The following is a 138,447-nucleotide window of genomic DNA, read 5'->3' as shown; positions in this document are numbered from 1 at the left end:
TATAGTTTTCACATACTTATTTCATTAATATATTTAATGCTTTGTAATGTTTACATTTGTTTTCATTTGTTTTCTAACAACTTTGCCATTCTTATGGAATAAAGTGGTATTCCCAAAATGGAGCTCTACTTTGTAAAAGTGCACTTACAAGGGTGTGGCCTGTGATTATTTCTAGGGAACCAGTCAGGTCCAAGGTCACAGAAGACCTTGCACCACACAAGGATAAGCCTGAGACGGTGGTCAACAAAATGCTGAGTTCATAACGTGGAATTTTATCTTCACATGTAGGGTTTCAGATGTGTTTTTTTCTTTTTTGCTTATTTCCTAAATTGCTTATATTAACATTCATATCCTTCAATGGCTCCCCATGCGGGTGGGGTAAAAACTAAGATGTTCAGCATGGTGTTGAAGACCCTGCCTTGATCCAGCCCCTACCTTTTTCTCTAATATCCTTTTGTGTGAAGCATGAATGCTGAAGTAGCTTACAACTTGCCTATGCTTCTTTCGTCACCTGTGAAACGGGGCTGATAGGTGTTTGTTTAAATTACAGGAGTGTCAAGAGTATCAAATGTGGTAACATGTGCAAACACTAGAAACAACAACAGTGTTACCAACACCGCCTCTGTGATATTTAGCTATTTTCTTGTAATTAATTTTTATATGCCCTCTCTTTTTAAATTAGAAGCTCCTTTAGGGTAGGTACTATGATTACTCATTAGTAACTCCACACACAGTTCCTTCTCCACAGTGGGGGCAGGGGATAGTTATTTACTCTGTTGAAGCAACTAAACATGTTTATAAATAGCAAACGAATGAGGACATTAAGAATTTTAGAAGGAAAGGAATGGAACTTGTAATTGCTACTTACTTTTCTGTATTTGTAATGTTAGTTTTTTTCTTTATTCTTGAATCTCCATAGCCAAATTCTAGTAAGAAACTGAATGTAGTAAAAAGTTTTACAAGAAGTGACAGATTGGCCAACAGCAGCACAGTGGCACGAGCTCTCCCTTTGAATTTACAAGCTGGCCGGCTATAATTCATCAGAGGATTCCCTGCTCAACACACAAACATGTCTGAGTGACTCTCACATTGAGACATCAGAAGGTGGGCATATGGCAGCAAATGGGAGATGGGATGGGTGGGGGAAGGACAGAGACAAGCCCCAAACAGTCTGGTGCTCACAGTGGCCCCTGCAGACACGATAGCACTGAAGGGTAGGGTGCAACCCCCCACTGGGCAAACCAGAGGGGCGGAGAGAGCATCAGGCCTGGGTAGGGGGCACACACCAAAGCGAAGGTCAGGGTCAGAGAAATGGTGCAAGAGATGGCAGCATTCCACAGCCTGCCATCACCAGACAAAGGATCCCATAGATGTGAGACTCTGCCCACACCACCCTCCAGTGGCCTGCCCAGCAGCAAAATCCTCTCATCAGAGGGCAAAAGGGCTGAAAAACTTTCCAGCCTAAGTTGTCTGTACTGATTATGGATAAGCCCACCGGAGAGAACAGAGCCCTGGATAAGTAAACCCATTCGCCCCCACCCCTCACCCACCCATGGGGCGCAGTCTTATAGAGGCAGCTGGGTCAACTCAGAGCAGCTCTGCTGGCGGCTTCTGGCTACAAGAAGGCAGCGCTAGAAAGCATAGTCCAGGGGCCCACCCACTTCCTAACATGGGGGTGGTTCCCCAAGACTGAGGAGACTGGGTTGTAAAGGGGACCCCCACCTCCTCAGGGAATATGGGACATTTTCCACAGTTGAGGCAACACTACCCCAAGAGATCCCAGAAGCTCCAGTAGTGCAGGTGAGAAAATAAAAACTTGCATTTTGGCACCACCTACTGGAAAGCAAAAGAAAGACCTCTACTAAGCAACCTGCTGAACAGTGGTATGAAATACTTTTTAATTTATTCATTCATTTTTAAAATACATCTTTATTGATTTCAGAGAGAGGAAAAGAGAGGGAGGGAGAGAGAGAGACACAGAAACATCAATGATGAGAGTGTCATTGATCGGCTGCCTCCTGCACGGCCCCCACTGGGGATCGAGCCCGCAACCCGGGCATGTGCCCTGACCGGGAATTGAACTGTGACCTCCTGGATCCTAGGTCGATGCTCAACCGCTGAGCCATGCTGGCCTGGCTGAAATGCTTTTTTTAAAAAAAATATTCCCAACAAATGCCCAGGCAAAGAAATAATCCATCAAGCACCGTGAATAAACGAGGTGACAATGAAGTTCAGAAAGAAAATTTTAAAATGTCCAGAAAATAAACTTAAAACACACAGGAGACTGTGATTAAAATGACAGGGAATTCAAACTGCAGTTCTGAAAAAACAGTATACGAGGAAGCTCAGAAAAGAAATTCAGTGAGCTCAGAAGTAAAAACAAACAGGAGTACTTCACAGAGAGACTGGAACTATAAAACAAGTCAGACAGAAATTCTGGAGCTGATGAAGTCAATAAATGAGATGAAGGCTGAAGCAGTGAGCCCAGGAAACGGAGCAGGCAGATGGAGGAAAGAGTCAGTGATATTGGAGGTAGAAACATAAATGTCTGTTGGAAAAAAAAGGATTGTTTGTAAAAAAGAAAGAACTCTATGGAGCTACCCGACTCTGTTAGAGCAACGTAAGAACAACGGATACCCCAGGAGGAGAAGAGTGGGAGATGGGAGCAGAGAGCCTAGTCAAACAAGTGATTGACAAGAACTTCCCAAACCTACAGAGAGAACTGGACCCTCAAATCCAAGAAGCTAACTGAAAACGTAATGATCAAAACTGAAAAAGGCCTTTCTCCAAAGCATATTATGTTAAAACTGTCAAAAATTACTGACAATGAAGGAATTCTCAAGGCAGCCAAGGAAAAGAAGTTGGTTACCTACAAAGGAAATCCCTTTAGATTTTCGTAGGATTTTTCAGCAGGAACTCTACATGCTATGAGAGAGTAGAATCAGATATTCAAATTGTTGAAAGAGAGAAATCACCAGCCAAGAATAACATACCCAGCAAAGTTATTCTTTAGACAGGAAGGAGATATAAAGGCTTTTTCAGACACACGGAGGCTGAGGGAATTTACCACAAGATCTACGTTACAAGAAATGAGGAAAGAGGCTCTTCTACCTGAAACAAAGACAAAAGATACAAATCTGTAAGATGACTGACAGAAGCAGGAAACTGCAACTCTTGTTCAGAATAAGGTATTTAACACAAATATAAAGGTTAAAGGAAATAAAAAAGGACAACAGCTACTGAGATTTGGAGTTGAATGCACAGCATAAAAAGATAATTTGTGACAACAGAAATATAAAAGGAGATGAGGGAAAGGACTGAACTTGCACAGGTGAGTGGAGATAAGATGCAATCAAAAGAAAAAAAATGTACACATGAAACTTTTTTTTTTTTTTTTACATATATCTAATGGGAACCACACACAAAAAAATCTAGAGCTGAGACACATAACATAAACAAAGGAAATGGAGGGGAAAAATTCATAGAAACAATGAAGGCGCAGTGTTACCAGGAAACAAAAGATAAAATGGCTTCTTAGGATATATTTCCAGAAGTGGGATCAAACAAAATAGAATCAGAGGCGTGGCTACATGGAACAGACTGACAGCTGGGAGGGGGGGAGGGAGGGCTGAATGAAAGAAGGTGAAGGGATTCGACAAAGAACATTATATATTTATATATATAATATATATAGAATGTTCTGTGTCTATGGGTTATAATATGTAACAGCTGACAGATGGGAATGGGGGAAGCGGAGGCTGGATGGAGGTGGGCAAAGGGCGGGGGAGTGGGGACATCTGTAATAGTGTCAACAATAAAAATAAAGAAAAAAACAAAAAATATATAAAATAGCTATAGGAAATCTTCATATATCAGTGCTCACCCTAAATATAAATGGACTGAACTCACCAGTTAAAAAGCACAAAGTAGGGAGATGGACCAACAAACAAAACCAACTATATGCTGCCTTCAGGAGACACAGCTGCAAAGACAGACTCAAAGCGAAGGGGTAGGAAATGGCATCCAGAGAAAAAAAGGTGTAACCTTTACCTATTACAGACACAAAATAGATTTCAAGATAAAAAAGATAAGAGACAAAGATAAATATTTCATAATGATAAAGGGGACTATACATCAAGAAGACATAACAATATATATGCACCCAACCAGAGAGCACCAAAACATACAAAGCAATTACTAACAGAACTAGAGGGAGAAACTGAAAAAAATAATAATAGGGGACCTAAATACTCCATTGACAGCAACAGATAGATCATCCAAATAGAAAATCAATAAGGAAATATCAGCCTTAAATGGCATAATCAATATTTACACTGTGTTTCATCCCAGAACATGAGATTGTACAGTCTTCTCTAGTGCACACAGAACATTCTCAAGGGCATACATGTTGAAACACAAAAGTAGCCTCAACATATTTAAGAAGATTGAAATCATACCAAGCATATTTTCCAACCACAATGCTTTTGAAACTGAAAATCAACTACAAAAGGAAAGCTGAAAACAACCACGAATATATGGAGATTAAACAATATGCTACTAGGCCTAGGCTGGTGTGGCTCAGCAGTTGAGCATCGACCTAGGATCCAGGAGATTGAGGTTCGATTCCCGGTCAGGGCACATGCCAGGGTTGGGGGCTCGATCCCCAGTCGGGGGCGTGCAGGAGGCAGCTGATCAATGACTCTCATCATTGATGCTTCTATCTGCCTCTCCCCTTCTCCCTTCCTCTCTCTGAAATCAATAAAATATTTTAAAAAAACAAACACACAAACAAAACAAAGACAATATGTTACTAAACAAAGACTGGGTGAAAGAAGAAATAAAAGATCAAAAGATATATAGAAGCAAATGAGAATGACAATACGAAACATCAGAATCTGAGAGATGCGACAGAAGTGGTAATAAAAAGGAAGGTCACAGCATCACAGACTTACCTCAAAAAACAAGAGAAATCTCAAATAAACAACCTAACGTTTCATCTTGAAGAAGCAGAAAAAGAACAAAGCCCAAAGTCAGTAGAAGGAAAGAAATAATAACCAGAGCAGAATTAAACAAAATAGAGGGAAAAAAGACAATAGGAAAATGTAACAACGAGCTGGTTCTTTGAAAAGAATAAAATTGACAAACCTTTGGCTCGACTCACTAAGGAAGAAATAAAATCAGAAATGGAAGCGAAGTTACAACAGACAGTACAGAAACAGAAAGGACTCCAAGAGACCACCACGAAAGGTCACGCCGCCGAACAGAATACATTAAAATGGCATTTTTCAAAGAAATAGAACAAAAATTATCAAATTTGTAGGGAAGCACAAAATACCCCCAATAGTCAAAGCGATCCTGAGAAAAACACACAAAGCCAGAGGTATCACGCGCCCCGGCTTCAGGTTAAACTGCGAAGCTGTAATACTCAAAACAGCACAGTACTGGCAAAAAGTCAGACACACAGACTAGTGGGACAGAACTGAGAGCCCAGAAATAAACTCACACATATATGGGCAACTAAATTTTGACAAAGGAGCCAAAAACATTCAATGGGGGAGATGAAAGCCTCTTCAATAAATGGTGCTGGGAAAACTGGAAAGCCACATGCAAAAGAAGGAAACTGGGCTACTACTTGACACCATACACAAAAATTAACTCAAAATGGATTTAAGACCTAAATATGAGACCTGAAACAATAAAACACATAGAAGAAAACACAGGTTCTAAACTTATGGACCTTGGGCTCAGAGAGGATTTTGTGAACTTAAAACCAAAGGCAAGGGAAGTAAAAGCAAAAATAAATGAGTGGGAAGACATAAAAATAAAAAAGCTTCTGCACAGCAGGAGAAACCATCGACAAAGCAAAAAGGCAACCAACCGAATGGGAGAAGGTATTTGCAAATAATACCTCCGATAAGGGGCTAATATCCAAAATATATAAATAGCTCATGCAATTTAAGAACAACAACAACAACAAATCAATCCTATTAAAAAAGTGGGCAGGGGACCTGAACACATTTCTCAGAATACATACAAATGGCCAACAAATGTATGAAAAGATGCTCAACTCCACTAGCTATAAGGGAAATGACATTAAAACCACAATGTGATACTACCTCCCACCTGTTAGGATGGCCGCTCTCAGGAAGACAAGAAACAGCAAGCGCTGGAGAGGCTGTGGCGAGAGGGAGCCCTCGGTCGCCGCTCGTGGGAATGGAAACCAGCAGACACGTCAGACGACAAAGGAGCAAACTCACCCACAGACAGACAGCAGTAGGGTGGTGACCAGAGGCAAACGGGGGCGAGGGAAGGGTGGGAAGGGTAAAGGGGTCAAATTTATGGTGACGGAGGGAGACTAGCTTTGGGCGGAGAGCACGCAATGCAGCACAGACGAGGCGTTACAGCTCCGCACACTCGAAACTCACACAATGCTGTTCATCAGCGTCACCCCAGTGGGTTTAACAAAAAACAGCGAAAACAAAAAAGTGACAGACACAGATAAAATTCACTATAAATTTTAATCCATGATATAAATGTTACCCAAAGACACACTGAACATCTTGCATGAGGAAATGACACATAATGATTAAATTCAAATCTGTAAATCTTTCTATGGCACAAAGAGATTTCCCTCAGGTCCAGCGGTGTTACTGTGCTGTTTGCTTCCTGTGAACCAAACCAGAAGAGCAAACTGCGTAAAGACTACAAGTAAAGTTGGTTAAAATGATGGTCACAGGCGCACTGTTTACTGATTCAAAAAACACAGTTCTTTTATTCGTGAATAAATCCCCTTACGTAGAATGAAATATATTACTCCATGCGAAATAGTGGTTTCTTCTTCCAGTCTAAGCGGGGACCTAATGATTACTTAGCACAGGAGGAAACTTCCATTTTAATTATGTCGACACAGTTACTTCTTAGGTCTGGCATCATCAATGCCGAGAAAGCACTTTTTCTTGAGGCAACAGCAAATTACCACCACTGACATGAAACATGGCAAACCTAGTTGTCAGCACTGCTTGAAGGACTTTGAGGCATTTAGGTGAATAAAACTGTAAGTAAAGGAAAAGGATTATGAATGTCTTCTTTTCAGAAGACTGGCAAGTTCTTAAGGTTTCTTGATATTCTGTAGAACAGCGAGAACTTCTAAACTTTCTTCAAATGTTTTAAGGTTGAAATCAGTTATATGATTCAAATTTTAGCCTCATTAAAGAAATTTCAAAAGTATTTAAATAACTGAATAAAGGCTGTAAAATTTGGGTTAGGGACTGTACATTTTTAAAATATAACTTTCAGGACATGCCTTAGACAATGTAATGTAAAATTCATTTTTGCATCTTTCTTGATAATAGCTGGCAGTTCATGCCTCACTTTCCAGGCTCATAGAAAGTAGCGTGTGAGAAACGGGAATCGAGGCTTCCTACCAAAGGCGGGGCTGCTGCTTCCCCTTTCAAAACGCATCAGGTGCTCATGGGCCAAAAATGTTAAAAACCACACACATCCAAACAGCTCTCATCCGGAGGGACACACACTCCCCAACTCGCACACCCTTGACGACACAGGAGACCGAGAACGCAGACGTTCCCTTCTCGCGTGTGACATGAACGGCTTGTGAGCGCAGTGCTTGGGTTCATGCCACAGGAGGACGAGGGTGAGATGAATGCTTAGACTCGCATCCCTCGCGCTTCCTAGTAACACCCGACCCACAGCAGGTAGAACACCACGCGAACCACACAGTGACTGGCTAACCGGCCTAAAATAACTAGGCTTTTAAATTTATAATTCCCTTTTAAAGGTTGTCATTCGACAATAGCTTCAATCTATAACAGCAGTAAAAAAAATGAGGTGTCATGCTATATTAAAATATTCCAAGATAAAATAAAGTACAAAACCTGAAAATAACTTCAGTGCTATAGACATTTAGAAAGTTATAATTACTAAAACTCTGAATAAAAAGGCCTTGAGAACAGGTACATCTTGAAACAATAGTTTATATACTTTGGGAAAAATAGGCATATTTCAAATAACTTGAAGTATGATTTAGATTCCATACCACCCCTAAAAAATCGCCTGCAACGCTGTCTTGCTTTAGTCTCTCCTACTCAGTAACTGCTTCTTTCTGCTGAAATGAAACTCTGTTTGTTCATTAATTTTCTGTAGATCCCGTCTGGTTTCGAAAGCAGCTCTTCGTGCTTCCCGCACTCGGTGATTCTTCCTTGGTCGAGAACAGCCACCACGTTAGCATTCTTGATGGTGGACAGACGGTGGGCAATGATCATCACTGTTCTTCCTTCCATCAGTCGGTCCAGAGCTTCCTGCACAAGGTGCTCGTTCTCAGCATCCAACGCACTTGAACAGGAAAACCGAGTGAGGAAGCAAAGACATCAGTGCCACGCGGGCCTGGTGAGCTCACGTATTTCCTGTCCCACACAGTGGCCCTTCATCAGCAGTGAACTGACACTATCATCAAAACGCTACCTTCTTGGGTCCACTATATATTTTTATATTATAAAGGTACTATTAAAAAGGAAGCTTGGGGCTCTAGAGTCCCATAGAATGACTGTCAAGTAAGTAGAATAGAATCCACACAGTAGTAGATTAGAGTGATTGGGGGTCCCACACACATGTGTCTGAACTGGAACTACAACCCTCAGCTCAAGGCTCAGCCTGTCCACTGCCTCGCAACTGTCGTTAATTCAGACTCAGCCCCTTTAAAGTGCAGGGGGAAGGGCCTTTTCAGCTGTAACACTCTGACATACAGAAAAATAAGTCTCTGGTAAAGGGAGAGTTTGGTTTGATACAATTAAACGCAGTGTTAAGATATCCTCACCTGGTTGCTTCGTCAAGGAGGAGAATTTTGGGATTCTGAAGAAAGAAAAACATTGAAAAGAAAACACAGTTTTATTAGAAAAGCACAAACTCTCAGTAATTAAAACAAATGAAGGACTGTACATGATGCAACATGAAGGACCCTTGAAAACATTCTGCTGAGTGAGTCAGTCAGCCACAAACGCTCCATGTTGTAGGACTCCGTGAGCAGCACATCTACAGACACAGCACAGACGGGCGGTTCCCTGTGGCTGGGCCAATGGGAAATGGGGGGTACATGTGACTGCTAAAGGGTATGGGGTCTCTTTTAAGCGTGACAAAAATGCGTTAAAACTGATCATGGTGATGGACACGCAGCACTGAACCCACTGGAACCCACTGAACTGTACACTTTCAATGGGCGACTTGTACAGTATATGAATTATATCACAATAAACCTGCTACGAAAAAGAAAACCACAAGCTCATACGTGTCTGAGGTAAGCGCACAAGTGGAAGAGATAGAGGCAACTTTAAGCCATATCACAGCCATCCCTGGACTGGAAATAGTTCACAGCACAGCTTACCCTGCTGCCAGCCACCTCCCAGTGGGAGGTGGGATCTGAAGTAAGACAGTCTAGGCTCTCAAGGTCCTGCTCATAGTTTAGTTAGGAGTATCACAGAAAACAGAAAACAATAAGAGGAAGCTGATGTATATAACACATTACATTCTAGCTTTGCCTAGGAGTTTATCACAAGAAATGAAAACAGCCACACAAAAACTTCCACACCATTCATCCACAGCAGCCCTGTTCTCAATGACCCAAAACTGGAAGCAACCCACATGTTCATCAGCCGCTGAATGGACAAACAAAGGAATGCAAAGCTAACCGTACAAAGGACTGCTGCTCAGCAACAGAAAGGAATAAAGTTATGATACAGGGTGCAGCATGGAGGAGCCTCAAAAACATCACGCTGGTAAAAGAGGCCAGATGCCAAAGACCACATCCTGTCTGATTCCGTTGAGCTGAAATGTCCAGAAAGGTCAATCTACACAGAAAGCAGGCTGGAGGCAGCCTGAGACTGGGGCTGGGCATGGGGAAAGGCTATAAACAGGTACAAGGGTATTTTTTAGGGTGATAGAAATGGCTAAAAAAAATATATTCTTTTTTGTTTTGATTGTGTGATGGTTGAATAACTGTAAACTTACTGAAAAGTCACTGAAAGTACCTTTAAAATTGGTGAACTTTATGGTATGTAAGTTATGCTCCAATAAAGTTGGCTTTTTTTAATCACCTATAAATCTGTGGAGAGTAGTTAAATAACAAAGGGAAAGACTATTATTTCCTAAAAAATACAATGTCTGACTTTCATCTAAGATGGCTTTTCCCTCTCCTCTCAGAAGTCTTGTACAAGCACTTCAAGTCTGTATTACTCAGTTTAGCAGCTGATCACAAATTATACAAGTAAACATACTTGTACTGTTCTGATAATCTGATGTAATCACTTTTCACTGGACTGTATGCTTCTCCCCCGTCAATACTAGCACAGGCCTGGCCTCCTAATACGCAAGAACTACTTGTAAAATTTGAACAACATGCACTCAGTGGGACTCCTCACTCATCTTTCACCAGAACTGTCAACCATGTATCCACCCTCCCCCTCAAAAAGAAAAAAGGAAGAAGAAAAATAGTAACTTACAAGTTACAAGGCCTCTAATTAAAAACAGTAACAAAACCTCCAGCCAAGTGGCCCAGGCTTACCTTAAGCAGAGCACGGGCAATGGCAATCCGCTGTTTCTGCCCACCTGACAACGACAATATTTTTTTTAAAGATTGAAAACCTTAACAAAAATTCTTGGCAACAGTCTTGTCTGATAAGCCATGTGGCAATTGGAAGGTGGCTTCTTCCAGTTAGTCACAGCTAAGAAAGATGGTAGAACAGAAACTTTTCTGTTGTCTATTGTCTCCTCATTAACCTCAAAATTAATAACAATTATTATCATAGCTAACATTAATTGAGGCGTTCCTATGTACCAGGAATTTTCAAAATGCTTTGCATGTATTATCTCATTTAATCTTAAAGTCCTATGAAGTATATCCTATACTACTCCCATTTACAGATGAAAAACTGGGGCACAAGAAAAGCTGTCCAAGGTCTCACAGTTGGTATGTGGCAGAGCTTAGGTCTGTACCTGCACAGAGTGAAGGGCTATACTTTTAACCACTACACACACTGCCTCCCTAACAGAACATCCAACACGGCAAGGAAACCGAGAGCTCGGGATATCCTCCGGTTGCTGAGCAGTATGTGCAGTGGGCGGGAGCAAAGGGCATTGGTGGGGCTGGGACTTGTCGTCCCACTGCTCTGCCTCCGAGCACCACTCCGGACACCTTCCTTTCTCATATTATTTTCTTCCCCCGGCCCAGGGAAGAACTGATGCTTACAGTGGTTTGTGTGTGTATGAAACTGGAGGTAACACACAGAGGGAGCCATGCTAATCGCCCCCTTCTAAAACTTAGATTCTAATAGAAGCAAGGGAATGAACTGGGGGTGGGAGCGGGGGGATTATGATGGGACAGGAGGAGGTAAGCAGAGCGTCTGTGATAATTCCCCTTCCTCACCTTGTCTCACACCACCCTTCTCCTTCCCGCCAGAGGACACTCCTAAGTGACCACTGGTAAGTCCCAGGTAGCAGGGCTCAGGACTCACTCCTCCAGGCTGGTTTCATTATAGAAAGCTCAATCTCATTTAACCTCAAAAGGATGAAAATATCCCTTTTGGTTGATTTTATTGGCAGAAAATATTTATTAATAGTAATTGCTGGACATCACATTATTTCATCTAAAAGAAGTTCACCATTTACAGCTGAAATATGTGGTGCTGCTAACAGGTGGCCTCCACCAGGCAGCCCTGTGCTCACTTCAGGGGAGCACTGAGGGAGCAGGGCAGCCCTTTCTTTCCGACCTCTGACTGGGAGGGTGTCTGAGTGCTCTGGGCAGTCAGCAGAGCAGCCAGCTGAGGCCTTTGGTCGCTGGGAGAAATCCTCAGTGCCACTGAATGCACTGGGATCTATGGCTAGATGTCCTTTCTTTCTCCCAGAAAGCCAGTGTGGGTTGAAACCTTTGGTTATTTCACTCTGAAATGGGGCTTGAGGATCCTGGTGACGTGCTCATGGAATAGAGCGTTGGTAGCTCCCAGCCCCACTTCTTGATGCTCGAGAATGTTACCATGAGCTGCTCAAGCTGGTTTTCTTCCAGGAGCACACCTCAGAGATGCAGTAGTGGTTTATACTAACACAGCAACATGTAATTCTACTCCTGGGACTTCCCCAATCCAGCAAAAACACTTCATTTACTGTGATAGTTTTAAAAAGCCACACATAATAAACTTAAAACATTTTGTGTCAAACTTTCTGTGGTCACACTTCAAGTAAAAAGTTTGGTATTGAAAAGGACCATTGCTCTAGTCCCGCCTGGTAGCCGTCACTATGACAGGAGGCATCCATCCATTGCTGCTGAGATGCTTCTGCCGACAGAGCGTGTTGTTGTGGAAGGGAGCATATTTTAATATTTGTAATGAAAAAAAAAGTTTATATTTAACCAGATAAAAAATTATTTCCCTTTAAGTTCTACTCAACCCACTTCTAAACACTAAAGCAAGAGAAAATAAGTTTTCTCCTTCCCTCCAGAAAGCCTGGCACCCATAATATAACAATATGCCAGGTGTGCTCTGACATCACCGGGAACAGCGGCTGTGCCTCCCACTGTGCACCCTCCTTTCATCTGGGTCAGGCTACGCCATAGGCCTACGCCATGGGCCAGATCTGGGCCAGGACCTGCGTGTGCACAGTTCTCAGCTAAGAATGGCTTTTACATTTTACTTGGTTGTTAACAAAAACCAACAAAAAAGAATACTATGTGAAAAAGACCACATGTGGCCCACAGAACCTAAAATATTTATTTACTCTCTGGCCCTTTATTGAAAAAGCTTGTTGAGCCCTGGTCTAACATGGACAGTGAAGACTGGGGAATAAAGAACTCTTTCAATTTCAATTCTGTTCCTGACTCAGTCTCTGCCTCCCCAACTGAACAAATCACTCTGCCACCCTGTATCTTTCTCATTTTCTACAGTTTTCAAGGATCTTGCATTACAAAACCTTATCTTTTCTCAGATGAGAAAAAAGCTGCTGTGGCTGCGTACTACTCAGTGGGACACTCAGTGGGGATTTGGGTGCAACTTTGGGGTAAAAACTGAAGGAAACTGAGGAGCTGTCCACATGCAAAAGAGATTTTAGAAAGTGGAAAGTCTAATTTCATAACCTCTAAGAACAAAAGTCTAATAAGATGTAATATTGCAACATGGAATGTTTGGACACTTCTTTGGAGCAGAGCTTCTGCTACCAGCAATGAGAGCAGGTACCTGAGAGGAGCACGCCCTTTTCTCCCACCATAGTGTTGAATCCGTGAGGGAAATTTCGGATGAAAGCAGTTGCGTTGGCCACTTCAGCCACTTTCTCCACCTGCTCGGCAGTCACCAAGGAAGGGTCATCTGCACCATAAGCAATGTTCTCAGCAATTGAGCAAGAAAACAAAATTGGCTCCTACAAATTGGAAACAAAACATATTTGTCGCAAATTTCAAAGCAGATTTCACACTGGTCTAGTGACCATAGTGGAGCATATTTAGTGAAGTCCTTATGTCTAAGAAACTATGTGCACCACTGATATCCTCACACTGCCGAGCAGCCCCTATCATGGCCCCACCTGCCCCTGGCCCAGCAGAAGGGCCACGGGTAAGGTCTGAGGAGCTCATTAGGAGCAGGGGCTCGGGTGTGTCTGCTGTGCACATGGCCTGGTAATGAAACGTAAACAGCTGTGCTGACTTTTTCTGCAGCATGTGGTCTTATGGAAACAGCCTCATCGGTGACCATATTATATTAACATGCTGCCTGGAAAACTGCAACCCCTTGCAAGGGGACCCTGGCTCCTTCTTACCATAGACTTGGCTTGCTTTCTGCTAAAACCCCTTATGCCCAACAGTAGATAGTGGCTGGTAATAAAAATAGGGATTGGGGAAGAGTCAGTAGAAGCTAAAAAGTTAGCCTTTCTCCCAACCTTCTAGACGGTCTGTATTATAAATTCATGGCAGCCCCAGCTTTTGATAAAAAGTCAATGCTTCACCCGGACAGGTGTGGCTCAGTGGTTGAGCACTGACCTAGGATCCAGGAGATCCCGGTTCAATTCCCAGTCAGGGCACATGCCCGGGTTTGTGGGCTTCATCCCCAGTTGGAGGCGTGCAGGAGGCAACCAGTCAATGACTCTCTCATCATTGACGTTTCTATCTCTCTCTCTCCTTTCCTCTCTCTGAAATCAATAAAGATATATTTTAAAAAACAACAACACATATCTTTAAAAAAAAAAGTCAATGCTTCAATGGGCTGAAGTGTTTGAGGTCTTGAGAAATGGCACTGTTTACAAACCTAAACAATCTGCCATGTGAGACTGGTTCAATACATCTGGAAACTGCCACCACTTCTGAAAGATTCAAGACCAGGCAGAAAGCAAATAACAAAAGCAACTTTAGAAGGAAGTACAATAAAAATACACCTCTTTCCTCTTACCTGACTCACTGTCCCAATCTTAGATCTCAGCCAGACTGGATTTAGCTGACGGATATCATGACCATCAAGACTGATCGTTCCTTGTGGAGAAGAAAGGAAAGTCACTGAGCATCATGGGGCCAATGACTAATGTAAACACAGAAAGGATCTGGTGGAAAAATTCCAGACTCAGTTTTTAAAAGATTAAAAGTATAATCAAAATCTCCAAACAGAATCTACAACTAATATATCTCATGGAATTTCAGAGCTAAAAGGGCCTTTCTGGATTGCCCACGTCCACTGTCCCTGCAGTGGTTAGCTGACTGGCCCATCGAGCACATCCATCCAGCTCGCCCTCTGGCAGAAGCTGAAGAGAGCTTCCCAGAGTCCCTGCAGTGACTTGGGGCTCCACAGTAAGGTGCACCTGTGCAAAGCTTTGACTCAGAAGAGATTTATGTGGGAGAGGTGCAAGCTGTGAGGTGTCCACTTGCACAAATATTGGCAGAGGTGACACCTCTTTGAAGCAGGCACCCATGACAGTGGCTGCCTAATTCTGCAGTTTCCTGACCATGTTGCTATCAGCAACTACCCTGAAGGCCTGGCTCTGTGGGGAAGTTCTGGGAAGTGTCCTGGAAGTTCAACCCTGCCAGTGATTTTTGAGCTATTTTATTGCTCCCCAAAAGATGTCTCCCTGCATAAGCTTAGTTGGAGGAGAACCTGTTATCTGAAACTAAGAATCTGATGGATCCTGTGGTGGAGCTTTTAAATAATGAGATGTAACTCTGACCTTAGCTAACAGAATTAATTCTGCATGTTGAGGGAACTTGACAGTGCTGGGTGATGAGTGTGACTAACATGAGAAGTGCCATCCCGTCTCAGTTAATGGTGTGTAATCATGCAAGCCAGCTGCAAACTTTCATTAGCTGGAAAAACCTGAGGCCTCTGACTTAGAAAGTACAAGTGCTCTGCAGGCGCCACGAGGCAGAGGTTTAAGCAGTTTCTTTCCTCCTCGATTTATTCCCCGTGATGAAGAAACCAAAGAATCAGTATTTTCACTTTATTTACATCACCTAACTAGGGTTTTTCTAACCTCAGAATTTCATAACACGTAGAGTAAATAAGACAGTGATTCCAGAGGCAAACAGCACAGGAACACCCATTATACACAACTGGTGATTCTGTGGGTCAGGACCTGCAAATCAGAAAAATCATCTGGCACGTAACCAGCTCTCGTGTTGTTTTAAACAGAAAAAGACCACAGACATACTCTTTTTAAAGTCACGGTCTGATTTGTTTTCTTGCTGAAAAACATCCTTTTCTCCATCCAATATTAACCAGTACATAGAGAATATCTACTGCAGGCTCTCCATCTGGTGACGGGTGTAAACTTGACATTGTGATTGCTTCGAAATATACGCACTTGTCAAGTCATATGTTGTACACCTGAAATACAATGTTATTGTCATTATGCCTCAATTAAAAGGTCATAAAGAAGTAAAATAGCCCGGCCGGGTGTGGCTCAGTGGTTGAGCATCCACCTAGGATCCAGGAGATCGGGGTTCGATTCCTGGTCAGGGCACATGCTGGTCTTGCAGGCTAAGCAGCCGATCAATGACTCTCTCATCAATGAAGTTTCTATCTCTCTCTCTCCCTCTTTCTTTCCTCTCTCTGAAATCAATAAAGATATGCTTTAAAAAAAAAAAAGTAAAATAACGTGTTCTTTGCTCTGAGAGATGCTACAATCCAGCTAAACATAAAATAAAAACCAGAATGAGAAAAATCCATTAAGAAAATCCCTCCTTCCTCAAGCAGCTTCACTGGAGCAGCCAGAGACAGGAATTCCTGAGTGACCAGCACTGCTTGCACGGGGACCACCGAGCTTCCCTAGAGCTCCTGGCTCCTGCACAAGCTCAGCAGGTGGCACAGTGGCATTTACTCCGAGGTGCTGGGGGGAATGGCAACTGTGACTGCTGAGTAGCCCCCCAGCCCCTCTCCAGGAGGGGGCATCAGGAGACCCTGGCATGGGAGATGAGGAGGTAGACTTCAGGCAGTCACCCAGGACTTGAAGGGATCTGACCGAATTACACCAAATGCCTGAAGGGCCTCCTGTAAGAGCTGCCATGACCCTAAAAGGGACACCTCTGTTGAAGGGATTTCTCTCCTGGGAACAAACCCTCTGGCATTCAGAACTCTCACACGACAACTCTTTGCATAACTGACCCTCTTGCAGGGCTCAGGACAGTCCTGCCCTACAATGCAGTGAACCACTCACCGGAAATGGGGTCATACAGCCTCAGCAGGAGGGAAACCACCGTGGATTTGCCAGAACCACTTGGGCCAACCAGTGCTGTGACAGATCCTGATGGGATAGAGAGGCTGAAGTCCTGGAATATGGGCACCTCTGGGCGAGCCGGGTAGGTAAAGTGCACATTCTTAAACTCCAGAGCACCTTGGAAGCTTTTCTCATTCAAGACCAGCCCCTCTAGAACATAAAATGGAATACTAATTACCTAACCCACAGATCAAAGCCACAAGTGAACTCAGCTTCCACGGTCTGACTACAGACACGGACGCTCCACCACAGCTGGTCCTGGAGCAGGAGCCCTTACTGTGGAGGCAGGAGAGGCCTCCGCCTTGCTTGCCCTGCGTCTGTTCTGCACGCCCTCCACCCAAGGCGCCATGCGTGTGCGGTCTTGTTTGATTCTTGCAGCCCTGGGAGGTGGACACCACTGCCCCAGCTCTCCCGACAGGTCACTGCAGCCCAGAGACGAGCCCCGGAGCCCACTCCCACCCTGCCCACACTACGGCCTCTGCAGCTCCCTCGCTCCAGGCTGATCTGATACGCTCTCAACATCCTGAGAGAAAGACGTTACACACGTGGGCACCACACAACAGCGATGGAGCCGAGGGGAGCAGGGGTTCTGTCCTGTCCTGGTATTACCTGGGCGTATTTCCTCCAGCCCATGATGCTGGAGGACCCTGGGCATTCACCAACAACGGCCTAGGAGTCAGTGAGGGGCTGGGGCGGTACAGCGCACAGCCACTTCTCCTGAGCCCCGAGAACTGGCTTTCACGGAAGCAGCAGCACCCCTTGTGGTCAACCCCATGCTTTCAGGGATGTCCCTGCGCCCCACAGCAGCTGTCTTTCCTCTCGTACCACCCGGCCCTCTGATGACCCTTTTCCTGCGGTGTGGCAGGGATGACGTACTGGTCATGCCCATCCTTCAGAGGCAGGGCAGGGAGCTGGCCCAACTGTGCAGAGTCACATTTCTTTATTCCCAGCGAAAAAGAGCCAACACATTCAGACTCACCATTGAAAGGAAGCTCAGGCTTTCTCTCGAGGAGCTCCCAGAGGCGTCCCCCGGCACCCAGTCCTTTCATCAGCTCCGAATAGAAAGAGCTCAGCCCTGAGGATGAGAAGCTACCATGTATTACTGGCACCAGGAATCAGCCATCTGCTATTCCCATCTCTCTGGGAAAGATAATAACTTGCTTTTAATATAAAGCCTGTTTCTTTCAAAAAAAGATTTGAGGCAGCTACCTGGGAATCCATGTTCAGAATTCCCTCTGTCTCATACCCTTGTTTTCCTTCAGCTTCTCTTCCAATTTCACTGAGTGAAACGTTTTTAAGAAGGATGCCCTGGTTGGTCAGGGAATTTACAAATACATACAGCCATACTAATCAACCACCGAATCAAAATCACAGTGTTAGAGAAAATTCTACCTCGCCAAAAACACAGCAATATAAATAAAATATAATGCTTATCCTATACTTAAAAGAATAAAATATCCCAATATTCATTTTAAATTCATATCCACAAAAATCAAACCTCCCGTTTAGGCACTCAAAAATTCACCTTTTACTAGGCTAAACACTGAAAAGAAATTTGGTAATGTTAACTATTCCAGCAATCTCTTCTTAAAGTCACCTCTGTCCCATCCAGTAGGTTGTCTTTTGTTTTACTGATTGTTTCCTTCACTGTGCAAAAACTTTTCAATCTGACGTAGTCCCATTTGTTTATTTCTTCTTTTGTTCCCTTTGCCCAGGGAGACATATCTGAAAAATATTGCTAAGACTGATGTCCAAGGGAGTTTACTGCCTATGTTTTCTTCTAGGAGTTTTATGGTTTCAGGTTTCATATTTAATTATTTAATCTATTTTGAGTTTGGTTTTGCATATAACGTAAGGGAGTGGTTCAGTTTCTTTTTTTCTCATATATCTATTCAGTTTTCTTGACACAATTTATTGATGAGGCTGTCATTTCCCTATTGTAATTTCTTGTCTCCCTTGTTGTAGAGTAGTTGACCATATGATCATGGGTTTATTTCTGAGTTTTCTGACTTGAATAAACATTTCATGTAGGAATAGAGATGGCCAACAGATACAAAAAAGATGCTCAACATCACTAGTCACCAGGGAAATGTGAATCAAAACCACAATATCATCTCACGCCTGTCAGAATGGCTATTGTCAAAAAGTCAACAAATGATAAGCACTGGATAGGATGTGAAGAAATGCGAACTTGTGGGCACTGTTGGTGGGATTGTAAAATGGTACAGCCACTATGGAAAACAGTATGAAGGGTCCTCAAAAAATAAAAAAATACAAGTACCATATGACCCAGCAATTCTACTCTGAAAATTTATCCAAAGAAGATGGAAACACTAATTCGAAAAGATATATGCAGCCCTAGGTTCACTGCAGCATGATTTGCAATAGCCAAGGTATGGAAGCAGCCTAGGTGTCTGTTGATGGATGGACAAAGATGTGGTGGGGATGCAGGAAAGGTTCAGAACAGAACTTCTGGGTCAGGTGGGAACCAAAGACTCAAAATGAAAACCTCCGACTTCACACAGCTTCACCCAGGAAGAGACAAAAAAAGCTGAACTGAGATTCTTGACCTAGGCAAGCAACTCTGTTTTGTGCACTTTCTAATTTGTAGTTTTGACTGTTTGTTAGTTTTGAACATGGCTGAATTTGTACAAGAGGAATCTTATTCCCCCGTGATCTGCCAAACAGGAAACAATCCCACCACAGGCCTGCGGTTCCCTGTGTGCACCTGGTCAGCACTGTCCTCCTCCCACGTTCATTCTATGAGCAAAGTGAACGAGCTGTGCAGGTTAGAAAATCCTGCTTCTGAGTGACCCGGAGCTCAGCGAGTGACATGTGGCCTCCCACAATCCTAAACCTCCCAACCACGGAACTGCTTGCCTATGTGGGAGGATCACACTCGTATCTTTATTTTTTCTTTTAAAGTCAAGTTGGAATGACATTCTAGGAAATGGTTTTTTCAGGTGAATTGCTGAGAGATGGAGTAATAGGAAAGTTAAGTTTTCATTTTAGATGAAACTAGGACCTGATTTTCCCTTTGTAACACCCCGAGCCTATGTAAATTATATACCTCCAATGCTCAGTCCAACCCAGAAAGCATACATTAGGAAGGAAGAGAGTTCACCCACTGTCATGTGGGCACTGCCCATCAGCAGCCCTCCTTTGTACAGGACAGAAAGCACAATCAGGTTCCCGGAGAGCCCCGTCTGCCGAACGAAGAAAACACAGAAGTCAGGGGGAAACCAAACCGAAGCATTAACACGGCATATATTTTCCTTTCTGCATTTAACTATCACAGCAAGATTTTTCCAAAATATTATGTTTTTATCTGAAAACATAAATTTTATCTGGAAAGTACTTCTTTATTTGAAATTAAAGAAATACTTTCAAAATATTGCAATATTGAAAGAAATAACCTCATCAACACAGAAACCTAGAAGCTAAGTCACCATAAGATTCCTATTTTACTCTATGTAGTCAGTTTACAAAGGAAAAAAATATTAAGGATTCCTTCCCTAACTGGATGCCAGCATGCGTGTTCATATGTTCTAAAGTGATGCACTGGGTAAAGGTTGGACCGGGAAGCTGGAGTCCGGGACCTCTGACCCACCGTGACCCGTGTTAGACGTGTGGTCTCCGTGAAGTGCTGCCTTCTCTGGGCCTGTTTGCTCATCTGTTGAATCACGGCCATTATGCATCACCTGTAAAGTTCTTTCCAGTTTGAATGTGTTATGAATTTGCCCTCGTGGTGATTTTCTAGTTCAGTGTCCTATGTGAGTTCATTGTGTTCAATTTTTTTATACTTCCTTCGTGAAATACACTGAGGTTACTCTGGTTAACCCTCAGTGAGTCTCAGCTGTCTGCATCAGAATGGCAGGGGAACCTGTCAAAGCACAGATGGCCGGCCCTGCCCGGGAATCTCCGATTCAGTAAGTCTGGAGTGGAGCACAGTCTGCATGTCTAACCAGCTCCCAGGTGAAAGTCCAGACCCCACTTTGAGAGTCAGTGCCAAGCCTGGACTATCCGGTCTCGCCGCCCATTGCCTTTTCTTTAATTACCTTTCTTGTTTTCTTTCTCTTTCACAAAAATATGTTAAAGGCAATTCTCAGTCCTGAGGTAGAACAGAAGCATCTTCTATTCATGGCAGGAGTCCCAATAAAAACCTCTCCCAGGGACAACGTCCGCCTCCTTCACTCTTTCACACTGATGCACTTACTGCTCCGAAGAAGCCGGCCCGAGCCAACGCCTCCTTCCTCGCTAACTGCATCACAAAGTCCACTTTGCTGGCGTATTTCTCTATTTCAGTCGTTTCTTTCCCAAAAGCTCGAACAGTCCTTATGTTTCCAATCCGTTCCTCAGCTAGCTGGGGGAACAACAAAAGCCTTTCAGGGAGCAAGGTTGTGTTTCGGGATTTCTAGAGGCACAATTAAACACTGGCTCTCATTTTTAAGACACTATCAATGGAAAGCTGCTTGTGACACATGACTAAGTCAAAAGTACGTTTCACAGGAGAGTATACAGAACCACCTTATTTTTGGAAACACCAATCTATACATTTGCACGTCTTATATAGAGGTAGAAAGATAAACAGGAGGGTAGGTAGCTAGATACAGAAATATATCTTTATGCAGAGAAAAAGATATATAAAAAGGACAGACTCCAAAATGTCAGTAATGTTCGAGGCAGGATTATGCATGTTATTTTTTCTCTTTATATTTTCAAATTTTCAGTAAGAAAATATATGGTTTTTATAATATGAAAATATAACAATTATTTTTAATTTTTAAAAAAGACAATTATTGGACAGCACTGCAGAGCTACCTTTATTAATTAATGAAAAGTAGAGTGTCATCCAGAAATTGTTTTGAAAACATGATTAGCTTTTTTGTCCTACAAGAAATAGTGACAGAAAGAAGAAAGAAGTCCATACAAAGTTCAGTTAAGTTGGATCTACTCTGATGTGTAGGTAGGAATCTAGTCTAAGAGGCAGAGTACTTTAGGTATCTAGGATCTTGGGGTCTAACGTAAGGAAAAGTAAGTACTTTTTGAAAAGCCCAAGCACATTTCTTAGGGTCTGCCCACTGGTGCCTTGGCTCTGAGCTCACTCAGTGGAGACCAAGCCAAGGAAGGGCCTTTACCTGAGTGGCTTGTGCCAGGGAATCCTGAGTGACTTTGGTCAGTTTCCGTAGATATCGTCCATAAATCACAGCAAGGATGGATATTGGAGGCACCACACTCAAAACAAAAGTGGCCAGATGGGGTGAGACAAAAAACTGTCAAAGACAAAAGCCAAAAGGTGTTTGTTACAGAGTAGCAAGGAATTCTCATTTACCCACTGTAAGGGTGTGTGTGTTTCAATGAATAGATGGGCTGTGGAACTTTTTAGACATTTTTGATCTTGATAAAACCCATGAATATTCGGCATGCCACACAGAAGTCACGTGATCAAGAGCTGCTGCAGAAAGGGTGGAAATATTTTACTCTCCATGCTGGACCACTGCTGGTACAATGCTGCGTCCCTCAGACCATGCTGTTCAACAGCAGAGAGGGGAGGCAGGATGGGAGTGAGGGAAGAGGCCCACTCTGCTCACGCTGCCTGGGCCACAGCAGGAATTCTGTCCTCAAGTCTGGACCACCTCAAGGACAATGAACCACCACAGCACAGAGCCCCACTGCAATGACCAAGATGGTAGAGACCAAAAACACTACACCATGTGGCAGGCAGATGAAAGAGATTGGCAGGAGGACATGAGCAACAGTGGAAGAAAGGTTACAGCAGTTTCTGTGGCTCGGTGGACTGAAGCACAGTGGATCTGAACACAGCATAAGGAGGAGATTCTTAACACTTGGAGCTGCTCAAAGAAGGAACAGCCAAATTCTAGAAGTAACGTGGTGGGGTTTCCTGTCAACCCTGAAATTTGGTGATTGTATTTTAAACGGTACTAGCATCTCTTCAACGAATTACTAAAATCTGCCAAATCTCATTTGCACAGAAAATAGTATAATCAGTACAAGGCTCTCCAAAAATGCTGGGGAAAAGTTGCAGACTGAAATGTAAAGTAATGGAAAGAACAACCAGTCACTTGTTGACTCATTCAACAACTCGGTACTGAATGCCTACCTGCAGCAAACGCTATCCCAGGTGCCTGGGAGAGAAATGACCCGCATGGAGTTTCATCCAAGGGGAGAAGAGAGGTGGGACTTAGAGAAAGCAGGTGAAAGAGGGAGGAGATAACTTCAGGCATAATGCGGTCCAAGTGCATAAGGCTCCGAGGCAGGAATGATTCACCCTGAGCAGGTGAGCCACACAGTCCAGAGGGCGCTGGGATGATGTCACACAGGGATACATGCACAGGCAGTGAGGCAATCAGGGTAGGCCTGACAGTTCTGGGGCCTGAATGCACCTAAGCTCGAGTGAACCAAGTGCATGGGGTGTCCTCTGAAGTGATGCAGGAACATCCATCGGGGTTCCCCAGGACCTGAGTGGGCTGTCTCAGACCACCTACCTCCCTTGCTCTGGTTCCATGCTTAGTACAGTGGTACCTTGGTTTTCAAATGTAACCTGTTCTGGAAGGCCGTTCAAGTTTTGAAATGTTTGAAAACCGAGGGATCAACAGCCGACAGCTAGGCATCAGGATCTTGCACTCAGCGGAAGCTGAGTGGCATGTTCGACTTCTGAGGCATGTTTGTCAATGGAGACGTTCAAAAACTGAGGTACCACTGTAATAACCTGGAGACTAACACAGGATCCTGTCAGCACAAAGGAGTGCTGGAGTAGCAGGACCACACATCTTAATTCTAGGAAGGAAGAGGCCACGTCTGAATTACTAAGCTGGCCGTATGGCCTAGACATTGTTGGGTTCTTCTTAGTTGGTTTACCATAAATCAGGTCCAGGGAGCTGTGCAAGAGAAACGAAGCATACTCTGTTCCTAGAGCAGAAGACCAGGTCCCAGGTGATGCCACCTCACAAGGCCCTGTCATGGGCTGAATGTTTGTGCTCACCCCCACCCCCCAAATTCATATGCTGCAGCCCTAATCCCAGTGTGGCTATATTTAGAGATGGGGACTCTAAGAAAGTAATGAAGGTGAAATGAGGTGATAACAGTGGGACCCTGATCCAATAGGATTAGTGTCATTATAAGAGATGCCAGAATGCCCGCTTTCTCCACATGAGCACTGAGGAAACGCCCTGTGAACACACAGCAAGATGGCAGCTGCCTAGAAGCCAAGAAAAGGGGCCTCAGAATGAACCTATTTTGCCAACACAGGGGGTCTTGGGACTTCCAGCCTCCAGAACTATGAGAAATAAATCTGTTGTTTGAGCCACCTAGTCTGTGGTACTTTGTTATTTGGCCTGAGCTAAGACAGGCCCTTTCTGATTAGCCAACTGAAACATCCTTAACTGTTATAAAAAGAGGTTCCAATCTCTTCCTGAGCCCAGAACACTGATATTTGGAAATGCTGTGGTGCAGGAGGGGTCTTCTTTCAGAGCCTTGCTTTTCTCTTGGCTGGGAAAATAAGAGATTTCAAAGTTGTTTTCCATTCTACAAGTCAGAATGACAGGCTCGCTCTGGCAACACATCATTCTGTGACACGGAACACGGAGAGGGCAAAGCCCGTGCCTTTCCTCCTGTGGGACGGTACCTACAGTTCTAACTCTGGGGGTCTAGGACTGCACTGGTTGAAGTGAGCCTCACGTGGCTGCTGAGCACCTGAAATGTGGTCAGTGTGACTGAGGAGCTGAATTTTTAATTTTATCTAATTCTAACTAATTGAAAATTAAAATTTAAAAAATGATGCTCCATTTCTATCCCAGTCATTCGTAAAGTTTTAAGTGTGCCTAGAAAGCCTGGTCTGTCAACCTACTTTTCAACTGCAGAGTTTATGAAATTTGAATAGAGACCAAGTGTTTTCCCATGAAAATTCAGCACCTGGCTGAGATGTATAAAATACACACTGGATTTTGAAATCTTAATATGAAAAAATAATATAAAATATCTGATTAATAATTTTATATTAATTAGATGTTGAACTGATAACAAAATATATTATTCAAATGAAACTCATCTTTAAAATGTGGCCACTAGCCCGGCCAGGCGTGGCTCAGCAGTTGAGCATTGACCTAGGATCCAGGAGATCGGGGTTCGATTCCCCGTCAGGGCACATGCCTGGGTTGTAGGCTCAATGCCCAGTCGGGGGGGTGCAGGAGGCAGCTGACCAAAGACGACCCTCTCATCATTACGTTTCTACCTCTCTCTCTCTCTCTCTCTCTCTCTCCCCCTCTCCCTTCCATCTCTCTGAAATCAATAAAGATATATTTAAAAATAAAAAATAAAATAAAATGTGGCCACTAGAGAATGGTAAATTACATATGTGGCTTACACCACATTTCCACTAAGCAGCAATGCAGGTCTGAGGAGAAATGTGGTTTGGAGACAGGAGGCAGGCAGACGTGAAGGTGCTCAAGCCATCAGTTAGGAAAGAAACAAAGGCTGTGGATGTGGAGAGAGATCCCCTTAGAGGACATATCTACTTCTGTGCACAGGAGGACGGGACTGATTTTCTTTCCTGCGAGAGGACAGGGAGTGATCCCTGGGCTTCCCAAGATAGCAGGGCAGTGGCCGTGCCTTGGGGGAGGGGGGTAACTTGCTGTCTTTCCTCTAACCCACTGCTCAGCACCCAGAGGGTCCCTTCCACCTGTTGCTCCTGTTGCTCCTTTCTGCCTTCCACATTCTCAAAAAACCCAGGTAACAATGTAATCTTCTCTAAATGTGAGGGTCCATTCTCCAGATAAGACTGTATTCTGGGGAAATGTAGGTGCCAGAGCCACGTGGGGAGAGGCAGTGTCTGTGTTCCTACAGCCTCTGGGGCAGAGCTCTTGGCTCAGTGGCTACAGTGATAAGAACAGCCCACCCGGAGCTCATCCCATGCAAGAGAGGCCTGCGCAGGCCAAGCCCTGACCAGAGGTATCAATGAAAGCCAGGCCGACATACCATCATGCCAATACCGACAGAAGCCTGGGCCCCCGCCCTGAGCCCATCTGAGAGGTTTTCCGTCACTGAGCGCCCCAGGAGCGCAGTGTCTGAGGAGAGGCGGTTAATCAATTCTCCTGTGCGAGTCTTGTCGAAGAAAGCGACCTCCTGCCTCAGAACGGAGGAGAATAAGGCAGCTCTCAGCCTATTCACGATGCGCTGACCTGCAAAGCAAACAGGAGCAGGATCAGCAGGGGCCCGGCTCCTAACTCACAGCAGCTTGGCCTGAGGTCATCACCTCTTCTCAGTGCTGCGGCCTCGGAGGCTCCTCTGCTGCCCTCTTGATCCCTGGGAACAGGCTCACCTGAGCGCTGGCAGATGGACAGGAAGCTGCTAGTAACGACCATTAATTTCCTCTTAGTAACTGCAGACTGTGGATGCTGAGGAGGCTACACTGGTAATACATATATAACGCGACTGAGAGGTTCTTAAAAAATATTATTTACAAAGCGGTTTTACTACATTAACTGTTCAAAAGCTAATTGTGTCCTTCCTTGGCAACCCTTTCCTGTTCAAATGGCAACAACTGGTTAATTATCTACAGAGTATTTATTTTATTAGCTAAATGGCAAGCAACCGACATGGAGTCGGGCGTCCCAGCTCTGTCATTATTGTGGTAGTCACCAGCCTGTTAGCAACCAGGCCTTGACAAAGACATACTGTCCAGGTACCACCCAGCTCCTGCTGAAGGGGAAACACCAGCCTGGAGTAGCTCTCGAAAGGGCCCACAGCTCCAGCATCCTGCGTGAAGGCCTTGTAATCACACCTCCCAGAAAACACACAGGGCTACTTCCCTCGCAGCTCAACTCCAATTCATGTAAAAAGAGTGAGGAGACAGTAGTTGATCTACGACAGTTCATAGCTCCAACATCGGGCCAGTGTCCCCACTGAGTGGGATGGGGAAAAGAGGAAAAGACCAGAGCACAGACACCCACCTGGCTCCCCGTCACGTTCCTGGGAGACTCACTCGTCCAGGGTGAGGGGTGTGCCTACCTGAAGTCTGCATGAGGTAGACACGAACCGCGTTGGCCGCAGCGCCACACAGGAACACGCCGCTGAGTCCCAGGCAGAGGCGGGTTAGGCTGCTGCTCTGGTCCACGGCGGGGTTTGTGTAAATGACGTCGATGATCTTCCCCAGGAAGAAGGGAGCCGACATGGTGATGACACTGGACACGGCTAGGAACCCAACTGCGGCTAGAAAACACAGGCAGCCCTCAGGGTCACTGGCTCTTTAGCAAAGGGGCAGGGTGATGTGACTTCCTCCCTTGGCTCCCAGACCCGACTAAAGGGAAAAACCAAACGGGTTCTAGGGCCAGAGCAAGTACACTGACCGTGGGGAGGGACTGATCATATCTAATACCCAAACTGTCTTGTGTTACCCTGACCTGACCATCTGCCCCTAGCGAGGAGTAACAGAGCTAACGACAAAAATCTGTCTGGCCTTCCTTCCTGCCTCTTTTCTTTAAAAAAAAAAAAAAAATGTTTTTATTGATTTTAGAGAGAGAGGAAGGGAGAGGGAGAGAGAGAAACATCAATCGGCTGCCTCCTACTTGCACCCCGACCGGGACTGAACCTACGACCTGGGCATGTGCCCTGACTGGGAATCCAGCCAGCGACCTTTCGGTGCACAGGATGATGCTCCACCAACTGAGCCTCACTGGCCAGGGCCCTTCCTGACTCTTGATCTGGGTGCTCATCTCAGATATTTTTTTCTACATTCATGCTATACATTGTTATTCCTTGGCATCTGACTGTATCTCAGCTTACAGATCAAATCAAGAGCAGGTAAAGCTCTTGATTACATCTAGTATTTCAAAACACTTTAAGTCAATGTTGGAAAGCAGAAACAGGAATTCATTACACATGTGATATGTCTTTTTTTTTTTTTTTTTTACTGTTCAAAATATCCCAGATGTCCCTCTTCCTGCCATTGACCCCTTCCACCCCGCACCCACTCCCCTCCCCAGTCCTTCACCACACTATTGTCTGTGTCCTTGGGTTATGCATATATGCATATAAATTCTTTGGTTAACCTCTCCCCACCCACCCACTCACCCACCAACCCCCAGATATGTCCTTTCTTAATATTATTGCTTTGGGGAATAAAACACCGGAATGTCAGCCTGATATGAAAATAAAAACATAATTGTCAGCACACCTAAAATACAGACAAAGGGGATAGAGTCTTATGAAAAAAGGAAAATATCACAGATAATTGCAATCATAACAAGAGGAACACAACTAAACTACAAAGATAGAGCATGTTTCATTTACTGGGTTGATAAAGATCAGAGTTGGATAACACACTGTGTTGGTGAAGCTGTGGGAAGAGGCACTTACACTGTTAGTGGGAGTGTAAATGGTACCATTGCAACAGGTAGCCATCTGGTCATCACGATCAAAACGTGAATAATCGTTCCCTTTGATCTAGCAAGTCCACCTCTATGAATCTAACTTATACACTACTGAGTGTAAGCAAAATCGTACATTCAAGGATTTTCATTACAGTATTGCTTATCCCAGCAAAAGATTCAAAATATCCTAAACAGACATCAATGGAAAGTAAGTTAAGTCAACCGTGGAGCATTTATTTTATGAACATTATGCAGGCATTAAAGAGAAATAAGATAACTCTATAGGCACTGACATGAGCGATCCACCAAGACAGACTGTGACTGGAAAAAGTCCAGCACACATAAGTTTACGTTTGAGGGGCTTTTTTGCTTGGTTTTCTCAGTCTAAACACACACACAACATCTCGGGAGAGCAGCAAGAAGCAGGTAACGCAGGTTCCTTCTGAAGAGTGGTACTGGGTGACGGGGGCAGGGTATGTGCCACTGTGTGCCTTTTGAGTTTGGTCCTATTAGGAACTCCATTAGTGCCACCACTAGAGAGTCAGTGGTGGGTGAGTTTAAGGGAGCACAACATGGATTGAGTCCCCAGAGATGGGAGTTCCCAGCACCCTGCAAACAGTTGTTGCTTCTCTATTTGTTTTGCCTAACGCTAACACTTGAGTTTGAGGTATTAGTTTTATGTAACTTTAATAAAAAGACTGTAAACTCTGTGCCAACTGGTTATTTAGTAGGTGAATGGGGCTCTAGGTGAAATGCGAAACTTTTAAATAGAGAACATTTCACACCATCGCTCTCTCTCCTCCTTGAGATGGCCTATGTCCTGTTCTCAGAAGGACCTGCTCTGATGACCTTATTAAAACACAAATGCCTGCCCGGCCGGGTGTGGCTCAACAGCTGAACATTGACCTAAGATCCAGGAGATTGTGGTTTAATTCCCGGTCAGGGCACATGCCTGGGTTGCGGGCATGATCCCCAGCTCGGGGTGTGCAGGAGGCAGTGGTTCAATGGCGACTCTCTCATCATTGATGTTTCTCACTCTCTCTCCCTTCCCCTTTCTGAAATCAATAAAGATATATTTAAAAAAAACCCAAAACCCCCACAAATGCCCAACACTGCCTGCCTCACTCCTGGCGCTTCCCACCTCTAGGCATTCGAAATGTCTCGCTTGTTTACTGTCTATCTCTCCAACAGGACCTAAAATACTTGTGTCTGTTTTGTTTACTGTTGTAACCCCACTGCCTACAGGCAAGGGCACATGGTAAAAGCTCAGTAAATATCTGTTGAATAAACGAATAAATAAACTGAACTTTGACAAAGGAGGCATAAAAATCAGAGAGAAGTTCTTCAACAGCCTAAGCAGGAATGTAAGTTCTGGTGGCTCAGAAAGTACACGTGGAAATGACTCCTTTGCACAGAGCTGGAAAGTCCACGGGACTGGCTTATAATCCCATAATCACAATTTAAATAACGTGAACCGGGCCAAGGGCCATTTCATTTTATTTTTAAGAGCCGGGTCTTGCTTTCAAATGCCAAGAAGGCCTGAAAGCCCAAAGGGCAGAGAGGCTGTCTAACTTGGGGTTCTGCAGACACACTCACCAAGAACGGGCATGCTCCAGAAACAGGTGTCCTAGTGAACTAGGGGTTAATCTGAAAGCCTCGGGTTTCATCTTTCACTGGTCATTAACCTTTCTAGTCTGTTCTTTTGCCTTGGCAAATACTCCCAAAAGTATAATGTAAAGGTCCATCCTCTAGTTCAAAGTTATGATTCCAAAAGCAGGTGCTGTGTTTCATGAAGGAAATGTCCTGATTTTGATTCTGAACACTGGTTCTTACATGGTAATGATAATAATTACAACGAGGAAGGAATTTAGCTACTTCCAAACTCATTCCAGGATATCCCCTCACTTTTTTTCATTTAATTAAAAAAAAAAAAAGATTACAGGCTTGTTTTATTGCCATTTGCCTCTTTTCTCCTACAAGCTGAATGTAGACAAAGGTAAAACAGAAGATTTGTTCAGCTTTTGGTGGATCCTGTTAACCGAAGGTTTATTACATATTACTGTCTTTGGCATTAATGAATAATTTAGACTTGCATCATAACTATTTCAGATTTCTCCCTAAACTCGACGTGATGAGCATCCTGCAGCCCTGAAATTCTCCTCCACCTTTTCTCCACGGTTAAGCCTCTTGCCTGCTTCTATCTTACAAGGAAGGGGCTTTGGCAACTTCTGTTATCTGTCTCTTAACAGATAAACTATCTTTCTGTTACCCTCACTTTACTAAATCATGGCATTCGGTGAAAAAAAGAGGAAAGAAAACCTAAAATGTAGACTGGGGTGAAGGGCTCTGGGAGGCGGCCGGAGGAAGAACAGAGGTTTGGGGTGGGGGAGGAAGCTGTAAAGCATACCTACCACCTGTACATCTGCCTGTTGCACAGACACAGCTACCCGCTGTCACTCAAGGACTAACGACGCAGCACTAAGGAGTCCCCAGCCCTATCTTAAGCATTGGATACCCATTGCCTCCTCCAATCCTCCCAACAACCTTCCCATCATTCTGGGTTTTTCAGAGAGGAAACTCCAGCACAGACAGGTGACGAACTTGCACAAGGCCACCCAGTTCGTGTAACGCAGAACCACATTCTGGTTTTCCTCATCTTCCCACATTCCAAGCAGAGAAAACAGCACCAGCCTAGCCTGGGGCTCGGGTGGACCAGGGAGCAGAGAGGCTGCAGGGTACAGCTGCAGCAAGGACCTCGGTGTGCACGGGGAAGAGAACTGGAAATAAAGTGCAGAGGTAGCAGGTTCAGATTATACAGCAAGGCAGGCTTCAAAGGGCTTCAGGTGTGGAGTGACAGTCAGACGTGAGTTTAAATAATCCACTCAGGGTGCATTCAGTGAAAGGAGAGGACTGGAGACCAGCACAGCAGCAGACGAACGGACGGACAGGTGAGAGGGCAACTAGGGCGAACTAGGGTGGGGCAAAGGGGATAAGGGTGGCAAAGACTGGAGATATTTTTAAGAACTAGACTCTGCAGGACCTGATGCTGGATTTGGTGGGCTGTCTCTGGAGTTGGGACTAACAGGGTCAACACCCTAACTCTGCCACCTGGCTGTCTGACCTTGAGTCCCTCAACCTCTCTGTGCTTCAGTTTCTTCATCTGTAAAATGGTGATAAAAGTAATTGCTCCACATGGAAATGTTGTGAGCAGTAAACTAAATACACATGCAAAGCATCTGGCACAGAGCCCAGTATCTAGTAAACAATGAATATTAGCTATTTATCACGGCTGTCACTGCAAGGAGTCAAGAATGACCACGGGTCTGGCTTATCAGTCCCTGAGAGAAGGGACAGAGGAGGAAAGGCAGCTTCAGGTAACTTTGGTTTTTAGTCATGTTGAATTTTCAGGTGCCTAGGGGGCATTTTTATGGACACAGGTGGGTATTACAGGGAACGAAGGAACACAGCAGGTGTGCTCGTTAGAGGCTGAAGTGAAGGAACCTGGCATCTAGGCTGGGTGGGGAAGGAAGTGAAGACATAAGGGGCTGACAGACTAGCAGGAAGCAGAGAGTTCAGGAAACTTCTCAGGTTCGTGGAGTGATCTGCAGAACAAAGATCTGAGCCCTGGCAGGTCTGGTGCAAGGCCAAACTGTGAGCATGTGATAAAGAGTTAGGCACTTGTGCCATATTAACAACAGGAAGGCCTGCCTTTGGCTCTAGCACTTGCTGTCCTGTAGGCATATCATGGTTTTCTAGTTGTCACATTAAAAATAGTAAAAGGAACAGGTAAAATTAATTTTAGTAATATTCGATTTGACCCAATATATCCAAAATATTAATCAATCAAGATAACAGAATGTTAATGTTTTCTTTGAAATATGGCATTTCCATAGCAAGCAAACATCCCTGGCTTTCTGGAGCAGTCAGTCCCCACGTCAAAGGTTCAGACTCACTGTCTGGGTCAGAACCTCTGCCCGGACATGGGCTTCAGGAGACGGTGGCTCTAAGTACTACACCTTGTCTCCTTGCTCACTGCATCCACCGGTTTATACTCTATTTATTTTGGTCAATTCATGGTGTGTCTTCATAAAACATTACAAATTCAGCAAAAGCTCCTGGAGGCCATCAGGTTCTAAGAATAGTCCTAATCTAAAGCCACACAAAACCTTATCAGGAATTTAAGTTAGAGGCGCCCTCCCAGACCCTCCACAGAGGCCTGAAATGAACATGCCAGGGGAGGGGAGGGTGTGTGTGTGTGATGGATGTGCACCTTTACAGTTTGACTAGGTCCAGCCTGGGGAGTGTGGGGGAGGGAAGCTGCCTCTGTGCACAGAGGCCCACCACACAAAGGACTGCTAGGCTGGCAGCACCACTATAATCTCACAGCTCACTCCGACGGTCCAACTTGATGTATGCTCTTTCCTCCTGCCTAGTCGACTCGCTGGGATGGCTAGAGACCTAGCGGCCTCTTCTATCTGCTAGGTGCAGCAAGAGGGCTCTGACCAATCACTCCTTATCCCATCAGTCCACATGGGGTTCCTGGGGAGCCCCTGCATATTTTAAGACTCCTTTGGTTAAGTGATAAGATGAAGAATTATCAGTGGAAAAAGACTGGAGAGAGCAACTGTGTAGGTCACAGCTGCAGAAAGATAGCTGCAAATTCCTACACTCAGTGTGGTGTGGGAAGGAGGGGCAAGGGGCTGGGAATGGAAATAATGCTAACCCTTCTCCGCACACATCCGTAAACATTTCAGACAGGAGGCCCTGTTTTTAAGTTCCTGATACAAATTTCTTAAGATCAAAGTTTCCTGGTCACACAGTTCAGGTGGCATATTCACAAACTGCTGCCAACAGTTGAAAATATTGTTGTTCAAGTGCATAGCTGAATGTTTGAAAAAGATTTTTGTATTTGTTTTTCTAAAAATTAACAAATTAACATTGGAGTTCCTTCTCTTCAACTCAGCTTTCTTTGGTCTCTTGATTAAAAATAGGCGCACACACACAACTGCTCTTTATCTCCAGCACTTTAAAGAGATGTGCCAACATCTGGGGCTGTTCTTATGACGGTAAGTTACAAATGTATGATGACCCCTCACTTCCTCTTAATCCCACCAATGCCAACATCCAGATTGGCTTCAATATATCCTATATAATGACTTATGAGGAAAACATATGTCCTAATAAGGGCTTTTTGGCAGATTCCTTCATAAGATACAATATGTATAGGGTGTCCCAAAAAAATGTATACACACACTTTGAATAATTATAAAGGAAGAGTTTATGAAAATACATTCCATTTTCAAAACTGAGCTATCAGCTGTTAAAGTGTGTGTATATATATTTTTGGGGACACCCTGTATTTAATTATCTGTTTTAAAAGTTTTAAAAAGTTATCGTACAACCCCAGACTTATTTCCTAAAATTTTACGTTAACAATTATTCAGTGCGGCATATCAAAATAGCTCCCCTTCTTAAAATAAAAGGAGGCATAGCCCTTGCCTTATTTAAGGCTGTCTTCCCAATACACCAGCACTGCAGAGCATGTGGGAACATGGAACAAGGGTACAGAGACGACAGTCAGGAGAGAGGCCGGGCTGGGCTGCCCAGGAGGGCCGAGCATATGCAGGCGCCAGAAAAGCCTCCCACCTAAGAACCTTCCTGTACACCCTGCAGAGCAGAGCTCAGGGTCTCTAAATTTAGGCCTCAGCCTGGGCCTGCTCGTAGCATCACCAGCCCCTCCATCTAAGGCACTGGGGCCCCTGCTCTGTGCCGCACACGCGGAGAACCAGAGACGGGAACTGGAACCACACACGGCGGCGCTCTCCAGCAGCTCAGTCCCGGAGGGCGCCTACTTTCAAAACTTTCCTTTAAGAAGAAAACAGGATCTTTATTTCCATCAAAATCTACATACAACCAAGCGACGAAATAATTCTCTTTATGCTTCCGTGACACCAAGAACGCCCCTGAGCTTCAGCAGTGACCGAGAGGTGACAGGCTCCCGCGTGCAGGAGCGTCCTGTCTGAGGCCGTGGTTCTGCAGCACAGACCGTGCACGCTCACCGGGTTCAGGTGCTGCAGGGGGGGCCCACGGGCCCCTTTCCAAGCCTTCATCACAGACGCGCCTGTGCCTCTCTCTAACCACACGATCATTTCATTCATGTGCCTCCCCCCACCCCCACCCCACCGCACCCCCCTCTGCTGGAAGCCCCCCGCAGGGGCAGTTTCCTTTCTGCTCACCAAAGGAGCCCCAGGGCCTGGGCGCACAATGAAAGAAATCAAGATTTAGAGGGACCCCGAAAAACTCTACACTTAAACATTTCTCTAATTATGCCTAAAAAGGAGGAGTTTCGGCAAATCGTCTCTGTTTGCCTGGATTTTGTTTCTAAAAGCGTTTACTTTCCCTGCCTCACAGGGCAACGCTGCCCGCCTGCCTAACACACTTGTCTAAAGGAAAGAAACAATGTCTTACAGAGTAACACGGAAGAGGCGTGCTTGACTAGGGCTGGTTTCTAACAATAAGAAACGCAAAACCAAAACAAAACCCCGCGGATTCTGAGCACGCCGGCGGAGCCAAAGAGGAACAGACCCGCACTGCCAAGGAGACCCCGTTCCCCTCGGACAACGCGTGTCACGCTAACGCAACGGCGCAAAACGGGTCTTCAGGCAGGTGCCCGGCCGCCCGGGGCCCGGGGCCGCGCGCTCTGCGGGGGTGCTGGCCGGGGAGGGGACGGAGGAGGGCGGGGGCCCTACCTGCCAGCCGCCGGCGCTCGGGGTACGCCAGCCCCAGGAGCTTCTGGGCCTCCGAGCGCCCGGCCGCCGCGGGGCGCAGCCGCGGGTCGTCCTCAGGCGTCGCCGCGGCCGCAGGCACCGCCGGCCCGCGCCGCCAGGCCTCGCCCCCCGCGCGGGCGGCTGCGGCGGGGCCGCCCGGGAACACGGCGCGCGGGAGCCGGGGGGCGCCGGGGGGTCGCGCGCACAGCCCCAGGAGCCGCGCGAGGCCCGCGCCGCCGCCGCCGGGGCCGCCGCCCGGGCAGCTGCTGGTCCAGCGGCGTGGGAGTCGCGCGGCCGCCGCATCCCCGAGGAGCCCCGCGCCCCAAAGCCGAGGTGGCCCCAGGCCGGTTGGCTGCGGCCGGGACACTGGGGCGCGGGCGGCCGGAGTCCACGCGCAGGCGAGCGGGCCCCGCCTCACGAGCAGCCGCAGGGGCCAGGCCGGGGCCCCGCGCATGGCGCCGCGTCGCAGCCGAGTGTCTCAGCCGCCCGGCCCGGCGCGCACCGAGCCCCAGGACCCTCCCGGCCCGGCCGAGCGGAGGGCGTGCACTCGGCGCCGCCCGCCGCCCCGCCCGCTGTCACCCGCCGTCACCCACTTCATCAGGCCGGCGCTCCACGCGCCTGCCCCGGGCCGCGCCCCTCCGGCCGCACCACGCCCTCCGGAGCGCCCACTCTGGCCTCGGGCGCCCTCCTGCTGGCGCCCCCCACTGGGCAGGCGAGCGCCGGGCGCTCCACCCGCGCCGTCAGGGACCCGGCGGAGGGACGCGGGGAGCACCGCTGCGCCTGCGCACTGGCGCGCCGGGAGCTTTTTCACGCTTTTTCAGTCCCCGCGGGTCAGAACCTGGGAGCGGCGCGAGCCGTTTCTCACGCGGCGGACTACGCTGAGCGCGCAGACGCGATAACACGATACTAGGCGCCGGCGCCGCGAGCGGAGCGGGGGCGGGGCCGGGGGCGGGGCCGCGGAGACTCGGGCAGGGGCGGGTCCCATCTCCCCGCGTCCCGCCGCCGAGCGCGGGGGCGCAGCTGCAAGGACCGGCGCCGCGGGCCCGCTCGGCTCTCCCAGGCGCTGTGGCTGGCGGAGAGCGACGCTTGGGTGACTCTGGGGAAGACGTGAGCCCCGGTGCAAAAGCGGAGGCGGCCGGGCCGTCCAGGTGCAAAGAGCGGGGTCCCCGCAGAGCGCCTTGTATGTTAGCACACGTGCCCGGAAAACTGGAGGCGAGGCCCCGGGACCCACTGGCACCCACGCGACCTCGTGGGGGGCCTCTGTGCGCGGAGGGATGGGGGACCGGCCTGGCTCTTACGCGTCCAGGCTGAGGACGGCGGGGAGCTTTTTTGGCTGGTAAGTATTTTGAGGCTAGTGAGAGGCACTTGCTTCAATTGCAAGATTTATGGATCCCGAGAAGAAGAAGAAGGAAAAAACCCTCAATAATCAAGAGTAATATTTTAATACAATTAAAAAAAAATGAATGGAAAAAATGCATGATGAGCAATATATCAAAATTTCAAATGCACGATCCTGCCTCTCTCTTTTCTCACACTCATCGGAGCTCTGAAAACCTTATTTGCAGAGGTAGGCCGTTAGCAGCTGGCCTAGTTTGCCAACTTGGTTTTTAAAAAAATTTTTGCATTAAAACATTCTTTACTTGATTACTGAGGCTTTTTAGGGCCTCCTTAAAATTCGCCCCCAGGAGCGTGGCTCACTTACCTCGCCCTACCTGGGGAACTGGTAGGTGTAGAATTTTTTAGGGGCAGTACTGATAATAGTTGGAATTAAATCATAGTTGTAAGTGTTCTCGTGAAGTGAGCAGGAGGCATGCCGTCCCCAAAATTCCAGCCTCTTAGGCCCTGGTAAGCATGGAGCCCCCCCAAGTTCACCACAACTTAGGTTAGCTCCTCATTGCTGTCTAAACTCTAGAACACAGGGTGCAGGTTAACATCCAGACCGCCGATTTGTAAGGAGGCATGTTCCTTCTGGGGAAGATTGTGTTGATGCCATTCTCCCGGTTGGAGAGAAAGTAACAATTTTAACTCATATGTAACCTTCTTATATCCTCTTTCCCACTTTCCAGAGAACTGTTGCTGCCTGCGGCTGCTGCAAGAGCTGGGGAAGGCAGGGCCGGCCTTGGCTTTCTGCTGTCCCCACAATGATGTCCACCAGGCTTTTCAGCCAGTGCTCTCCGGGGCCTGGAGTCAACAGAAAAATAACTCGAGCGTAGCTAATTAAAAAAACAAAAACTCTCTCTGTTGTTTGCATTTCTAAAAACCAGCCAGATAATCATCTGAAAATAAGGATCCCCAACAAAATTGTCATGTTTAAAAAAAAAAAAAATCCCAGCTAGCTGTCATATAATATAGGAGGCAAGAATTACATACTAGCATAAAATATAAAGAAAATGTCCATGGCTTTAAAAAATACAATGGGGGGATGGAATAGGAAGTAAATATTGGCAGAAGGATCATCTGGACTTACGTAGTCATCACACACAAAAATGACCTACACTAAATATATACTAAAAATGACATATATGTGTGTGTGTGTGCGTGTGTATGTAATTCAAATCAGAAGCGGTCATAATAATGCAAACCAGTAACATATACTCCCACTTGGAAATAAAGATAACTTCTGTCTTTTTAGAAATGAGGATAAAAATTCCTTGGCCACTGGAAAGGGCAAGAAATGCTCTAAGGTGTGTTTGGGGAAGAAAGAAGCAAAGCAGTTAAGATATGACTGGATTAATAGTAAAAAAACATACTACAGCAAAGCAAGGAAAGGTTGCACATTAATTCTGAGACAATAAGCAAAAGTTTGAATCCTGCCCCCCCCCCCAAAAAAAAAAAAGACAGAAGGACTCTCGGTGGAGGTGTGATTGCACCAAGCAGTAAAATCTGGCCTTCACTGAATACACTCTTAATAGGTTTTGTGGCCAACAGGTGTCAAATTCAAAAAGGACTTCTTTTGACCGAAACTTGAGAGCAGTTGGGATCACTTCAAGGACAGTTCCACCTGTGGGTTCTTGTCCTTCTCAAAGGGTGACAAGGGAGCTCAGCAGGACAGCAGGGCGGGGGGTGTGTGCGCCCACGGAGCACAGTAGCACAGGAGGCAGGCAGAAGTCTCCCTGGCCTGCAGCCTGCGATCTGATTGGGGGGTGGCGGTGCCCTTTGACCCGTCTCAGTACACCCCTCTCTGAACAAGCTTGCAGCTCCTGCTGTCCAGGGCAGGGGGGCAGGGGGGCCGGGGGGCCGGGAGATGGCTGAAGGTGGAGCACACAGGGCGGTGGGAAGCAGGTGCAGAAATGCTTGTAAATTCCTCCAAAGTCAACTGAAGCTTCAGGTAACTTCTCTGTGTGCTCACAGTGGGTGCCGAAGCTGTAACTTGATCTCCTAGAAATGTGACTCGGGCAGGCTCAGTGCAGCGTATGCCGAAGGGTCAGCATCCTTGGCATTTACATTTCTCTCTCTCTCTCTGATGCACACACACCTCCTCCCAAAAGATTCTACAGAAAGGTGGTTATGGTTTCAAATGTGTCCTCCCTAGAAAGTAATATACTGCCCCAGTTCCTACTGGGAAATAACATAATAAGTAACAATACAAGAAAACTCTGTTTCGCATACTCACAACTGTAAACCTACTTCCGCCCCACCCTTTACAGGTTGAAATCCTAACCCCAGGACCTCAGAATGTGATCTTATTTGGAAACAGAATTGTGACAGATATAATTAGTTAAGACAAAGTCATATTGGAGCAGGAGTAGGGTATCATTATATGCAGAGGGCGATGTGAAGACAGAGAGGCACAGGGAGAATGCCATGTGGTAATGCAGACAGAGATGGGGGTCACGCAGCTAACCAGGGAATAATGCGTCGAGCCAAGGAATGCCACAGGCGGCCCCCAGACCCCCAGGAGCTACCAAGGCAGCTCTCCATGCACCAGTTTGGACCCATATCCTGAGATGTACAATGCAGAAGGGCAAGGTACACAAATGTGTGCATAGTATGGTACATTTGTGTTAAAAACACACACTTTCACATGTACTTATATTCATATGTTCACAGAAACTATTTGGGAGGATTCCAAAGGAACTGGTTGTCTCTGGGGAGAAATGAATAAGGGTCGGTGTTCTTTGTAACTTTTGGATTTCCACCATCTATTCAAAAATAAGCTAAAATTAAGAAAACAATAAAAGATAATCTGTATAGAAAAAAGGGAAGAAACATAAAAATGTGCTTGGCAAGTTCGTTCCAATTTTTTTTGGCCTCAAAAAGTGACATTTATCTTTATTGGTTTCAGAGAGAGGAAAGGAGAGGGAGAGAGAGAGAGAGAAACATCAATGATGAGAGTCATTGATCAAGCCTGCAACCGGGCAAGTGCCCTGACTGGGAATTGAACCCCGATCGCCTGGATCCTAGGTCGACCACGCCCGGCCGGGCACGTTCCAATTTTCAAAGAGGAAGCAATTCCCGTGGTATATAAACTGCTCTGAAGTGTAGAAAAAGGGTAACTTCCACATGAATTAGCCCTGATGGCATTCATTAGCCCTGATATTCATGTCTAACAAAGACTTAATAGCAGAACACAAATATCAACATATAAATGAAAAGGGATGTGAAGAACATAATAATAATATAATGATGTTGTAATTATCATGTTTCCTGATACGTAACAGGTTCTATGTTAACTAATTTATACACATAATTACAGAACTTTTGAATGTTTTTTTTTTTGTTTTGTTTTTAAACAAATGAAGAAGCTGAAGCCCAAAGCTGTGAAGCAATTTGCCCAAGATCAGATAAATTGTAGGTGGCAGATGAGGATTTGAAGTCTGGGGGTCAGTTTCCAGAGCATATGCCTAACAGCCAAGTCAGTTCCTTCATATTAATTTATAGATCTAACATAATTCCAGGTAAACACTCAAAGTTGTTGTTGTTTTTTAACTTACTGAAGTGAATCTAGGATCTAGGATAATAAATAAAGAAGCCCTGGGGATGTTTGGTAACTGTGGACAATGAAATATGATGCTTTCCATACATGTTCCCAAAACTATATGGAGTAACAGAACAAATAAAACCACACAGGTTCCATACCTATAACGTAATTACAAACCTCAAATTACCAGTAAATAGAAAAATAATACCAATTTCTACCAGCGATATTTTTCTAGCTTCTGCCACAAAGCTTTGAACAGAGCTGGGGAAGGACTCCAGAAACACTGTGAAAAGAAGAAAAGAGGGAAGAGTGGAGAAAGGGGTCTAAAACCCACCTAAAATCACAAGAGAGACAAGAACTTAGCAATATAAATATGTTTGTTTGTGTTTTAAAGAGTTTAGTGGATTAAAACACCTGCAGAGAAATAATTTAGACATGACTCAAGGTTAATTTCCCCTAAAAGGGAGAGAGGCTGTAAGAAGATAGAAGTATTTTTTGGAGATTCGGTGGTACAGAGAAAAAGAAGAAGAAATACAGGATCCTGCAAGAACCAAAATCAAAGATCATACGTTCCTTTCCCACCCTCTTCAAAAAGAGAGCCATCCATTAAATAAATGGCACTTTAGTATGCTGACCAAAGAGGGCACTTGTGAACTCGCAATCATGTAACCTAACCCCAAACCACCAGCACTATTCATAGAAGGCATCGAGAGTTTTCATCAACATGAAACTTATAATAAGTAGGAAACAGAAAATAAAAGCATTTCAGCTGATAAAAATTCCTTCCCCCAAAACGAAGACAAAGCAGAAGAAAATTGTTACCTAATACCCAAAGTTAAATTGAATATCTCCAACCAAGCGTTTGGGATATGAAAAACACCTTGAATCAGAAATTAATAAACTAAGAACCAAGTAAATTTTGAAAAATAGAAAGGAAATGAGTTGAACTCAAGAAAGGAATGGGAGAGTTGAGGAATCTCAGAATTGAAGATGAAATGATAAAGGACCCAAGAAAGAATAGTTTCAAAAAAAAAAAAGAAAAAAGAATAAAAGCATTGAAAAGATGCAGGAAAACAATCAAAAGAATATTAATGAGAAAAAGCAAGAAAGAAAAAGGGCCAGAGAGTAGGTGGCTGAAATGGAAGATTGGCAAAGAAGGTCCAAAATTGTTATAATTGGAGAAAGCAAAGCAAAACAATACGCCAGGGCTAATATGCCAACCTATAATCCAAGAAAACATTGCAAACAAGTAAAAATAATCTGAATCTACTATTTAAAGAGCCCAGTTCATGTGGCTCTGGTTAAGTGTCTACCCAGGAACCAAGAGGTCACCAGTTTGATTCCCAGTCAGGGCACATGCCCAGCTTTCAGGCTCGATCCCCAGTAGGGGACTCGCAGGAGGCAGCCAACCCATGTTCCTCTCTCATTGATGTTTCTATCTCTCTCTCTCCCTTCCTCTCTTTCTAAAAAATCAATAGATATTTTTTTTAAAAAGATCCCACAGCTACTTGAGAAAATTGATACAGAATAATCAATTCTAAGACATATAATAAAATGATTAGACTTTAAAGGTAAAGGAAAAATCCTCAAAGCCTCTGGGTACAAAAATAAATCAACTTGCAAGGGCAAGACAATTAGCCTTTAGCCTTCACACTTCCAAAAATAACACACAAAGTAAGGCAACTAAAAGGAAAAAAACCTCAAAGAAAGAATGTGTGAACTAAAGATTTTTTAAAACTAGCCAAGCTGTCTGTATGATAGCCTTAGGGTTATCATAACAAATTGCTACAAACTTGGTGAGTTCAAACCATGGGCATTTATTCTTTCAGAGTCTGGAGGCCAGAAATGTGAAATTAAGGTATTGGCAGCATTGGCTTCTTCTGGTGGCTCTGAGGAATATCTGTCCCACGCCTCCCTGCTCGCTGCTGGTGGCTGCTGGCAGTTCTCAATATTCCTTGGCTTGTAGCTGCGTAACTCCAATCTCTGTCTTCACATGGCCTTCCCCTCTATGTTTCTGTGCCTAAAATCTTGTCTTTTCTCTGCAAGGACACCAGTCATTGAATTTAAGACCCATCTTAAATCCAGGATAATATCATTTCACAATCAATTATATATGTAAATACCCTATTTTCAAATGAGTGGGTATTCACAGGTACAGGGCTGTACTTCATACATTGGGGAGAAGCTCCTCCAGGTACCTGTGTATGTTCATCCCATGGGGTACTTGAAATAGGGAGGTCAGTGAGATGAACTATAGCCTGTCATTGCTATTGGTCTCAGCACCACAACTCATACACACTGATTCCCTCCTCCACTATCTACTCCAAATTCCTCTTGCCCCACTGTCACGTCTACTAGTTTTGGTGGCTGATTTGGTGGCATAACCCCAAACCTCATCTCTGAGGGGTCTGATCCTCTGGTAACCACCACCTCCTCAGGTCAGGGTGGCTGCACTTCTGAATGGTCACAATTGGGAATGGAGTATCAACAGGTGCCCAAGTGGACCACCTGAGCGACCATTACCCTCACTCTGGGACGGCAGCTCTGCCCCCCCTTGATGCTCAGAGCCAATTACTCCTGCCCAGATGAGGACTTTCTTTGATCTTTTTATTCTTTATTTATTATTTTTTAAAAATACATCTTTATTGATTTCAGAGAGAGGAAGGGAGAGGGAGAGAAAGATAGAAACATCAATGATGAGAGAGTCATTGATCAAGCCCATAACCCGGGCATGTGCCCTGACAGGGAATCGAACCCCGATTGCCTGGATCCTAGGTCGACGCTCAACTGCTGAGCCACGCCTGGCCGGGCATCTTTGATCTTTTTAAAAACGTCATCTTCTTAAAAAAGTCCCTTTCACATTTCATGTAATGTTGGTTTGGTGGTGATGAAATCCCTTAGCTTTGTCTTGTCTCAGAAGCTCTTTATTGTCCTTTGATTCTAAATGACAGCCTTGCTGGGTAGTCTTGGTTGCAGATCCTGCTTTTCATCACGTTGATTGTTTCATGCCCATCCCTTCTGGCCTGAAATGTTTCTGTTGAGAAATCAGCTAAGTCTTTTGGGAGCTCCCTTGTAGGTAACTAACTGCTTTTCTCTTGCTGCTTTTAAGATTCTCTATTTGTCTTTAACTTTGACATTTTAATTATGATGTGTCTTTGTGTGGGCCTCTTTGGGTTCATTTGTTGGGGACTCTCTGTGCTTCCTGGGCTTGTATGTCTATTTCCCTTATCAGGTAGGAATTTCTTGAACTGTTTAGCACATTTACCAAAAAAGAAAACCAAACAACTTGTCAGGTAGTCTTAGAAAATATTGTTAGCATTCCACCTGTATGCAAACATTTCAGATGTCCAAGTACCTGCTATTCTGAAGACTGGCCTCTCTCAACTGAAAAATGGAGGTGCCAGTTGGACAAATCTGGAAGCATAAAATATTCCCTCTACATCAAACAGTCCTGATAACTTCCTCTAGAAGGGGGTACCACCTATGAATATTTAGAGGGCTTTGTTGAAGTAGTGCTAAGTGTAAAGGGACCTTTTATATTATCTTGAAATTCTGGACCATGCTTAGCATCATTTTTCTTGAGCTTGCAGAATACCCCATCAGTAGATGGGTGCTATCACTCCAATTGACCAGCTAGAAATATTTTAGGTATTTGGTTTTTGTTAATACGCTAAATCTATGGCATTAATGTTCATAGGAATTTCTTGAACTTAACAGAAGCAGGCATATCTTAAGCAAACAATGCCGATATTCAACCTACAAGCAAACATTTCCATTCAATGATGTCTGAGTACCTAGTGTGAGCAAGGCCTCTTTATTCACTGAGAAATGGAGGCACCAGTTGAACACCATCTAATTTATCGCTAATGTCTGGCATCTAGCACATGCCTGACACAGAGCACCTGTTCTATAACTGGTAGCTCTTATTATCCCTCCTACCTTCTTTCTATTTACCTGCCTCCATCCCTCACCCCCAAATGTCCCACAGACCAAAAAAAAAAGGCTCAAAAGTGTTTCTTAATATTTTACCGTTACTTTTCTCTGGCTGAATATTGATAATAGAAATGCCAATCCCACTGCTCTAATGTGGGCCCCACTGAAAACAAACTGGCAGAGAAGGGAAAACTTCCTACTCCTCAAGGGATTCACCCTTTACAGTTCACCTTCATCATTCACAAGAAGGTGGAAGGGTGGGGGAGCCAGGGAAGATCTATAGGACCTTCAAAAAACAATGGACTAACCACTGGCTGCAAGAACTATGTCATCAGAACTAAGGCCCTGGGAGAACAGGTCCAAGAATAGAGAAAAGAAGGAACATTAACTACTGGCCTGCCTCCAATTCATTTAAATATTGCTCAGAGCCCAGCAGGGTGGGACCAGAGACACGGCAGGGACTGTACTGTTGATGAGACTCAGGGGTCCTTATTATGGTGTTTTGGCCCATGGCTGGATGGGCACTGCACACAAGTAGAAGCCCATGTCAGGCCCTGCAGGTGGTTAGCAGGCCTCTGTGTGCTCTGGCAGCGGCTGGTGGGAAGCCCCCAGGACTTCTGACCCCAGCCCCCACCTTGTCCTGTCCGTTGGCAATGACCTTCGTCTCTACTCCTCCCAATTCTGGGCTCCTCTCCCCAGCACTCAGGTCCCACCGCAGCAATGTCCATTTGGCAGGTAATGGCCTCATTAGTGGACCATGAAACTAATTAGTGGGTTGTGACCAATAATAAAAATTATATATCACAGTACATCACATATGGAAATATTTTTTATGTACTACCCTGTTGAGTCTCAAATGTAATTATAAATTTTTTTGAACATTTCTGGAAGGAGAGAACAGGACTTACAACTGAACAGCACCTTGCAGCTGCTCTTGGCCAGGCGGCAGTTGACATGTAAAGTGGGTCAGTTAGGTGCAGGACTCCATCCCTGCAACCACTGGTTATTTCCATCAGCAAAATGTTTAAGAGCAACTTAAGGAAGAGACAAGAAGCCTGGTTGTTTCCTGAAAGCCTTCTGTTGACACCTAAGAAAGATAAGGAAGGTTTGGCCAACACCAAACCTTGGGGAACGGATGTGAAAGGACTCAGTGTAAGAGATTTAGAAACACTAATACCAATGAACTTCACTTATGTTATACAAACTAAGTCTGAAAGTGCTTTGAATAAAATAAAATAGAACATGAAAGTGACAAGAAAGCATGTTGTTCATCATTTGATGAATTTAAAAAATGGTACATAAAATAATGGTGCCTCTTATAATCAACAAGTCTTAGATTTGGTATAACCCAGTACATATGAATACTGGGTCACAGTGTAAAATATATATGTATATATAAAACATTTTTATACTGAGTCCAAGTTTTTGAGTATCTGAGTTTTCTCCTCTGTTCCCCCAAATACATGTTTGACGGAGCATTTAAAAATTGTCTCTAGGATTTCTCCCAAGGCCCCCCCCCCCCCACACGCACACACGCACTTTTATTGATTTCAGAGAGAAAAAGAGAAAAGGAAAGAGTGATAAACATCGATGAGAGAGAAACATCAATCGCTTGCCTCCGGCACGCACGCCCTACTGGAAATCGAGCCTGCAACCCTGGTGTGTGCCCTGACTGGGAATCAAACCGAGGACCTCCTGGTTCATGGGACGACACTCAACCAACTGAGCCACACCGGCCGGGCTGTAAAATATATTTTTTACTGTTGGTTGAGGTCTAAAAGTTTGAAAGCTCCTGCTTTAGGAACTTTCATCAAAACAAACAAAAACAAGTCTTTCTTGATTCCACGTGTCTCCGTCTCTGCCCCCCTCCAAGTGGTTCAAGGTCTGTCTGTGCCACTAGCTCCACTTCCCACTTCATCAACTTTTTGCTCTTTTAGAAACATTTTAAACACACTGCTATAAAACCTCTTTGCACCACGTACACAGTTCCGGATAACACCCCGGCCTTCTAGCATCCCTTCCTGACCAGGAGCCTCCCCACCCCCTTTAGTTTTGTAGTCTTTGGACACATACTCAAATATATAGTTGGTTTTGTCTGAACTCTAAATGGAATCATTCTGTCGAAAAATTTGTGTTTCTCTTCCCTCGACACTGAAGGTCCCTCCATATTTCAAATGCACAGAAGCTGCAACACTGCTATTCTTGGGAGCATTTGTGATCTTGCCTCCCCGGCGTGTGTGGTCAGTTCGGCTCAAACTCTTAACAAGACTCGGGAGGCAGGTGGATGTCGCCGCTTGTAGCTCTAATCTGGGAGGATTCCGTTCCCCACAAAGCAGTTTCAGAGTCATCTGGCGGCCACGGAGGCGTCGGGAATATGAATTTTTGGTGTGCGCTGGGCATAGATTTCATGGACGCTTTTCTAAAACATGCAACTGAAAGCCAAGTTGAAGTACAGACTAAGTTTTTAATCCAAATACTGAAATACCAATCTGGGCAACAGCGAAATGAGAAGCCTACATACTCAAATATTTTTTTATACAACCAAGACATTTTTAATACACAAATAAAACAGATGAAAAGCTAGTCATCATATCCTTAGAAGCTGGACCTTGAATTAAAAAAATTCAGATTGTTTCGTTTTTCTATTTATTATTTTCTTTTACCGTAAATTTTCTTTCTTTTGGCCGACTGGTCTATTGCTAAATTAAAATTACAGTCCGATTTTCTGAGCATGTCGGTCTAAGAAATTTCAGCTGCCCCCCCACCTCCACCTCATACACGTCACAGAGATTTGTCATTGTGGTTCAAAATAACTGAATACTCCAAAGTTTCTTTATTCCAAAAAATAAATTATATAGCTTTTCTAGGCTTTAGGTATTTCAAATACAAAACGGTAGTATCACCAGACCTGTCCACATCCTAGGATTGCTCTGAAGACAGAACACAAGAGAGCAACCTGAAGAGGGTGACCACGTTCTCTGTGCACCCAGTGGACATAAACACACATACACACCCCTCAGAGTATTTCCAAGATTTTGGGGAAGTTGCGAGGGGCATTCTATAAAGTCCAATTACCCCACATTGAAATTAGCTCACAAAAGAAAAAAAGGAGGGCAAGCACGCAGATCATTAAGAGCTTCAATCGAAATCACAAAGTATATATACATGATCGATGATGTGAAGACTGACCGACCCAACACGTTTGTGTTTAATCAAAGAAATTCCGCATTAAAAAAAAAACAGACAGAAAACCTTCCAGAGCAGTGCTATTGCCACTTCTGAGAATGATTCAGTCCAATTTATGAATTTCATTATTTCTAGCAACACGCCCTACAATCCGGCTTAAGAATTCTTATTATAGAAAAGAGCACATTTGAATGCTAGGCGTTTCCTGCCGACGCTGTGGAAAGTGATGCTGTCTGGCTAAGTTGCCAAAGGATCCTTCTTACAATGTCTCAAATATATATTTTTATCTATAAGAAACATTTCCTATTATTTAGCACCTTAGGCTCAAGTAAAAAAGTTTTTTGGCACAGAATTCTAGAGTCTTCTTATTTAATTTCTTGATAATTCTGGTGTCCTTGCCAGAAAATTATGTATCGAAGTACACTGTTAAAAATTCTGGCATCGTTTAAATCTTTGAACGAGTCCGTTATCTGGGAATTGTTCAATAAATAGTTTGAGTAAATTCAATAACACAGTTCTTACGCCCCTTAGCGATTTCATAACGGGGTCTTTAAAGAAAACTGGAAGTAGCATCTTACCAAGTAACTCTAGGTGGCTAATGGGTGTCCCCGGTCAGCAACTGGCAATCCTGGATGCATGAACAGTATTAAACGCTATCAATAATCCACGTGAATGCCAAGGAATCGTGATCCAGAGTAAGCTGAACACAACACAACAGCGATGGGAACGCACCTCCCTGGGGCGAGGCCGGCCTGCGGAGCTGGCTCCCGCCCTGGAGAGGGGAGCCCGCGTCCAGCAGGACGGCCGCCCGCCTCTCCTCACAGCTTAAATGAGATGCGAACACTTTTGTTGGAAACTAAATACATTTTAATAGAAAACAAAATACAAAATAACTCTTTTCAGAAAACAGAAATATTTAATCCTTTCCCCACAAATTAGACCTTGCTTTAGCCTCATAGTTTTCATATGTGTGCACACGTACTTACAGTTTGTTTCACAAAGTGTTTATTAAACTGCTATTGCGATGCAGGAGGTGGGAGCTGATGATCTCAAGGAGCAAAAGACCGAGAAAGCCACACCTCTGAAAAAAAATGCTCATTGGGAAATTCAATGTTTTCTAATTCTACCTTTTGCTGTATCACCTCCAATTATTTTCATTTCTCTACGACAATCTGCCCTTTCAGGGGAGGGACCTGCTCGTAGAAGTGCAGCCTCGAAACAGCCTTTCTTTCCCACCGTCACTGCAAGAGCCCAAGGCTTCCTCAGTCAGACCCACCCACCCACCTCTAGAAACGCGTCGGCGGGGATGACCCCGTCGCCCAAAATCTTCCCTTTCACAATACACTGTGCTACCACAGTCTCTGAATTCCCTGAACCTCAAAATTCCAAGTATCACAGCCAGTGCCAGGAGTCAAACCTGAAAGGCGGGAGCAGAGACGGCCCCTCTGCCAGTGCTAGGTTCCTCCTCAATAATAATAATAATTACTATAATTATAATAACAATAATAAAAAAAATCCTGGTCTGTAATCACGGGAAAGGAAAGGCCTTTCCCAGGGTGATCCTTGCCCCCTTCCCTCGTCCCAGCCCCAGCCCCAGCGTCCGTACACCAGTGAGGACGCCCTCCGCCCGGTGACCAAGGACACGCGGCCCCGCAGCTCGCTCCTCCTGAGCGCCCTCTGCGACACGCGGACCCGATGCCACGCCCGGCCAAGTCAGCAGCATCGTGGTTTCACAGAGGGGGAAACGAGACGGACAGGAGGGTGCTCACGCGAGGACACGGTGGCATCTTTGTAAGAACTTGCCACCTGGCCTCCAGAGCATCTCAGTTCTTGAGCTCAGGTCCGCTGACGACCACCGGTCCTCCCCTGTCCTTGACATTCGGGGGGCTGAGCGAAGGGGTGACATGCTCAGGAGTCTGCCCAGGACAAGGGGAGAAGTGGGGAGTTGTTCACAGTCAGTCAGTGATTCGATCATAAGACTTGCGACCCGGGGCCCTCCGCGCCACGCGGCCCCAGTCCGTTACAACGAAGGTAAAAAAAAAAAAAAGAAAAAATCAATGTTCCTGATTTTCCTGCGTGATTCCAGTCACTAGAAGAAGGTTGCAGGCCATGAACTGCACGCTCAGGACGTTGCTCATCTGCCCGGTGTACACGCCCACGAGCTCGCCGGAGGAGCCGTCGGCTGCTGCGCTGCAGTAGCTGTTCCTGATGTCCCAGACCCGCACGGAGTTGTCCATGGACGCGGAGGCGATCAGGCCGCTGTCCGGGCTGAAGGTGAGGCTGGTGATGTTGTCTGTGTGGCCTCGCAGTTCTTTGTAAAGGGTCCCGGAGGCCAAGTCCCATAGCTTCAACCGCTGGTCCTCGCCAGCCGACGCCAAGTACTTACCGTTGGGGGAAAAGGCGAGCGAGAGCACCGGGCCGCGGTGGCCCGTGAAGAGCCTCACCGAGTTCCCCTGCTGAGCGCTCCACAGCCGGACGGTCTTGTCGGTCGAGCCTGTGGCTAAGTAGTTTGAATTAGGGTGGAACTTGACACAGTCCACATCGGCCAGGTGCCCTGCATATATTCTCAGCGGGTACGTCCGATCGAAGGACCACAGCCTTGCGGTGCGGTCATGGGACCCGCTGGCGAAGTACAGGCTATAGGGGCTGATGTCCAGGTCCCACACGGGGTAGGCGTGTCCTTGGTACAACACAGTGTTGGTGAAGCTCCCGAGGTCCCAGTACCTGATGGACATGTCTTCGGAACAGGAGAGCAGCCCTGAGCTGTCTGCGAGGAACCTCGTGCTGTACACTGGTCCACAGTGTCCCCGCAGGGTCTTCATCTCTGCGCCCGCAGTGTCATCCTCATCATCCTGGGGACGTCAGGAGTGGTGCAAAGGGGACACAGAAGAGAAACGGTTAGGGGTCTGCATGGAAAACAAAATCTCCGGGGGATGGGGCATCTACCTGGCAAAGGACAGTGGGCTTGCTCTTCAGGGCGACCCCAGGAAAACAGCTCATAACGGCGTAACTGAGCGGAAAGCCCCGTACAGCTTATAAACTGGGTTCCTTAAATTCACTGTGCAGCCAAGGCTATATGCAATCCAAAGATACAGAAATGCAAGGCTAATACTTATCGAGCAATGGCTGTGCATCGTACTCTTGGGTTGAGGATAACAGATTTCAATAGCCAGTTAAAAGGCAGCCTGTGAGGACTCCCATCGTTAATTCTGATATCCGGCATTTGAAAAGATTTACTTTAGAATTTACGTTCAGTTCCCAGTTCTTTTATTCCATGGGCATGTCAGGTTTAGCCGCTTTATAAGCCACATTGCTCTCTGTTTCCAGTGGACTGAGAGGAATCCTGACAGGCTCACTGCTCCCACGCCTGGGTCAGTGCTGGAGGCAGGCGCGGGCCCAGCTCACGGTTAACACAGACCCACTGCAGGAGCGGAGCCAAAAGAAAGCCCGGACCCGTCAGGACAGCAAGTCAGAAAGGCGCAGTTGTCAATCGATGACACGCGCCCCGTGACCAGGCATAAACTGCTGGTGTCCACAAAGAAAGAAAGGTGCGGTTTTAAAACGGTGACTTTCTGGAGGGTCTCAGACATTTTTCCAAAGTAACAAAACGAGGCCTGGATTCAAACCTGCTTTAAAGCCAAGTGACTCCTGTGTGTCTTGGGACTAATTCCTGGGTGGGGCAGGACAGCAGACAGCTCGCTGCCCACGGCGCCGGGGAGAAAGTGCCCCTCCCCACCCTCTCCCCGCAGGTACACTGTCTGGGTTCAGAACCCCTTTCTCTTTCCTTCTGTCCCAGGCGAGCTCCTTAGCGCGAGTCTCCACCCTGGACTTCGTCAGTTAAAGTGGGTCATGGTCAACACCAGCAGAGCGAGCAGTGAGATGAAGGCTCTTAAACCAGCTGCCTTCGCTGGTGTAGGAATTACTATCTCTGCGAGCTTTAGGTTCTTGTACAGGAAAGGGGCATCCTTTTAACTTCTCCTTAAAAACCACTAAATTCAAATAAAACACACGCCTCCAATATGTACATACTCCGGAGAGAGTTAAGAGAAAATAAACATGGATGTCCATGAATATTCAAAATCGCTATTTCAGACACCCGACATTAAAAATACATCAGCACTTGGGAGCTTAAGGTTCTACTGAGTGTTACCCAGAATATTAGTATTTTCCTTTCCAAAGAGGTTACAACAACACTTTAAAATTTCAAGAATGACTCACTGCTCTGTGCCAGAAAGTTTATGTAAGAACCGTGGGAGCAGAGACGACCCGGACAGATTAACCAAGATCCTCTGAAACGTAGGGGTGGTGTGAAGGACACATTGCTCTCTGAGGCTTAATCGCCTTCCTTTGGAGCAGGAGGGGATGGGAGTGATCCTCGCGGCCCCCATGTGGGGACCTGACGTCAGAGGCGGGCAGGGTGCCCCAGGAGCCAGGCTGGCACTCCCAGGGGTCTTGACGACTGACGTCTCCAGCCTGTGGAAAGGGGCCTGGTTGATGCTATGGACCAGGAGGCAGGGAAACCAGAACGTTCCTGCCATCACTCTCTGCTCTTTGCCAGGACCACAGAGTAAAACCACCAGCCACGTTTCCTCTGCAGCTCAACCCCGTCGCACCAGGGCCTCAGCAGACGAGATGGAACCCTGAACGAGCAGCTGATGCGGGTGCCCGGCCCCAGATTCCCTCTCCTTCCTCTCATCCAGGACTACACCCCACACCCCCTACCACTGACTGACCCTCCCAGGAAATGGGCATGCGTCCCAAAGAGGAATTTTTAATATGTCAAGTATATTCATGTAATAATAAACTATAAAATGTACATTATAAAACACGCAGAAAATAAAAATTTAAAAAGACTAGAAATAGGGAGTATACGCAGATCTTTAAATACTGTCTGATGAGCTCCTGCACTGTGGCTTGCTGGCCCTGGGTCAACCACGGGCTCCCTGAAATCTCAGACGCGTTATGCACGTTTACCCCGGACGGGGCATCCCCAGGGCCGCGGCTCACGCTCGGGTCTCCCCCAGATCGGCAGTACTTTGGGGGGGTCTGGAATTTAGCCTTGGGCTGTTCTCCAAGTAGCTCCCAGCGGAACGAAAGGAACTGAACGTGGCTGGGCTGGAAGCCGTGAGGCGCTGCCGTCTACACGGGACATGAGCGCGACCAGGCGCGGGGCCTCGGTCAGCGTCAGTGCACACGCGCTAAGTGTAAACACCAGATTTCCAAGGCTGGGGCAGAAAGGAGAAAGTACCAGGTTTCATCAGCAATGTTTTATATTGTGTACATGTTAAGTGATAACATCTTTGCCATACAAACAAAATACGTTATTAGAATTAATTTTGACTATTTCTTTTTACCTTTTCAATGTGGCTGCTGGGAAAATTATAACTGCATATATGGCTTGCGTTATAATCCCACCGGTCAACACAGATCTAAACGACAGTTCTTTGTATGAATTACAGAACTGAGTATTATCCGCAACACTGAATTCTTTACTTTTGAAACTTAAAGATGACCAGACTGGGGAGAGAACGAAGAGGCTTTAAATACAGGCGACGTATTGTTAGGTGAGGGGGTGGGAGGCTGGCAGTGAGGAGGGCCGTCGTGTACAAATAACTGAAAAGAAGACCAAGTCCTTGATTCAGTGTCTGTGGTTTTGCCACGTTGCTCACATATTAAAGACATTAGCTTCCACCCTGGCCGGTGTGGCTCAGGTGGCTGGGTGCTGTCCCGTACACCGAAAGGGTGGTTTGATTCCCAGTCAGGGCACATGCCTGGGTTGTAGGTTCGATCCCCGGCCCTGGGGTTCGTGTGGGAGGCAACCAATCCATGTGTCTCTCTCCCATCTATGTTTCTCTCTCTCTCTCTCGCCCCCTCCCTCCCTTCCACTCTCTCTAAAAATCAATGGGGAAAAAATATCCCTGGGTAAGGATTAACCAAAAAGTAAAAATAAATAAAATGCAGACCCCCCTTGACCCAGAAATCTTACTCGTAATTGTTTACATTCGCACAAATGCACGCGCCCAGGTGCTTACTGTAAGTCTCACTATCAGCTCAAGGCCTTTAATTACGCTCAGCAGCGTTATCCACATTCCAGACAGTAAGGAATCCTGACCGTTCATTAGTAACGTACAGTTAATGCTGCTAAAAGGTTTTCATCTTTTCCGAGGTGAGGCACGAGCGGGATTCAACGGCTACGGGTTACCCGGCATTAGTCTGGCTTTGCTACCTGATGAGGAAAATGAATCCATTCTCCGCAAGATCGGTCACGTCTGGAAAGAACATTCTAAGCACATCACACAGGCAGGTGTAGGGAAGAAAAAACGATACTCATACCTCCTCCTCCAGGATATCACAAGCCAGGTGGATGCGGGACACGTCCACTTGATGGCGTTCCGCTCTTAACTTCTTGGATCGTAAACTCCACAGTTTTATGCAGGAGTTGTCAAACCCGGCAGCCAGCAGCTTGCTGTCTGGGGAGATTTCCGCGGTGTTCAGCAGCTGCTCCGTGTTGTAGAAGGCATAGAAGCAGATGGTGGTGAGGGAGGGGGGGCCGTCCTTGACGCGCTTAATGCTCTCCTGCAGGACCTCCAGCGCGGCCTCGTTCTGCAGGATGGGCGCCGGCACGTCCGGCGGCTCTAGGCCGTGGCCCTCGCTGCGCGAGGAGCTGCCGCTGGCGTAGAGCTGGTAGTCCGTTCTCTTGGCGGGCTGCACTTCAAGGTGGATGTGCAGGGTGAGGACTCTGCACAGGGCGGTGTTGTTGTCACTCTGGAGGTAGCGGATAAGGTAGTTGTAGCTGTCTTCCTGGAGACGGACCACGTACTTGTTGTCTAGGAATGCTCGAAGCTTGAAGTTGGACAGGATGTCCTGGATGGTCTGAGTGGTCTGTAGCTGCTCGATGACATCCTTCTGGCTGGCGTTTTGCAGAAACATTCCATGGAAGCGACTGTAAAAACTCTCCACGGTGCTCTTGGGACTGCTCTGGACCAGGTTGAGATGGAGGTAGACAAAGAGAGGGTAGAGGAGAGGCATCACTTCGTGGCTATGCTGGGAGTCGGAATCTACAACGAAAAAGAGCCAGGGCTTTATAACCGGCAGCATCTCCGGGAACGATGGGACCCCGCTGGGCAGCCCACCATCACGCCACACTTTCTTATCAGGACCCTATTTTCTGAGGCTAGAGACTGAAATACACGCCCAACAAAGAATTCTGGGAGCCAAAGTCCAAGCCTTTGGACCGAGGAAGGAAGAGCATGGCTCTTAAGTCCAGCGAATGTGGTGGTGAACTTGGCCACAAATAGCAATGTGATGCCCAGAGAGGTTAAGTGACTTGCCTACGTTTGCCCAACAATTCAGTAGCTTCTACCCAGATCTTCGAGGTTTAGTCTTTTCCCCAGTACATTAGTGTTTCTCGAACTGGGTGCGTCAGACCTCTGAAGGTCTGCAGATGTATTCTTGAGAGACTACGAGTTCTTCAAGGAAACTTCTTTTAAAAAAAAAAAAAAATCTTTATTGATTTCAGAGAGAGGAAGGGAGAGGGAGAGAGAGAGAGAGAGAAACATCAATGATGAGAGAGTCACTGATCGGCTGCCTCCTGCACGCCCCCTGCTGGGGATCGAGCCCGAAACCCGGGCATGGGCCCTGACCGGGAATCGAACCGTGACCTCCTGGATCCTACGTCAACTGAGCCATGCCGTGGGCATCAAAGAAACTTTTTAACTTGATAATTAAAAAACAATGAACACGGTATGTTCAGAATTATCTGATGGACATTTAGCAAGTAAGTGCTGACATACGATTTGAATGCTCTACTTTGTTTTGTGGTGACATTTGGCCTCCGTCACCTACAGGAGTATTGGATGGCAAAGTACTTATCTTAGTGGGTTCACTAACGTGGCTGGCTACCCAGGCTGGCGTGTCCTAACGCTAAGATGACAACGTTCATTCAAACTGTCCTGTACCTGTCAGTGGCTCATTCTGATTTTGTTGGTTAAAAGGTAAAACTTCTCTTTTGCAGCGATCGGTTACAAACCAGGTGTTTTCATGTCGTTAGGCCTACACCACGTGCCAATTAGAGACTTTAACACCATGAAACTGTGACAAAGAATGTTCAAAAGTGTACAGCTTTAATTGTCACGTGCTAACAAGAAAAGCAGGTGTATCTGACACGTAACTAAGTGGCGAGAGCAGGGCCATCGAGGGGCACAGCCCTCGGGGAGGGGGAATGAAACCGGCCTGGTCGCAGCCGTCAGCACCACCCCTGGGCCCACGTGGAGCAGCAAATCACTGTTAACCTGGACTTTACTGCTTTTGTGGGTTTTGCTTATGATTTACTTGTAAGCATTTAGGTTTCATACAGAAATATAGTAAGCATAAGGTTTTATAACTAGTATAATGTTTATTCATATTTAAATAATAAAAATGCTTTGTCAACACTTAGTACTTCTGCTAGTTTTTTTTTTTTTTTTTCATGAAAGGAAACCCACACATGGCTCGAGATTTAGGAACCACGTGCATTAGGAATCCTGCCTCCCCACTCAGATGATAAATGACACCAGCATGCCATCTCTGCTCAATACTCCATTTCACTTTATTGCTCGAATTAATTGTATAACATATGCATTTCAGAATAAAAGTGTCCCTACTTAAATACATATTTAGATGAACTGAAAGCTAATTAAGACTGTGACCCGGCCACTTTGGGCTCCTTGTGCATCTGAATCAACAGGTTACTGTGCTGGCTGGGGGACTGATCCTACTTCCAGGGGGAAACTGGACTGCTCTCCCCCAACACAGGCAAGGGAGCGTGTGTCCGGGGTACAGGAGATCCCATAGGGTGCCTCTTGGCATTAACGTGCCCTGTGGTGAAGGTCACTGGAAACTACAACAACCCAGCTCAGGCAGGACTAGTTATGGCCCAGACCCCTCAGGAAGGAAGGTGGGGTCACCTGCCAGGTAAATAACCAGGACTGGCTGAGGCGCCTGCTGAAGGCAGAGGGAACATGGAAGGTAGTTATCAATACCAGCTAGAGCCCGGCCGGGCGTGGCCCAGCAGCTGAGCATCGACCTGGGATCCAGGTGATGGAGGTTCGATTCCCGGTCAGGGCACATGCCCGGGCTGTGGGCTCGATCCCCAGCAGGGGGCGTGCAGGAGGCAGCCGATCAGTGACTCTCATCATTGATGTTTCTCTCTCTCCCTTTCTCTCTGAAATCAATAAAGATATATTTAAATAAATAAATACCAGCTAGACCACGTGACCAGTTACAGGAACGAGGACTGTAATTGTCAGGAATCTTCCCCCTTATTCTGCTAAGAATGAAATTATTTGTGTGTCTATGCAAACATCTGTGTCCCCCCCACTCCCTTACCATGTAACCTAAGTTATATAATGACTTTGTTACAGTATATAAGTATCCTTAACTTTACACCATACTACTGAAGTAAGGGGAAGTCACAAGAGCAAGCACCACCCAAGGACTCTGCTTCTTCTTCTGGGGACGGGATTTGTACGTTTTCAGTTGTGCCCAGGGCTGTATCTTGTTAGGCGAAATTATAACCTTGTGAATCGTCTTTACTTGAAGATTAAGTGTGGTTTAGGAAGGAGATGGATACGGTGCCAAGGTGACAGAGGCTGGGCCTTGTGACGGTTTATTTCACGTGTCAACTTGGCTGGGGGACAGTGCCCAGATACTGGGTCACACATTGTTCTAGGGTTTCTGCGAAGGTATTTTTTAGATGAGATTAACATTTAAATGAGCAGTCTTTGAGTAAAGCAGATTATCCCCAATCATAACGAAGGTGAGCCTCATCTAATCGGTTGAAGGCCTTAAGGGAACGAAAGACTGACCTTCTTAGAAGAGGGAATTCTGCCGTCCCCTCCCACCCACTGCCCTGGGATTGGAACTGCAACTCCTCCCTGGGTCCCCAGCCTGCTGGCCAGCCCAGCAGATTTTGGACCTGTTAGCCTGCACAATCCACGAACCAATTCCTTAAAATAAATCTATATATACACCCTATTGATTATATTTCTCTGGGGAACACTGACTAATACGGATTTGGTATTGACTTATATACTATAATTTTTTAGAAGACCTCTGAAAAATTTCTTTCCCAAAATACTAATTAAAAAAAAAAAAAGGTTCCACTCTTAGTGATCAGACTTCCTACGTAGTCTACTGGGATGAAGGATTGTTTTCAATTCCTTAAAATCTTAGTTTCAGGCTTTTCCCAAATGAGAGGGATTTTAATTTGTAAGTTTAGGAAAAAATCTAGCCATCAAGAACAGGGATGCGCTTGCTGCTTTAAAACTTACTGAAATTCACTCGTTTCAGTTCATAGTTTCAAAACTGCCACTTTTTCTCTTGTCTGAAGAGAACAGCACGTTGGGCTTAAAATAAATTTCAATCAACATGTTCTGTATGTGGAACAAGGTGAAGCTCACGTGAGTCTTCACTCTCGTTTGAACTCGTTCCCTTGCAGTCATTATATACACGGCACATTTTACCGAATGTGTACTTGCTTAAAATACATTTTTCTAATTACAAAGTAACAGCCTCTGAAAAGTGTGTTTCCTTCCTTCCTTCCTTCCTTCCTTCCTTCCTTCCTTCCTTCCTTCCTTCCTTCCTTCCACCCACCCACCCACCCACCCACCCACTGACTATGTAACGAATGTCTGCCTGGCGCTCCACTCTGCTGGTGGGAAACATGAAAAAAATGGTTTTTTTCATGGAGTTTGCAGAAAAGGACACTTATTAAACAAAAACTGGGCTTGTCAGCCCTCACTCTCCTTCGCTCCTCCGCAGGGTTGGATCCACTGACGATGACATCCTGGGCCTTCGCTCTGAAACACCCACCACAGCACCTGGCCTGACCCTTTATCGCCTTCCCACGTTGAAGAATTAACAGAGCGTGCGCCCACCTCCTCCGAGCCAGACCCGTTACATCCTCACGTCTGACTTCTGTTCATACACTTCCACCCCCTCACCAGAGCCTGAGACATTCCCAGCTACTCCTCCTTTACTCCTGAGCGTGCAGATTCCCCCTTGGTTAGTTCAGATATGAAAGCAAGGCCCTGCTTCCCATTCCCACACCTCACTTCTCAAGTACTGTGGTGGACTCTAGGCTGGCTTCCCGGTCACCCCTCTTACCAACCCTTTTACAAACTGCTTTCGGACTAAGTCATGTCAACGGTCGTCTCCATCACACGGGATACAGCTCGGACTCCAGGGTGTGTGCCTCTATCTCCACTCTGGAAGCCCCACTCCACGAAGCGGGCTCCCCCACTGTCCTGCGCAAAGAACGCCACCTCTGCCACCATTCACCTTTGCCCACATCCTGCCAGGTACCAAGTCCTCCCGCCCCTCCTCTTCCAGTTTTCCAAAATGCAACCCACCTCCCAAGTGCTAACGCAAGTCCGCCCTGCACTCAGCAAGGCCTTCCCCGACCGCCTCCACCTCCACTGTCTCCTCACCCCGAACGCAGGCAGCTCCTCCCTCTACAACATTCAGCAGCTGAGTCCACACTGGCCTGTGAAACACACTTCCAGGGTCAAACTTAAACTTTATTTAAAAACTTTTACTTGTAGACCGCTTATGTTAGGATTAGCTTCCAGTTTAGATGAAAGACTACACGCTACACTCAGGAGGTACTTGTTCATTTGGTTTGGCTGACTGCTCTCCGGAGACCGAGGGTAGAGAGGAATGTCCCAGGAAAAGCAGCCTGTAGGGAAAACGTATCGTCACCCCTCCCAAGTAATCTGTGGCCAATGGGTTAAAGAGTTAAATTATACAGAACGTAACAGACAAATTTCTCAGTTTTGAAACAAGACATGGAAGTGCAAAGGAAAAGGCTGACAGATTACAATGCACTGAAATCTAAAGTTCTGGGCAAGGGAAGCTAAGAGGCAGGAATAGAGAGGGTGGCTCGTATTAGGAAAAAACGCATCATCAGGTACAAGGGGCGGATGGCTATTTTACCTTAAGAGCTCTGGCAAATATTTAAGAAAAACACCAAGAGCCCAAAGGAGGGAAATATGAACAGAAAACTGCGTCAGGATAAATCGCATTAGTGATCAATATATGGCACTGCAATACCTAGCCTGGCATGGAGTCGGCGCTTGGCATGGACACAGGCCGGGCGGATGAGACAGAGGCGATGGGCTGGGCCTGTCACCTTCCACGCCAGCTTCCCACCACCCGAGGGGGGTGCACATCTACCACGGAGACGCAGCAATCACATTTCTTAAAAACCAAGGAAGTTAGCTCTCTAAGAACTGACTTAAAAATTTTAAAACTGCTTAAAGCCTTAACAACCAACATCAATGATGAAAATAACTCGCTGTCTCCAAGTGCTTGCTTACCTCAGAATGAAATCCTTCTTATAAATTCAATGTTTCTTTTTTTATCCTGAGTGGAGATGGGAAGCGGCTGATCACTGTTCTGAGATATTTAACATTCATATGACATGAGGATCTTAATGGAATTTCCTTCTTTCCAGTTAAACATAATAAACTCTCTTTATTAAACCTTTAATACCTTTTTTTTTCATTTTTGAAACTATTTAGCAGATTAGTCTCTACTTATGAATTTCATCGCTCAACAACTGTGAGACCGATAAGATAACCCTCTCTAGGGTTTTATTGTTACCTTTAATTTCTGTAACATTTTGGCCATTTCCCCAACCACAGAATACTGGAAATGGGGGTTCTTTCCTTTAAAAAACTAACCATTCTGAGGGTCAAGTAAAATTAGGACAACTCTAAGTGTGTGTAAAACTAGATATATTATTCTGGTTTACATGTTGACACCTATGCATCTTTACCATTAATAATTATTAATTCAAGGACTATTCAAAATAAGGGAAGAAAAATAAAACAGCTCCAGAGTATTTAAACCATAATTCCCCACTAACCAATACATGCTCATTCCTCTCAATCCTTTGAGGGCAGAGAGTGGTTTGTTTCTTACACCTCCAGTTGTTTTATATAAAGAAAGTCCTCAACAAAATAACTAGAATCAACACGGCCTCTCTTACTGCAACGATCTTTCCAAGGTTAAAATTATTACCAGTCATCTTAGGACTGGGTGAGGGCCGTCGGTTTCCCCTTTGAAATGCTTTTTTAAATTCATATACGAGGAAGCAGAGGCCCCAGAGAGGCCAAGTGACTCCATTTTAAAAAAGTGATTAATTTAAAAAGTCACACAGTGATCTACTACTGATTTTGTGTTTCAGGGGTCATTACACCACCCACGAATTGATCTCAATTACAATTTCTAAGGCCCTTTCGACAGGTACTATATTATTATTAGTGACATCCAATGTGCATTTCAAACACGTGCGTTTAAACATGTTTCTCCACGTGGCTGACTTAGCGTCGCGGTCCCCGTGAAGGCCGTCGATAAAACTGCGCAGCACACCCAGGGCCCTCGCCCTCAGAGATTTTAACCTTGCCACTGAACTTGCAGAAATTCCAACAGGCCCTGAGTTTGAGGCAAGAGCCGTGTTCACCTACCTCTGACCTTCCAGCGCCTCCCACCCTACCTGGGCCGTTCCCGGTTCTGGGGGACCCTCCGTGAGAAGGGGCCCCCAGTGCTGAGCACTCACCGGTGAGGAAGTTCCGCAGGCGTCCAAACTGTACTTCATATTGCTGGGGCTCCGCCTGGCACGGGGCTGCAGACACGATGTTGGCACAGCCAGATTCCGACTGGACTGAGGAGGGAAAGACACACAGACGGGGCGGGTGAGAGGGTTATTAACCCAGCGAGTGGCAGGATGGGTGGGAGGGGGTGATGAGTCTGCGTCAATAGCGACGGGCACGTCAGTAGATTTCCAAAGCATGCTGGGCTCCCGGTTCGATACGCCCGACTGATGACACATCTCCCTCCTCTCCTCCTGATACCCAATAAATGGGAGCACGAGAGGAAAAAGGCGTAAGTCACAGGAATAAAGTAGATGAACGAGGGGAGGTCTGTAAGCTCAAGAGACTTATCGGGAAGCATCTGGCCCCGTGTTCTGACGGCTGACAGTAACGGGCCTGGTGGGGGTCTGCTTTCCACCACCTGCTGGGCATTCAGCGGGCCCTTTCGATCTGGAAATTCATGTCTTTCAATTCTGAAAAACTTTCTTGAATCATTTTGTGGATTCCCGTTTTCTCTTCCTGGCACTGCTACTATTTCAAGGTTCGCTTTCCTGCACTGATCCTTTAGTCTCCTCTCCCATTTCCATTTGTCTTTCTGCTCTGTCTGCTTCCCTCGAGCTGCGATTCACTGACTCTTCCCCTCTGTATTTTTCAGTGGGTAGATCAGCGTCTTCCACGGCCTGACAGTCCCCGGCCGTGGGCGCACAGCTGAGAGCAGGCACCATGGGAGGTCACTCTGTGCATGCGCCCATCGCCCGGACGACCGGGGTGAGCGTTCCCCGAAGTCAGCGCTCAGGTCCCTTTCTCGGGCAGGTCAGTCCACCAAGGAAGACTCTTCCACTCGCCTTCCTGGAGGACGTGTGCCCGGCTGCTGCTGTTCTGGGCAGAGGAATGGGGGCGAGAAGGCTGGAGTCTCAATATTCACTATATACACAGGCACTTAATCTCCATTCTGTGAGTTTATGCTTTCTAAAAAGAAAAACAAAATTCCCTGACCCCTTGTGCAGGGGGAGGGGGCACTGGGGCCGAGGAAAGCATCTTCAATGACAGTCTGGACGAAACACGGACACATTTCAGAAGACGGAACACGGACGCGGGAACGGAAAGTAACGCAGAGGCCCGAGGAAGCCGTGACACGAAGGGGACCCAGATGCGGAGAAGCCCGTGTGCTCTGCCGGAAGCCAGGGAGATAGAGACGCAGAAGCCTGTGCCGGGAGGCTGTGCACGAAGAAGGGAGGGCCTCCCTCGCCCTCCACCGAGTCCTCTGGCTCCTCCCCACTGCCATCAGCACCTCCTCACCGCAGGCCGGCCCCGCCCCCGCTGGGCGGCGCTGTGCCCTTTCCATAGCCCCCGCTTCGGCCCGGGCCTTTCCCGGCCGCACAGCTGCCAGAGCGGCCTTTCTACCATTCGCGCCAGATTCCTGGGAGACCTCCTTCAACCGCCCTGGTCAACAGCTCACGGCTCCTTTGACCATCTCCTGGCCCTGACTATACGCCAGGAACCACGAGACCTTCTGGGCAGCCTCCCCTGACCTGCCAGGCTAATTTAGACCAGCATCTTCTCTGCTCCTACAGAACCTGGGGCACCCGCCCCGCACAGGACTTACTACCCCACACCCTCCTGTAGTGGCCGAGGTGTGTCTCGCTTCCCGACGACACGGTAAGCTCCTCGGGAGCTGCGATCAAATCCTAGCTCTCTCTAGAACTGTTCAGCCTGGCCTCCGGCAGATGTTCAATAATTATCTGCTGAATGCAGACAGGCATATTCCGATTACTGGGTTAGCAGGAAAACCTCGGACGAGTCTTACGATACATTTCGTGTTTCTCACCGCTTCCCGGTGGTTTTCCAGGAGCAACAGCGGCTCTCCCAACGAGCTACACATCTAACTAAGACACGCAGGCGCGGGAGGCTCTGGAAGGCTGCTCGGCAGCGCTGGCTCCGAATTCCCACCGACAGCAGCACAGAATTCCCGTCCCAGGTTCCGGTGGACACAGGGCGGTGGGAGATCATCAATGCACGTGACAGGCCGCGACGGCAAGTGGAGAAGGAATTACCCGGGCTGTCCTACTTGAAACCACAAGGCACTTGTGAATCTCTCTATGCCAAGTCCATCCCCTGGCCCTGTTCTTGCCAAGGTGACCCAGCGGAGTCTGAAGGAAAGAAGAACACGGCGGCTTCGCTGCAGAAGGAGCAGCCGCCGGACTGAGCTCCCTCCACGGCCTCGAGGGCCAGGAGCCACTCGCTCCTTTGAGGGCACCCTCAGGCCTCCGCAGTCCCCCCACTCTTTCCTGCAGCCACCGCAATGCGCCCTTAGAGCACAGTCTAGGTCCTCGGCTTTCAGGGTAACAAGAGGTAGCTAAGTAGCTTTTGCTGCGAGTGCAAAAGCTGAAACCACGAGGCGGTGGAGCAGGTGACGAGATTCTTCCAGAAGAAGGAAGTACAGGCGGAGAGAGAGAAGGGCCCGCGTGAGCAGGGAAGAGGAACCGGGGCTGAGCCGGAGGAAGCACGCCGAACGCGGGCTCCGCGCTCGCCAAGGAAGTTCATCGCCACCCTGGCGACCCTGCAGTGAATTCTTTTTCCAAAATCGCCAGTGCACAAATTCAATATAAACAAATGACATCCACATAAATAGCTGAACACACGAAATAGCGAGGTGACAATTATTTGTTACTCCAGATGAATTCATGACAAAATTTTTCAAAAAACAAACAAAAAACCCAATTTTGACCTAAAAACGTTTTAAAATCTCAGGGACATATGTACGTTGCCAATATTTCCAACCACCGATCCCAAAGTAGTCGTTCGCCGAGCAAACCTGCCTTGCACAGGCGAGGCTCCGGGCTCCAGGAGGGGGTCATGTACAGGGGGACAGAGACCCTGGCCCCGTCAGTCTTGTAGGGTAAGAGCGCATGGAAGGGAGAACTGCACCTGGCGTCAGGCACAGGTAAAACCAGTCAGCGCTCTGAGGAGGGATCGGTCACACCAGGAGGTTCTTCGAAGTGGCGCCCGAGCAGGGTCTGGAGGCCAGCACTCCCTCGGTGCTGCCCCCAGGCCGCTGGACAGCCTGCTCTCTCCGGGGTCGCCTCCAGAAGGACTGGCCCATGGGCACGCGCCCTCCTGCTCCTGCCCCAGCCCCAGCCCCCGGGGCAGCCCCCGCCTACCTGTGAGGTGGGCTGCCATCTCCTCAGCCGTCTGGGACAGCCGCAGTCCTTGCTTCAGGGGACCGTCCGAGTCCACGTATTGACGGCGTTTGAGGTAGCAGGACACTGCCATCTGAATCTGCTCGGTGCGCACTCGTTTCATGACCTTGGGGAGGGGCGGGACCACAGGACACGGAGCTGTCAGAGGCCAGGACATCCCCCAGCCCAGCCCAGCATCACATCTGCCCAAAATCAACACTGGGGAAGACCAGCCCGTGAACAGTTAAGAAGCAAAACTCAGTTCCCCGATCACCAGCCTGGGGCTCCCCACCGTTCTACTTCCCCCATAATGCAGCCAACGTCAGTGACGGGAAACACAGATCACCCCCAAATCAGCCTCAATTATCCAAAGTAATCTACCCCGCTGAACGCTTCCTGCCACTTTCCTTTCCTTCCTTCCAGGAACCCGCGAGGTGCGCCCTGCGTATACACAAGCCTCACCCCGTCGATGCTTCTGTGTACTTGCAGCTGCAAGTAAAGAGCGAGGGAGGTAAACCGGGCGGCTCAAACGAAAACGCGGCGCCAGCCCTGGGTTCGGGCCGGCAGCCTCTTCCTGACACAGGAGAAGGCACGGCACCCCTCTCCCCGCCAGCGACGCCTCGCGTTCTCAGCATGTGTTTACCCAGATCCTGAATCTCTCGGGGTCTCTGACTTTGCACTGCCCCCTGCCCGCTTCTGCGGCTGGCTCGCTGCTCATTAACGCCCGTCTCACAGAGTGGGCAGGGGACATGAAAGGCCCCGGCGCTCACCTGGTCTTGTTTGTGCTTTGAGAGCATCTCTAAAGAAAAGTTCATTGGGGCCGATGGAAATCTTGGCATTAAGTGGAGTTGGGGGTCGTCCGTGGCATCATCGGCTTGAATAATCAAAAGTAATTTCCCCCAGCAAAACTGTGGGAGGCAGTTAGACATGCAGAGCAAGGAAGATGGGCCAGGTACAGAAGGTCGCCAGGTGGAAAGCCCTGGGTGCCTAGCAACAGACAACTGCAGGGTGGGACCTGGCCTCCAGGGTGGCCTTTCCTCCCCTAGAGATAACATCGAGGCCTCAGGTGTACTTCAGCTCCAGGCCCAGGGGAGCTACAAAACCAGCCACAGCTGACCTCAGGACCAGCTGCATTGGACAATGACCCCTTGCCCTGGCGCCGACAAATCAATCGGTGGAGACCCCGGCCCTGAAAGGACACACCTGGAGAGCTGCTGAATAGTCTACTGAGATCTGGGACCGTCCCTAAAATCTTCTCCCTTAAAACCCTAAGGACTAGAACCCAGGGCTCTCCCTCCTGGGAACAGGCCCACACATTCTGCTTTCCCTTCCCCCATCCCCTCTCCTCCCCGAGTTACCATTACTTTCCTCACTGCCAAGCCCCCAGGGCCCCTCCTTTGCCTCTGTACCTTGTTTCCTGAGCCCATTTCTTCTAGGAATTACTTTTCTACCTATTTGATTAACGAAATAAATGTTCTCTTAGAGTTCGGGCCTTGGCTCTGAATTCTTTCCCAGCCAGCACACAAGGGCTGAGGCTGCTGAACCCAAGTCCCGTCTGACCCCACGGGCCTCACACCCGGTGCATAATGAAGCCGCAGCTCGGGCTGTTCATCAGTCGTGAGCCAGCCTCCTCACCACCTTGGCTTTGAGGCCATGACTATGCTCTCTCCCCTCCGGCCCTGGGTTTTCTCTCTCTGCGGATTGCTGCACTGTGGGCATGGGTTGGGCATTTAAAAGCCATCAGGGCGCCGGCCCCTGTGACAGGATGGGGTCATGGAAGGGGAAGTTTGCACTGGGCACTCCACCAACTGCAAGACGCGGTCCTGCACCCAGGAACGCTGCAGTCACGAGAGGCCCTTCCCCACGGCTCCTCCCTGCCAGGTTACTAGTTCCAATGGGGGGAGGGAGAGACCCTCGCCCTCTGGCTGGAAGAATGTCCTGTCCCTCCCTTTCCCTTCCTTCCTCTGCATCTGGAGTGAAATCCAGGCTGACTTTCTTTGAGCTTTTGAAATCCTCAAGGTGGAGCTAAGGGTTAAGGGTTGGGAAACTCTAGGCTATAGATGAGAATGGACATAACTGAGGACAGGACAGAAAAAAAAAAATGGATGGCTGCGTTTTAACTTTGGCTTTTCAACTAGAATTGTTTTCTGAGGATCTGAACAGGAACTTTTGCTGGATAAATGAGCTTAAACTCTTTCTGCTTCCACAATAAGGGACCCCGGCAGTTTCTAATCTTCCTAAAGAAGGGGACAGGATTTGCCCTCGGGGCCCGAGGTGCGGTCTCTGTCTGGCCAGCCGGCTCACACACACAGGTCACCAGGAATCTTCTCTGGTCCCTGAAACCAACTTCTGTGGGAGCCTCAGGGTTAACTTAACAGGGACTCTCCCTTCCCTTGGAGGGGTGGCTGCTGCTCTCTCCTAGGCCTCTGAAAAGACCAGTGCTTTTGGGAACACGAAAGGCAGGGAACAGGTCACTAGTCTGATTACTGGAGACCAGGGTTGTAGCACGAGGGTTCTCCATGTGAGGTGACAGAGGAACTAGGCACCCCTTATACGGACAGAACTGATAGAGGGTATCCCGGTAAGGCCGGAGGTCATCAGAAGAGGGACACCTCGCTTGAACGGGCCATATTTGTTGGGGCCCTACCGGGGTGTCTGCAGGACCGGGGTGTCTGCAGGACGGCCACAAACAGCCCAGACTAGCAGGAACGCCTCTAACTCTTGGCTGGGAACTTATCTGTCTCTCTGTAGGTGGGGAACCAGTCTAGTGCTTCAAGACACCCCTTTTGGGTGAAATTTGACCTAAGTCCTTCAGGCCTGTTTTGCAACATAGCCTGGCCCCAACATGATGTGAGAGAAACACCGACTGGTGATCGAACCTGCAACCTAGGTATGTCCCCCGAGCTGGAATTGAACCTCCAACCTTTTTGGTGCATGGGCCGATGCTCCAAACAACTAAGCCACCTGGCTAGGCCTTAAATTATTTATTTTCTAATAAAGATCGTTTAATTGCTGATACAAGGATTCTGATACTTTGAGAGTGCTCTAAGCACTCATCTGTCCATCAATGAAGACAGACAATTGTTTCTTTGTGGTTACTAATAAGCATGACTGTATCAATTTGACTGTACCAGTCGTCCTCTGCGTTTCTCTAACCTGGCTACACATAATAATGTCGTGTGTGTGTGTGTGTGTGTGTGTGTGTGTGTGTGTGTAAATAATTTCTGCCCCGAAATTCTGATTCAATGTTATATTTAGAGGGGAAAAAATTAAATGCATACAGAGACTGCGGGAGTACTGTCCTTTACCAGTTTGGCCCAAAAGTCAGGACTAGTCAACCCACCAGCTTTGCCCCCCCCCCCCAGCTAAAGCTGCTTTTAATCTAACTTCAAGAGCTCTTAGTCTCCAAACTCTTCCAAAGCAGCCTGATTCCTCGTATTTTAGCTGAGACTAAAACTTTTCCAGATTTCCTGCCGCCAATCTCTTGTTGCCATGGGAATGTATCAAAATGTGTCTCTTAGTGTTTCAAATGAGATGGGAGGAAGAGATCACCTCTAATGAAAAATAACCTGAGCATGGGAGAGACAGAACAATTGATAAAGAGGCCCTGCAACGACGGTGCCTCAAGGTGGGGCAGTCTATGCATGTCTGAGGGGAAGACAGACAGCCGTCCAACAGCTAGGAGTGAAAATGAATGACAGTAAAAACTGGCCATATTTGGGATCGCTAGAAACTAGTTTGTAAATACTCATTCTAACAAATTTGCCCAAATTGGCTGCCCCAAAGGGCAGTTTCTCTGGATCCAAACCATCATTTATAACAAGGGACCTTCCCAGAGGGTGGGGGGTGAGCCAGCCGTAGGGGAAAGGATGTTAAGGGCAGGAAGGCTGGCCATGGACTCTCTTCACAGCCACGCTCAACTAAAATACCAGAGACATGACCCGACGGACTAAGCTGGATTTGATTCCAAAGCACACGCAGTTCAAGTGAATAATGAACAGCGTTCTGCAGAGGGCGCCCTGGAACGGGTGGGTTCGCCCTGAGAGAGGGGCCTGAGCCTTGCAACGTGCTGCGGCTCCGTGACGCGGGGCGAGCACTCGCCGCCCCTGCTCAGGTGTTCCTAGGTGGCTAAGCATCTTCGTGGGGTCGCCTGAGAATTTCCTCTAGGCGTAAAGCGGTCCTACAGGGATGTCCACAGCATTGGCTCCTCTGGAGACACGGCGCATGGAAAGGCTGCTTTTCCCTAGAAGTTTGTTCAGATTCCATAGATCTCAAAATCCACGCAGGAAATCCTGCTCTGCGGCCAACAAGGGCCACCGGTCGGCTCCCGTGTTAATGAAGATGGACAAGATGAGGATCCTCTACTTCTAAATGAATCGTTTGCATGCACAATTAGAAAAAGCCAGCTTTAAAATTAGGTAGAACGGAAAACACATTTAACTGGCCTCTTGAAGCTTCAAGAGGATCTAGATAAATGAATCAACTTATGATGTCCTTCAGGTGCCAACCCAATTCTCCGAGCTATTGAGCACGGCTGTCCTTAACACGGGAAGGTCATTTGGAATTTGACTTGTCAAGGGCAGGTGTAAATTGTAAATGCCTCCAGGGTAAAATCTGTATCCACCTGTTGTTCTACAAACTAGTGTGTTTCCACCAGGCTTTGATAATTTCTAGAAAATGCCAAGTTGTTCGCTGCTTTCTTTCCCAGCGAGCTCCCAGGAGACCAAGACTTGAAAGACTGCTTGACTACCACCTGGAGATTTTGTTTATTGGAAGGGACATCAAATAGGAGACGCTCCCCAATCTCACTGGAAGGGACCTAACCGCAATGGACATCTACCCACCAACGGGCATCAAAAACTCTCGGCTGAAAAGCCGCTGACACCAGAGGTAGACAGCTGCCCCAGGACGTGCGAGGGGCCGGTACACCTGAGCACCCACTTCGTCTTTACCTGTCTGCTCATGACATTAGTCACGATGGTCACACTTGTCCTTCGGGTCTTCCTATGTAGTCCACTTGTTTATGATTACCGAGCCTGAATAAGGTAGCTGCTAAGACTCCTCACGGGCATGTAAATGTTATACCACAGAGAAACGAGCCAGAAGGCAAAACTCGGGTCGTGACGGTTCACAGGACAGAAAGGATGGAGCTGTTTTTCCCTCCCTGCAATGAAAGCCGTACGACCAGACTGCATTCCACTTACCTGCCCCTCCCGTGGAAAAATTCGGCCTCAACTCAGCTCCCGCGATTACAGCACTGCCCCATCCCCAACAGTCAACGAGACATCCTAGGAACGGGCCTTCCCAGTGCTGTGAGACCACAGTCTGACCAAAAGGTTGGTCGTCAAATGCACCCTTCAGGAAAATTATGACCGAAAGGGGGAGCTGTGGAGGGAAGGGGGTTGGACAGAAAGTAACCTCTCAGAGTGATCTGATAAAAAATTCCGAACAAGGCAGGTCACGTTGGGTGATCATGCCCCGGGCCTGTGACTTCCGTAGTGAAAGGTTTTAAGACAGCCCTGTCCATTTTCCTGTGCACCTCGGGTAACACACCTTTGAAATACCAGAAGTAATGCCCCTAAAGGGGGTATTAACCCTCCAGAGAGTACATAATCTTAACTACCCTGTAATCCCAATCCCTGCCTTGCTTTCTCCCACCTCCATGTAATCTTCCTTGGTTCCCTTCTTAATTTCAGACACATAAAAGCTGCAAAATGGTTATTCTTGGGAGCATCTGAGATCGTTTCCCCGCATGTGTTGTCAGTCTGGCTCAAATAAACTCATAAAAAATTCTCCAAAAAAAAAGAAAAATCTGCAGAGAAGCCAGTTCCCCTCCCCCAACAGATTTCCATAGTACTAATATCCATATATGGACAAAAAAGAAACAAAAAAACACAACTCCTTAAAATAGACCTATCTTTTGAGAGATTCAGACATGAGACTAATATTGCAATTTCAAGTTACCTCCTCAGCTTTTTTATAAAAATCTTTTAAATTTAAGTTGAGTTTGTATATAATTATCTGTGTTAAAATTTCAGGATTTCCCATCATTTTCAATTTACATAAAATATCTTTTTTAGAAGTAAAAATAGACAATCACATACTTTTTCTCTTTTTGTGACATTATTAGTATTTCTGGAATTTAAAAGTAGTCTGATACCATATGTATCTTTCTCATGTATTAACAGTTGCCTACTATTTAGTACTTCAACAAAGTTGCTATATAAAATCAGGACATGATTATTTTCTGGTTTCATAGTAACAAATGCAGGAAAAACCACAGCCACACTCATATTTTATAGAAATACGGGGAATGCAGACACATGGGAACCAGGCACGCTTTTAAGATGCCGATCCTGTGGGACTGCAGCTGAGTAGCTCTTTTGCGTCTTCACTGCATCCCAACTCCACCCACGTTCAACGGTCCATGATATGGCTGGTGGAGGGGTGCTGGCCGCCTCAACAGCTAAGTACTGCACAATTCCCTGAGATGCCAACAGAGCACTAAATGGACAGCACCCGTCAGGTGTACGGTGGCAGCTCTGAGTACAGACGGGTTCAAGACAGATCCAGCAAACTGACCACCATCCTTGAATCGGCCCCCATCTGAGTATACTGATAGGTAGCTAGGTTTTTTTGTTTTAAGTAAATGCATTTTTTAATTGTAAGTTTATGCTTAAAAACAAAATGATTTTGTATTTTTTGTTAAAAGAAATGTCACATAAAGTGCCTAGGAGGCACTCAAACACTAGGTCTGTACTTTTTATTTGCAGCAGTCTAAATGGCTGAAATAACTATCAAAAGGTCACTCTCAGTAGGACCTAAAAACCTAAGCTTTTGCATTAGCATCATGATGTGTATTCAGTCAGCTTTGTGAAAATATAAATCAAAGAAAAATAAATGAGCCATACTACTCTCAGCCTCAGTCATACCTCATATAATTTTAAAATTATGACGGCCCTTTATATTCAATCTTCCCTCAGACACAGGATGACGCAAATACCTGTGTCCTAAGATGTCAATGGCACATGAACAAGGCTGAGTTGGGGGTCAGGATGCAATGCAGAACCTGAAGGGGTTTACTGGGGGAGAGGGGAAGCAGAAATCGCACAGCCAGGCAGACAGATGCCACCAGGAACTGATTTTCTCCAACATCGGCAGAGACCTTTGTGGTATCTCAGAAGTAAAGACTTCTTGCCAAACACCTTCTTTCCCTACAGCTCCCCCCAGCCATTCCCAGCCCGCACTCTCTCACCCAGCAGCTGACCGTGCTTTCCACCTCAGTGGGCTCTTTACTGGTACTTGAGATTCCTCAACTCTTGCCAAATCCTACGTGCCTCCTTCCTTGAGACGCCCTCTCTCAGCACCCCCCCCCCCCCCCCCGTATGACTCTCACCCTTCACATTCCCTACATCACTGACTACTCACCCAAGACGCACACTCTAGTCAGATCACCTTCCTGAGCTCACGTCGAAAGGACATCTCTACCTGGGTGCTGCAAACATCTGAATTCAGTGTGCCCAGATTTGTTTCTTTTCTTTTTTAATCCTCACTGGAGGACATTTTTCCATTGGTTATTTTTCAGAGAAAGTGGAAGGGAGGGAGGGGGAGGAGGAAAGAGGGAGAGGGAGAGGGAGAGAGAGATCGATTGGTTGCCTCCCGCACGCACCCCAACCAGGCCGGGGATCGAACCTGCAACCCAGGAACAAGCTCTTCACGGGGAATCAAGCCTGAGACCCTCTGGTCTGCAGGCCGACGTTCTAACCACTGAACCACTCTGGCCAGGGCCAGATTTACGTACCTTTAAAACCTCTACCTCTCATAGTTGTCCTTTGTGCCATCTACCACTATAGCAAAAATAAGCCATCATCTTACGATTCTTTTCTCTCTCTCCCTCTCGATTGTAAGGGGCCACCAACTCCTGTCCTTCACAGGACTGTTAGAGCTGCTGCTTCCCCACTGCCACTGCCGCTGGCAGCTCAAGCCTCTTCTCAGCTGGGCCACCCCAATACCCCCACCTCTAGCCCTGCCTCAAACCACCCTTGAGAATGCAGCCAGATCTGATCATGCCGGTCCCAAGCTTAAAACCTCCCCTCCACCTGCCACGCAGGCCGGCACTCCTGCCATCACCGTTCTTAGTTCCGCAGAAAGATGGAGAGTTCCCTGGGACCGGGCTTTTCTTCTCTTTGAAACTCACATGAAAATAAAGTGAGTGTTGTCTAGCTTTTGTTTGGAACTGACAATTTAAGCTCATGATTTCTCTCGATTTTTAAGAACCAAAAAGCTACAAATATTTGACTCCTATTTTAACACTGTTTTGCGGCACAGAACAATTATTTTTATACAAAACCCCGTTAACATAGAAGTACAGGAGATCCACAAAATGGACATCTACATTTACTATGTTTCGACTTCATAAAGAAAACTCATGTTTGCTCTATCTGCAAACACCACGGTAGACAGAAACTGAATTCAAATGCAACAAGTGAGGATTCCAAGATGCTTTAATGACATGGGGGGGGGAATGGAGGGACGACTTTCTGTTTTTCATAGAGTAGTACTGTCCAATGAGGCTTTCTGCAAGTATAAAAACTGTTCTAGGTATGCAGCCACCAGCCACAAAGTGCTATTGTAACCAAGGAACTGGATTTTTAATTTTCATTACATGAAACTTAAGTAACCACATGCGGCCAATGGTTAGTGTATCGGACACATAGTTCTGGGCATGGTACTAAACAATGCATCAGCACCTTAGCTACAGATGTGAACTCACCAAGTTTTGCAAAACACTTTATTTTTATATCTTTATTGATTTCAGAGAGAGGAAAGGAGACAGAGACAGAGAGATAGAAACATCAATGATGAGAGAGTCATTGATCGAGCCCGCAACCCGGGCATGTGCCCTGACCGGGAATCGAACCCCGATCGCCTGGATCCTAGGTCGACGCTCAACCGCTGAGCCACGCCCGGCTGGGCTGCAAAACACTTCTGATTACTAACTTACCAAATCTCCAAAATGCTCATACTTTGTTAGGAAAAAAAAAAAAAAGCCATCTTTTATTATTAACAAACACTAGAAGGTTACTAAGATACAGATAGATACATTTCAGCACATCTTCCCGGAAAGATACTTATTAGGCTGCTAAACAAAGAATTATGAATGGAAGTTCTCTGTAGTGTTTTCTAAATCTCGCCAGTACACATTCTTTAAACCTCCCTGAAATTAAAAAACGAGAAGGGAAAGGGGAATTTGCTTCAGCAGAGCAACTGAGCAGCAGTTAATTTCTGTAAAATGTCAAAAAGGTGAGCTCAAATCTAAGACAACTTTACCCTTTCAATGAGAAAATAAAAAAGAAAATCTGTTTAACTTAAAAAACCCCAAACTTGTAGGATTGTAGATAAAATCCAAATCTCTACTTATAATCTTTATTAATTTACTTATATGTATTTAAAAGTATATTACATATCCCTACTGGTGTGGCTTAGTGGTTGAGCATTGGCCTAGGATCCAGGAGATCATGGTTTGATTCCCAGTCAGGGCACATGCCCAGGTTGCGGGCTCGATCCCCAGTGCAGGGCGTGCAGGAAGCAGCTGATCAATGACTCTCTCATCATTGATGTTTCTATCTCTTTCTCCCTTCCTCTCTCTGAAATCAATAAAGACCAAAAAAAAAAAAAAAAAAGTATATTACATAAGGCAGTATGTATATTAATGCATGAAACGATTTTATTTCAATTAATCACTTACACCTTCAACGTCAGTGTTCCTGTGGTCACTTGAGCCACTATGAATCATCCAATTCCATTTTCCAGAGCACATCACCTTTGCATCCACCAGATCGGCTATGGCAGAGCATTTCTTGAATCCACATATGATGCTCTCAATGGAAATCGCAACCCAAGCTACTAATACCCATTTAGGTGGGCAGGACATCTTTCATTCAGCATTAACTGAACAGGCTGATTGTATAAATATTCCAAACTGGCATCGACTGAGGTGGTTCTAGCCTAAACAGCATCTTGTTTTTGGAAATAGAGTAACTGAGAGAGTGCCCTGTTATAGGAGAGACTTAATCCGTCTGGTGACTCCCTTTTCAGAGAGAGACTTGTCTTATGATCAGGCATATACAGCACACACGTGAAGGTAATTTTTAGGAGTTTCTTCGTGTGTCCTCTGAGGGCTCTCCAAACTCCCACGTTTGGATAAAAGTGTCTGTCTCTGCTGGGCAGTCACTTTCCTTCAGGAGCCATAGGCAGACACGGAACTGCCAGGACAAGTGGATGGGCCTTCTCTACTTTCAACCCAACCTCGCACAAGTGCAGGCAATATTTTTCCAAAAAGCTAACCTGATGTCTTCTGTGCTCATCTTAAGAACTTCCTACTGCTTCCACCAGGGCGGAGAATTAAAAAAACCTCCGCCTCCACTGTGTCGTTTCAACTCTGACCCACCTGTGTTAACACAGCTGGTGGGTACCAACCACCTCACTTCAGGGGCTTGGCTAGGCTCCTCCATTCACTGAAGACGCCCCACACTGGCACTCCACCTGGTCTAGCTAAGTCCTACCCAAGTTTCACAGCTCAGCTCGGCTGAGCCATCTCTGCCTTCCAAATGCTTCCTTGCCTATGGCCCCCTGTACCCAGTGAACCCAGGGACAAGCCTCTCTCACAGCGCTCACCACACTACTAGTCTGTCTCTACATCCCCACTGCTAATACTAACACTTACTGAGTGTACCCCACTGGCAAGAAACTATTAAGTGCCTCTCCTTCACGCCTCACAACAACCCTATGAGCTAGGTGCCATTCTTCAGATGGGAAAGGTGAGGCCCAAAGAAGCCAGACAAGGTGCCCAAGGTTCCACGGTGCCCAAATGGGAACTCAGGCCACCGGGCGCAGGCTCTGAGCTCTTTCCCTTTACTGTGCTGCTGCTCAGAGGTTCTGCGTTAGATCAGGGGCTTTGGGGGATCACAATAGCGAAGGCTTCCCAGATGCTTGTGGAGAGTGATCAGAACAGCCACTACCTGAGAAACTGCCTGTCACAGGAAGAGAGGCTGGAAACTTGACTCCTAGGACTGTCCACTGAGTGATGCTGGTTTAACAGAGGATCCCCAGGCTCCCTTCCAGTCAAAGCTAATCATGAATAACAAAACCCCTTTCTTTTCTCCAGAGATGTCCTCCACAGGTTTGCAAAAATAAAAACCCAAAACCCCCCAAATACAAAAAGAGTTACTGAGCAGTTAAGTGAGGCCTTTACCTAGTTCCAGAGTGAAAGAAGCCCATGCAAACCTCACCTTTGTTGGCAGGAGCAACAAACTATTCCAACTGTTGATCACACAGGAAAATGCTCACGGCAAGCCCACCTTTTGGTTTTCTAGTTTAACAATGACTTTCCAGGCAGGAAGAATTCATAAAGAAAATCGACTCGTTTGCATCCCATTTACACAAAAACGTTAGGCCTACAAGGATATTCACAGGGTGCTTCCCATACGTCAGGCATTTTCAGACATCATTCCTTTCTCTGGCACCTTTAAAAGCTCCACCTAAGTCATCGGTCTCTTCCAGAAGAGGAAACCAAGGCTCACTGAGGTTACGCAGTTACATGGTTTCAACCTCAGGTCTCTGTAGTTACCCAGCCCCCAACCGTGACACTAAGTTTCTCCGAGTTTCAAGGTGTGGCGCAAAGTCCCCTTTCACTCTCATTTTCAAGCAGGGCGGCGGCCTAGGCTGGGGAGCGCGGCGGCGTGTCCCCCCCCCCCACTCAGGTACATGACACGCGTGCATCACCTAGCAGAAGGCAGGCCAACTCCGCCCCCCGTTCCTCCCAGCACGGCGCCCAAAGGCTCGTTAGCGGGAGTTAACCACTCCAAGGTTTCAACCTACAAAGTCAGAGCTGGGTCCATTTACGACGAGCGCGCGCGTGGGGCTGGCGGGCTTACCTTGCGATCCTAGGGTACCTGCGGCGAGACGCGCATTATGAGGACACGATCAGGACGGAGGGGGCCTGCACGAGGCTCTCCTGCGCTCGGCTTCCGCGAAGTCTAAAGTGTCACCACCGTTCTGAGCATCACCTCGGCGCGCACCGACGCCTTCCTTACCTAACACATGTTCCAAAGCCTCGGCGATCGCGAGTTCCGCCGGAGCGCCCGACTCTCCCGCGGCTGTCAGGAGTCCACCCCCCTCGAAGGCAACCCTGCAGGCTGCTGTCCGCCAGCAACAGCTATTCTCACTCGGGATCGCCCCCTGTCACGGGCGGAGGTGGATCTCACATCCGTCCGCCACCATCGCCATGTGCGAAGTTTAATCTTGAGTTCGCCCGAAAGACGTCTCCTTTTTCCTTCAACGAGATCGGGACCGGCGCCCCTGCCCGGCTGCCCAGCGCCCAGGACCCCTTCCCGGCGCGTGCCCCGGAGCCGCCCCGGCAGGACCCCCAGGGAGCGGGAACGCAGAGCCCCTCCAGGTGGAGCCGCCGACTGCAGGCCACGCCGCCCGCGGCCGCCTGGGACTCGCAGGCCGAGGGCGGAGGCGCGGCCGCCGCGCCCGCGCACGGCCGGCCCCGCCCGCCCCGCCCCCACCGCCCCGCCGGCGGGAGCTGCGGGCGCGCGCCCCGCCTAGGCCTCGCCGCGCGCCGCCGCCCGCGCGCCCTCCCTGCCTCCCTCCCTCCCGGCCCCCGCCGCCCGCGCGCGCTCGGCTCGCGACCCCCTCCCCGGCCCTCCGCGCCCGCGCGCCCCGCACTCACTGAACATCCCAGGCGGCTCCGGCTCCTCCCGCCGCCGCCGCCGCCTCCGGGATCGGGTTGCTTCCGCCTCCGTCGTCGCTGCTGCAGGGTCTCGTTCCGACGGCCGGCTCAGCCGGGCCCCCGCGCCCCGCGCCCCGCCGCCCCCGCCGCGGCTCTGGGCGGCCGCTCCATGACTGACGGACACGGAGCGGGCCGCGGGCTGGGCCGCTCGGGCCTCCAACGCGCAACCGTCTCCACCAATGGGCGAGGCGCCTCGGCGCTCTGCTGGCGATGCCTGGCGTGCGCGCCGCCCCGCCCCGCCCCGCCCCGCGCCGCCGCCGTCGGGCGGAAGGAGCGCGGGGGCCGGTCCCACGTGGTGGGCAGCCCGGGAGCCCCGACTAGCCGCCGCCGCGCTCCGCCGCCCCGGGGTGAGCTCCCCAACCTGCGGACTGCCCTCCGTGCCCGCCCGCCGCGCGCCGCTGGAGGGCAGCCCCTTACCTGGGGGCCGCGGACAGGTTGGCCCCTACCCGGGGTCGACCAGGAGGTGAGCACCCAGCCTGGGGACGGCCGTGCGCCCCCGCCCGTGGCCCCGACCCCCTACCCGGAGTGGTCCCCGAGGTGAGCTCGTTCCCCGGGGGCGACCGTCCGGCCCGCGCCCGGCCCTCCCGGGGTTGAGCGAGGGGCGAGAGCCCTCTGGGCTCGCTCCTCGGCGAGGTTCGGGGCTTTTGCCTGGGAAATAACGGGGGGGGGGGGGGGGGGCGGGCTGCACGGGCTGTGCGCGCCCCTGCTAAGACCCCTGGAGGGCGCCCGGAGCGGAACTCGGCAGATTCCCGAAGGGTGCCTGGGCGTCTTTGTAGCCAGTCCTGCAAACACTTTTTAAGTACTTTGTAGCTGTGGCGGTGGCTACAAGATAGTGAACTTACTTCTAAGTAGTTGTTAGGCGTTGGGCATTTTGACAACACACGAGAATGACAGCGCTGGGCTGTTCTGTTCTCTGTAGTTGAGTGAAGGAGACCATGCTCAGTGTAAGTGTCCTTCAGCCGCTGTTTGCTCATTCCCTGAGTTTTTTTGTGTTGTTGTTTTTTTTAAATCCTCACCCGAGGATATGTTTTTCCACTGCTTTTTCAGAGAGAGGGTGGGGTGGGGAGAGAAACATCATGTGAGAGACACATCCATTGGCTGCCTCCCGCACGCGCTCGCGGGGACTGAGCCTGCAAACGCGGTACTTGCCCTTGGCTGCAACCCAGCCCCGGGACCCTTCTGTCCGCATGCCAAGGCTCTAAGCACCCAGCGAAACCAGCCAGGGCACCCTGCAAGTTCTGAAGGCAAGTCTGTAGGATTTCAGGGCCGATAGATTTAAAAGTGCAAGTGATCCAGCTGGAAATTCTTTAGCTTTGACAGTTATAAGAATTATGAGAGTACGATTTTTTTTTTTTTGGTGTTTCAGTTGTCCAATTTTTTTTATTTACTATAATTTTATTTCAGTATTAAGTATCATGAAAAATTTTCTCTTTTGAAGAAATGACGTGTATTTTCATATGATGAAAATGGCTTAATCAGATGAAAGTTTCCCCTTTTTACTATGACTTTTAGGAACGTCAAAGCTACATTTACCTCAGTTATGTAGAATTATAGGTGGTTGGTATGTTTGCTTTTCTTCTTTGTTCATGACTTTATTGTATTCTGTATATACAGCCTTAATCGTGTAGCTGTATTTTGTAGAGTTTTTGGAAGCAATGTGTCTTTGTAAATTTATACATTTACAAATAAAGTTATAGTGGGAAGTTACTGTTGCAGCTGAAATAACAGGACTCCCATTGGGACCGGGTTTATACTATATTTCCTTTTCACTGGAAGGGATATTACTTTCTCTAAATACTGCTATTTATTTATTATTTTAAAAATATACCTATTGATTTGAGAGAGAAATCAATAGCTCTTTGAACTACTTAATGGAGCTGTTTTTGATACATAATCCATAGACTATTTTAGGAGAGTTGCACAAAAACTTTTTCATCCTAAAACCATGTGTGAGTGAATCTTCTTTCACAGGTAACTTGATCACTGAGTTTTGCCCAGTTGAATTCACACACACTTACCTTTGAGGATGCGATCACAGGAATACTCGTACCTATGTGTGTAATCCATCTTCTGCCTGCTTTTGTCTGAATTTCCTCCTGAAAATTCTTGTGCCCTAGCAACTTATATATAGATTTGTGCCCAACAATTCTGTTGATGTGTCTTAATTCATTGAAGGAATATATATATATGTATCTTGTAGACAATAAGATATGTAACATTTATTTTCTGGTGCCTGTTGAGCTTGACCTTAATGTAATTTTTTTCATTGTGTTATATTGTAGATAAAGTGTAGCAATGGCCGCTGTTTATTCGGGCATTTCCTTTAAGCTTAAAAGCAAGACAACTTCCTGGGAAGATAAACTAAAGCTAGCTCACTTTGCTTGGATTTCCCACCAGTGCATTCTTCCAAATAAAGAGCAGGTAAGTTTAATGTGAAACGTACATTTTTATAACCTAATGATTATTTATGTAGATTGCATGTTGATGTTTCATTAACAAACTTTCTCTGTTGCAGAACCTTGGTTAGAATCTCTCTTAGGTTTGGAAACCTCTCTCGTGTTCCAAATTAAGTATGTGCATCAGTGAGCAAACTGGGATTTAGGTTACAGAAGCTAGGTTCTGAGTGTGTTGGGAGCTCCGTTAGTTTGTAAATCCGAAGTGACGTTTCATGTGCAACTGCTTGTTGGAACGTTGTTAAACACTTTTGGAATTTGATGAGTTGGGAAGTAGAGAAGCTGTAGTGGTTATATTAAGTCATTCCGGAAATGGATTAGGGACCAAGGAAGACATTGCTCTTTGCTAACATGTCTCAGTCTTATTTGGCTAAGTGTATTTAGATGAGCTCATGAGATTGGGTTCACATACACCCATGTGCTAGTATTAAAGAAGCCAGCATGAAATGTGTCGGAGACGGATTACACCTGCTAACGTGCTGATGAGGTAACAGTAGCATATCTAGTAGTTTCTAACACTGGCTGCACCTGAGCTTCTTGGCAGCTTGACAGCCACCTGACAAGTGCTACACACGGTGAGATGAAAGGGGAAGTTATGGCCGGCGTTTTAAAAATTTTATTTTTCAATTACCGTTGACATTCGGTATTATTTTATGCTAGTTTCAGGCATATATCATAGTGGTTAGACAACCCTATAATTTACAAAGTAATCCCCCTCCCGATATTCCAAGTATATACCTGGCACCACACACAGTTATTCCAATATTATGGACTGTGTGTTTCCTATGGTGGTGTTTACATCTCCTTTACTATTCTGTATCTACCAGTTTGTATTTCTTAACACCTTCACCTTTTTCACCCGGTGTCTCAGCTCCCCAGCTGCCCTCCCCTCTGGCAGCCACCGCTTTGTTCTCTGAATCTATGAGTCTGTTTCATCGTTTATTTTGCTCTTTAGAGTCCACATAGAAGTGAAATCATACGGTATTTGCCTTTCTCTGCCTGACTTATTTCACTTAGCACAATACCCTCTGGGTCCGTCCACGCTGTTGCAGACGATGAGATCCCATTTTCTCTTTCAAGGTCACGGCCGGCCATTTGATCAAGGCCTAAGGTCCCTGCTCCCTGTATCCTGCGAGGTTAGTTTCCTTTCGGCGTCCGTCGCCGTTCGTGCTGTCATTGACAGTTCTGGTATCGTGAGCTGGGGCCTCACCACCTTGCCTCACGCTCACAAATAAGGAACCGTGTCACAGTAATGGGGATTACGCACGTCCAACCCTGCTTTTCATAAAGCACCTGTGCCTTCTTTTACAGAAGACTGGGTGTGTGTCTTCTGATGCGGTAAGTGGGTTGAGAGGCCAAGCTGCAGGCAGCGTGGGAAGCCAGAACACAAACCCCGTCTTTTAACTCTGCAGCTTCACTTCATTTGGTGGCCATTCTGAGCACCTGTTGTGCTTCTAACTGTAGACGTTTAGCATCACTACGTAGAGACATGAGGAGGAACTGCTCGAGTTTCACTGGAAACTTTTTATTGGCCTCGTATGAAGACATAATTGTTTTTATTTTTTAATAGTAAACATTTTAAGGCATGAGGACATTTATGTAATATAATATTACCAAAGGTGCGTTTTATTATTTTTATTTTTTTGTGAATCCTCACCTGAGGATATTTTTGTCCATTGATTTTTAGGGAGAGTGGAAGGGAGGGAGGAAGGGGGTGAGAGAGAGACAGACAGACAGACATCGATTGGTTACCCCCCGTACATGCCCCAACCAGGGCCTGGGATCGAACCTGCAACCCAGGTACGTGCCCTTGGCTGGGAATCGAACCCATGACCCTTTGGTGTGTGGGCCGACGCTCTAACCACTGGGCCACACCGGCGACGGCCCAAAGGTGGGTTTTAAAGGAGAGTTTTCTCCCCGGCAGTTGGATTTGGTTGTTACGTGGAACGCCTCTGTCAATGTCCAGTGTTTTCTTCCCTCGGTAAATAAAATCACTTATTTTTCCAAATTTAGGTATTACTTGATTGGGCAAGACAGTCACTCGTTTCATTTTATAAGAAAAAGCTTGAACTGAAGGAAGACATTGTTGAGAGGCTCTGGATCTATATAGACAGCGTTCTGCACAGCAGGAAACTACAGAACCTCCTCAAGAGTGGGAAGACAGTTAACCTTCAGATTTCCCTGGCCAAGGTGAGGGTTTCTCCTGTTGTCCCGTGTGTGTCACCCGCATCCCTGCTGGTTTCCGGTCAGTGCTGGAGGCTTATTTGTTTTAGGGTTAATTATATGAAGATGCAGGAAATGTCAAGGGAGGGGGGAAGGAAATAATACTAGAATGACAGTAATGACTGGTATCTATTGAATGCGTATTGTGTGCTCTGCACTGTGCTGAGGACTTTGTTATTTAGTGTTCAGGAAAGGCTTAGAGCTGTTTGACGAAGCGGTTGATGAATGCCTTTTTAATTGTAAAAGATTGCTAGCAAATGATGCGACTTTGTGATCCCCCTACCCCACCTTCCCATCTGCTTGAAGGGAGATCAAAGGCCAAAATCTGGGTAGGAATTATTTCCTCAGATTCTTGTCTCAAAGTGATTTTTTTGAAGTCTTGGATCAGAATTATGAACTCCGTTGTCAAAACCGAGTGTTTGAAAATACTCCGAGAAAAACTGGTGACAATAAAAAGCACAAATAACAAGCACGTGTATGTGCCAGGCTCAGAGAGGTTAAGTAACCTGCTGAAAGCCACACAGCCGGTAAGAGGCACATGCTGCCTCGGTGCTCAGCCTGTGCTCTCCACCTCACTCTCTCGCCCTCGTGTGTGTAGGAAAAAAGCGGAAACCGGGGAAGGCTGCTGACAGAAGGATTAATCGAGCCGCCCGACGGTGCATAGGCTTTAGTGGTTCTTGAAATTACATTCTAACTTGTACGTCACATTTTAGAATAATAGACTGGTGACCACTCAAATGGGTTATTCTGAGTGGTCCTTTGGGAGAATGGGAAGAAAACCTTACAAAGTCTCTGTATGTTTGAAAAAAAGTCATATTTTAATATTTATGTGTGTTTTATAATTATATATAAAATATTAATTCTGTAGTACATGCACTCAGTGTGTAAGTAAATTATCCTCACCTGGGTATAAGTGTGGGAAACAGTTGCAGATGAGTTGTGTGCTCAGAAGTATTTAGAGATCACTGTAGCAGTGCGTTGGCGTTTAAGTATTTGACATTTTTGTTTCAGCTTTTCCAGAGCCAGCAGTTACTTGAATGGAATTAATCACACCTGTCATTGGGCTACTGACAGCTTAGCACCCAGGATAAATTTGATTCCCAGATGCTGTAAGGCCGGGAGCACGTCACTGAGCCCATGAGTGAATTTTGGAATCTGCCCAAGCCCTCCCCAATTCTGGTGTTTGTGGGTTTCAGAATTTTGGAAGCAGTACACTCTGGGTTTGCTGCACAATACGTAGTAACTGAAGACACTTTCTTTCCTCTTTCAAGAGTGCCTGTCGCTTTTGCTTTAAAAATAGAAACAGCATCACGGACTACAAAAATTTAATTTGGACTACAGGATCGCAGCCGAAGGCCACGGTCAACCGGCCTGTAGTACCTGAGCTGAATCGCAGGTTGAGGGTCTTTGTAGTTTAAGCCTGTAAAACCCAGCTCTTTAAAAGGGGACCGCAGATCTACGAAGGCACTGCTCTGCCCCCTTTTCCAAATTTATGTTGACGTGTGAAGGAATTAAAACAGGTTCAAGTTCAGGTAGATGATATAATTGCTTTTTTTATCAAGATGAGGGCAAGGAGTGAGTTGATGGATTCTTTTGTATTTCTTGTGTATGTGTGTGGGTTTAGGGTCAGTAATGAGTTTTCTCTCTTCCTGCTCAGATCATAAATGAGAGAATAGCTGAGTTCTCTCTTTCGGGATCCCAAAGAAATATCTGTGCCGTGCTCAGCTGCTGCCGGGGCATCCTCTCGACGCCCGCCCTCGCTGTCATCTACACGGCCCGACAGGAGCTGATAGTGGCCTTGCTGAGCCAGCTGTGCTGGTCGGCCTGCAGGCAGCCAGAAGGAGCCGTGGTGGCCCTGTTGTTCGAGGTCATTCACCTGGCCCTTGGCCATTACCTCGTGATCCAGCAGCAGCAGGTCAACCCAAGGCGAGCCTTTGGAGAGGTGACTGGGCGTCTGCTCCAGCCCTGCCTGGTCCTCAGGCACCTACTCTTGGGGGGCACGTGGACGCAGGCCGGCCAGGGCCAGCTGCGGCCGGCGCTCAGCCGGGACCTCAGGACTCAGATCGAGGCTGTGCTCCGAGGTGGAGCTTTTCAGCTCGAGCTGCTCTCGTCCTACAAAGAGGAGCTCTTGGACCAGCCGCAGGGTGACACGAAGGTGGGGGCCATGAAGAACCTTCTAGCGCCCACGGACACTGTGATTGCCAAGCTGGTGGAGGCTGGCTACTGCGAGCCGCCCCTTCACGCTGCCGTTGTGGCCAGCTCGGTGGCCTTGCTGTACAAGCTCTTTCTAGACTCTTACTTCAAGGAGGGAGATCAGCTGCTCTGCTTCCAGGTGCTCCCCAGGCTGTTTGGCTGCTTGCGGATTGCACAGCTGCCGGAGGGGCCGGCACAAGCCCTGTCCACGTCGGACTGGACCACGGAACTGCTGGTTGTGGAGCAGCTGCTCAGCTCCGTGGCCAGCAACAACATCTACAACATTGCAGCCGACAGGATCCGGCACGGAGAGGCTCAGTTCCGCTTCTACCGCCGGGTGGCCGAGCTGCTGATAAACCACCCGCAGGCGTGCGTGCCCTCCTGGTTCCGCTGCCTCAGGGCTTTGATGTCGCTGAACCATCTGATCCTGGAGCCAGACCTGGACGACCTGTTGGCTTCAGCTTGGATCGACGCGGACGTCACGGAGTTTCGAACCAAGAAGGCCCAGGAGGCCCTTGTTCACACTCTCTTCCAGACGTACGTCAAACTCCGACAGGTGCCGCGGCTGTTTGAGGAGATTCTGGGGGTGATCTGTCGCCCGGCTGCCGAGGCGCTGAGGCAGCCGGTGCTGGCCGCGGGCCCCTCCGCCGCGCTGTGCGAGTGCCTCCTGGAGCTGCCTCCGAGCCAGATCTTGGACACGTGGTCCCTTGTGCTGGACAAGTTCCAGTCCCTGGTCTTGCCTCACTTGCGGGGCGATGCGGACATGGCCTTGAAGTCGCTGTCCCTGAGCTCGCTGCTGCACTGCGTCCTGTTCAACATGCGCAGCCCGGATAGCGGCACACCCCTGCCGGTCGTCAGGCGGATGCAGGGCGCCATGGAGAGGATGCTCCGCGAGCTCCTGAGGCCCCTGCTGGGCCTCCTCCTGGACGCCCCGGGCCCAGAGCTGCCGCCGTGGCGACAGAAGGTCAGCGACGCGGCCCTGCTGCTCTCGCACACCTGGGCCCAGGTGGACACCGTGCTCAGTTTAAACTGCAGCCAGTATCACACCGTGTCCGGGGCCCCCGCAGGCGCCGCCCTGGAAGTCTCGCACCTCCCTTCGCTGCTCCCAGGCGTAGAAACACGCCACTGGAAGAAGATAGAGAAGATCACGGCTCAGGTCCCCTCTGTCGGCAGGTACTGCTTGGAGCAGCTCCACCTGAACAGGATGAAAAGGGCTTTACTGCAAGTGGGCGTCCAGTCGGAAGACGCCCTCCGGATCCTGAGGGAGGCCGCTGCGTACATTCTCGGCTCTGGCAGAGAGAGCCTGACTCGGGGGACGGCAGCTTCCTGGGACGGCCAGGCGGGGACAGTGAGCGCGGCCACGTACCCTGTGGCACACTGGCATCTGATCGTGTCGAATCTCACAGTCTTACTACCCTATCTTGGTCCGGATGATGTGAGATACCTGGCCAGCGTCCTGCTGAGAACTCTGCCCGCGAGCAAAGCCCAGGAGGGCTCAGCAGATGAAGAGCCAGACATCACGCTCGAAGGGATATCCAAGGCCGTGCTCCAGAGCCCTCTCTTCCCGGAAATGCAGCCCCTCCACGCCGCCTTCCTCGTGGGCCTCACCCGGAGGTGCGCCGGCGCTCTGTGTGCCGGCGCCCGGAGCGACCCGGGGCTCCTCCGTCAGCAGCTGCCCTGGCTGTTTGAAGGGGACCCCATGGATGTGGCTCACTGGGAAACCAGATTTGCCAGAGTCGGCCCTGAGGGCACAGAACCAAGAGGAGACGTTGCCCAGAACTTACTCTCCTTGGTCCAGCGCGACTTCCCCGTTCAGCTGGAGGAATCGCAGTTAGAGGTTCTCCTGGGGCTCTTGGAGGTCGCCTCTGCTCTGCAGCTGGACAGCCTTGCGGCCCCCTACCACGTGCGCGGGTTCCTGCTGCTGCTCTGCGCGGCCGTCGCCAGGCTGGGGAGCTCCTGCTCCCCCTCCCTGACCCTGAAGTTTCTGACGACCTGCTACCAGCTTCTGGGTTACCTGCAAAGGGGGAGATGCGCCCGCTCGGTGCTCAAGGTCCTGCACGTCAGTGATATCTTTGAAATCGTGCTGACCTCGTTGTTCAGAGCCAGCCGCGGGCTCCTCACTGACGGGGACGACCCCTCCTGGCTGGAATTCCTCCAGGTCCTGGGGACGTTCCTGGAACAGCTGATGCAGATGCTCATCCAGGTGAAGCTCAGCCTGGTGCTCAATTTTGGGAAAATCGTCTCGTTCCTCTCAAGGTGCAAAGGGTACCCCGAAGGAGCCTCAGGCAAACAGTTGAAAAATCAGACTCCTCTGGGCCAGCAGCTCCTCCTGCTGTCTTTGACCAAGTTGTGCCAGGTCCTGGGGCCTTTCGTCAGGGAGCGGAAGCAGCAGCCGGACGCCCCCGAGGCCCTGCGGGGGCTGCTGCAGCAGGCGGTGCTGCAGGCGGGCGCCGAGCTCCAGGACGTGGCTCGCGGGGCCCGGGGCCGCCTGCCGCCTGCCTTCCTCTCCTCGGTCAGCACGCTCCTGGAGGCGGACGTGGGCCAGCACCCCGGGCTGGGGGGCACAGACACTCCTCCCGTGACGGGCGCGCCGCGGCTCTCCCACCCTGCCCTCTACCAGAGCGTTTACTCTCAGGTGCTGGCGGAGTTGCCGGCTCTGGCCAGAGACCCCCAGTCTTTCCAGGCCGCCGTGCAGTTTTTAACGCTTTTCCTTTTGGCCCCAGAGCTGCACCCCAAGAAGGATTCTGTTTTTACCGCCATGTTTCACTCCGTGAGAAGGGTTCTCGCAGGTAAGATGTTTTCTCTCGAGCTAATTCTGTATTCTAGAGCTTTTGATGAAAGCTAGCGAAACGGCCCCGCCCTCAAGGTGAGTTGCTGTCCCTCCCTCGTAGGAACAGGCGCTCGTTTCGAAAGGTCCACCTCGAGAGCAGGGAGAAAGCCTCCCTCCCGCCTCTCCCAGGCCTTTCCTTCCAGTCTGCGTCCTCTGCTCCCATCAGCCCTCACCTCCCAGGTTCCCTGTGTTTCCCAGGCACGTAGCCTTCTAGGTCTGTTGTTTAGCACCCGGGCCTTCACTTATTTTGGAGATAGTCCTAGTTTGTAGTTTTGAAATCTCTGCTTGTCTTGCCAGGTTTTATCTGTCCTGGCCCTGGATGGTCAACAAAGATCATTTCATTCTTATTAGTAGGCTCTTTGTATCAGATCCTCAGTGCCGGCAGTTGACCTAAGAACTATACAAAATCTGCCAACTTTCGAAAAACGACAGTGACTTAGTTTATATAGGGAACCTCATAAAATTCCTTGGGGGCAGGACCTCAACCCCCTAGGTTTCAGTGTGGTACCGACTGTCATCGGCACCATGGGTGCTAATTGGCTCAGACCGAGACACCGCAGTGATCTAGGGGGTGTCACAGGGCCACAGAGCTAGCCAGTGTCCTCGTGCATGAGGATTCCATGTGTCTGTCCCCCTGGTCAAAGGTTTATGGGGCAGATTTCATCCCCACCTGGTTCAAGGTGGCACACGCCACATTCCACAGCTAGCGTGTGTTTCTTTTCCTTTGGGTTGTTACTGGGGGCTGAGGCCAGTTAGGATGATCTTTGAGGGGAGGTTAGGGAGCCCGTCTGCCGGCCTGACCCTCAGAACCCATGCCAACCCCTCTGCTTCCCAGGGGAGAGGCTGTGATGGGCCAGGAGGAGCCACAAGCGAGCTCAGATCCGAAAGTGTTAAATGGGGCCTTGTGGGGAGTAAAGCGGCGGGCGCCTGGGCCGGCGCCAGAACTGAGGTGTTGAGGCCTGAACAGCGCTACGGTTGTCTCCCTGCCTTGGTTGTGGCTCCACTGGGCGGCTGTGGTGTAGCACGTTTGATCTTACTCTGCCAGCTACTCTCGGGGATTGGTGTTCACCTTCCCGGTGGAGGCTAAGATTTAGACTTTTATTAACACTTGTTACAGCGTCTAAGTGAGCGTGCTGAGAAACGGCAGTTGGTGGTCTGAGCCCTGGCCCCGTGCCCCTTTGTTAAACAGAATACGGAGTTCTCGTGTGTCCCTTCAGCTTCGCTTGTCGAGGTGGGCTCTGTGTCCTGACTCTGTTTCCCTGGACTCGTGCCGCTGACCTCAGGATGGAGCCTCAGTCAGGGTGGTCCGAATGCAAAGCCAGCCGCCCCTCTGCCCCCGCGGAGCATGGCTGGACGTTACCTCTGGGTCCAGGCCTCACCCCTGTGCTGCTAGACGCGGTCTAGGAAAGGGACCCGAGTGGTTAAAGGCCTGGGAGAAATGCCAAGTGAGGAGAAGCCCAAGGCTTTGGGCGGAGAGAGGGAGTGTTAAGGTGGCTGTGAACGACTGATGGGCCGCCGGCGTCCTAGGGTGATTCAACTGTTTTACTCATAAAGATGACAGTAGATCCCAGGAGGCAGCTGATCAATGGTTCTCTCTCATCGATGTTTCTCTCTCTCTCTCTCTCCCCCTTCCTCTCTCTAAAACCAATAAAAAAAAAACATAAAAAAAAAAAAAGTCAGTAGAATAGATAGACCTCCTTAATTCAGTTACAAAAACCATCATTTTAAAAAATGCTTCCTATACATGTGGAACTATATACTATTTGGAGATGAAGTATTGATTTATCTGATTAATTTAGTAAACAGATATTTATACAGATTATGGAAGTGACAGGATGAGGAATGCTGTGAGGTTGCCCGGACCGTGGGGCTAGAGGCTGAGAGCGGATGTGCAGGCAGAACCTGAGTAAGCGGTGGCCTCGGGCGGCCAGGAGGCCGGGCGGGGGTGGGGGCGTGGAGATGGCAGGTGCGCTAACGCCAAGCCTCCCGCGTGGTCGACACCCTGCAGGGCCTCCCGTAGCAGCTGCTGCTGTTGTGCCCATTTCACTGGTGAGGGAATTGAGGCTCAGAAAGGTCATGAGTCTGGGGTCTTACAGCTTGCGGGAGACAGGGACCCAGATCTCTCAAAGCTTTGTTCCCTCCGCCCTCAGTGCTGTACTTCGTAAGGAAGGAGGGGACATAGGAAGGTGCCTGGTGACGTGTAATAGTCTGATGGCTGAGACATGGCTGGAAGGATGAGCTGGGGCCAGATTGTAAAGGGCCTTGAATGTCCTAACTTTGGGCTCTGTTATGGGTCCCCGTGGGGCAGGGGACCTAGGGACACTGGGAGGGTCTCCTGCCTTGAGTGAGAGACAGCTGGCGGACTACACCAGGCAGCCCCCAGAAGCTTAGGCTTGTTTTCATCTATTTAATATGCCCATCTGTTTAAAAGTACCAGCACACCCCTGTAACCCTGCTGCTTTAATAAGAGAATCCCCCCCCCCCCCAGGCTCCTCTCTGCACCGGGAGAGAGGCGCCAGGCTGGGGCTGTCGGTGCCCTGCCCGGGGAGCATTCCCATGCCCCCGAGTGCTGGCTTTCAGTGGCTGCTCTAATTCATCTCGCCTCCCCTTGTCTATCCCGTATTCCACACAGATCCTGCAATCCCGGCTCAGGTAATTCAGAACATCGAGCCTCACTTGGGAGCCTTGCTTTCCCACATGCTAGAGGCCGGGACGACAGAGGACTTCAGGACGATGGTGCATCACATTCTCCAAGGGCTGGACGTCAGGAACGCGTGGAGAGCAGACCAGCCGGTGGGTTGCCCTTTCCTCCCTCACCTGGCAGGCGCTTGGGTGGTGTTAGCTCTAACGGGAAAGCGTAAGGTGCTGTGTCACCCCTAAAGCCGGACTCACACAGCAACAGAGGCTCGAGGCAGAGAGGGAGCTTACGGAGGCAGCTCTGGCTCCTGGAGACCTCGTGTTTCCGGGGGGAGCTTTTCCCAATAACAGCCGTGCTCTTATGGTGTTAAATACTAAGTGTTACATACTCAATGTTACATGCTCAGTGTCACGTGTAGATGCGTAGAAAGCTAAATCCTGCCCATCCTTAAGACCTTTCCCATCGTACCTTTTGAAAGTTTTTACTTGTTTGGCCAATGGCCCGGATCCCGTCTGAGAATCACTCAGGTGAGCAGGCTGCCTTCGTGCGCCTTCATTCATTCGGCGGCTGCCGATAAAGCCCCGCCTTGCCCCTGGCTGTCCCGTGTTGGGGCCTCTGCGTGGAGCCCGCATGCTGGCGTTCGGCCTCCGAGTGGCCTGAGCGCTGGGCCGGTCACATGTCCTCTGCACAGGAGGAAGAAGGCCACAGAGCCAGCTGTCACGGGGCCCGAATTACAGGCCAGGTTTTCTGCTTCTGAACTTTCTCTGCCTCCCAAGTGGCTTCTTGACTCTGGATTATAATCAGCGCAGGGATTGGACTTTGATTTGTGGGGGGAGGGGAGCTGGAGAGGGTACTTTAAGTTAGAGTCGGGCAGCAGAGGGACCGCAAGGCCTCCTCTATGTGCGCTTGAGGCCGGGCTGGACCAGGGCTGGCTGCTCCGTCACCTGCAGCACTGGCCCACCTCTGGAAGTTTCCCTGTGTGTGTCCGCAGCATGCTCGATCCCTGGCTTTGAGAAGGCCTCTGGGCTTCCCTTCAGCAAGCCAAGGAAATGCAAGCCCTAAATTCCTGTTCAAAGCAGTCGGGTAGTCAGAGAAGAGTCCCGGAGGAGGTGGTGAGACGCGAGCCCAGCGTTTAGAGATGGAAAGGGTTTGGGTGGGGCGGCTGGAGCTGGGGCACGTTGCTCTGGAGAGGAGGAGGGTGGTGTGGGCACAGCACAGTCAGCAGAAGGCGCGTTTACGTGAGAAGGTGGCGGGCAGGGGAGGTGCCAGCGGGCAGTCCTCGGCACGTGGACACATCCCGAAGGTGGGTGGGGGAGGGCGGGGCGGCGCTTGGGGGGCAGTGTGCATAGGGGGGTGTGGTGTCAGAGGGAGTCAGAGGGGCATGTGTGGGTTGTGGGTTTGCCCTGTTAGGGGAGGGAGAGGGGCTGGTGCACGTCTGAAATTGATGGGGTAAAATGCCCAGCATGGTCAGACGCTCACTGACACGGGCGCTCAGTAAAGTTAGTCCCCTTCCCACATAGTTCCCATCTCATGGTTTAAAACCATCACCTGTAAGCAGGTTGTTTACTTTGTCCGTGTTTCCTTCTGCACCTGCAGTTCTTGCAGCGGCTTCCTCCCGACACTGTCTTGACCGGACGGAGTCTGTAGTTAGGTTGCTGTCTCCGTTTGTGGCCGTCCAGACTCACACATGTTGGTTTAGTGAGATGCTGTTGAAAAGACCTGTCTTTGCCCCAGTTCTGCTCATCTTAGTCATTTAGACCCTGTTTGGTGGCAGAAAGAGCCTCACCCCGGGGCTTCACCCAGCGGGTCTCGCCCACGCCCCCGACACCTGGGCTCTAATGGGCTCTGTGACTTGAGCACCAGTGACCGCCTCTCCCCAAGCTGGCCTTCTGAGAGGCTGGGTGATTTCTGCTAAGTCTTTTCTCTTTTTTTCCTTAGGCTATTTTGTCGGCTGTTACACTGATCAAGCTGCTGCTGAACTGCCCGCTGAGCGGAGAGAAAGCGAGTCTGTTCTGGCGGGCGAGCCCCCAGATACTCACGGCCCTGACGGTGGGTGCTGCACCTCGACCCCCCTCCCCGTCTGCCCTTCCCTGGTTTTGTGCACAGTGTTCCGGGGCTGACCATGGCTGCAAGCTGGGTGCTTTTCCGCCCGGGCGTGTGCTGCCTTTTGTCTGTCTGCACGTGTGGGGGTCTTCGTAGGTGTGGGTGTAGAGGAGGTGTGAGGGGGCCTTGAGGAGCATTAGGAAGCATTTGCTTTTTTATGCTGGGCGACAGTGTTGGTTTTAATGGCATTAACATCCAGGAGGTCACTCATCAGCTCTGGTTGTAACTTCTTCCTGGGGTGCAGGGCCACTGCCTCTGCTGGGCTGGGCCAGGCCCCTCCCGACGGGAGGCAATGGAAGGACCGTGGTGACCGTTGAGGCTGCTGTGGAGGCCTCTTTAAATGAGGTGAGATGAGAAGGAATTCTGGAGCTCGCTTTGTCCCCGCAAAATGTAGCGGCCAGGTCAGTGCATCCATTCATTGTAGGGTGTGTGTGTGTGTGAGTGCGATTAAAGTCTGCAATACAGCGAGACTACACGGCTTCACGGAATGGTATAGTACTGTTGCAGATAGATGGCCGTTACAGTCCCGCCCCTTGTGCACTGGCACCTGGTGACGTGCGCAGGGGTCACAGGACTTTTTGTTTCCCTCGAACAAGAGCTGACTTCACGTAGGGACTCTCAGTGTCCCTGTCCCCTGGAGTCTGGTGTCAGTATCGCACTTCGGTTTGAAAGATCAGCATCTGCTTTAGGTCGGTCCCCGCCCTAATGCCTTAAAGTCGCTAGTGCTGACCGAGAGAATGCCCTGGGGCAGCATCTGCTAGGGCAGAGGGGCTGAGGAAGGGGCTTACTGTTCTCCTTTGTTCTTCAGTTTTGTTGCTTTGTGGTTTTCCTGGGAATCTGCCCCCGTAGACGAATCCCATCTCCCCAGTGTGTGTGGCACCAGGGGGAGGAGTGAGTGTGTTGGGGGGCAGGCGGAGTGGGAGAAGAGCGGTCGAGTGGCTCGTGAGCAGTGGTGACTGTGTGCGCGGCAGGTCTGCTCTGATACAGACACCAGGCTAGAAATGGCGTAGATAAAGCTCAAGGGCAAGGCACGGAGTTAACGCAGCTCGAGCGCCCAGGAGAAGGTGAGCCTTGTGAGGGACAGGCCCTGGGGGCCTCGGCTGAGGCGCTTTACCCATGGCCGCGCAGGGAGAGGGGTCGCAGGTCACACGGTCACCTGGGGGAGACTGCGCCACCCCTCATCTCGAGTCTGTTCTCTCTGCTCTACAACAGTAACTGAACGTCTTTAACTAGCGCTGATTGTTAGGAAATGTAACAAGGGACGTTCATAGACGTGCAGAACTAATGGTCTTTTTGGGAAGATATCGTTGCGTGTCCGATGTGAAGTCTTATTTTTTTGAGAAACTGGACAAATCAGCTCGGATAAGAAATTACTTGTCATGTAGATGAGTCCAGCAGGAGGTGTGGCCGGAATGACCAGGTCCATGGTGGTCGGCCTTGGAGACGGGGCGCTTGCCTCCTTGTGTCTTCAGACTGCCCACTGGCCACACGGGTGCAGCTGGGACTTTGGACATCCTTCCTTACGTCACTTCAGCTCTGACCTGCGTCTGCTTCAGTTTTTGCGTCGCGTCTTCGGAGAACCGCCTTCATTTTCTTCCCTTTGTTCCGTCTTGTCCTGTAGCTCCAAAACCGAGAGGCGTGTCAGGAGCAGCCTGTGCCCTTGGCGGTGGTTGAGCCCATTTTGGACGTGCTGGCCCTGCTGCTGCGGCAGGGGGAGGAGGCCATCAGAAACCCGCACCACGTCAGCCTGGCCTTCAGCATCCTGCTGACCGTCCCCTTGGACCACCTGAGGCCCCTGGAGTATGGGAGCATCTTCTCCAGGGTGCACAACGTGCTCTTCTCAGTCCTGCAGTGTCACCCGAAGGTGAGCAGGGGCCAGGGGCCCGGCGGCCTTTTCTTTGTTAGCAGGGTGGTTTTTGTCTCCAGAAAGGCAGGTATTAAAACTTCACTGTTGCAGGATAAATAAATAAAATGATTTGCTAAGTAAACAGTTGTTCCAGTAGTTTCCAGGGCCCCGGAGTGGCTTCCCAGGCACAGAAGCGCTGACCTTCCTGTTGGGCTGTTGGAGTGAGTTTTTCTTTGTTGGATCTGCCACTGAACAATGGTTGTGTTCTTGCTATGTAAGGAAGCTCATTAGAATTTACTCTGTTTCTGCAGGTCACGTATTTAAATGCCACTCACTTGCTTAGCTTTCTTCTTGGGTGTGTCGTTCAGATGGGTAGAGAGGGCAAGGCATCCTGAATTCCAGTTCTTTATATGTTGCCTTTTAAATTAAATTGATGCTAGAAACATATGCCTCATAGAGAAGATTCCAGCATTGAGCATTTGCTGTGTGTCCCATTTCACTGCCACAGCAAATTTAAGCAGTAGGTGGTCATCCCATTTCACTGAAAAGAAACAGAGGCTCAGGGCAGCTAAATGATTTGGCCAGTGTCGTCCAGCTAAGTCTAAGTCTCAGGTTCTAGACTGGATTTCTCCGGCCCATGTTCTCACTGCGCCTCCTCCGCACACGGGGTGCAGGGGGCTTGTACGCCAGGGTGGAGACCCGTAGCCACAGGCACGTTCACACGGGTTAAGAGTTTTAATGTTCTGAGGTTAGAGACCTGCTAGCGGTGCAGTTTTTCAGACGTTCATTCTCTGGCAAACTAAGCGGGCATGATCCTGGGCCCCGCGCCAGTGTCTTCCTCACTTAACAGGTGCCTCTGGCCCTGCCTGTGTTGTCCGCGTCTTTGTTGTTACGTCTCTCTGCGGACTGTTAGGGTTTTACGCGACCATCCCGTGTAAATGCAGTAGCATCAATTACAAACTGAAATTGCGGTTCCCGCGGAAGACGTGGGATTTCACGCGGCTGAGGAAAGTCGCGTCAGCTGTGCAGGCCTGCAAGACCAGTAACAAACGCCGTTCAGCAGCAGGAGGCTTGAATGAGAGCTGACAAGAACAATGGCATGGAATTGCAGTAAGGGGTGACGCCACTAATGGCAGCTGCTCACCCTCAGGTTGCCCGTGGGGCAGAGAGGGGAGGCGGGGCCCCGTGAAGCGCATGGTCAGTGTTGGCTGTGTGCGTAGTCCGTCTGAGTTGATGAAAGCACAGGGCTGGCGTCTGCTTAGGCAAACGCTAATGGGATGGACACACGAAGTGAACCCAGGGGCCCCAGCAGAGCACCGAGCCGGGTGATCGGCAGCTGGTGCTGCTCTAAGCACTTTACCTGTTGTAGCTATTTCCTTCTCACGACTGGTTATTTCCATTCTGCAGATGTGGAAACAGGCACAGAAAGGTTGGGTGATCTGTCCAAGACCACCCATTACGCCAGAGTGCAAACTCAGATATCCTGGCCCTGGATTTGTGCATTTTAATCCTATGATAGCAGAGGATTCACAGGTCCTTAGGAGATCTGAGGGAGCTCTGGAAACTTGTGCAAAAATAACCTCTTTCTGAACACAGTGCAAGAGCGGATAACTTGATGGAGAGAATGCGATGTTATGAATCTGGTTGGATAAGTTAGCCCCAAGGAAAGAATTCCGACACTGGATTTATTGTTTGTTCTTTCTAAGAGTTAGAGCAGTGCTGTGGGCGGGATGGTCATCGTGGTGGGCACGTTCTGCATTTGCGCCATGTAGCACGGTGACCACTGGCCACGTGTGTCTTGACCAATCGAAATGAAGTCTAGGAACTATATGACTAGGAACTGAATTTTAATTGATAAGTAGCCACATGTGGCTTGTTGTTCTGATCATGACCTAAGGGGGGTCGAGTATAAGAGAGGCATGTTTTATAATGTTCATGTTACTTTCCAAGATCAAGTCCCAGCCAGCTCTTTTCATCACTAAAAAATGAGAAGTTTTGATACTTATTTTAAATGGATTTGCTTTATGTAATCTATTTTTTCAGTGCCAGTTATATTTATTTAACATATCTTTATTGATTTCAGAGAGAGGAAGGGAGAGGGAGAGAGGGATAGAAGCATCAGTGATGAGAGAGTCATTGACCGGCTGCCTCCTGCACGCCCCCGACTGGGGATCGAGCCCATAACCCGGGCCTGTGCCCTGACTAGGAATCGAACCGCGATCTCCTGGATCCTAGGTCGATGCTCAGCCGCTGGGCCAGGCCTGGCTGGGCCAGTGCCAGTTATATTTAAATACATTGGCTATTGTTCCTTTTATTATTTAATAGCTTACAGTAGGAGACAGATCTAGCACATTCTGAACTAGGATTGCCCCATTGGGTCCTAACGTCCTGCAGCGTGGGAGTCCTGCCTCAGACCTTAAATGTTAAGAGTTGAGTAAGGCAGGTGGGTGAGCAGTTCCCCAGAAAGTCCGGGCAAAAGAAGCCGCCACAGCTGCTCTGAGCGTCCCGATAGGTGAGGTTAGGGAGGAAACCATGAGCTCCTTTAAAGAGAGGCTGAAATAACAATTACTTTTATATTTTCATCTTCTTTCGTCTGTTTTTACCACAGGTAATGCTGAAAGCCATCCCTTCTTTTTTGAGCTGCTTTCACAGGTTGGTGATTTCAGTCGTGCAGGAAGGACGGCAGAAAGAGAAAGGTAATTCGGTCACCGCATCAGCTGCACGGTTTCAGATGCGTTCCTTTTGCGGTGTCTCTGGCCACATATGTTACTGAAAATAAAACCACCCAGTTGAGTTTAAGAGAAATATTCAGACCATCAAATGCATACTCAAAATAATTTTTTTTTTTTAAAATCTTCACCCGAGGGTATTTTTTCCATTGCTTTTCAGAGAGAGTGGACAGCGGTGAGAGAGAGAGAGAGAGAGAGAGAGAGAGACAGTGATGTGAGAGCCACACTGATTGGTTGCCTCCCGCATGCGCCCCAGCTGGGCTTGGGGATCGAGCCTGCAACCCAGGTTCGTGTCCTTGGCTGGAATCGAACCTGAGGCCCTTCAGGCTGAGGGCCGACGCTCTAACCGCTGAGCAAAACGTGCCAGGGCTGAAAACTATTTTTAAAGCAATTTCAAACTGTCACAGTGTTTACTATATCAGAACAGCAAATGTGTTTGATAGGTCCTAATCGAGATAGTTCTTTTTCTGGGGGGGGGGAAAATAGTATCTAGGTTCAGGAAATATTTACGCTCATATAAAGGGGATATAAGAGCGACTGCAGTTCCATTCTTGGCCTCAGGGACTTCTATTCTAATGGGGAGATGACAAAGGAAGGGGCAGGATGGGCCTATCTCATTTTATAAGAGGGGCAAGTCCCTCCTCATTTCATTGTTCCGGCCCCGTCTTGGCCAAGTCCTGTGTGTTTACCAGGGAAGCAGGCTGCCACACGGCAGGAGCATAAATTATACGTACAGCTTGTTTTCCAGCCTTGAAGTTTGTTGATTCCTGCTAAATTTCTAACTTGGGGATGGATGCTCATTCATGAAAAATTTGCATATAAAGCGAGGCTGTCTGTATTGCGCTGTTTCTAACTTGTGTAGTGTGGCGCGGCCCGGCCTCATGCCCGACGCTGTGCGAAGCGCAGGCAGAGGGTATGCGGCGGGAGCCCTGGGGCCCCAAAGGAGGGCCGTGTAAGTCAACTTGGTGTCAGGGGAGACCTGGGCCGTGGCTCTGGACTGACTAGAAATGCATGAGCAGCTCTTAACTCCTCCCCGCAGTGTGCGTCAGTTTGATAGGTACAGACTTGTAGATGTAAGTGGTAACTACTTAAACCAACTAACTTTTGAGGAGAGGGAAAGGGTATAGTCTACACTGCCCTATAATTCCCACATTATTCCGCCCGGTCTGGGGATTAGTTGGGGATTGCACAGGAGGGTGTTTGGCTTTCTCCCGTGCCTGGTGCAGAGGACGCCTCGATGCGATACTGTGAATATATTAGGAGCAGGATTGGGAAGCGGGTTCCAGGCCCCGTTAGCCTCGGCCGGCTGGTGGTGGCCAGCTGCAGCTCCGTGTCGAGGCCGCTGAGGTCACGGCGGAGCTCAGCAGGGAAGAAGCCCTGCTCTGGCTCGTGTGGGCTGCTTGACAGGAGGTGGGAGACCCGGCGCAGGGGAGCCCCGGTCCCAGCTCACCAGGCAATGGCGCGGAGCCCTGGTCCCACCCGGCCACAGGCGTGTCCTGCGTGTCGTCGAACGTGTGTCCTTTGTTCCGAGGGGACGCAGGGGCACGTTGCACGCGCGGGGCTCTGTGCTACCGGCTCTGCTGCCTTCACGCTGGTGCAGCTCAGTCGTCTCCCATCTGCCAAGACTCGGCCCTCTGGAGTGTCAGTGGCCTGACCGAGGAGAATTGTAACCACTCGCTCTCTTCCGGTGGGCATCTACTGCACCCTGTAATAACCGCGCATTAAGCCGCGCCGTGCTGCCAGCTGCACGTGTAGGTTGAGCGGTCTCCAAGGAGGGAAGCAGCAGCGTGTATTACGTGTTAAAGTGCCGCACGGGAGTGCACGCCCGCTTTAAGTAGCCAGCGGATGTTAACAATTTACATAATTTCATCGATCTAGAAAAATTGCACGAACACAAGATGCTCGTATGCGTAACCAAAGCCTTAAGAAAGACGTCGTACATTCTGAAAACCAGGTTTATTAAGGCATGATAGAGGAGTAAAACTGCGTGGACGTGAAGTAGACAGTTATACAGAATGTCTGCCTCGTCCCCGAAGGCGTCCTCTTGCAGTGCGTCCCCCTCGGACGCCAGGCACCCACTGGTCTGGTTGTCACTGTATCTGTTTGCATTTTCTAGAATTTATGGAAGTGGGTGTATCTGGTGAGTGGTGAAAGCGGGGCAGGTGCTCTGGCCTGTGCCGGGCTCCCACCTGGGCTCCCACCTGGGCTCCGTTGCGCCGGCCCCGGGAGCCGGTGACCTGGGCTGTGGCTAACGCCTTAGGAGTCTTGATTGAGCTCTTGACCTGTTGCAGTTGTTAGGGGGTTTGTTCAGGAGGGTCTGGATGGCCCTCGCACCTTACGGTGGAAAGAACTAGGAATCAGAAGCAAGTCTGGGAAGACATACGTATGTTATATACGTATATATTCATCTGCCTGTAAAAGAAAAGTCCACAATTTCTGAAACATAAGGAGACAATGACATAATTAGGCCATCTTATCTTTAAGATTATAGGATGTCAAAAACCAGTTTTATCTCCTTTTTAAGTACAGCAGCTGTCCTAGATTTCACCCTAAAAATCTCGGTTATTCTCACAGACTTAGAAAAACAACCCTGACTCTTGAGTATTTTAAGTGTTCTTCCCTTTGTTATGTAGATAAACATTCGGACACATTGTGTCTCCCTCATTCCGTCTGCAAAATAAGCTGTTTAAAGAGTGCGGGGGGGGGGGGGGGGGGGGGTTAGGGTTACGACAGAAGGTTTAAGTATAAAGTAGGAGAGCCAAAGCTCCTGGTCTTGAACTAACGGGTCTGGAACCTCTGCTGCGCAGGGGGCGCAGACGACCTGCCGGCGGTCCTGGGGTGCGCGCGCCTGGTGGAGAGAATGTGCAGCCACATCGCCGCTCAGGCCGAGGACTTCACGGTGTTCTCTCCGTTCATGGTGGCCCAGTTCGTGACCGAGGTGCAGAAGGTAAGTGAACTCGGGGCCTGTCCCCAGCGCTCCCACCCGGAGTCCTCTGTAGCTTCCTGACCAAAGCGGCAAGCGCCGTTTTGGGCCTGCCCATCCTGTCCTGGCAGGTGTCCCGCACGCCCCTGGGTGTGGGCCCCACCCCTGCAGGACTAGACCAAGTGACGTCCAAGAGGCTGCAGCTCTGCTATGTGGAAGGCCCTCAGTAACTGTTAGGTCTCTCTCTCTCTCTCTCTTTTTTTTTAAAATTCCTCACCCAATGGAATCTGCAGCTGAGGTCCCTGCCCTTGTCAGAATCGAACCCAGGACCCTTCAGTCTGAGGGGTGACGCTCTAATCACTGAGCCAAACCGGCCAGGGTATGTTAGGTCTCCTCCTTGCCCAGCACGAACCTCGGGGCCTCTTCAAGAGTCTCTAGTCTCTTGAATAATTAGGGAGGTGAAATGCTGTCCGGGTTCAAGGACAGGCGCTCTCATGGGACCAGGCTTCTCGGTGCGTCCTGGGCCCCTCGGCAGCAGGAGTTCACTGATCTGTACCCATGGGGTCCGGTGTGCATGTGGCTCAGCCGTGCTCAGGCCCTCAGAGTAGATGACATGGTGGCTACACCACCACTGGTGGTTACAACCACCAGTGAACCCGTGACGCTGGAGATGCCGCATCTTCAGGGGCCGTTAGGCTGACCAGAGGACAGCCTCACAAACATTGGTGGCTTCAGGTTCCTCCTGACGCTGCTCAGGAGGAGTCCGTCACCACTAAGTAATTGCAGACCCACTGGCCCCGCTCACCTCAGCCAGTGGAGTTGCCTGTCATGCCTGGGCACTGGGCGGGTGGTGGGCAGGGGCCACACTGTGCGAGGCAGCCTGGCCCGCGGGTGCGAGCTTGGTCCCCACCAGGCCCGGTGTGTGTAAGCACTGGGGCAGCAAGCCAGGACCCTTCCTATAGCCCTTGAATGAGATGTGGGCTTAGAGTCTGATTTCCTTGGAGTTATTTACCATTTTTATACAATCTTGATATTTCCCAAGCCCTCGAGTCATTAGTACGTAGGCGTTTGCTGAAGAAAAAGCTGACATGATTTTCTGTTTCGCTGAAGAAAGAGACACAGTGATATCACGTAACTAAGGGTCAAGAAGGGAGGCACGAATTCGAACCCTGAAGTCATTGATTATTACTCTGAGATTTACATTATGAAAGGTCTCTGGTGTTCTGGCCTCATTTGTGTCTAATTTATGCTTATCAGTTATTTTTTAATTTTTAATCCGAAAAGCCCAAAGGCCTTGGGAATTATCTAAGACTTTAGTATCCCAGAGTCCATTGGCAGGAGAGCCTGTGTTTTCTCTCGTTTGTTTTTCAATTTAGTAATGCAGAAAATATGCCATATGCATTGGAGCCTTCCGCTGAGACAGCCATGAATCTCTCTGGACCAGACAGACATGTTTGAGATTAATTGCTGCTGGACAGAAAGCACAGCTAAGGAATCCTCCTTTGCACTCCCCCGTGTTTCTGTGGAGTGGGCGTGGGTGCAGGTCTGTCAGCAGTTGGAGCAGATGACCTGGTGGGACCGTGTCGTTCGGAACCAGCAGCGACACCTGCAGATCTCGGCCCCTCCATGCAGCCGTGCGTCACGGTTCAAGCAAGGCAGGGAATTCCTTTAGGGTCACTTTTCTCTTTTACTCACAGATCAGATTTACAGCTGTCCCCCGATGAGAACTTAGAGCAGTGGTTTGTGCTGTTCATCCTGCCCAAGGTTCTCTTAAACCGCTGAGCTGTTTTCATCTATTGGGCAGTGATCTCAGTGTCGTAGAAATTGACTTTTTTCTCTTGTTTTGTAAATAAGTCGCTTGAAACACAGATGCGATGGCCGTGTGGGTTTGACACCTCCGGCCCCCTGTTGCCCGGCGGAGCTCTCTGCTCTGGGCCACGCCGGTGACGCAGCATCATCCACGCAAACGGATAGTGACGAGCGTGGCTTCAGGCCTCAGCTCTGCCACTGCCCAAGTCCCTTCGCCCCTTTGGCCTTTGGAAGTGGAATTATTTGCTTAGTGTGTGATGGCTGCATGAACGAGTGAGCAGTCAAGTTAAAAAGCCCTCGCCCCACTAGTAAGATTGAGGACTTTTTTGTTTTTTCGTTTGTCCTTTGTTTTATTTTTTTCTTTGCCTCCGGGTGCCTGACTGTGGAATCCACAGACAAGGCAGTGCTCCTCCCCGTCTGGAGTGTTTCTATTTATAAAACAGTGCAATTTAAGATGATCACCTGTCACGGTTTTTTAGAACGATCATGTGAAAATGATCATGACTTTGAAGAATAGCATCCTTTCAGTGACAGACACAAACGGCCTCTTTAGGAATCTGCCTCCCAGTGGTTGCCGTGGCGACTCAGACTCCTCCCAGTTAATAAGACACCTCCTCGGGGAAGCTGTGGTTTGCAGAGAGGCCTTGTGGTTTGCAGGTGACCTCTTGTAGGTCATCAGAACATTAGTAAAAATGCAGCCGCATCCCAGGCCTCCCAGCTGGGACCTTTCGGCTGCTTTTGTTTTCCACTCCTGGGCTATTCAGACCCTGCTCAGCGCCAGGTTCAGCTGGAACCTGAGCAGCTGTCCCAGATGGCGCGTGGGGCCTGCTCTCCTGGCCTTTCGTCTGGCTATTAGTCTGAATCTCTGATCTGAAAGTTTGTGCGTGATATCCAAGACAGCCGTGTCAGAGCTGGGCTGCCCAGGCCCCTGCCGTGCTGCAGATTTCAGTTAACCCAGAATCTCAGGAAAGAAATCGGTCCTTTAGGCACAGGGACCAATCCAACTACTCGGGGCAGTTAGGAATTTAGGGCCCCTTGTGCTATTGCTGAAATATCCATTAAGTGGTAATCAAATCACATGTGATACTGGGTGGTCTAATGTGATCTAGTTGCTAATGCAGGCCTGGCAGCGATGTTTGGACAGTGTCAGAGCCTGCCTGCTCCTGGCCTGTTCACCCGGCCGCCCTGCTCCGGGGGTAGGTGGGCTCAGTCGAGGAGTAAACACCGCTTCTGGTGTGATTGCACATGTGGAAGAATTTAACACAATGTGCAGGCGGCTCTTACTATGATTTGTAAATGTAGAGTCCAGTTTTTAATGCCCCTGGTAAACACATAGGCATAATGTGTTTATTCAAAGCTATCCCTATGATGTTTTGTTTTTTTAAAATACGTTTTTATTGATTTTTAGAGAGGGAGGGAGGGAGAGGGAGAGAGAGAAACATCGATCTGCTGCCTCCTGCACATTCCCTACTGGGGATCGAGCCCACAGCCCAGGCATGTGCCCCGACCTGGAATAGAACCGGCCACCTCTTAGTGCCTGGGACGGTGCCCAACCAGCTGAGCCACACCGGCCAGGCTACCCCGCGGTATATTATTCCAGGTTTTTGTTCACTTGAGTTGGCTTCTATTTCCCCAAAACATAAACTTGTAAGGTGTAAAGATCCAATGATGTAAGGTGTGTGCAGAATGATACTTGCAAGGGGATATCTTTTCTCCAGTTGGAGGCAGACGTTGGAATTCCCTGTCGGGTCTCCGAGGGCCTGGCCCCTGCCCCTTCGCCCTCACGGAGGGATGTGTCTTTTCCCAGGTTACCTTGTACCCGGCGGTGAAAGGCCACCTGCAGGAGGGCATCTTCCTCATCTTGGACCTCTGCACCGAGTCCGACATCCAGTTCCTCCGGGCCTCACTGCCGCCCGGAGTCCGGGACGTGTTTAAGGAGCTGTACAGCGACTATGTGAAGTACCACAAGGGGAAACACGAGGGGGAGAAGAGGTACACTGCCTGAGGCCGCACCCCAGAGGCCGTCCGAGCGACCCGGAGAGGGAAAGGCTCATGCCTTCTACTCAGCACGAAAGACGTGGAAACCCTTTGGGATTATTTAATATTCATACCATATTTTACAGCCATGTTTTTAACACTGAGTATTTTTTAACGTATCTTTTTATGAAGTAAGTACTGCAATAGAATCCTGAAAATACACCTTACCACGAGATGAATTCAGTCAAAAATTGCTGAGCCCCTCTTGTGGTCACTCCTGATGTGGTTCTTGCCTGGGTGCCGCCCTCCGCCAGGAACTGTGCAGAACTTTCAAGGACACAGTTTTTTTAGTTGGTGCATGGGTATGTTATTAGTTAAGTCCTATTTAAATATCTCTGCCTTTTCTATTTCTCAAGTAACATGGGAAGTGTTGAAATGCCACTTTTTCTGGGTCTACCTTCCGATGGATCTGGGAAAGCCGGAGCCTCGAGGCTCAGTGTGAGCTGCGGGGCCGCCCTGGGCCAGCTGACCCTCTGAACCTGCCGGTGAACGGCCTGCTCCCTCCTCCTGTTTGTCCTGCTGCAGCTCTGGGAGCCTGTTGTAGAGTGTTTTTTTGCTATTCTAAGAAATGCTCTTAATTACTTTTTTATTACCTAAGCCCTGTATTTCATTATAGCAACCTCAGAAAATAAAACTGGAAAAAAAAATTTATGTATTTATTTAAAGGGGGAAAAATTTATAAAACAATGCGTTTCAGCGGCCTACACAGCCTGTGTGCCCTCCTCGGAGGACTGTTTTGTCCCTTTGATGGACACACATATGTATGTAGTTGCCAAGTTGGATCATAAATGCAATTTTTTTTGTTCTAGTCACCTAACTTTTTCCCCCTGTGTAAAAGTTCAAGAACATCTTTGAGTCTGTAAAGGCATCTGACATGCTTTCTTAGTGGCTGCGTAGTATTCCCTTGAACAGCTGTAGCTGTTTCATGTCATGAACCCCCCGGGGTTAGATGACAGGATCTTTTTAATTTCCCTCCACAGCCGGGGCTTGCAGCTGGATACAGGATGAGTAACCATAAGTTACCTTGGTGGTCAGAAAACCCTGTCAGTTTTTAAGGATTTATATAAATGTTGCCAACTTGCCCTCCAAAGAGTATACTAATTTATTTTCCCACTAGTGAATCAACTTCAATGTTACCGATTTTCTTTGTTTTATGTTTCCTTGATGGCAAAATGATACTTGGTTTTGAATTTCTTTACTTACTAGATTATACATTTTCTTTTAAATTTTTTTTTAATCTTCACCCAAGGATACGTTTTTATGGATTTTTAGAGAGAGAGAAACATCAATCAGTCGCCTCCTTATGCTTTATAGGAAGCCGCTCCAACCGACCGAGCCACCCGGCCAGGGCACTTACACACGTTTTTTATATTTGCCGTTTTTTATTATATAAATTATGTTGTGTAATCACGCTCCTTATGTAGTGTTAGCCTGTTTCTTAGTTGGGACGTTTGCTTTTCTTCTTACGATCTTTGTGGAATTTGTTTTGGCATTCTCTCCACACCCCCCTTTTAGTAAAAATGTCAACTTAAGTTATTTGGAGGATCATCTCTAAATAAAAGGCTTTTTTTACACTACTTGTCCAAGCACTGAGCACATGTGTTTGGAGCAGATAATACACAATGGATTGTTTGGCTACCTAAGAGAAATAGCCCATTTTTCATGCCCCAAATTCGATTTTATTTCTCACGTTGGCTGACTGAGCCAGGGAGATAGTTCTGCTCCGCCTGCTACATGTTCCATCCGTGTCCTTCCCTCTGGAGTGGAGTCAGGTGGCCTGGTGTCGTTTTTTTCTTTTCTGCTTAATGCTCTGTATTGACAAGATTTTGTTCCTGTGCTGAATTCCCCCACAGGGTCCTCTAAGAGAGCTTGATGACATTCTTTCTTGTTCACACCTGGAGATGGTGTATTGGAGCAGGCGGGCGACCTTTCAAGGACACAGGCTGTAAACAAAGCCGCATTCAAATCCTAGTTTTGGTTTTACCCTCTTGGTCCCGTGCTCAGACGGGAGGGTCCCCGCTCTCAGAGGCCCTCGGGGAATCCTGCCAACGCGTCCCCCCTGCTGGAAGTTCCCGAAGGCCGGAGCTGAGCGGGAATTGGTTTCCCTGCCTGTGGGATGCTCCTGGGCTGCAGACACCACGGAGCAGTTCCTCGGGCGTCCCGGTGGTGGCACTGCAGGGCCGCTGCTCAGGGCCGAGCTGCTTCCGACGGGCGGGCGCTCAGAGGCCCCGGGGAGCTGTCAGCTCCCTGTCCCGCCCGCAGGGTTCCCCTTCCTGGGCAGGCTGCCCCAGTTTCCTCCTCGCCGTTGCTATCTGAGCTCTAAACCTTCCTCGGGAAAGAACAGTTTTCAACTCTATTTTGTTGATTGATGGGGAAGAGGAAACATTTTTCTTAATGGTTATAAGGCTGTGTTTGTTTTTATTTAGTTAGAGTAGACCTCACGGGCAGGGGGAGTTGGCTTACACAGAAGGGGGGACAGAGGAGTGACAGTGAAGGACTGGGCTTGGGCAGGACCCACCTGTTGTGCCAGGGCACCCACCCCTGTGCCCTGGAGGGCCCATGTTCGTTCATGGACATGCAGACGTGAGGGACAAGGGCTGGGAGCCGACAGGAGGGCTGGGCTGCACCTGCATTGTCCCAGCATCGGGTAGGGGGTGGCCCAGTCCCAGCTGAGGGGTGCTCTGAGTGCAACCTGGGTCCCAAGTTTTGAAGACTTAGTAACAAGGAAATAATGTAAAATATTTCCTTAATAATTGTAAGAATGCTGATTATGTTGCAACCATAAGGTTTTAGGTATAGTGAGTTAAATAAAGTATGTTATTAAAATTCACCTGTTTTTAAATTTTAAAAGTGTGGCTACTTAAAAATTATGCATGTGGCACCCATTGTCTTTCCACTGGACAGCACTGCTCTAGACCTAACATCTGGAGAGTCAAGGAATAGACACCAGGGAAGTGACATTATGAGGAAATAATCTAATAAGAGCAGCAATTTGGGACATTCTGAAATCTCCAAACAGTCAGTGTCAGGAAAGGAAGGGAAGGGTGAAGGGACCTTTCTAGATTAAGTGAGTGCAGAGATAAAACAAGCCGTACTTGAACCTGGATTGGATGCTTAACAGAAGTAACCAAACATCTCACCACTCTATCACCAAATAAAAAGTCACGAGAACAATCTTAGGCGCTGTTATCACTAAGGACAAGTGCGGCCCAGACTGTGAAGGGCAGCTCTACGCTTCATGAGCACCATCCAGGCAGCTTAAGAGGCTTTGTTATTAGAGGTGGCTCTTGCGGAGGTTTCCATGGAAATTGGGATGCTGACATTTTAAGATGTCAGTCCAGGGGATCAGACAGGATCCCTCCCGTCTGCTTGGTCAGAGAGGCACAAGGAGAAGGGCATTTCCATTGAGAGAGCACATGGCGTGGAGGTGGGGTTTGGTCAGTTTTTGTGAACATGGATCTCGCAAGAATGAGAAGCTGGGTTTATAACAGAACTAGCGATAATGAAATATATAATGAAATTTAAGACAGGCCTTGACCTTAGCCATAGCTCTCTCTGTGGTCTTTGCCCTGGGACATTAGACCTAGCTGACATCCCTAGCTTTGGGTAACAGAGGATACTTGAACAGAAAAAAAAGAGAGACTTTTTGGGTTTCTCAAGTGGACACAATTCTGGAATCAAAGTATCCTGGGAAGTGGCTGGAGGCAGATGATGCTACAGATGTTTCTCTGAGGGTTTTGCAGGTGTTTCATTTGTTTTTGTTGCCTATTTGAAGCAGCTCACTTTCTCAGAGCTTTGAAATGATGTCTGCTCTATTTTGTTTTAGAAACATCTAAAAACCAACTGGTAGAGGTGAATTTCATGCCAGCTCTGGGCTTTTCTCCATCAAAATCACATATTTATTGAGAATAGCTATGTCTATAATTTCCACAGAACATGATTACTTAAGAAAATTGATCGGCAGGGCATAGTACCTTTTATTATCTTTACAATGTGTTTCTGATTTGGGCTTTTTGTAAAGTTTCATGATTATATTTCTACCGTAGCCTGTTGGCAAGAGACCTGTTCCTTTTTTCTCCCCTGATGTACGAATCTCAAATCAGAGATGTTAAATCAGAAATACTGGAATGGTCTTCGCCCCCCCCCCCCCCCCCAGTGCCAGAGAAAAGACGTTTGGGAATTTCTGGGCTGAATTCCCTAAGACTTTCTGTGGCTCTCGGTGACTTTAGTAGCGCCCCATATCGGAGCTGTGTGGACATGTCCGCTGCCAACGTAGCACCTGCTCCTGGCAGGCAGTCATTCTGGTTACACACGAGGCCACACAGTGTCAGGCTGACCCGTTGCCTAGAGACATGCCAGTGATAGAAACGCTGAGGGGCACCAGCTGGCTACCCGCAGGGGCAGGGCTCACAGGGGGCAGGCCCCCGACACAGGGCCCCTATGTTCTGGTGACAAGCATTCATTTAGCAGATTCAGAAACTTCACTGCATCAGGGAGCCCAGCACCAGAGCGAACTCACAGAAATCAGATTTGAGAGGTTCACAGTGGATAAGACCCATAGACGGTGACCACATTTAATCTATCACCGAAGGCACCAGGCAGTGGAGCTAGGAGTTTGGGACCAGGCCCCTTTAGCTCAGCTTCCTCACTGTCCACATAAGTAGCAAACTGTCTAAATAAAACAAAGGCTTTTGTTGCTTCAGTGGTGGAATCTGCCAGGCCCTGGGCCTTGCCTCGGCCCTGTGCCCGTTAAAAAGATGGACTTGGTCTGGATCCTGCACCACTGCTTGAAAGGAGCTCTCCTGGAGAGCAGACGACCCCCACAGCTGCTCTGTGAGCAGAGAAAGAACCAGGACTCGTTGAATTCTCAAGCCACTGAGATTTACCTGCATCAGAGCTTAACCTGACCTGAACAGCACACTGACACTCATGGACCAAATTACTGGAGCCGAGCACCGTGCAGTCCAGGTGTGTGTGTACTAGAGAAATACCGTTCTATTTAGGCCTGTTATTTTTGGTTTTTACCACAGCCAACTGATCATATATCCTAATGAACACCCACGAGTCTTGACATCTCATTTGATAACTATGTGACAGTAAGTGGTCAATAAATGTTTATGAACTGAACAAAGCCAGGGTAGAGCTGGGTGACCCATCTCTATTCCAAAATAGAGCGTATCATTCTGGGGACCAGAATCCCCCTGTCCGACACGTTCACCCATTCCCTCTCCTGAGTCATGCTGGATTAGTGTGGACACATCTTTCAATACATGAATAAACGAGTGAATGAATTATCCACATCTCCCTCACTTCATAAATCCATCCATCCATCCACCCATCCACCCATCCATCCATCTACCCATCCGTCCGTCCATCCATCCATCCACCCACCCACCTACCCACTCACCCATCCATCTACCCATCCGTCCGTCCATCCATCCATCCATCCATCCATCCATCCATCCATCCATCCATCCATCCATCCATCCCTGCCCTCATGTTGCTTACTAGTAAGGGAGTTTGAGAAATTGAAAATCTTCATCTCTGATGACATATTGTTTTTAAAGTAGTTTTTCACAGAATTTTGTTGATTAACAGTTAAAATAATACTTATGAGATAATATGGATCCAAACCAAGTTATTCTGTGTAGGTAGGCTGACCATCCATCCAGGTAAATCTTAGTTCCTTAATTTTAACCCCCATCTCTCCCTGAGGCTCTGTTTTTAATCAGCAGCATAGACTTTATGCACTCCAGGTTCATCTCGGAGACCAAAACTCAGACTCCTGTATAATTCTTATTCAAATATGTATGGAGGAGTCCCTGAAGGGAGCACAATCCATGTACACGCACACACATGTGCGCGTGCACACACGCACACACGCACCGCGGTTCTACCCAGTTCTGAAAGCTGTGAACTAGACTGCGTTAGTTTGGCTTCACACACAACTTCCTAAACTCACATGTTCTTTGGTCTTATGCTGAATGCAGTGAAGTACGTGAATTACAAGGGTCTGAGTTATAAAACTCACTATTGTTTGGCCCTGGCCGGGTAGCTCAGTTGGTTAGAGCCTTGTCCTGATACATCAAGGTTGAAGGTTTGATTCCTGGTCAGGGCACATACAAGAATCAGCCAAGGAATGCATAAATAAGTGGAACAACAAATCGATGTTTCTCTCCCTTCCTCTCTCTCTAAAAATTAATAAATAAAAAATACCCCCAAAACCTCATCATTGGGTTTTTTTAAAAGATGTTGTCAGGACATTATCTATGACATCACACAGTATTATTGTCTTTATTAAGACTCATGGGTAAAATTCTCTCAGTATCAAAAATTTGGGCTATCCTAAATTTGTTTTTTTCTTAAGGATGTTGTGACTCTTATAATTAGTTTTTTTTTTTTTTTCTTTTCTTTGTCTACTAGCAATCTTTAACAGTTTGGGCTCATGCCTGGCTTCCAAACATGACAATGTGGGATATATAATCTAGGGGATAATCAGGCTATAATTTCTTAACCATGTTTTTCTTTTACCTTGATTTCTCAACTATTTACCCTAACAGGTAAGGGCTTAAGGACTCAGACCTGACTTGAATTCTAGCTTTGCCACTTACTAGCTGTATCTCATTGTGCAAATGACTTAAAGTCTCTCTTACTCCCAGTTTTTCATGAAAAAAATGCAGCTAACAACTACTACCTACTGTGCCTACTATGTATGTAGATAGGGCCTTCTGATTTCTCTCTCTGCTCTTCATTTTAACATTGGAGAAATCCAAGATCACAGCCAGAGGCATGAAGAAAAAAGGCACTGTGAGAAAGCAGGGCATCTCTTTGGCAATAGTACAAGTCAGCAACCTTGTTTGCAAAGAACCAGGTGAATTCAAAAGGGCTGTTGAGATGGACAATTACGAGCCTCCAGCGTCCGTCACTGGGACCTGAGCGGTCCACCCGCACAGCTGCGAAGGGAGGCCTCTCATTTCATCTGCAAGGCTTCAGGTCTTCTCATTTAAAAACACACCGTCTTACTTACCCTGCCAAGTGTGAGCCACGCTCATTTACATTAGCGATGATTTTCGGTGCCTCTGGGTCCCTCGCTGGCGTCTCTCAAGACAGCTGCTCCTCACATTCGCGGGGCTGTGATAGCTTCCGAGGAAAAGGAGCATCTCCGCAGAAACAGATGTTAACGTCCCCGGGCACGGGGCGCCCTCTCCACATCGGCATTTGTGCTGTCAGCTGGGGAGCTGCACAGAATGACAATGGAAAGAAGTTAGAATGGGGATGAGGGATGGGGGGAAGAAATAAGCTCATTAATTAATGGCTCCAGAAGGGAAACCGAGCTCTCTCAGCTCGCATAAGCTGTTTGAACTCAAGCAGGGTTAATCGTCTCCTATGGCAGCCCCACGGCAGCTTTCATCTGAGAAGGTGGCAGTGAGTGGGCCTCCGTTAGCCAGCCTGACCTAATCCCAGAGCCAGTTACACGCAGGACGTCCCCTGGTTTGTTCCCAGGTCCCCTGGACTGGATTTACGCACGCGCACACACACGCCCAACCTGAACCTGGACAGCGACAAGTCATCCTGTCACCGAAAGGCAGAGAAGGAAGGAAGTGCTCCTGCTGTCACTAAACGTTGGAGCGGAGTGAGGGTGGGCCGCTGTCTTAGGTTCCCTGCTGGGACACACACTCAGAGATGGGGACTTGGAGCAGGGGGTTCCTGAGGGGTGCCCTGGGGAGGGAACAGCGCAGGTCAGGGCGTGCGGGGGGTAAGGGGGGTGAGCCGTGATGCGGTGCTAACAGGCCTCAGCTCATCTCACAGACACTCTGCAGCTGGGACCACCCTCTGAGTTTTCTTAAAATGAGGCCGGGGGCCAGGGTCTGGGCCTTTGGACCCCGCAGGATGAGGCTCCCCCAGGGAGGAGTGTGGCCTGGGTGCCGGGGACCATCCCTCCCATGCGGGCGGTTCTCAGGCGGGGCTCTCAGCCGCCCATCTCCCGAAGCCTTGACCCTGAAGGCAGGACCTGGGGACACCGTGGCCTCCATCGCAGGGCTGTTGCCCCTTTACATGGCTGGGACGCCTTGAATGCGGGCGGTCGCCTTGCCGCCTTACCAGCTGCGAGCTTTCCGTCCAGAGCAGAGTTTAGAAAACGTGTCCGGTGACATAATGAACTAATAGAGATTCTAGCGGTACCTCTTTTCAGGGAGCCAGGGAATAAAAGAACTACTCTCTTTCCTCCCGAGGAGCGGGGACCCGAAACCAACGGGCTCAGCACACCTTCGGACAGGCGCACCCTAAGCAGGGGGGTAACAGGAAAAGTTGAGGCATCTGAGTGTCAGGAAGCAACTGGCCCAGAGCTCATCTGGGACAAGCTAGGCCCCCAGGTCTCCTGAAACTAAGAAGCCAGTATTTCATCCACTGCACAAGGCTGCCTTCAATCTGTGTGATTTTTTTTAAGAAATAAGGAGGACTTGTTTGTAAATGTTAGCTTTCTGTGCTGCGGCTCACTCTGCCTTGCCCCAGATTTATTGAGATATAATTGACATGCCACGTTGTGTAAGTTTAAGGGGTATAATGTGATGACTGGAAATAAAGGTATATTGTGAAATGACTTCCACAGGGTTAGTTAACATCACCTCCCATAATTACAATTTCGTTGTTGTTGTGAGAACATTTAAGATCCACTCTTAGCGACTTTCAGGTGTGTAACACAGTCCTGTTAAGTGCAGTCGCCAAGCTGTTCATTAGATTCCCCAGAACTTACTCATCTTATCACTGGAAGTTTGGACCCTTTGACCGACGTCTCCCCACTTCTCCCACCTCCCAGCTCCTGGCAACAGCCAATCTACTCTTGTTTTTGAGTTTTGGGCTTTTTAGATTTCACGTGTAAGTGAGATCATACAGTATTTGTCTTTCTCTGTCTGATTTATTTCACTTCCCATAATGCCCTAAAGGTCCACTCGTGTTTTTGCACAAGTGGACCTTTTTCATGGCTGGATTTTTCATGGCTGAATAATATTCCTGTGTGTGTGTGTGTGTTTGTGTGTGTGGCTCACATTTTTTTTAATCCACGTAGGTTGTTTCCATGCCTTGGCTGTTGTTAATAAATCTGCAATGCACATGGGGGTACAGATACTTCTTCAAGATACTGACTTCATTTCCTTTGCTTTGGGTGAATGCCCATAAGTACAATGGCAGTTCTATTTTTACTTTCTTGAGGCACCTCCGTACTGTTTCCCACAGTGGCTGCACCAGTTTACATTCCCAGCAACAGGGACAAGGTTTCCTTTTTCTGCAGACCCTCACCAACACTTGCTATTTTTTGTCCTTTTGGTAATAGTGACATGGCTTACTTTAAATCCATCTCAAACTACAAGTAGGGAATGACCAACCACCTGAGGGATTTCTAGGCCCACGTGTGGCCTAGAAAATCAGGGTTAATCGAGAAACAAAGCAGCTGAGGTTCATTCCCAATGTCCTGCTCCCAAGACCAGAATGAGAGATTGTATTATGTCCCTGCTTGCTCTGCCTGACAGACTCCTGCCTCCCTTGTGGGGTGAGGCTACCCCCCAAGGGGATCTCTCAAGTTGGAGAGGGAAGCACAGAAGCCAGAGGGATGGCACTGGGCCTTGGGGAGGGTTCTGGGACAGCACACGTGCCAGGCAGTGACTGCCAGTGACCGCCAGGCAGCCACAGAAACTGCCCCAAGCCCACGTGTCACCTTCAGTCCCTGCCTTGCTCATGTTCCTGGTCTGTTCCTGCCCTCTCCTCCCTTCCTTGGTTACTGGGTTCACCCCTGAGTAGAGCACCCAGAGTCTACGTGGGTGCTCCATGCACAGTGGTGGCTCGTTAAACGTTTGTAGGTAAATGAATGTTGGTCCCAGAGGCTCAGGGTTGGCCCTGGAAGAGGGGACAAGATCTTCTCAATCTTTCCTGTTCATATTCTGTCTGCGGCCAACCTGAATTTGCTCCCCAGCTGAGGTTTGCGTAAGTTTTCCTCCAAAGAAACACCTCATGCCACTATCACAATTTATGACCAACCTCTCCGTGCGTTCTGCCTGTGGCATGGGAAAGAGTGGGGAGGGACGTGCCCAGGCACCAAGGAATCCTGTTTTCATGCAATAGGATGTCAGGAATTGCTGAGGGAGCAAGGAGCCAGGCCCTCTGGGGAGTTTCTCTCCAGGCCGCGGTCCTTCACCCACGGCCTTTCCCGTTGCCGTGGACAGGCTGGGAAGGTTTGCAGTGGCCCTGGCACCTGCGTCTTCCTTTGAGAAACAAGCGATCAGTGAATGCAGAAAGGCCGGGGGGGCACAGCTCTTACCAGTCAGTGGAGGGACTGGAGAACATGAAGCGTGGTGAAACATCAGCCACGCAATTTCTTCCCCAGGCTTTCTCACAAGGCGCAAAGATGCATATAGATAAATGCACACGCACCTGCACACTCATCCACACACACATTGTATATAAAGGTGTCGCTGTGGTCAGCAAATACACATAAGCACTTGGGAAGGGAACCAAACCGAGAAAACAGAGGCCAGGGCGGACAGCCCGCAGTCTCAGTGCCTGGGGGTCTCACCCATCTCCCCTGTCAACTTGCGGAGCCGCCTTAAGCAAGTCTGTTAACTGTGTGTGTTCCACTCCCTGAGCTTCTACGTGGAAAAGCACGACATGACCCAGCTCAGGGAGGTGCCGGGAAGTGAACCTACATCTTCCAAAGGCCCATCAGCACCGAGTGCTGCGTAAGGCTACGGGGTCCAGGGGCGCTATTTTCATTAGAAGCCGATCGCTGTCCATGAGGCTCTCTGCCCCTGCCCCACCCAGGCCTCCCTGGATTCTGCTGCGTGTGGGGTGAGGCTTCTGGGGTGTGTGAGATGGAAATGTGCTGGGCCTCAAATGTCCTCTGCAAATAGCTCTGGTTCCATGCGACGTGAAGTCACCCCAGCAGCGTGTGTTTACTGGTGAAATGTTACAGAACCGAGTGGCATTTGGGTGTGAAGCCAAATGGAACTTCCAAAGCGCTGGGCCTGGGGGTGGGGGGAGGAGCTAACATTTAGCGAGTGCCAAGTGCTGGGAGCACTTCTCACCCACCGTGAGTCGGACAGGTCTTTAGGTCTGTCAAAAAGTCAGTTGAGCCCGGCTGGTGTGGTTCAGTGGTTGAACGCAGACCTATGAGCCAGGAGGTCACGGTTCGATTCCCAGTCAGGGCACATGCCCAGGTTGCGGCTCAATCCCCAGTGGGGGTGTGTGTGTGTGTGTGTGCAGGGGGCAGCCAATCAATGACTCTCATCATTGATGTTTCTATCTCTCTCTCCCCCTCCCTTCCTCTCTGAAATCAATAAAACATATATATATTTTTAGAAGTCAGTTGAAGTTTGAAATTTAACTTGCATGGCTGCATGAATCTGATTGAAGGCTGAGACCCCTTCTTTGAAGACGGTGCCTGACCTACGTTCCAAATTGCTAGTCTTGCAGACACCACACCGGTGGCCCATTCCCTGAGATTTCCAGTTTAGACTCCTTTAGAGTGGAGAGTCCTACAGGTGTGGGGAAGCAATGGGGCAAAGAGTTTCTCAGGTTTTTACTGTTTCCCCTGCTCTACAGGTGTCTCACGTGCACATAATCGGATAGTAACTTATTTTAACAACTCACTTTTCTGGAGACTTTCCAAGGCGTCCAAGTTATTTTTCATAGAAAACAATAATGGTCTTTCTTTTTGCACTCATATTTCATAGATTTAAGTAAATATTTAGTTAAATTACATTATTATAATATAAATACAACTAACAAGCAGGTTTGGCAACAGGTGCAGCTGATTTTGGACCGTCTTTGGCTCTGTTGGTTGGGGGCAGAAGTGCAGGGAGGGGCTGTGGGCTTAGGTCGGGAAGAGAGAGGGTTAAACTGGCAATTGGTTAAGCAGATAGTGGGTGAGAGAGCCTCCCTCTCAGCTAATCCTATGGCAACTGCATTATTCCGATACTATCATCTCTGTTTTACAGCTACAGTATTTGGAGTCGGGAGAGGTTAGACGTTTCGCCCAAAGTCACACAACCAGTGAGCTGTGGACCCAAAACTTTCATGCGCTGTTTGTGCCTACGTGGGGGTCTCACTGAGGACCACGTGTCTCCAGGAACTGGTTTCTTCACCTGTTTTATTGAGTAAAATTTCAACAACTACAGACAGGAAAAACCATATTGCTTGCTTTTTCTTAAATCTAATTAAGCCCTAGCCGGTTTGGCTCAGTGATTAGAGCATCGGCCTGCGGACTGAAGGGTCCTGGGTTTGATTCCGGCCACGGGCACCTACCTCTGCTCCCGGCTTAGTCTCCGGCCCTGGCTGCCCACCGGGAACCTCGAGATGGATTCTTCAAACACACGATCTTTGCAGGTGGAATTAAGTCCAGGTCCTCCTGGATCGGGGTGAGTGCTAATCTGGCTGTCTCTTAAGAAGGGCTGGGGCCTGGCTCCAGTTTTTGGCAGTTTTCTTTAGGGTGCGGAACGCTCAGAGCCTGTTGTTTTCAGCTGTGAGTTTTTGTGCCAGTTCGAGAACAAGAGTAGGCCTAGTGCTCATCCCATGTCATGTCTACTTGTTCTGTCGGTTACTGAGAGAGTGATGAAGGGACCTGTCATTGTGGACGTGGGTACTTCTTTCAATTCTGTCAGTTTTGCTGTATGGTTTTTGAAAGCTTTGTTTTTAGGTGCTTATGTACTGAGAATTGTTATGTCTTCCTGATGAATTGACCCCTCTATCAATATAACGTGTCCCTCTTTATTCCTGGTAGTATTTCTTTTTCCGAGACTTACTTTTCTGATATTAATAGAACCACTTCAGCTTTTTGGGGCGGTGAGGTGGGCAGAGTTTCTATAGTTTAGCTTTTCCCATTCTTTTATTTCTAACCTATTTGTGAATATCTTATAGGCTGCATATAACTCAGTTTTGGTTTTTAAATTTAGTCAGGCAATATCTGCCTTTTTATAGTAGTGTTTAGATTCTATAAATATAATTATTGATCTAGTTGGGATTCATTCTACCATGTGGCTATTTGTTTTCTTTTAACCCCATAGTATTCCTTTTCCACTTTTGGGGGGGCTTTTTTCAGATTAATTGGTTATATTTTTCGGATTCCATTTTATCTCCACTGTTGGGTTACTAGTTTTTCTTCTGTTTTGTTTTTAGTTGTTGCTCTAAGGGTTAAAAAAAGGATTTTTAACTTATGACAGTTTCAAATAATATTAAACCACTTCAAGTATAGTGTAAGAAACTAACAATAGTTTGCTTTCATTTCTCCTTCCTATCCTTTCTGCTCTTGTTTTTTGTTTTTAATATGTCTTTATTGATTTCAGAGAGAGGAAGGGAGAAGGAGAGAGAGAAACATCAATGATGAGAGTCATTGATCGGCTGCCTCCTGCACGCCCCCGACTGGGGACCGAGCCCGCAGCCCGGGCATGTGCCCTCACCGGGAATCGAACCCCGATCTCCTGGATCCTAGGTCGATGCTAAACCGCTGAGCCATGCCGGCCGGGCTCTGCTCTTGTTTTAATAGATTTTACTTTTACATATGTTGGACTTCCATAATTTATTTTTATTATTTTGCTTTAATAGCCATTATCTTTTAAGAAAAATGTCAGTTTTTCCTACGTATCACCGTTTTGGGGCATTTTTCATTTCTTTGTGGAGGCCCAAGTGCCACCTGGCTTCCTTCTGCCTGAAGTTCGGGAAGAATTACATTTCTTGGACCGCATGCGCTGCTGAGAACTCCTTTTAGCTTTTGCTCATCTGAAAGTCTTTCACTTTTAGCTTTGCCCTGGGCATAGGATTCTAGGCTAATGTTTCTTCCTTCTTTGTTTCCTTTTGGCACTTAGAAGACATCGCTTCATTGTCTTCATCTTACATAACTCCTGACAAGAAGTTGGTAGTAATTCATAACTCTATTCCTTTATCTGTACTGTGACGTTTCTCTCTCCTTTTAAGATTTTTCTCTTTATTGCAGATTTTCATCAGCTTGATTGCAATGTGCCCTGGTACTGTATTTATTCTGCCGGTTGGGGGCTGTTAAACTTTTCGGCTCTGAGGGCTTATAGTTTTCATCAATTTTGGAAAAATTCCAGGCGTTATTTCTTCTGGTAGTTTTTTACCCCCCGTTTCATCTTCTTTGGCGTCTACTTACATTTATGCTGCAACACTCAAGAGTGTTTCTCAGATCACCGAGGCGCATTTCATTTTTTTCAATCATTTCTCTCTCTCTCGTTGTGTTTCATTTTGAATTCAAGTTCATTGATCTTGCCTTCGGGGACGTCTAATCTGTAAATTCCACTCAGTGAAATTTTCATTTTAGCTGTTGTATTTCTCATTAGCTTCTTTCTCATGCCTTTTACTTCTCTTCGTATTACGCTCACATTTTTTCGAGCCTCTTTCAGCCATCACACATGGACAATATTAGTTTAATGTTTTGCTGATAATTCCATTTCTCTTTTATTTCTGGGTCTTCTTCTCTTGATTGACTTTTCTGCTGGTTATGCGTCACGTTTTTCGGCATATTGGAAGTCTAGTGATGTTTTTGGGAATTTTTATATGAGTTTATTTGAGCCAAACTGATGAGATATGCTAGGGAGCGAAATCTCAAGTGCTCCCTGGTGATTTTTTTATTGTACGTAGGACATTACAATTTTTTTCATGGTTGAATATTAGATACTCTATTTTTTAAAGTGTATTAGAGTTTCAAATACAGGCGATGAAGTTACTCGTGGATTAGTTTGGCCCTTTCAAAGCTTGTTTTTAAGCTCTTATAGAGTAGCTCTAGAGCAGCCCTTATTCTAAGATGAATTAGGTCCCATTTCTAAGGTGTGACCCTTTCGGGGGTCTAAGCTGAATGCCCCATGGATTAGGTGAGGTCCCTGCACTCTGGCTGGGGGGTACTCAGATTCCCAGCCCTGTGCAAACTCTGTGGCTTAAAGCTCCTGGTAATTGTTCTCTTCTCGGGAGCTATAATTGTTTCCTGCCCTGCCTTGTGAATTTTATCTTCAGCACGTGCAGACTGGATTTTCAGTCAGAGGCTCAAGGGCTCCTATTCAGGTTTCTGGAGCTCTTTCTCTGTGTGGCTCCTCCAATCTGTCCTCTGCCCCAAACTGTAGCTGCCTTGGCCCCTGAGCTCTGATCTCTGTCATCTCAATTTGATGAGGCTGCCAGGATCTGTCTGAGTTCTCTCTCCCTGAGTTGCAGTTCAGAAATTGCCTTCAGGTGGGAAGCCCAGAGGATTTATAATTCACTTCACTTGCGTCCCTCCTCTCAGGATTCACAGTCCTGCACTGCCTGTTGTCTGTTGTCTGGAGTGGGTGGGAAGAGTCTCTTTTTGATGAGAACTGAAAACGACGGTAAAGATTGTTAAATTCATGGGGCTTTGTGAGTGTGGGGTAAAGCGAAATGACAACAATGAATTTAATTGTAAGGGCTCACGGTGTGAGGCAGGTAGACTGCTCTGCTGAGGTGATGCCCAGCAGCCAAATATATGAAGGGCTGGGTCGGAGGTTCTTAAATCCTAATGCAAGGAGAATTCATTTGGGTGTTTGTTAAAAGGGTGGATTCTAGGCCTCCTACAAGAAATCTAGGGTGGGGCCTCATCAATTGCATTTTTGACAGGTGCCCTAGGGTGATGCTGATGCAGGTGGTCTGTGGACCATTCTTGGAGAAACACCAACTAAGGATCCCAGTTGGGATTCCTAATGTAAACCTATATAATTCCATCTCAAGCACATGGCAATGTATGGGTAAAGGACTAGAAGAGGTGACTAGGCCAACAAGAAAGCAGTTGGCCTACAGGACTGGGTGAAGATCAGAGAAGGGGGTGTGTGAGCAAGAGGTGCTGGGTATTGGGTACAAGATTTGTTTTCCCTTGGCAGGTCGCCTAGATTGTGTCCAGAAGGTGCACCTCGGGATTAGGTGGCTGAAGGCCTCTCACAAGGAGAGGTGCAGACAAGGGAGCTAGAGGAGCCCCGAAGGAAGATAGCTCGAGTCACAGCAGAATGAAAGCTCTCATTGCTGGCTCACACACTGGCAGCTACAAGCACTGGTTGAGACGAACCCTTTGCTTCTGCAGTGATCTAGCCTTTTTCATGAAATACTCAGCTCCCTCTAGGTGAGCTCTCTAGGGACACGACTTTCGCTTTGTAGAGATTCATGCTGGGTTGCCGCATTGGCCAAATTGCCTCGGTGCTGCATTGAAGAGCTCAGTAGGAGCAGAGGGAGTGGGGTTGATCTCTTCATCAGGGTCCCTAAAAGCCCCATCTCAGCAAGAATTCAAGAATCCAGGTCAACCGAGTGCTGCTTAGAATCCTTTATTAGGTTTCTCTTGATGTTTCACCAGCAAGGAGTCAAATCTTCCTACCTTTTGTCCAAACCCACTAACCACCACTGGTGCTTGGAGCAAAGAGAGAAGCCTCCAGCTGCAGATCGAGGAACCACACAGGAGGAGGCCTTGCGGATAAAAAGCATGTGAGCTGATGCACAGGCCCTCTGCATGGCTTCCCCAGAGCAGGACGTGCACTTGGACTTGTGAGCAAGGACAGAACGTTGAGCTTTCACGTTGAGTAGTGACACCAAGGAAGGTGAGAGCAGAGGTAAAAACAATGGGGAAATGTCTTCCCGGCTTATTTTATGATCTTCGGTGATGAAGACATCTCACAACGCCACGAAGAGACCTTGTTCAGAGGGGACTGGCACTGAAGAAAGAAAATGTTATATCAGTGGGGAACCGAGCTGCTGTGTGGGGAGTCAAAAAATTACAGTGTCTTAGTACTTTGCAATTACAGCTACAAACAGTCAATCACAGCTCCATGGGGGGGGGTGGGGGGGGTCTCAGAAGAAGAGTCACAGGAATCTGATTCTTGCAGAGGGTTGATAAATCCAAGAGGAGATTTTATGAAATGAAAAACAGAGACCCTTGCACTTTGTGGATAAGAAACACCATTATCAGCTCATGGATGCTTACTGAGCTTCCATAGATTATTTTTTCTTCTTTATGAATTGTAGCAGCATTTCCCAAATGAGTTTTGACCAATATTTACCCTTTGGGATGTTCCACAAGAAAAGAGTTTCATGTTCAAAATTTGGGGGAACACTGCCTGCTATATCTTCCTCGTGGACGTATGCAGAAGTCTATTCAATCAAGAAAAGGAGAAATACCAAATATTTACACATTTGTTTAATTACAAAAGATGGAAGCACTGGCCGGGGCAAGAGTGGATCTTATTACTGATTTATAAGAAACACACGTGACAGAGGAGCATGCTAAATGGGGTCACAGAGATACAATCAACAAAGCCTCACAGTCTTTATGGGACAATTGGGACCCTGTAAAGACCCCTGTAAAGACCCTCCAACAAATATTTTAGGGGAGAAAGAAGAGATGGAGACTAAACTGTAGGCTAAAAGGCACTTTGAGGACCTAACGAGCATTCGGAATATGTGTGTCTTATTTTTATTCTGATTTAAATAAACTATAAGCAAGATTATTATAATACAATCATGGAAAGGTGGACACTGACCAGACTGGATAATATTAAGGAATTATTAACATTTTTAGGTGTGAGATATTAAAGAAAAGTTTTTTATTATCATTCCCTCCCCCCCCCCGAATGAGAGAAGTCATGTATTAAAAAAGTGCGTATCATTTAGAGCAGGGGTTGTGAAATTCAGGCCTGTGGGTCAAATCGGGCCCCAGCCTGTTGTGAGACTTAAGTTTGTTGGGACACAGCCACGCCCTGTGTGACATGGTGTCCGTGACTGCTTTCTCAGGAGGGATGGCGGAGACCTAATCGGGCCCTTTGCCCACCGATGCCCTCTTTAGAGCTACTTGCTGACATAGTGACAGATGGAATAATGTAACGCCTGGGGTTTGCTTAGAAATATTCCAGGGACAGGAGAATGGGTGGTGATATAGGAGAATCGAAGTTGACCGTGTTGAAGTTGGGGTTACAATTTCGGTTCATCACGCTATTCTCTCTACTTTTATGTAGTTTTGAAAATTTTCATATCCTGGCTTTAACACTTCATTGGTGGTGTTTAAATGATAAAGTAACTATAATCAGAAAAAAAGTGCCTGGAATAATCTGGACCATCTCGGCGGAAAAGTCCTAACAAAAGTTACTGCCTAGATAGGCGTGATGTTTCAGTTCTGAAAGTTCCTAAATTTCATCTTGGCTCATTGGGAAGTTCAGTAAAATGCCCCTGGACCTTGGAGGCAAACGCTTTCTTGGGTTCTTACCACAGTCCTCGCAAATCTTTCCATGGTTTCAGGCAGAGTGTGAGGGCAGAGCCTCCCCTCGTCCTCCCTGGAGAAGACCCTGGCCGCCCGTGACAGATGGAGCCACACCGACTGAACTGAAGCTACTGAATAATAAAAACCCATGAAAAATAAATGCGCTCGGAGAAACCAGCCGTCCGCAGGAGCCCACTCCATCATGTTCTCCTGATGGCCTTTCTAATCGATGATGGCAATTCCATGGCAATTCCTCTTAATTTCCTATTGTGGGTAATTTATTCTTTACCCTCGGAATCTGCAGTGTGGAAGTTTTTATTGCACACATAAGGGGAAAGGAGACAGTCTCAGACACTCAGCTGATGTCAACACCACATCTTGAGTTGCCCTTGGACATAAGCTCTTGTAAAAGTTAATCAGTTGAGAGGCTGACTGTAAACTGAGAACTTTTTTGTGGTGGTGGTTTTTTTAATCCCCACCTGAGGATATTTTTCCATTGCTTTTTTCAGAGAGAGTGGAATGGGAGGAGAGAGAGAGAAACATCGATGTGAGGGAGACACATTGATTGGTGGCCCAGGATGGAGCCTGCAACTAAGGTACATGCCCTTGGCCGGAATCAAACCCGGGACCCTTCAGTCCATAGGCGGGTGCTCTAACCACTGAGCGAAACTGGCCAGGGCCTGAGGGCAGTTTCGATTAGAGTCCCTATATAAACCTTGAATGCAGGGAAAGGTTTTAGCTGTCACTATGTCTTATGTGAAAAATATTGGGGGATAATAGGACACCGTAAACCACAGATTTTGAAAACAGAGTCACATCGTTTTCAGTCATATCCAAATGGCTCAGCCCACCTCTCCCCATATTCCTGTTCCACTGCTAAATGTCCAACACCCGCCACTGGTGATCTAAATGTCGTTAGGGAGACGAGGGAACAGAACAGCATCAGAACTGGGGACGAGCTCAGAGAGATGATTGTTGGCCCGTGCAACTCGCAAGATGGGACCCATCTGCTTGGCCCAGCCTGTGGAAGTTTCCTTTGGGGAAGAAAGTTGCAGAGAAAGGCTAACGTGGCCAAGAGGCTGCCTCCTCAGGACACGCCTGAGCATGGAGCTGAAAGGACATGAAGTGGCAGCTACCCTGCCATTTGCACAAAGAGATTGGCTCCCGTAGCTGGCAGACCCAGCTTGCCCACCCTCTTGGTCAATACATGTGGATTCCAGAAATCTAACTATCTTGTCAAAGAAGGCCAAGAGTCTTTCCCCTGCCAACCAGCATGAAGAGCAACTATTTAAATTTCTAGCCCTAGCTGGTTTTGCTCAGTGGTTAGAGCTTCGGCCTGCAGACCAAAGGGTCCCGGGTTCGATTCTGACCAAGGGTACATACCTTGGTTGCAGGCTCGATCCCTGGACCTGGTCAGGGCATTTGCAGGAGGCAACCAATCGATGTGTCTCTCTCACATCAATGTTTCTCTCTCTCTTCTACTCTCTCTGAAAGGCAATGGAAAAAATATCCTTAGGTAAGGATTAAAAAAAAAATAAAATATATAAATTTCTAACATGTCTGTGAAAGGGTAGAGATCGTCGAGCTGGAAGCCCTGGATCTGAATGCTGGCTGTGCGATCTCTCACTGGCATTGCATTTCTATTTCCCATTTGCCCAATTGGCGTGAGCTGGAGTGATTTCCCTGCCGCTGGGAACAGTGTGATACGGGCAAACATTTCTGCTCACGTCTCCTCATGAAGCATTGTTTTAATCTGTTTTCAGCTTTTACTACATATGTTGTCACTAGCGTGCAATTTAGTATTTTACTTATACCATCGTATCTGTTTTTGTTTTGTCTGGAGCTGGTCTAGAAGCCCCTTGGGAGAAAGGCTCAGATCCTAGGGCGCCCCATTCTGCGTGGCGCTGGGTGCACACTGTGCTGGGCACACGCACAGATGAGAAAATGCTCTGTGATTAAGGAAAAGACCTTCGTCTTCCTCACATGTAACTACCCGTTAGTGACCAAAAATTAGTAGCTGGGCTCTAAGACGGCACGGGCTCCTGGGGTGCCCACTGGCACTGATGAGAAGCGTAAATGTGGACCACGTAGCAAGACTCTCCCTCACTCACCGGATTTGTCTTTTTAATTAGCTTAAGTTTGTAGGCTTTGTCATAACAAGACGATGCACGTTGGGTATAGCGCAGTAATTTAAATGTAGGCACAACTGTGATGTGAGAATCACAGAAAGTGTGATTGCTTTATGGAGGCAGCTGCCCGGAGGCGGGGAGCCAGCCCAGGACCGCCTGGCTGCCGCTGATAAGAGCCTCTACCCGCCTGCTGGGGGGGGCAGGCCCTGCAGGCCCCCAGGACCCCCCGTCCCACCCCCGCCTGCAGGGAGGAGAGTGGATGTGACAGCTGGGACAAGAGAGCCACCCTGAAGCTCGACGTTCACTGAGCAGCAACACGGTACCAGGCACCGCGCTCGGTGGGAATTGGGAAAGGAACAAAGTTCCTGGGAGATTCTGAATCATGAACGATCCGGGGGCAGGTGAGAGATCAGGTGCATGTTTGTCCATGTCTCTGTCTCTGTCTCTCTATCTCTGTCTCCCTCTCTCTCTCTCTCTCTCTCTCTCTCACACACACACACACACACACACACACACACACACACATTGCTCAATCCATCACCACAATAGGAAGTAATGAGTGGCACTGACCCTGGAGTTGGAAGGGGAGATGCCAAGAGGCCCAGGAATGACAGGATTGCCTAACACACACCATTATATGAAATAAAAAAAGAAAGCCTATTTCCCAGCCCACCCATTGCCACTCCCACTCTTGCCAATTTCGTCTGTATCGTTTCACACATTTCTCTGCAGATACATATGTATAATATAAATATACTCTTTTTACTCAAGTGAAATGATGCCACACTGCTTTTTAACTTAACTGTATTCATTTAACGACATATCATGAAAATGTGTTTATGTCAGAAAGTACAGATTTACCTTGTTTTTAAAATATTTCATGAAAAACTTCAAACCTGCGTTAAAGGTAATGGTGTAATGAACCAAGACTGTAACCCCCCATTCAACACGGTCAATTCTGATTCATCTAGATCAGCGTCCATGCTCCGGGCCCAGGCTGCCTGGACCCGATGTGCTTCGCCGCAGCCTGAGGTCCTTCCTCAGCTCTCTGCCTCCTGGATCAGGTCCCCTGGATGTAAATTTTGGCTTGAAGTCATGCGGGCCTGAGAGATGTTGCAGAAAGAGCTGCTCCTAGAATAACAAACGCTTTGCTGCAGACGAATGAAAGGTGCCGAGGGGGTGTGGAAAGCAGCGAGGCCGGTGGTCTTCAGGCATTTTCAGCAATGGGGGCACTTCTTCTCCATTCTGAGCACGAAGCCCAGTGCGAGGACAGGGTCCGAGTGGACCTGCTTCTATTGAGGACAGGGGTGGGTGGGCTGGAGCTCAGCCTGCCCGAGCTCCTGGATGCTCTGGTGCCTCCTTTGGATCAGCTATTCTGCTCCAGTCCCTTGATTTGAGGATGGAGCCCGGAGGCCCAGGGAGGTGGTTACCTGGACAGAGCTGGCGGCAGGCTGGTTTCGTCCTTGCTGGTGTATGTGTTGCAGTTGGTGGGGCTCGTTGGGAGCAGAGATCTGAGACGAGAGGAGCTCTAATGGTCTGAAGACCAGGTTGTGGGGACATGGCCACACCTGCCCGAGACTGTTCTGTGTTACAGAGGCCGTCACGGTTTATCTGATGGAGGCCGGGGGAGCTGGGATCAGGCTGGATTGACCCTGGCTATTGACTTGATTTTTTGGGGCAGGAGGAAGTAGTGGGAAGAGCATATTTTAAATCCCTCTGTTAGACTTAGAGGTTATAGGCAGGCTGCGCTTTAATTTTCAGTAAAGTGAGAAAGGCTTGTGAGCAGCTGGCATCGGAGGGGAGGGGTTGGGGGTCTGGGTGAAAAGGTGAAGGGTTGAGAGGTACAGATTGGCAGTTACAAAATCGTCACGGGGGTGGGGTGTAAAGCACAGCACAGGGAATAGAGTCAATAATATTGTAATAATGTGTGCAGTGGCAGGTGGGTCCTGGAAATGTTGGGGGATCACTTTGTGAAGATATGATTGTCTAACCACTGTGCTGTACACCTGAGACTAATACAAAATAATATTGAATGCAAAGTGCAATTGAGAAACTAAAAAAAAAACACCCCCCCAAAACAAAAAACCTTCTAAAAAGATTCCTCCTAGGGAGAGAACTGTCTCGTTTAGAAAGGTGATGTTAAGCGGTAGTGATACGAGGTGGAAGGAGGGCCTGAGGCCGAGGCTCAGCTGTCAGGCTGCCCAGGGCTCCCGCTTCCTATGGGGACCCAGGCTCCCCTCCTGACAGCTCTGCCTCTCTGCGCTCCTGCTCTCTCCGCTCAGCCTGAGTTTTACTCTCCGGCAACAGGCTTGATGTGGCCCACAGAGGCTGCCCAGCTTCTTTTGTCATTGTGACATTTTCGTTACCTTGGCTAATTGCTGCTTTTCCTAAGCACTTCTTCATCCAGATTCCTGAGACGTGTGGTTGGGTGGAATCAGCTTCTCTTTTTAATTAGGTCGAGGGTGGAAGGCCAGCCTAGGGAATCGCTGTCCCTGGGCTGGTGCCCACTTGGACCTCTTGGCCAACAGAGAGAGAGGGGCCACGTGGGAAAACAGGGCCACCCAGGGATGCTGCTTTAGCAGCGGTCACAGGCAGGGCCAGCATCCTTTTGGAGGGTGAGTGGTCCCCATGGCTGCTATTTTAGCATCTGGCCAGGCTGAAACTAGCATTCTCTTGTCCTGGATTCCATTGTTTAGGAAATTGCTAGTTTTTTTTGTGCACAGCCATATAGTAAATTCCTCCCCTGCACATTTTTCTGATTGACTTCATCCAAAAATGCTTTCTAAGCATCCAGTTGCGTGTGGTGCTGGGGTGGTTGTTTGGCAGATAGAATGAGAGGCTGTTGTGTGTCTGAGTGCAGACTGCCCCTGAGAATGCCGATCAGAGAAGACCCCTGCTCCTGGCCAGAGCCGAACTATTGCATTTGTTGTTTCATAAAGCAGGGAGTTAAGAGCTTAAAATATGGGACAAGCATAAAGCAAAAGAGCTTTCCCAGGTTGCTTTTAATTTCCACTCAACATAAGCTGGATGATGAATCACCAGATATTAGCTAAACTGGTTCCCCAGCCCTTCTCAGGTAAGTGCTGTTTCTTTTGGCTCCAGCACTGAATGCTGGAGACCTCCCTGTGGAAAGCGGAGTCTCAGTGACAGGGTGGCCCATATTTTACCTCTGAGGGCATGAAGTGATCCCCGTGTCAAGCCCAGCCCCCTTTCACATACCTGAGACGACTGTGCATGATGACACTGTGGAGAACTGAATTCTGGTCCCAAATTTCCTGTGGCCCTCCCTACACCTGCTGCAGGGAGGGACCAAGGAAATGTGAGCAGAAGCGATGGGGGCCACTCCAGGGCAGAAAGCCTTAGAGCCAGCGTAGATTGCCAAGTTCTCTTTGTCCTGCCTTGGTGACGGCATGTGGTGACACAGAACTTCTGTCCACCTCCATCCCTGAATCCCTCCCAGAAACAAAACCTATTTTGTTGTGTAAGCCACTGACATTTTTGTGTGGTTTGTTACCGCAGCATAACCCGGCCTATCCACTCGCATAGCGTCCAGTTACAATGCACCTTCTCTTATTGGGATGCTCAGAGGTGTCCGGCTGTCTTCCAGAGAGGCTGTGCCATTTTCCATTCCCACCAGCAGTGTATTAGTGACTCAGTTTCTCCAATTAACCAGCATTTGCTGTTATCACTATTTTTTAAAGTTATTCTGGCAGGTGTGGAGGGATGTCACACTGAGGTTTTAATTGGCACTTTCCTAGTTGCTAATGGTGTTGAATCTTTCCATGTGCTTATTTGCCATCTACATATCCTCTTTGGTGACATGTGCCTTCCTATTTTTCGCCATTTTTGACCAATTTTAACATTGATTTTTTTATTTTTTACTGTTGAGTTTGAGAGTTCTTTATATTTTGCAGATACTAGTTTGTTAGATGTGTGGTTTGCAGACATTTTCCTCTCAGGCTGTAGCTTATTTTTTCATCCTCTTAGCAGAGTCTTTCACAGAACAAACGTTTTTAAATTTTGATGAAAAATTTAAAAATTTATCACTTTTTCCTTTTATGGGTCATGCTTTTAGAGTCAAGTCTAAGAACTCTTCGTCTAGACCTAGATCCTGAATGTTCCCTTCTAGTGTTTTTTCTACAAGTTTTATAGCTTTATGTTTAAGCCTCGGGTCTATTTTGAGTTTATTTTATATAAGGTGCGAGACCTAGATCAAACTTCATTTATTTATTTACAGTCCAAAGGCTTGTACGTCCACACGCTCCAGCTCCCTTTGTTGAAAAGCCTATTCTTCCTCACTGAGTAGCTTTTGTACCTTTGTCAACATGTGGGCATATTTGTTAATATTACTATTAATCTATTTCTGGGCTCTCTGTTCTGTTCCATTGACCTAGAAGTCTATCCTTCAGCCAATACCACAGTCCTGATTACTGTGGCTATGTTTTATAAGCCTTGGAACTGATTCCTCCAGCTTTACTCTCTTTTTTCAAAATCGTGTTAGCTATTCAAGTCTGTTTGTCTTTCCACATAAAGTTTAGAATCACCTTGTCTATACTTACAAAAAACCTTGCTGACATTAAAAAAAATATATGTTCTTATTGATTTCAGAGAGTGGAAGGGAGAGGGAGAGAGGGATAGAAACATCCACGATGAGAGAGAGTCATCGATCAGATGCCTCCCGCATGCCCCCAACTGAGGATCAAGCTCACTGATGACCCCCTCTTCACTTTTAATTAAACTCTATGCATATGTTTGGTCTCCAGAATTTCTTGCCTAATTAACTTGGTATTTGTTTACAACTTAAAATAAACACAACTAAAGGAACTGTTGATTAATAGTAATATTAACAGATATCAACTGCTATTAAACAGCTATTTGGTCCAGACACCGTGTTGGATGTCTGATTTCGTTTGAATATTTAATGTATAGTGAAGTTATTATTCCTGTTCCACTAATGAGAAACGAGGCACAGTCAAGGTTTCTTGAATCACTGTGCTCAGTGTAGATACACTGTGTTTGACTGACTCCAATTCACACTCATTCCTTTAAATGCCTGCCCTGTGGCCTTCGCTCTGGTTGAAACTCAGGGAGCAGGGAGCAAGAGATGCGGCTGGAAAAATCCTGACCCGAGTGCTTTACTCCTCCCTGGAACTCCCACTGCGTTACCAATAATCCACATTTGGGTGGATGTAACGCGAAATATGACTCTCTCATTCCATCTAACTGGGTGCTTATGAGTTAAGCTACACGACTTTATTTTTAAATGTTTCCCCCTTGTGGAAATCAATTCTTTTTGTTTAACGTCACGGCATTAAATGAAATTGTGCATTGCTAAGAGCTTTGGCTTTTTCTGCAGGGAAAGTAATTCGCAAATGCCAGTTGTTATGATTATCGCTCCCTCCTCTGCTCCTGGCTCTCTGACCTTGGGCCAGTCACGCCGTATCTGTCTGCTCCCAGCTCTCCGTCTGAGAAGTGGAGATAATAGGAGGCTGTGCATCCAGGTTGGGACTTTAAAATGAGAGGTAATGAATGAGTGTGTGCACCTCGGAAGACCTAGCTATTCTTATTAGATTCCATCAGGATTAATATCAGTTATATACAATTATAAGTTCCCTGGACACAGATCATGATCACTATATTTTCGACAATTCTAGGTGCACTATGGATACTTAGAAATATTGGTAAGGCTAAAAAAATAAGTTAAAATATTGAATGCAGAAATAAAGAACAATATATTTAAAGTGTGAACTTTTGTATAAGCAACTATTAACAACAGACCCTCAGATCTTTTATAATTACAGTCTCCTGGGAAGGACTGTCACCACGCCCATTTAATAGAAGGAAACACTGAACCCCAGGGCATCTCCCCAGGGCCACGCAATGCCTTTGGAAACATCCGACATTGATACTGCACTGCGGCAGCTGTGCCAAGTGCTAGGACTAGAACGCAGAGCAGAGAAAGATAGGACACAATCTCTGTCCTCAGGGAGTTCAGGGTATGCTAAGGAGATGGACATTAATTAAAAACGCTCCAATCAAAGGTAGAATTACAACTGTGGCTGGTTACTGAAGGAAGTGCAGGGAGCTGGGCATCGGAACACGTGCAAAGCAGCTCTAGGGAACTGAGTGCTGGGACTGCTCCACGCGCCTGCGGCGGTCCTGGAAGGTTTTCACCCATCGCACAACCTGCCATCACTCGGGCTCTTGCACAGATAAAATGAAAGATGAAGGAGGAAGGCGGGACGAGCATGGATCCGCCCCCCAGGGCCCCAGCAGAGGGACCCGGTCCCAGAGGGTGGGCTCAGGAGAAGCCAGCCCAGAGGCCGGCTTGGTTCATCCCTCGGCCGGCTGCCTCTTTTCCAAGCAGAGGGGAGACAATGCTGGGCTCGCTGAAAGGCTGGAGGGCAGGGCCAGCCTCCCGGGCCAGCTCAGCTTTGAGCGGCTCCTTCGGTTTTCCGAGGTCAGAGGAGCCCGAGCAGCGGTGGGAGAGCAGGGGACCAAGGTTCCCACGGCTGCCGGAGCCTCCTCCGGGCACCGCATCTCTTTGTGGCTCATTTTCAACACCCTTGTTCCCGGCCAGCGCTTCTGCGGTCCCAGCCCCGAGCCCCCGTTGCCATGGCAACAATCTTTCCCTCGGAGCATGTGCAGTGTTCTCTTGAAAGGGCCTCTGTTCTGAACTTACCCGCTTCATCTGTTGCGCGCGGCTCCTCCTGCGCGCTCGGGGCCTCTCCCACCTCCTCGCCGGCTCTGACTCCACTTCCAGCTGTGACTTCGGCTCCAGCTGTGACTCCAGTTCCTCTTGTCACCTGGAGATGGGCCGCACAGCTTCCCTCACCCCTCCTGGTGGAAACAAGGCAAAAACAAGGCACAAAAAAGCCAGGCCCCATCTGGCTCACCTGCTGGCCTGTGGGGAGGGAAGGAGGTGGCCACGGTGGCCCTCGGATTGCCCTGACACTTGCTTCAGCTCTCCGAGGAGGCGGCCGGGTTACATCCCTGAACTGAGGTTGTTGCACAGGGTGGCTCAGCAGTTAGGATTGCGTGGAGATGTTTAAGACGCAAGTGAACGGTGAATCTTCTCGAATAGAAGAGAAGTTTATTTTCCTCTCATAGAAGCCCAGGGTCGAGAGCTAGGCTGGTGCATCGGGACACCCGCACCAGGACCCCGGGCTCCTTGCACTGCACCGCAGCATCATTTTCAAGGTCACAGCAGAGTGTGGGTGGGGCTGGGCCTCCAGCACTTCCTCTGCATTGGGTGGGGGGAGGTTGGGGGGGTGTAGCTTTCCTCATCAGCCTGTCTCTCTTTTAAGAAGAGTCCCTAAAAGAATTTCTCAACACACTCCCATTGAAGCCTCGCCTGTTGGGTCTTAGTCCCATGGGCCCCACACCATGGTTCTCGTGGTTGAAGGAGTCCTGGTGACACGATCCTTTGCAGGGGACAGTGGGTCTGGAGCAGTAACCATTCTGTCTACCACACAGAAGGAAGGGATGTGTGGGGAGGACACCACAGACTTTCTCCCAACAAGACTGAGCTGCATACCATGAGTTTGAGGTTCAAAGGCAATCCAGGTGGAGAAAGGTGTCAGGCAGGTAGGAAACATGAAACTGCAGAGACGGCAGAGAGCGAACAGTATTGATTTAGGAGATACCCTCATGGAAGGAATGCCTTTAGGCATGGGCATGAATTAAATCCCTCCAAGAGTGACAATGGGGTAAGAAGAGAGGACCGGGAGGTAACCCTGGGGGCAGCACTGGAGGCAGTGAATAGTGACAAGTGCTGCAGAGGTCAGGGAGGGGAAGGGGCATGGCGGCCACAGGTCACTGGTGAGTTTCGTGGGGATGGGCTCAACCAAATTAAAAGTCTGCCTGGATGGAATTAAGCCATGAGGAAGTGGTGAGAAAACAGGATTTATGGAAAGGCTGCACTTTAAGAATTGCTTTGAGGGGAAGAAGACCCTGTAGGAGCAACATCAGGAAGCCTTTGGTTTCTGGTTTGTTCAATGACAAGCTGGACCTGCACCAGTCAGGCAGCTGAAATTTCCACATCCCTCTTTTGGGGAAAAAGCAGCATATCAGTATTGCTCCCTTCAGTAAGCCTCATGGACATTGTTTACAAGACTGTGTGCCCTTCCAAAATCTCCTGATCGAAGACACAAATCGCAGCATCCTTGGACACGCGACAAGGGGGCTGGAGCAGGTTTTTGGCTCATAAAAAAGATTAGCTTCGAGCTGTTAGCAGTGCCAGCGAACTGGGCAAGAGGCATAGTTCTGCTCTGTAGGAATTTGTCATCCAGTACCTGGACAGAAAGAATATCATTTAAATATTTTCAGTATTCTTATGTTGAGCATATTTATGTGGAGACGGGCCCAGGATGTTGGGGAAATTTGCAGCATATGGTCATTAAAGTAGAGACCACATCATGGGATCAGAAACAGGCAGTTTTTGAGTGACTGCACAAGGAGAAAATTTGACAATTTAAATTCTCATGCAGACACATAAGTCGTTTTAGTCACTCGAGAGCCATTTACTTTTAGAGTGACAGATTAGCTAGGAGTCTCATCTGAATATCAAGTCTCGTCTATCCATAATACTTGGAACGTAAGTCACAGGGAAATGGTGTTTTATGCCCATAAAGGGCCTCTCATGTTCACTGATTAAATTGCAAAACAAACTTAATTCTGGGAGTATTAGCAATGTTTTTACACTGGGGTATTACTTTGTCAAAAGTATGGGTCCAGGATGAATTTCTTAAAGTTGAGAAACCAAAAGCATATTTCCCTTCCTATGGCCGTGTGCTTTGAATGCAAACTCTTGAAGTTCAAGGCTCCTCCTAAGCCAACCGTGTCTTTACCTGGATGTCCCCACACCTGGTGGGCACGCACATCGACAGAGGCCATTGTCTTCTGCCAGGCCCAGCTTCGCTCCAGTGCCCCTGTCTCTGCTGGGCCCACTCCAGCTGTCCATCTTCAAGTCCAAGACAAAGAGGGGCCCATGGCGGTCAGCATCCGCCCCTTTTGCTCTATTTGAGGATCAGGGCTTCACTGTAGAATCTTTACACACGACCTCAGCCCTCCTTCGGTCCTGTTTCCTCTGGTCCCATTTTGGCTTATATCTAGTTTCTGTCTCCCCTCTTGTTTTTTCCACGTTGGGCTTATTAACTGACCTTCATTTTCCAGGTCGTCTCTCGGCAATCCCCAGGTGGCCTCAGCTGGGGATTGATTCTCAGGCTCTGAGTGTCTCCAACAGGACACCACTTGCTAACCCAGTGCACTGAGCTCCAAACCATGCACTGGCCTGCTAGGCCCATGTCCTCCATCCCCGCGCGCGCGTGTGTGTGTGTGTGTGTGTGTGAGCTCAGAAGATTTCCCTATTAGGAATGATCACCTTCTCTCTCATCTAATGAAAATCTTTCCTGGGCAAGTTGGCTAACCTCTCAGAGCCCCAATATTCTTATCTTTAAAATGAGGATAAGAGTTATTTCCAAATGCTGCTGTGAGGATTTAAACTAAAACACCACCGCATTGCACCTGGCCGAGTCCCGGCACAGGCAAAGCGCTCAGTGAGTGGACGGCCATCTCCAGTCTCAGCACTGGCATGGTGGTCAGCTCTCTCCAGCCAGCCTGCAGGTGACTCTCCCTTCTCTAATATTCAGCAGCGCTGAAATCTGGACCCCAGAATTGATTCTTCAAGCCCATATTAACTTGTGTTATTTCCTTGATTCCCAAGCCAGATTGCCAGGAGGCCGAGGCTAAGGAGGGTGCATTATGCTTGTCTGGTGTCTCCTACAATGAATGGTTTCTGACAGTGGAGAAGTAGAGATTAAGAAGGTAAGAAAACCCGGAGCGGCCTAGGAGAAAACGTTTTTGAACGGTGCCTATAAAAGGGATCTTCCATCAAAAGATAAGCCAACCTTGGGACAGCTCCGAGCTGGCCAGATGGACTTTCAAGAGGGACTCGACTGAGCAACAAATCTCCAGTGAAAGACGTGACGTTCGTCCTTCCACGCCAAGCGCACCGGCCCCTCAGCGCTCTCGCCGCCTCCCGACGCAGGTGCGGCACCTCGGGCCCTAAGACAGAAGCATCAGAGGAAGTGCAAAGGTTTATGTGGATGTGCTAAGAAACCCCACTGGTCCCCCCAAAATCACTCCTAAGGGACTTTGTCAGTGTTTCCATTTTGCTTTAAATACTGTCATTGTGCCATCTTTATGATACTGTGTAAATACGTACACACACGTACATGGACATATATATATATACATACGTCCATATGTATGATTCTTTTGTATGTGTTATAGTATTTCATGTGTACACATATATAAACACATACACACTTAGATATATGTGTGATATACATATATACTATATACATATGCATATAGGTTAAGTGTATATGTATATACCTATATATACAATAAAGAACCCTTTAACCTTGAAAAAAATAAACTGACAAAAAAGCCCCAGAAGGCAGTACTTTCTCACAAAATGTTAATGCCTCACATATTGCTATTGGTAGTCATGGGGCGGAGGGGGAGATGGAAACTCATCCAGCCCTGACCTAACAGGTTCCAGTGGGCCCTCCCTTCATGTCCAGAGCACCCCAGCCCCTTTGCTTGACTTGGGCAGTGGGCTTGAGCTTCTGCCCAGTTCTGGAGCTCCTGGGAGGGGGAACTGAGGAGCTGGAGGGTCTCTTGTGGACGTTGAAAGGCTGGGTAGGAGCCTCAGGGTGGTGCTGAGCCCCCTGCAACACGTGTTCATTTGAAGACGTCTGTGTTCCCTCCTTTTCACTTTGTCACCATAAATAATATTTTGCAAGAAATTACCCAGGGAGAGGACAGTAGGAAGCCATCCGCAGGAAGCTTGTGATGGTGGCTTCCCCGGCTGGGGACTCATTCTGTCGCAGGAGGGCTTCACATTCGTGGGGTTATAGGGCTGCTTCGAAAGGCATCAGAACGGGCTCTTGATTGGCTTTGTGAGGAGGCCAAGTGCACGCCAACCACCAGCTGTCTACTCATGTGTTTATTTTCTTTCTTTGATAACCAGCACGAGCAGGATAGTTAGTGCAGCTACTCTGAGTGTGTCTAGGACGGCTGCCCCCCCCCCCTTTTTTTTTGCATGAGAAGCCAGAGGAATTGGGCCGAAGTCATTGCTCCTGCAAGGGGTCAGCAGCGTTTGCTCCCGTCTCCTCTCTGCTGGAGTCGTGATTAGTTGCACCGTTTAATTCTAAGCCCCTCTTTCAGCAATTACAGCACCTTCTATTATGAGCTTGTTGAGAGCTGGTTTGGGTAAAATTTTCCCTTTTTTGCTCCACAGGAAAATCCAGTTCTGTTCCTTTGCCCAAAGCAACCGCAGCTCTGAACCTGTTCGGGCATCTGGCTATTGAGATCGATGGCGACACGGACACAATTGGACCAGGTCTCTCTTGCGAGCCAGTCGCCGCCTTTCACACGCCTCCACAGAGCCTGACCAAGGGAGCAAACTGGGCCGAGCCATCCGTCAAATCACCCACCCAGAAATCAACTGCTGGGCTTCCCCAAGGGGTTCAGGAGAACTGATCCTTGTGTCATTTTTCTGCTCGATGCAGAATTCCTGGACCGTGCACACTGCCATGGCAGACCCCGCTGGAAGGTGGCCCTAGTGACTCGCGGGGGGGGGGGGGCACATGGCTGCCTGAGGAAAAACAATATTTCACGGAGAAGCAACCTCTCAGTGTATCCTGTGCACGACAGAACTAGAAACCATAGTTTCTGTTTCAATGTGAGGAAATACCGCCTTAGAAAATTCAAAAGTGCCTGTGGGGACCTTGCCTGGACACACGGTTACTGCAAGACCGTGTACAGATGACCTAGCATTTGGCTCATATCCCAGCTGCATCCCAGGTCTTCTCTCTGGGGTTTTGTCCTGTGTGGTTTGTGAGTTTGTAGCAATTCTTTTGTGAAGATGTTCCATTTTCCTAATTCTTTGGCTTGTACATGTGTCAACTCGCAAAGAAAGGGAAAGCATCATCCCCATATTTCCGAGTTGTACGTGTTCTCTGATGTTTGTCTTCCTCACCTAGAGCATGTCTCCTCCACGGTCGCATGCCCGGTGTCTGACATTATGACTCCCACAGGTTGTTTAAAAAAATAACTTAAGGGACTCAAAATAGAGGCTAAAGGCTTCATTCAGCTCACACATCAGGGAGCACCTGAAGCCAGGTAAATCCCCAGTCAAAGCAGGGCTGCGGGGGGGGGGGGGGGGCAGGAAGAAAAGTCCTGGGCATCTGGGTCAGGTGAACGTTCTTGTCTTTAGCTGCTGTGAAACTTGCAATTAGGGGTTGTCGGGGTTTTATGCGTCTTTGCTCAGGACCGCTGGTGTAGTCTCAGCCTGCTACCTGTTTGAACAGTACTTTCAGGAGCTGTTTTTTGCAAATCTTGCAGTCTGTTCAACTGACTGCAACTAACCTTGCAGGTTAGTCAAGATTCACAGGATAGGAAGGTAGAGAAAAAATGGAGAGGGGGTAGGGTTGAAGGCAACGGAGACACTGAGGACCGTCTATCATGCCTGTCAGAGTCTTTTTACAAAGTAAATTCCTAACAAATGTCTAATGAATGTATGAAGATAAGACTGAAAAGGTCTTCGGTCCCTGTCTGAAATGCCTAACATTTTTCTCATTTAACAAGTGTAAAATTATATGGTTAAGTTGCTCGAAAATTTCCCAGGGACCTGGGCTGAGGAGGAATGAGTAGAAACTCGCAGGAATGGGGCACATGGTGAAGTAAGCATTTCGTGAGGTCTCAGAAGAGAGAGAGAGTCTGGCCCCCCAGTAGCAGTCTCTCCCCTTGCCCCACTCCCATGCCCTCAGGCTCCAGAAAAGTGGGTAGAACACAACACGCAATCCAGACATTGTAACTCTGCAGGGGTGGGGTGTGTCCTGCCCTCAGGCTGGTGGCCTTGCCAAGGCCTCACCAAAGAGAAGCATTTCCAGCCATCACATTAGGGGCGAGTTAATTAAATGTTTGACCAAATAGTGCAGGCTAATTTTTAAGTTGATAATTTTGTATGGCCCTCAAATGATGTTATAAATATCCAAATGGCCCTTGGCAGAAAAAAGGTTCCCCACCTCTGCTACAGGGGCAAGAGAACAAATTGATTCTAGATAAGGTAAGAGGTGTACCAAGGAAAATTCACTCTTAATGTATCAAAAAATAGAAGGTTTGAACAGAAGTGTTCATATTAAGCATGAGAAAGATAAAAAGAAATGGTATGGCAACTATGCAAACTTATAGGACCCCCCCTTCCCCAACCTCTGGCCATGAGTAAAAGAGGACCATTACATTACACTGAAAATACAGAAGAATACAATCCAGGAGAAAATATAATTATAATCTTTAAGCCAGAAGCTTATTGACCATTAGTGTTTCAAACTACAGATGAGCTTAATAAGAACAAAAAACTCATTTTTAGAAGAAGAGCATAGACAAGAAATGAAGCAATATCTGTAGAATTCCAGTGCAAAGAGCTACTCAAGCATACTGCCCCAGTTGTTATTCAAGTAAAAAGACAACGGGTGAACACTCACAAACAGAGGAAATTGAGAGTATGTGACTTTCATAAGCTTCTTTTTTAAAAAATTTATCTTTATTGTTGAAAGTATGACAGATGTCCTCCTTTTTCCCCCATTGACCCCTTCCACTCCACACTCCATAAGCTTTTTGATAAAACTTCCCAGTGATAAAATTCAGCTGCTTGAGAGATGAATGAGAATTTAGAAATGGAAAGACTCTGGTTATGAAACAAATCCTGATGCTGAATATTGAATTCGTTTAACTGTAGAACTAAGATTAAGTCACTGGGGGAGTCAGACTTGCACCACAGAACATGAATGTCATGAGCCCTCTGAAAGTAATAATAATGCACAGAACAAATATTGGGAGGTTGGGCCAAGGGGATATTGGAGGAAGGCTTAAGAATACTTGATGTCTCATCTCTCATAGCAGGTAATCAATATTGTCTGAAACTGAAACATGTAGTTTTAAAAAATGACTCCAACTTTTTAATGATTTTTGTAGAGTACTCTCCCCTTATTCATGGGGGATTTATTCCAAGACCCCCAGTGGATGTCTGAAACTTAGCACTAAACCCCATTTATAATGTTTTTCTCTCTATATACATATCTATGATAAAGTATAATTTATAAATTAGGCACAGCAAGAGATTAACAATAATAAATAAAAATAAAATAAAACAATTATAACAATATACTGTAATAAAAGTTATATAAATATGGTATTATTAAGTAAACTAAGGGCTACTTAAACACAAGCACTGCAATACTGAGACAGTTGACCTGATAACCAGGGTGGCTACGAAGTGACTAAAGGGCAGGGGGCCTGTACAGAGTAAGACCCTGGACAAAGGGCTGATTCATGTCCAGGTCAGGGTGGATGGAACAGAAGATTCCATCACACTACTCAGAACAATGTGCAATTTAGCACTTATGTATTGTTTACTTCTGGAATTTTCTATTTAATACTTTCAGACTGTTGTTGACCTTGAGTACCTGAAACTGTGGAAAGTGAAACCACAGATAAGGGGGGACTACTATAATCATTTTTTCTTAAATGTGATGGGATATTTAAGGAACTAACATCTTGGGAGCAGGATTTTGAGCCATCTATCCACCTATCTATTTATCCACCTGTAGCAGTGGAGAATTGTAACCCATCCCACTATTCTTTTGACATTGTTTCTGTAAATGCTGACTCTGACTAGTATGTAGCTTGTAGATAAACAACATGTTTGTATAAGAATCCTAGGAACTAACTTCAGAGCATGCAGACTCCAACTTTCAGTCCTCCCAGTTCCAGGAGATTTGCTGACCTTCTGACATAGAACCAGGATGACAAAGACCAGGATGACACACTAGACCATCACATGGCCAGTTTGAGATCCTTATTGGGATGGACTGTGCTGGCTGCACATAGAGGTATTTTCAACCCCCTTCCCTTGATTTCTTTGTTCTGCTTTCCCTCTCCCTCCTTATAAAAACCTCTGCCTGCACTGAGAGGGGAGATGGGCTTTGGACAAGAGTCCCCCATCTCCTCAGGTGACCAGCACTTGAATAAACCTCTTTCCTTTTTCACCAGCACCTGTGTCACGAGTTTTGCTTTCATGGTGGCAGGCAGCCAAACCTTGGTTTCGGTTACACATCCATTAAACTGTCTTTTTATATATTGGCAAAGAGAGGTGTTTGGGATGATATCACCAAATGTTAACATTGATTTTTACTGGGTATTATAATTTTGAGTAATTCATTATTTTCTCCTTTCCACTTTTCTTTATTGCTTGAATTTTAAATAATAATAAAATGTTTATTTTATAAAAACAATAAAGAATTATTTTGACCAAAAAGTAGATGGTCATATCTTTTAAAAATTCCTACCATTTCCACTTAATTGACCCAATTTTTATTGCTGGTCACATTCAGGCCTCAGGTAGCATTTCTTCTAACTACATCCTTAATTCCCAGAGACACAAAATCATAAGCAAGACCGGCCAAAGCATTTCAAATTTTCTTTTTTTAAGCTTATGAAGTTTAGAGATATTACTATTCAGGACAGAATTTAAGGAGAAATAGCTGAATAAAAAAAAGAGAGAGAGAGAGATAAGAAAGGAAACTCCATTTTGGCCACGAAGACCCTGATATGACTGTAAGAGTTAAAGATGCAAGACTGAGAATGAGGTACAGAGAGAAAAAGAAAGAAATCGTGCCTTGG

At 47.9% G+C, this 138,447-nt stretch overlaps 3 protein-coding genes across 5 annotated transcripts; 1 reads left to right on the top strand and 2 right to left on the bottom strand.

Moving 5' to 3' along the window:
• Nucleotides 1-6,499: 6,499 nt before the first annotated feature.
• Nucleotides 6,500-35,370, bottom strand: ABCB10 (ATP binding cassette subfamily B member 10). Its single transcript, XM_087828991.1, has 13 exons — nucleotides 34,877-35,370; nucleotides 26,767-26,967; nucleotides 25,735-25,937; nucleotides 21,879-22,013; nucleotides 20,957-21,103; nucleotides 19,811-19,946; nucleotides 17,720-17,815; nucleotides 16,681-16,890; nucleotides 14,430-14,509; nucleotides 13,230-13,410; nucleotides 10,571-10,614; nucleotides 8,831-8,865; nucleotides 6,500-8,349 (listed from the first exon to the last, which is right to left on the bottom strand). Exons 1-13 carry the CDS (start codon nucleotides 35,346-35,348, stop codon nucleotides 8,103-8,105), a joined length of 2,187 nt encoding a protein of 728 aa, XP_087685117.1. The 5' UTR covers nucleotides 35,349-35,370; the 3' UTR covers nucleotides 6,500-8,102.
• Nucleotides 35,371-46,192: 10,822 nt separating this feature from the next.
• Nucleotides 46,193-76,556, bottom strand: TAF5L (TATA-box binding protein associated factor 5 like). 2 transcript variants are annotated; one of them, XM_087828885.1, is made up of 5 exons: nucleotides 76,484-76,556; nucleotides 63,730-63,874; nucleotides 60,535-60,639; nucleotides 53,268-53,992; nucleotides 46,193-49,786 (listed from the first exon to the last, which is right to left on the bottom strand). In XM_087828885.1, the coding sequence occupies exons 2-5, from the start codon at nucleotides 63,869-63,871 to the stop codon at nucleotides 48,989-48,991; spliced, it is 1,770 nt and encodes a 589-aa protein (XP_087685011.1). In that variant the 5' UTR covers nucleotides 63,872-63,874; nucleotides 76,484-76,556; the 3' UTR covers nucleotides 46,193-48,988. The 2 variants fall into 2 exon arrangements, with proteins under 2 accessions (XP_087685011.1, XP_016051517.1); XM_016196031.2 differs by lacking the exon at nucleotides 76,484-76,556 and adding an exon at nucleotides 75,684-76,086.
• Nucleotides 76,557-76,895: 339 nt separating this feature from the next.
• URB2 (URB2 ribosome biogenesis homolog) lies at nucleotides 76,896-102,591 on the top strand. Of its 2 annotated transcripts, none has more exons than XM_087828861.1 (10): nucleotides 76,896-77,006; nucleotides 78,826-78,964; nucleotides 81,010-81,186; nucleotides 82,877-86,201; nucleotides 88,875-89,035; nucleotides 90,819-90,929; nucleotides 92,605-92,847; nucleotides 95,438-95,525; nucleotides 98,366-98,496; nucleotides 102,170-102,591. In XM_087828861.1, exons 2-10 carry the CDS (start codon nucleotides 78,839-78,841, stop codon nucleotides 102,293-102,295), a joined length of 4,488 nt encoding a protein of 1,495 aa, XP_087684987.1. In that variant the 5' UTR covers nucleotides 76,896-77,006; nucleotides 78,826-78,838; the 3' UTR covers nucleotides 102,296-102,591. The 2 variants fall into 2 exon arrangements, with proteins under 2 accessions (XP_087684987.1, XP_087684986.1); XM_087828860.1 differs by having other exon boundaries at nucleotides 98,366-98,505; nucleotides 102,098-102,591.
• Nucleotides 102,592-138,447: the final 35,856 nt, after the last annotated feature.

This window comes from Miniopterus natalensis, chromosome 21 (genome assembly GCF_054644295.1).
Source record: "Miniopterus natalensis isolate mMinNat1 chromosome 21, mMinNat1.hap1, whole genome shotgun sequence".
Classification (NCBI taxonomy): domain Eukaryota; kingdom Metazoa; phylum Chordata; class Mammalia; order Chiroptera; family Miniopteridae; genus Miniopterus; species Miniopterus natalensis.
This window is presented reverse-complemented; position numbering and strand designations above follow the sequence as displayed.

Bases quoted from the DNA above. Each gene is read 5' to 3' on its own strand.
- ABCB10 (XM_087828991.1), bottom strand. From the start codon at position 35,348: ATGCGCGGGGCCCCGGCCTGGCCCCTGCGGCTGCTCGTGAGGCGGGGC. The intron at 14,510-16,680 runs GTGAGTGGTTCA...CTTCTCCACAAG, and splicing joins GCTGTATGACCCCATTTCCG to GAACGATCAGTCTTGATGGT. The intron at 8,866-10,570 runs GTAAGCCTGGGC...TTCTTTCTTCAG, and splicing joins TTGCCCGTGCTCTGCTTAAG to AATCCCAAAATTCTCCTCCT.
- TAF5L (XM_087828885.1), bottom strand. From the start codon at position 63,871: ATGAAACGAGTGCGCACCGAGCAGATTCAGATGGCAGTGTCCTGCTAC. The intron at 60,640-63,729 runs GTAGGCGGGGGC...TTCCCTCCTCAG, and splicing joins GATGGCAGCCCACCTCACAG to TCCAGTCGGAATCTGGCTGT. The intron at 49,787-53,267 runs GTATGAGTATCG...TGACGTCCCCAG, and splicing joins GTGATATCCTGGAGGAGGAG to GATGATGAGGATGACACTGC.
- URB2 (XM_087828860.1), top strand. From the start codon at position 78,839: ATGGCCGCTGTTTATTCGGGCATTTCCTTTAAGCTTAAAAGCAAGACA. The intron at 78,965-81,009 runs GTAAGTTTAATG...TTCCAAATTTAG, and splicing joins TTCTTCCAAATAAAGAGCAG to GTATTACTTGATTGGGCAAG. The intron at 90,930-92,604 runs GTGGGTGCTGCA...CTTGTCCTGTAG, and splicing joins AGATACTCACGGCCCTGACG to CTCCAAAACCGAGAGGCGTG.